The sequence below is a fragment of the Sinohyriopsis cumingii genome, chromosome 15 (genome assembly GCF_028554795.1).
Source record: "Sinohyriopsis cumingii isolate HCF-2022 chromosome 15, ASM2855479v2, whole genome shotgun sequence".
NCBI classification, from domain to species: domain Eukaryota; kingdom Metazoa; phylum Mollusca; class Bivalvia; order Unionida; family Unionidae; genus Sinohyriopsis; species Sinohyriopsis cumingii.
Genome location: NC_142975.1, coordinates 118653618 through 118797796, shown reverse-complemented (window position 1 = coordinate 118797796; position 144179 = coordinate 118653618). Strand labels below are relative to the sequence as shown.

At 36.6% G+C, this 144179-nt stretch overlaps 2 protein-coding genes across 4 annotated transcripts; one reads left to right on the top strand and one right to left on the bottom strand.

Moving 5' to 3' along the window:
- Positions 1–275: 275 nt before the first annotated feature.
- Positions 276–52888, bottom strand: LOC149782578 (beta-catenin-like protein 1). The gene is made up of 16 exons (XM_089934039.1): positions 52835–52888; positions 49103–49249; positions 43213–43319; positions 39633–39772; positions 36347–36444; positions 33398–33491; positions 26629–26720; positions 25664–25736; positions 24799–24857; positions 22795–22943; positions 18615–18793; positions 15073–15170; positions 10837–10917; positions 9257–9394; positions 7761–7833; positions 276–4983 (listed from the first exon to the last, which is right to left on the bottom strand). The coding sequence occupies exons 1-16, from the start codon at positions 52880–52882 to the stop codon at positions 4895–4897; spliced, it is 1665 nt and encodes a 554-aa protein (XP_089790165.1). The 5' UTR covers positions 52883–52888; the 3' UTR covers positions 276–4894.
- A 24711-nt stretch (positions 52889–77599) lies between these two features.
- Positions 77600–143561, top strand: LOC149782577 (uncharacterized). Of its 3 annotated transcripts, none has more exons than XM_089934036.1 (21): positions 77600–77751; positions 87881–90195; positions 91310–91342; positions 93358–93499; positions 95073–95164; positions 95434–95466; positions 98728–98814; positions 101798–101943; positions 104118–104286; positions 105567–105625; positions 109516–109644; positions 116364–116462; positions 120189–120257; positions 123115–123219; positions 124551–124733; positions 127749–127784; positions 132966–133001; positions 135327–135577; positions 138967–139157; positions 139835–139958; positions 140845–143561. In XM_089934036.1, exons 2-21 carry the CDS (start codon positions 87898–87900, stop codon positions 141084–141086), a joined length of 4524 nt encoding a protein of 1507 aa, XP_089790162.1. In that variant the 5' UTR covers positions 77600–77751; positions 87881–87897; the 3' UTR covers positions 141087–143561. The 3 variants fall into 3 exon arrangements, with proteins under 3 accessions (XP_089790162.1, XP_089790161.1, XP_089790163.1); XM_089934035.1 differs by having other exon boundaries at positions 120162–120257; XM_089934037.1 differs by lacking the exon at positions 95434–95466 and having other exon boundaries at positions 120162–120257.
- The last annotated feature ends 618 nt before the right edge of the window (positions 143562–144179 follow it).

The window sequence follows — 144179 nt, the reverse complement described above, 5'->3', positions numbered from 1 at the left end:
CATTTGTACGAACTTGAAACACTTCATGCAAGAATTTTTTCTATGAAATTTCGTCAAATTTTGGCGCGTTTTTTTTATAGATTAGGTCATTTAAATGTTTTCTGTTGTAGTAGTTGATGGAGGCTTAGCATTAAAGTTTTGCTCACCAAGTTTGGCTGAAACTTCAAGAAGTTGAAAACAGCAAATTGTTGACTGATGTAAAAAAAAAACGTGCCATAACATAAGCTCACTTGCCCATATGAACAGGTGTGTTAAAACTGATTCCAAACATAACATATTTGTCATAATTTATTTGCCAACAATCACAGGAAAAGGAAACAAAAACATCAGAATGGTCATGATAGTTGATGTACATAATCTTAATTTTTTTTATAACTACAAGTGATATGATGACGCTTGTTATACAACAGAAATATTTAACTGCTCTTTTGATCTACAATTCTTGCACACATTTACTCCTAATTTAGTCCTAATAGTTTGAAAATAGTGGAGATCGGGTTATTGAGTTTGTCCCACTTCTACAAATCACAAAACCTCCTTTCCTTGATTTATCCCCAAAATATATTCATTAAAGGTACATGTACATGTAATTCATGCTTATACCAGTCCATACAAATTTAAGGAATGTGAACTCCTCCCATTTGTAACACAATAAAAGTCTTGAAAAGGAAATTTCTTGAAACCTGACACGGTTGGATCTAAATATGAAAGAGGATTGGATACTGAAAGTATGGTTACTAAAGGGCTTAATTAAGAAAAGGCTGGTTTACAGAGTATAATGGGTTAGAGGAGGGTGCATTAAAGGTAGGACAATTTATAATAGAAGTGTTGGATTACAAAAACTGCAGTGAAAGAAATAAGAAACAGATTAGGTGGACAGCATTTAAACTAATAACTGAATACAGAGAAGAGTCTACAGTAGTCCCCCTCTTGAACGGCCCCCCTGACCAGCGGCCACCCGCTCCTTACGGCCAGAATCCGTTGGCACCGATGAGTTTGTGTTCAAAAGTACCCCTCGCGAAAGGCCACCCGGCTAACGCGACCAGCGGCCAGCATATTAGTGCAAAATCATAAAATTTACCCCTCACAAGCGGCCGCATTTTATTTGAATATGTATCCAGAACCAGTATTGTATTCATAACGTGTGTTAAGTAATCCGATTTCTGTTTCCCGATGTCAGGTTCTCGTTACTGAAAGAAGTGTTGAGTAAAGTTAATTTACCACTAAGGTTAATATTATATCATGTACGCCTCACGAGAAACCAAATTTATTCCATAAAAACCGAGAAAGACTCAAATTTTAATCCATACAAAAGGGTACGTACATGTAATCCAATTAGCCTTACTGCTGTGTTATCATAAGATGTCCGGTTTAGTCACTCTGATAATTGTTAAGAATACAATTATCGAACAGCAGTAACAGCTGAGAAGTGGCAGTATCGATGTACAATACCCAAGTCAGCAGGAAAATGGTTTAATAGCCTTTATGGCTTCCCTTAGTAAGATGTTGAGCTTGTTCACTTGGTAATCAGTGGCTATTACTACTGACAATAATTGTCAAACTTACGAATCCTAGCGGCTGCGAGGTCAAATCTGCGTGATGTTAATGGTACATATCGAAGCCGTTTTGGCTTCTCTCACCTAGTTTCAAGAAATGTATAAAAAAAGTAGGGTACCAGACTGCGACTAACGAATCACGTGACAAGATCACTTCCTTTAAAAACACACGGCAATTTGTTTAGATGCATACAAAAATTGTTTTATCAGTATTGTAGTTGGCAACATAACTTACTGCAAAAAGATCAACATGTCATCGAGGAAAATAAAAATTCTCACTTTAGAAGAGAACGTGAAAGTAATTCAACTCACGGGGCGTGGGGGGTGTGTCGTCGAGGATCCTTGCAGAAAACGAACGTCGGGAAGACTCAGATAAACAATATCGTGAAAGATAATGAAACAATTCAGCAGAAGTGGAAAGGTGAAATCGATGGAGAAAGGAAGATTGTTTAAGCCAGGAGACGTTTGTATCCTGATTTGAAAGACAAGAAAAAGCAAAAATTTTGTCAGTTGAACTGGGATATGACGACTTTACCGCAAGTAACGGATGGTTGCACAGATTTCAAGTGCGACACAATATCAAGTGTTCTGTCATTAGCGGCGAATCAGCTAATGTTAATAATGAAGTTGTCGAAGATTGGAACAAAAGATTAAACGATATATGCAGAGGATATGACAGCAAGGATATTTTTAATGTGATGAGACTGGTTTGTTTTTTAGACTGTTACCAACAAAGTGACGTGATGTGAACTGTATCATAATTATAAAGACAGTTTTAAAACTGTATCAATGGTTATTCATAGCATTCTTTTGCAAATGATGACAAAGTTTGTTTTACATTTATTTCACATCATGCATGCGATTTTTTAATTAAAATATTAAATATTTAAAATTAAATGTACTTGTGACTTTTTACATATGTATTTACTATTCGCATTTGTCATCCCCCTCTAGAAAGGCCACCCGCATTATAAGGCCACTTCCCTGCTGCATTAGGGGTGGCCTTATAAGAGGGGGACTACTGTAGTTTAAAATTCCTCATGATCCACGAGAAACACCCATTTCCATTCAACACCTGTAAGATTGCATTTTGTGAAGAATCCAAGTATGGCTGTCTTTCAAGCTCAGCTACATGAAATGTCAAGAAAATTAAATAGTATTAATTGAGCTCTTCAACAGAATATGTTCATTAAGATGCACAAATGTAATCATCAAATTTAAAAAAGTTAATTTAAAAGACAGGAGGAAAAAACATCACAATATACCATAAAACTATTTATCTTTCTTAGAATAAAAAAAAACTCATTAAACACAATTTAAAGAGAACAATATTTTCATCCCATTATGTATGTCAGATCAAAAAAGGGATAAAGAAATGAAATTTACAATTCAATCTGAGGGAAACCAGAGACAACAGGAAGTGGTGTATTAAAAAACAATCCCAATGGATACAAAATGAACAAGTGGAAACAAGATACAAAAGGAATAGAATGAACAAATTCTATTGTTGCAGTGAATACTGCCTCTTTACATTAAATATATTTTCTGATATGCAAAATTATTTCAATACATGAAAAATAGGCAGAGCATAGAAAATAACAATTAAGATATGTAAAATGATAAAAATAAACCTGATGTAATCTTGGCAAACTTGCATGATTAGTCAAGACAATGAGAGTTCACTTCAGTTTTAATTTAGTTTGGTATTTAATTTGAATTATGACATGATTTCGGTTACATCTCTTTTAACTGAGAGCAGAATAAAGTATTCAACTGGAAGCTTGATGTACATTCCATCAGGGAAAAACAGGAGTACTGATTGGTCAATTTTTCCAAATGATACTGGAGGTAAAATCATAATACATGTACCAGTGACAACTATTTCTCCTCATTGCATGTTAAGTCCTGCAAACCCTAACAAAACCTAAGCAATGCAGTTAGTATTTTCCAACTAAGTATATAAAGTACATTGTTGAGGAGTGTGATACGAAACTGACTGGGTGAAAGCAAACCTGATCAACGAAGTTTATTAAGTACACTTTTCAGACCATAACCTGTACAGTTTCAGAAACTAATTCCAAACCCGATGGAGATAAATGGCTTCTTGCTAGATCTCTCAACCCAATGTAATCTTTGGGGATTTTTTAAAAACATTTATGGGGCAATGGCAATCATCTCTTCTGCCATGAGATACACTCAAATCAACACATAATGTCCAAAATCAAAACTGCTGCCTTCTCCAATTTCCCTGCCCCATCCTCCACTGAATCTGAATATTCCATTTTATACTTCTGTGCAAACTGTTTAAAATTTCTTAAAGCCCTGTTCTTTTTGCTTTCAACATATTTTTATTTGTTGGACACTCTTTTTAAAAAATGTGATGTCTACATGATCATGTATGTGATGATTATGATACCTAAATGACAGTGCATGTGATGATTATGATACCTAAATGACAGTGCATGTGATGATTACGATACCTAACTGACAGTGCATGTGATGATTATGATACCTAATTGACAGTGCATGTGATGATTATGATACCTAAATGACAGTGCATGTGATGATTATGATACCTAAATGACAGTGCATGTGATGATTATGATACCTAAATGACAGTACATGTGATGCTTATGATCAGTGTGTGATAATGCCTGTGTTATGAAAACAATATGATAGTGTATGTGGTGGTTATGATGAAGACTATATCATAGTGCATGTGATGACCCTTACTGTATATCGACACTTTTAGAACATGGATATAATTCCAAGCTGTCCAAACAATATAAACATGTTCCATCTTGTCACTATAGTAAAGAAAGCCTACTTAACTGTCTTCAGAACTTATTCCTTATTGTAAAACAGTTTAAACAGGTAAATGATGGCTGCCCACAATTCTCACATATCTTAACATTTTCAAAATATCTGTAAGATTCTGTGTGCTGTATTATTCTTTAAAATGAAGTCTTTTAAATTTTGCACAAAGTCAAAGTAGCTTTTTCAGCTTATCTAGACCTCTTTGTTGGTGTCAGAACTTGTAAAAAATCACAATTAACTATTTATGTATTTCTGCATGTCAGAACTTGTCCTCAGGTCAATGATGTTACCTTTTTTAGTCCATGTTTTTTTAATTTATTTCAAATCTTCCCGACGTTTGAAGCTTCACCTAGAATAACCAGGTCTTATCCAAATTTTTTCCACTTCAAATCTTCCTGACCTTTGTTTTTCATCTAGAACAACCTGGTCTTATTCAAGATTTTTTGATTTAAAATCTTCCAGACCTTTGTAGTTTCATCTAGAATAACAAGGTCCTATCCACAGATCAATATTAACTCTCATCAAAACTTGTCCACTAGCTGAAGAATTCGGTTTTGCTCAGCTTCTCTGGCCTCCTTGTCCTTTGCATCACCAATATTCCCAGCATATTCTGCAAAACAAAAGGCACTATACTGTATGTAAAATATCAAACAAGGTATGATGGTATATGGATTAAATCCAACTGCAAATTGCATAGACCCAGATCTACAATCATATCTTCTTACAGAAGGTTGGGGTCAGTACAATTTAATCAGTATAACAAACAACAAAGATCTTGATCTGCTGGTACATTATGCAAGGGCAGATTAGGGTCCATGCTGTTTGTGCTTTGACATGACTTATACCTAAGTATAAACTGTACAAGAGTCCCCTGAAGGGACTAATGCTCTGCTGGGTGAAAGATTTTTTGAGGAATTTAAGGAAAGACCATTTCTTCTTTTCAACTGTAGAGTGGAGTGCTGAAACCACCTCTCACATTCTTTAGAGATAATAAGATTTTCATATTAGCTTCTGTGGTATGTATATGTATGGATGCAGGACAAAGTAGACATCATTAGAAGCCATTTGGTGAAAAGCCCATCAAAATGATCATTTATTAAAGGAGAGTAGTGACAAGATTTCAAAGACATCAGATCAGCACTGTTTTCAATTAAGACCAACTGGATATTATAAGAAGTCTTCTCGTGAAAATCCCACATCATTATGTTTTTCTGTTCAAGTAAGTTTTTAACAACGGCTGCTATGGTGGTGATATTAGATGTCAGATCAACACCATTTTTGTTTAGGACCAGGTTAACATCTTAAGAAGTCTTAGTAAAACCTCATATTTATATGCCCATCAATACACAGAAATAGCAATAAAAAAGATTTTCAAGATGGCTATTGTGGTGGCCATAGTGGACTCCTGGACTCGGATCACAATTATTAGTTCTGATTAAGTACCCATGAATGTAATCTCAGTTTACTTTTAAAGCAGCTTTTCTTCTCTCTTTTTCATGACAATACAAGAGTTAAGCATTCTTGGTGTTGTTTTACAGGTAATTCTTAATTCTTTAGAATTTGAGTATTATGGTGTGATTGTCTGTATTTTGGCGACAGCGCACAGTGAATAACGAGGCAATGATGATCGGGTAATGAAATATGTGACCCAATGTATGGTACTTTGTTTATAGTCCAGCTTCTCAAAAAAGTGACAGATAACCTATAACAAGAACATCACCAAAAGTTCATATTTGAAGGTACATTAGAATAAGATATTTATTATCAATTGGATGCAGTGGAAAGTTCAAATGTAGGAAATATAGAGTAAATTAATTGTGATCTGAACAGTACCATATTCTTTTAGGACTATCTAGATAACAAAACAAGTTTTTCTGTGAAAACATGTTGATATGATCATCCATTTACGAGGTTTGGTTTTCTGGGTTTAATGTCATTTTTCAGGACTTGATAGGCTAAACATGGTGGACAACATATTACATGGAAGAAGAACCATGAAAATCCTGTGAAGAACCACCGACCTATGGAAAGTTTTCTTAAATAACCATACTGACTGAACCAGAGACTCAAATCAGCATGGACTGAGGTGAGAAGGCTGTGATCAATAAAGGTAAGCCCTTAGATCACTCTGCCACCCAGGGCTCCTCACTCAAAGTAGTAGTGGTAAGATTTCAAGATGGCTGCTACAGTGGCCATATTGGATCTTAAGCAGTACCATTTTCATTTAGAAAGAATTAGACCATGGGATATTTAAAGTTTCAAGGCAATCCACCAAGTGTAGCAATAACAAACTTGTGCTAAGTGATGGACAATGGACATTATACCATCCAAAAGCTCTTCTGGTCTATGACCAGTATAGCTAAATAACTATGTTCTAAATGGTGGGATCTTTTTGTTAAACTGGATGCATCTAAATGTGGAAGGTACAGTGTCTCAAAATTGCTTGAGTTTCAGACTCATAAACCAAGAGTGACAGGTGCAATGCCAACTCCAGCCAGATCAGGTCAGATGTACCAGTGTGTCCCTGGGAAAAAAGGCACTTAGCTTCCATTTCCTTGACACAATATAAGGTGTTAGAAGTACATTTAAGACAACTAAATCAAAGAAACAAACAAAATCTGGAAATAATAGAATAGACCAATAAGACACGTATCATCATTAAAGTTATCAGCGCAACAGAGCTGCATACATGTATGTATGCGAATTTAAGTGTTTACACTGAAACCCATGGAAATACAACAATTCATAAACTGTGTTTCGTTTTAATGTGTGTGTGTGTGTGTGTGTGTTTTGTGTGTGCTATTTGGATTTTTAACATAACTTTAACAATTTTAAAGTCATATTTATATGATGTCTGCAGTGTGGCAGTTAATATATAGTGATGTCTATCACTGAGGCATCATTCTGCAGACGTGGAATCATGTCCCACCCAGTCACATTATCCTGACACCAGGCCGAACAATCCTAACACTAACCTGTTAATGCTGAGTGCCAAGCGAGGCAGCTGCTAGTACCATTTTTTAAAAGTCTTTGGTATGTCTTAGCTGGGGATCAAACCTGCAACCTTCTGCATCCAAAGTGGATGTCTAACCACTTAAGCCAACGAAGAAGTCATCTGGTTTGAACGGCAGATATATTTATAATTATATTTACATAGGCAACACAGGAGTTCACTGCATATCAGAGTTGAAGCATTATATCAAATCTGAAATTGAATGAAGCCACTACTAGTAATATACCACAGGGCTTCCTTAATTCAACATATGGTAATATATCATGCAGTAGCCCACAGGGCTTCCTAAATTTATCATATGGCAGAATCTTGTTTCTGAACTGACTTATTTGTCTCTTAGCATTTCAAGATAGCAGGATATGGATAATACTGACCTCGCATGATGCTTCTGATGGACTTCACGGAGCCTCCTCTCATGTTTAGAATCTGCATTACACGCTGCTTTATCTGCAATTATACCAGTAAAGCTAACGTAGGTGGAACATAATATCAAAGCATTTTCTGTACCTATAATATTAAAACAATCATCCATAAGGATTTTGTCCAGATAAAAGTAAAACTTAAATTTCTGTTTGTTTCAAGAGAGAAATGCAAGAAAAATAATCCATCATATGTTGTGGCATGTTATGTGGAAATCCTACTCTTGAGATCAGAATTTGTGATCAGGCACTTCTACAAGTCCTATTTCTGTCAACAAATTCTGACCCTAAAGTGGGCTTCCCTATAATATGTGATGTAATCGATCAAGTAACTAGTGAATAAACCACAAAAAACATGTTCACTCTAGGAAAGTCTCACATTCATTACATCCTTTTTCAGGGTTTAATTCTATGACTTTTCCAACACTTTTCCATGACCATTTTCCCTATTTCAAGAGTAACTACTATGTAAATTTATGTTCTCTAATACTAACCTAACATAAATGAACACAAAGACATATTTTACAGCTGGCTTTTTGCATACTTCATTCTATGAGATAGGCCATTCTCTTTTAAGTGCCATGAGGACAATGATTTTGAATGGCTGTAACATCCCTGGATGTAGTCTGACTAATAAGCTTTAGGATAATTAATCTAACAAATCCAATGTAAAAGTTAGATAGGTTGATAAAACTTTTGCATCAGCAAATGAAAATGTGACCAGATAATGCAAAATAACCAAATTTTCCATGACTTTTCCAAAACCCTGAAAGACTTATGATTTTTTAAAAAACTAGTCAAGGCCCTAGAAATGCTTTTCTGTAATTTACGAACTTTTCCAGGATTTCCATGACTGCAGGAATCCTATCTATGGATATTTATGGCAAGTTCTATCACGGAAATACTCATGTAAAAGACCGTTTCATGTTTATCACAAAATCAACACAGAAAAGGTTATATAACAAAATGGCAACTAGAGTAAACTGCCTTGTTCAGGACACACCATGGTGGCCAAATGACCCGGTCCAATCTACTCATCTGGTCATACAATCCAGACAATGACCCACCACAGATCTTCAGAAAGAAAAGAGCTTCAGGCACTGAGAGCTTGATCTAAATACATGTGGTTTAAGGTAAAGCCTGAGAGTTTAATCCAATCAGCATTAGTTAAAGGTAAGTCCTGACAGTTTAATCCAGTCAGCATTAGTTAAAGGTAAGTCCTGACAGTTTAATCCAATCAGCATTAGTTAAAGGTAAGTCCTGACAGTTTAATCCAATCAGCATTAGTTAAAGGTAAGTCCTGAGAGTTTGATCCAATCAGCATACAGTTAAAGGTGAGTCCTTAGAGTTTGATCCAATCAGCATACAAGTAAAGGTGAGAAATAATAAAATTGATGAGAATAATATGAATAATAACAATGATAATAATAATAATGATAATATAGACTCACAGAGCTTGGTCCTGTGGCACAAATCTCCAGCATGACGTAATCCAGTAACTGAAGTGTGAAAAGCCCTGCATCCAGACGCTGGATATAAAACTCATCTTCCGTGTCTTCGTCCAAATCCTCTCCACGCTGCTTCAATCTCTGCATTAGTCAAACAAGATTTTAAGTTCTTTCCCGTATCTCTTGCCAATATACTGGAGTTACATCTTAATGAATGCCTTTCATTGAATGTACAAACAAATGAAGAGTAAAACTAAGAACACACTGCTGGCATCAAATACACCTATAACAAAAGAAATTTGTACCGAAAAAAAAGAAGAAAAAAACCTCCAACTATAATTGTAGTCTAGTCTGTGTCAAACTGTAATTCAGGGGAACAGTTAGAAGAAGTCATTTTGAACATGTGATCTTCACATACTGGTAAAAATCTATTGCTTAATGCAATAGGGGACCTGCTTAGGTTTAAGTTTGCCTTCATCGACAGGTTATTGTTATATATAGATGTTTCCTCCACCAGGTTTAAATATATTTGAGACATATACATTTACCTCCTCTGAAATTCCAAGTGTGTGTGTGTGATTTAGATTTTTAATGCAGCTATAACAATTTTTCAGTCATACAAATATGATGTCTGCAGTGTGACAGTTTATAGTCATGTCTAGCACTGCGGAATCATGCTGCAAACATGAAGCATGATGTCCCACCCAATCACATTATCCTGACACCAGGCTGACCAGTCCTAACACTAACCTCTTAATGCTAAGTGCCACGTGAGGCAGCTGCTAGTACCATTTTTATAAGTCTTTGGTATGACTCAGCACGGGTTCGAACCCACAACATTCCACTAACCACTTATGCCATCGGAGTGTTCTCTGATATTCTAAAACAAGAATTATATGGTTGATAAAATTTTACAGGCACTACTCATGTCTACAAACTTATACTTACTTACCAAAGTTTCCAAAAATACACATTCCATATAGAATGCATTGTCACATGACAGGAGACATACAAATGAGCTATACATAATTTTGTTATTATAATTTCATATCAGACTACAAGCAACTTGGATCTAGGCCCATAAATGAACAATATTCCAGCAGATTTAAGATTGTTTCTGTGCACTTGAAATATGCTGCAGAACTCCATAGGTTGGCAACAATTTATATATACAAATATGCACCAATAACTGCTTATTGGTCATCTCAGTGGACTACTATTCATGCTTTTGCATGCCCCAAGTCAATCAGTGCTTATTGGTCATCCCAGTGGACTGCTAACAAAGCATTCAGCCTCATGTGAACCAAAGCATAATTGTACATGTATATATTGCTGATGTCCCTGGAAACATATATTTGCACACACACACATACACACACACACACACACACACACACACAAACTGATATATAATTTTACCAATTTTTTGTACCAATTCAGAATTTCTGGGAATATTTTCAATATACATGTAAAATCAACAATAGAGTTGAAATCTGTATCCAAATTTCTGCAAGTAAATCTTGAATTCAAAAGCTGCTACACTATAAAGTAGATTTGTCTTTTTGGAGATGTAATGTACTTACATTTTTTGCTCTCTCTATTTGTTCATCAACACTTCTTACTTTGTCCAGGTATTTGAAATGTAACTCCAACAATCTCTCCACCTGTTTATAAACAAAATCACAGGTTGCAATTGCATATACACACTATTCCTACAGTTATTAGTAATACCTCACACAAGCTGGAACTACATAAACACAAAGTTCATACAGTTACACCTTACACAGGTTGCAACTGCAAATACACACTATTCATACAGTTATTAGTAATACCTTACACAGGCTGCAATTGCATATACACACTGTTCATGCAGTTATTAGTAATACCTTACACAGGCTGCAACTGCATGTACACACCATTCATACAGTTATTAGTAATACCTTACACTGGTTGGAACTGCATAAACACAAAGTTCATACAGTTATACCTTACACAGGGTGCAATCACATATATACACTATTCATACAGTTATTAGTAATACCTTACACAGGCTACAATTGCATATACACACTATTCATACAGCTATTAATAATACCTTACACAGGCTGCAACTGCATATACACAATATTCATACGGCGAAAAGTAATATTTTATACAAACATTAAATACAATATTCTTATACTGGGATGATCTTGGCACATAATACAGATTTTTGTTAGTATTAATTTTTATAAGTCTTTGGTATGACTCGGCGGGGATAGAACCCACGGCTTTCTGCATCAGAGGCAGATGCTCTAACCACTAGACCACCAGAGTGGTAACACTAGATGTAAATTCCCCATCACAGTGACCTTAAAATAAAGCTTTAATGGATTGACAAGCGTATTACTCAATGCAAATGCCATGCCACAGTGACCTTAAATACAAACTTTCACTCCATATATGGACAAATTGTTAAGGGTAATGCTACATGTAAATTCTCCATCACAAGGACCAAAATACAAAGTTTAAGTGGTAAATATGTCTAGACACAAGGACCATAATAATAATACTAATAATAATAATGAGGACTTTGTATAGCACCTAATCTTTAGAAGATTTGCTTATGAACAGTGAGTCTGGTCGAAAGCCAAAGCCTCTCAGCTTTACAGCGGTCTCTTTTAGCAGTGCGAAGCTGGTCCCTAACACTGCTATACCATGGAGAACACCTCTGAATTGATACTCTGCACTTGGTAGCTGGGGCAGATTTGTTGAGTAATGAACGCAGGCAGTTATCGAGTTGTTCTGTTGTAGGAGGTAAGCAAGTTGTTAGGTTTGTGTGGATGTCATGCATTAGTTTGGTTCTATTTATCATACTGTGGTTTCTCTTAGTAGCAGATAAAGGTGGACGGTTAGGGACTGATACGGCAAGATAGCATATAATGCAGAGGTGATCTGATGCAAGGTCATGGGATACCATGGAGGACCGTAGAAGTTATCATCAGGTCTATGAAGAATTCAGTCTAAAATGTGACCATGTTTATGGGTGGGTTGGTTAACTGACTGTTTGAGGTTGAAAACATTAATGGAATCTATGAGTTTTTATGTGTTTGGGTTTCCGGGACAGTCAAAGTGAAAGTTGAAATCTCCAAGAATAATCAGGTGGCCACCTGTCAAATTTCTATACTCCAGGAGATTCAGAAACCGCTCCAAAAAGAGAGATTCAGCCAGCTTGTTTTTTCTACTAGGAGGAGGGCGGTATAGGCAGAAAAAATGGACTGACCATTGCTCCAGTGTGAGTGTGGTTTGGACTAGTTCAAACAATGTGTGGTCGAAATTGAATGTTGTGGTGTGGTTATGGCATTTGATGATGGAGTTCTCTGTGATGACAGCAATTCCACCTCCACGAGAGTTACGGGGGAACGACTTGATGGAGTAACCAGTGGGTGTAAGATCCACACACTTGGGCTCATCGCCTGATGTTTTTAGCCATGTTTCTGTTAGGAAAAAGACGTCAATATTCTGGTCACTGATAAAATTAACTATTTCTGTGTGCTTTTCCAGTGGTCCTACTGACTGGGCATTGAATAATGCAATACGCAGAGGCATCTCTTGGATAGTTGACACAAAGGTTGACGAATTAATTGGGATTTGAATTAAGTTATCTAAATTAACGGTGAAATTTTTTTTAAATTGTTGAGCTGAAATAAGGGAGATAACTGGAAATCTTCTTCCTGTTCTACGCCAGCCAGCTTTGAAACATCGTTTCTTTTTTCGCTTCTGTTTACATTTAGGTAATGAAGAATGTAGTCCCAGTTCGTTTAGTCTAGAGCACAATGTAGTGTGGAGAGCCAAGGAGTGATCATTTAAAGCAATTAATGAGGGTCCATCATAGCATAAATGGGTTGACTGGTGAGTATCCCGTGATCGCAGTTTGTTCAAAAACAGTGGAGCAAGACAGCTGAGAAAAAGTCTAATTGTTCTCATTTCCAAAACAAGGAGATGAAGAAACACATACGAATTTAACAGCCAATACACAATGAACACAATAATATAGATGAAGACAGGCAACAAGCACAAATATCATGAAAACGGCACTAAAAAACGGAACAGCTGTTTCAAGCCAGTTAAGCGAGAGTGGCCATCTTGTTTTCCATGACAATAACTCAAAGTCTGTGTGATATATGTCAAGACACAAGGGACATAATACAAAGTTTAAGTGGTATATATTTAAGAAAAGACCAATAAAACTAATACATGTAAATTCCCCAACACAATGACCACAACTCAAGTTTATGTGGTATATAAGTCTGGACACAAGGACCATAATCCAAAGTTTAAGTGGCTGTATGGAGAAAATGATAAGAGTAAGACTACATACAAATTTCCCATCACAATGAGTATAACTCAAAGTTTAAATGAATGTATGGACAGATTAACAACAGTAACACTACATGTAAATACCACACCACAGTTACTGTACCACAAAGTTTAACTCGATGTAGAGACATTCTGAAAAGTGTAACACTACATGTAAATACCCACATTATGACATGTAAGTAAATGCCCATATGACATTCAGGGTAGTGCATAAAAACAAATTTCAGAGATGATGCAAAGATAGATTTAAATCATATACAGCCATAATTCAGAAATCCTGTATGTCTACAGACCTGCCAACCCGAGCAAGACTGTCTCAGAAAGGCAGTCAATTTTGCCCCGAAAGTTTGACCAGTTTCAGTAATGTCTAACAAAATATAATGTACTGCTATTGTAAAGCTGAAAAACATGTAATCAAACATGTAATTCTCACAATGACATCATTCTTAGAAATTTATTTTGATTGCACATGACAAAAGCAATCTACCACAACAAGACATACCCAACTTGATACCTGGTAATTTGTGCCCTGTCCTGATTTTATTCTTAAGAATCTGAATTTTCTTTGTTTATACTTCTGTAAGGTGGCGCTCTACAGTTTTGTATTTTGCACAGAATTTGAAATTTAAAGAAAAAGAATTTCCCTTGGTTTTCTCACTGGTTATATTGGTTATTTTAAAAAAGACCTTGTATATCTTCGGTATTGTTCAAAGGACCTTTAATTCCCTTTATTTTTGTGTATGATTGATGGGTGTAACATAGGTTATAGAGTATACAGCTTAGCCTTCAGCTGTGCACCTTTCAAATATTCTGCTTGGTCACATTCACTTCCTGAACTTCAGAGGTAAATTGTAAAATAAAGAACAGATAACTTTTTTTTACCTTTTATGTACGTAGTAATTCATCCATTGCACTTTCAGAAGCTGGTATTGTCTGGTTGGGTAAAATTCATTTTCCCTATTTTAATAGGTGCTGAAGATAGTGTACTTTAGACTAATTCAGGCTGATTTGTTTTGCATAAGGGAGCAGTCATTTTAGTTAGCAGTGTGAGAAGATCATGTACAATTTCTTTAAGTACAATATCCAAAGAAATGTCAGCCACATTACATCAAAGTAGCATATGGGTATGCCAACATTCTCTCCACTGTGCATGTTTCAAATGCAAACAACTTCACCTTACATACATCACCCTCTCAAAAGTGCATAATAACTGGTAAGCATCCCCTAAAGACTACTGACACTTTTTAAGAGGCTTATTTTACCTTTTGTCTTCGATATATACTGCTTGTTGAACATTATTTTAAAAAAATTTACTGCAACAATCTTATTTCCATAGTTTCTGCTTTTATTCTGTAAGTCTGTACTTTTAAGGTGAAAAAAATCATATGGGTTGGCAGGTCTGCCTCTATTGTGTAGGCAACAAAATGAGAGAGAGAGAGAGAGAGAGAAAGAAATTCTACCTTTTCATGATCATTCTCTGTAAATTTGTTTAGAAGCCTTTGTCTCTGTGTACCCTGACAATTCCTCAAAAGTGATGCAATTATGGACACTATGTGCTCTGTAAAAAACACCAAAGCACAAAGTAAACCAAAACATTCTAAATTTGTGGCCCCAGCCTATATATAGTGAGTTGGCGGGTACCTACCTTTTAGTTACCTTTTTCAGCATTATTCATTATAAACATGTTAAATATACCATTAAAAATAAGAAAAAAAAAAAAATATATATATATATATATATATATATATATATATATATATATATATATATATAGAGTAATCCACATGTCCATCTGTCAGTCATTAGTGTGTGTGATTTGGATTATTAATGCAGCTTTGACAATTTTTCAGTCATATCACTACGATGTCTGCTGCCTAGCACTGTGGCATCATGTCACAGACATGTAGCATGATGTCCCACCCAGTCACATTATCCTGATACCAGGCTGACCAGTCCTAACACTAACCTCTTAATGCTGAGCGCCATGCAAGGCAGCTGTCAGTACCATTTTTGTAAGTCTTTGGTATGAATCGGCCAGGGATGGAACTCACAACCTCCCGTATCCGAGGTGGACGCTCTAACCACTAGGCCACCAGAGCAGTCTCAGTCATTAGTAAAAGTCCAGCAGATTTTGATGAATTATTATTAAACAACTTGGTAATTATTATGGTCATCACCTGAAGATGTACATACTGACAAATCAGTTTGCTTTGATATCCTGTACCTTCAGGAATGATTCTGGTAAAAAATTCAGTCCATAATTTCTGTTCATGGCTCCAATATTTTTTTAGTTTCAAATACCACAACTGAAAGTGAGTAAAGCTTGCCTGCTTGTATTTCTCCCTCATTCCATTCATATCCATAATAAATTATACCAGACCGGGATCAGAATTTTTACCATTTTAACCTTGCCAGAAGTCATCTTGATCATAATAAACCATGGCAAAGTATTTGTAGTTGTTGTTGTTCTAGGGTTTAATGCCATTTTTCAGCACAATATAGACTATACATGGCAGCCAGTATAACTGGTGGAGGAAGAACCCTGGAAAACCCAAGGAAGAACCACCGACCCACGATTAGCTACTGGCAATCTTTCCCACGTAGCCACGCTAGTCGAGCCTTGGACACCCAAACCCACGCAGACAGAGGTGAGATGGCAGTGATCCGTAACAGTGAGCGCTTTAGACCACTCAGCCACTCTGGGCCCCCGCAAAGTATTTGTATTACTCAAAATATGTACATTACTGAAAAGACAGCTACTTCATTTTGGTAGCAACAGGTATATGTTCACTCCTTAACAGATCACATTTTTTAAAACAGTTGCTTGGATAGTGATATTATATATTGGTATATATACCAAGGGTCTCAAACTCAAACCACCTGAGGGCATTGTCGATGGCCCAAGAGCCACACCACCTTTGTTATCTCTCATGACACCTTGTGACACCAATCATTTTGCAGGTCACATTATATGGCTTAGCGGGCATCATGCGTCTTGCGGGCTGTGTTTGAGACCCTTGGTATATACTGATAAACACATCATGTCCTCTGAATTGCTTAAATTGAACACAGTGCACAATATTTGTATGTCAAGGTAAATGAATACCTTGAGTCACATCATCTAATGTCTCGGGCTAAATGACTTTTTTGATGACTCTGCTTCTAATGAACTGAACCAATTTATGATATTTTTTATTGATAAGAAAATACAGTTAGATGCTCTAACCATTTAGGCCTCCAGAGCGGTCTTTGTACCATATGAGAGCACTTTTATTCCAGTAACTCCTGTACTAGTAAACAATTATTACACAATTATTGTGGGAGAAAAATGAAATGTCCCAGTTATTGCCGATCTGGACCCACTTCAGGATCTTTATTTTAAGCAAATTCCATAGATAATCACTATGATTATTAGTCAGACAGCTAGCAATTTTTCAATTGGTAATAAGTTTGCTTCTGACAGTACTGTGGCAGACATCAATGTTGAACCACTTATTGAAAAGAACATATAATGATATCATGGACCCGAAGTCCATAATTACATGCATCAGTGTGAATGACTTGGCTGGGGTTCAAACCCGTGACCTCCTGCATCCAAGGCAGACGCTCTAAGCACAAGGCTACTGGAGCAGTCTCAGTTAAAACAGAGCTTGAGGTACCCAAGGTATGACTTTGATTTATGTCATATTTTATTTGTTACTGGCATTATCTTGAGTGGAAGAAAATTAATTAATCTATCAGTAGATGCAAGGAAATTTCTCACCCATTCACAGTTGAACATACTGGCAACTTGAAAGCTTGTGTGTGATTTCCTAACCACTCAACAGCACACGTGGGATATTAGAAATCATCATGAAATCTGTAGTTAATTAAAGACTGGATACTTCTATATAAATTCAATTATATTGTACAGTTTATACATGTAGCTGATAACAAACAATGAGGTAAAATCAACCAAATGACTATTCACTATTTTGCAATTTAAAAGGTATTATTTTTGTTTTCTTGAAGTCAGATGTATTTATGCTAGAAGGAACACATGAAAAAAATATAGTGCTCTCTGTCTGAAGATGTACATATTCAACATTTTTTGTCCTCCCATGCCTTCTGTATGATAGAATTTAGGGGCGTTTACTGGACTGCTGTGAAATTTATCATATGTTATGGTCATCATCAAATGTATGTTGACAACTCTATACTATTTTGAAAAGAGCTTTACAATTTTTGTTGACTATAGACTCTATTCACCCTTTCCCCTGTCCTGGGGGCAAAAATGAAACACAATAAACATTTGAATTTGAGCTTAACATTCCCATTTAGTCAAATATTCAGGTCACTACAGATTTAATGGTATTGTGAGGAATTATTTCACTTCATGTTTAATGGTATGGCAATGAAATATTCACGTCACTACATATTTAATCACATCAGTGATGAAATATTTGTGTCACTTGAGGTTTAATGGAATGGGTGGAACTATTCAATTCTTTGCCAAACCATTAAGTTTTGTTTTGCCAATGAAAGTAAGGGGGTTGTGATCACTAAACACAATAATCAAAGAAGCTGAACTAATGTAATCTTCAAAATGTTTTGTAATGCCAATATCAAAGCCAAACATTCCTTCTCGATTGTTGAATAATTTCTCAGGTGCTTATATATTTTCTTAGAAAAATATCACACTGGATGATCAACACATGCTTAATGGTATTATGAGGAAATATTCCGGTCACTGCATGTTTAATAGTAAGATGAGGAAATATATGTCACTACGTGCTTGATGGAAATGTGAGGAAATATTCATGTCACTAAATATTTAATTGGTATGGTGAGGAACCTCACTAACATTGTTTTCTTATTCTGGCTAGCTTTTACCAAATCATTTACCAGCATAATCTGTGTGTACATTAATTCACAGGCCATTCCCTTGGAAAAAGAAAGGCTCAAATTTGGAGAGAATCATCTCAAAAAGAAATATATATAAAAATGGATCTGTAGAACTTACCCTCTAGCTCTTGTGGAGTAGGACCAGCTGAAGATTTCTTTGGAGTTTTCATGAAGAGTGGGAAAACAGATCTTAATCCCAGGATATCGATAAATTTTTGACAGTTGTCGGATCCTTCCGCACCTGTCATTGCATGATTTAGCACTTTGATTGCACTGTTCCGTGACAACTTCTTTTCTCTGGAATTTATTTAAAATATAATAGGACTAGAAATACTGTACCTGAACATTCTCTATACCACATATTTTTATGTTGCAGTGATGGAGAACCCCCCTCCCACTTATTATGGCAGCCAAGGACAAGTTCAAACTTTGGCTGCACACATAAAATATTACATCACCTGACTTGAGTTTTATAAAGATCATGGCCCAAAAAAATCTGAATCTATGTTTTTATATTTCACTAAAATCTTGATAACAGGCATGTCACCCATTTTATTATTTTTCTAGCCCTGTTTTGGTGAATATTTTGTTGTTTGGTGTAACATAAAAGACTACATGTAGAGGTTAAGAACTATCTATATCAAACTGTATGCACAATCTATTCTTAATAACTTTTATAACTTAAATACAGAAATGAGCATTCTTACCACGTCATTTAATTCATAAATCTAAATATGACATGGTCACAAAGGGACCTCAACAATGAAAAATATTAATCTGCCAAAGACCCTTGAAGGGATGTGTCCTCTACTGGCCATTCCAGAAATCAAAGTTCAGTCTCTTTCTTCTATTAACTGTAGAGTCTTCTTGAGACTACCTAATATTTTTGTGAATTCCAAAATACCAGATTTGGTAATAAAAAATATGTTGAGTAATGTTGTTGTTGTAAGGTTGAACACCATTTTATCAGCACAAGATAGGCTACACATGGTGGCCAGTATAATGGTGGAGGAAGAACCCGGGCAAACCCCGGAAAGAACCACCGACCCACAAGAAGCTACTGGCAAGTTTTCTCATGTACCAACACTGGCAAAGCCTGAGACTCAAACCCACGCAGACAGGTGAGATTGCATTGATTCATAATGGTGAGCACTTTAGACCACTTGGCCACTAGGGGCCCCCCTTATGTTGAGTTAACATGTTCATAAAATACATGTAAGTACAGAGTAACATTCTCTTTATTGGCCTTTGAACATGATACCATGGATACAAAATCAAAAACATAACCACATGCTAAGTCTGGTTAAATCTATAAGCATTGCTCAAAGAATTATTTTGCCAGACAGAAGTCCAAGGGCATGTGGCATGAAAAACATCACTTGCTCAGACTAAAAATCTACCTACCTGACAGGACTATATTGCTGTGTTTTTTGTGACAAATGCTGAAACTGCCATAGTTTAAACAAAAAAATTCAAAAACAAATTCTTTCAATTCACTACTTTTCTGTGTTTATTTGCCTTTCATAACAGTGTACTCACCCCACTCAAAATTATCTGTGACATAGTTTCATAACAAGCTCACACTATATTGAGGTTTCAAAATTACAGAAAACACCCATTTGGTATAGCAATGGAAGTTGTGACTACCAATTACAGGAACTAAATGGATGTACAACTGAATTATCTAAGTTCCATTAGGGTGAAAAACATTGTATTGGATGCTTTGTATCATTCCAGACATTCTTGAGATATATTCACAAGAAAGATATTATTATAAAAAATCCATTCATAAATGTTTGAGTTGTCACATTCACATGCCAGTAAGGCTATACAACCCAAGTGTATGTACCAGTCTCTATCTTCATAAACTCACTGAATTAAGAAAATCCAAACAATGATGCCTGATGCAATCCCAAGTCAATCCCTTTACAGATGTGCAGGCATGTCAGTAGTTAGATCAGAACTAATTAAATACTGTGAGCAGTGTTTTCAGTGAAAATGCCATCATCATGCAAGAGCAGTGATAGTGATTTATTTCCATATGATACAATGGTAGAGCTGAGCATGATCTTCATTCCAATCCAGCTGCATACTACTATGATATTAAACTGAGAACTCCATATATAAGATTTTCAAGATGGCTATCAAGGCAGCCATTTTAGTGGTCATATAACTGTAAAACAGGAACAACTACATACTGCAAGGATGAAGTGGTTTTAAAATAAAAAGGTTGGCATGGTCATCTATTCTGGTGAATTATCTAAGATTTGTCAAATTTTGGGTGGTCATATCAGCAGAGCGTAAATCATGAACCAACTACATATAGTAAGAAGTATTGGGGTGAAAACCCCATGTCATTAATTTAATCCCTTTAAGAGACGTTGTGACACAAGAGTGTCAGGATGGCCACCAGGACATAATGCTTTTAGTTTGATCAGCACCATTTCTATTAAAGAACCCACTTGATGACATAACATGTCATCATAACAAAAATATGACTATATAACTATCAGTTCAGAAGAAGTACCTATAATAAGATTTTCAACATGGCTGCCATGGCAACCATATTTGAATTCCAATCAGCACCATTTCAAATAGAACCAACAACATATTACAAGAAGTCCATGAGTGTAAAGCCCATATTGCTTCAACCATTCATTCTGAAAAATAAGCCATCAGCAATAGCAATAACAAGATTTTAAAGATGGCCACCATGGCAGTCATATTGGATGTCAGATTGGTATTATATAAACTTACAACAAGTTTTTTAACAAGTGTTAATACCAGAATAGTAGTTAAAAGACGATTTTCAAAAAAGCCATCTTGGTGGCCATATTGGATGTCTGAGGAGGTGTCTAACAGCCTAGTCAAACATGACATAATGAAAAGACTTTAAGCACAAAAACCCATGGTAATATGACCATCTGAATACCCACAGTAGAAATGGTCATAAATCTTTCTGATTTGCTTATTCTACATTCACTATCACTGGTGACATAATCTCTACATTCTCTATCTTTGACTGATGACTCAGTTAATGTTAGCAACTTTAACTCTTCTTGCCCAATATCATGCAGTGATTTTTTGTTAAAAGCTTTACCAAGTGTACATCATCCCTCCAACAGCCTTTAAGATATAAAATATCTACATGTAAACATGAACTTGAAGAAAGGACTCTAAAATGTTAAATGCAACACATCTTCTAATGAAAATATAAAAGTGTCATTCATTGATCTTAAACAGTTCAAAGGTTATAGAACTTGTAACTGAAAGGTCAAATGCTGGCCAGTGACCTTGATCAAAACACGGTACCCCAAATGTGGTACACAACAAATATAACAAATGTCATCACATAATTTCAAATGTTATAGAATGAAAAGAAAATTTTATGGAACACTTAAAATTCTTGCCTGTGACCTTGACCTTGAAGACAGGACCATCAATGTGATATGCAACACACCAGCTAATGATAATAAGGATACAAAGTTTCGTCTCATAACATCAAATCACTCTAAGTTAAAGGAAAGGAAAGAGTCATGGATAATATTCAACCTTGTTGTTGTTGTTGTTGGGCTTAATGCCATTTTTCAGCACACGATAGGCTATGTATGGCGGCCAGCATTAATGGTGGAGGAAGAACCCAGGAAAACTCCAGGAAGAACCACCGACCAACGAGAAGCTACTGGCAAGCTTTCTCACATACCCACACTGGTCAAATCCGAGACTCGAACCCATGTAGACAGAGGTGAGATGGCAGTGATCCGTAACGGAGAGCGCTTTAGACCACTCGGCCACTCGAGGCCCCTATTCAACCTTGACTGTGACCTTGATAATATAATCACCAATATGGTACACATGACATTTTCCAATGAAATGCCAAAAATGACACTTTTTAATGATATTGCATAAGTATACAAAATTTCATCACTAAAACTGAAAGGGCTCTAAACATAGCAGAAAACAGTTATCAAGATAAATAATACTGCTCTGTAACTCTGATCTTAGGACCCTCAATGTGTTGAAAAGGAGACCTTCTAATGATGATATATATGTTTGATCCCTTAATCAGCAAATAGCTCTAAAGTTAAAGATCAAAATGGAAAGTGTCCAGCCCATACCCTTCTGGTGACTAGTCTAGCAAGAAAACCACTGAGCCAGTGTGGGTCAAACTCCACACCAGTATCCTTTCATCCAGACCACACATTTCAAGTCACCTGTCAGGCAAGAAACCACTTGGCAACTATGGCTCAATCTTGACACCATGTCCTACTTATCAAGCTAAATATTAAACATTGTACCTAAGCATCAGGTTCATGAGCTGCAGACCCTCCCCTTTAAGGAACTTGGATCTGTTTTCAGGGGCCATCAGACAGGAACAAAGGCAATTGAATAAGTTCTCCATCATCTCGATCTCTTCTTTGTTGGAAGGATCATGACGTTTGTAAGCCTAAAGTATACAAGTTATGAATAAAAATCATACTTATACTTTAATCTAATTATTTTAACTCCATATTAATAAGCAAACTATAAGATATCAACAGGTGGAAAAATAAGTACTGCTCAGTTATTATTCTGAAAACTTAAAACATGACTTGTTTTTAAATCAGCTGAGAATTTCCATACATGCCAACCCCCACGAGAGGTATAAGCGTAATTACTGCTATAAGTGGTAAAAAGTGTAATTTGGGCATAAAAAGTGTAATCAATATTATTACATGCCAGAATTACAGCATGTGTGAGAAAGATACATCTATTTTTGGTACTAACCAGGTTCTGCAGCTGGTCGAAATTCTTGTCACAAAGGCAGAATCTGTATAGATTAGAACCGGAATACCAACAAAACTATAACTAGTCTTTATGTGTAACTTTTACTGAATATTCATCAACTGGGAGTATGATCATGTGCTCTGTGTGTGTGTGTGTGTGTGTGTGTGTGTGTGTGTGTGATTAGGAATTTTAGCATAGCTTTAACAATTTTTCAGTCATATTGTTACGATGTCTGCAGTGTGGCAGTTTATAGTGATGTCTAGCACTAGGGCATCATGCCTCAGACATGTAGCATGATGTCCCATCCAGTCACATTATCCTGTCACATAATGCTGTATTACATTACTCTCATACTCTTCTAAAGTTTGTAAGTTTGTTGATTTGTCCTTTTTTTTATCTGACATGTTTTGAAGTTTGAAAAGGTCCATCTGCTCTAACATTTTCTTTCATATAATATCCACAACTTGCATCATGTGGCACCATTTTCTTTAAAGTATAAATTGGTCTGCTAACTAACTAGGTTGGCAATATAATGAATCTGTGAGATGGAGCTCAAATTTGACAAAATCAGTCTGTTTTCTTCAAAATGGGTCAAACAAGTTGCTATAAACAGCAAATAAGGAAAGTAGTCTTACACTATCCTTACACTGTAGTCATCTTTTTAAAATATTCTCAAAATTATATGAGTGGAACTTGAGAGATAATAATAATAATTAGAAAACAAATTTTTATTTATTTATTTATTTTTTTGTACCAACAAAAGCGTCAAGGTTGGCATGTATGAAATTCCAGTGTTAAATACTTACAATCAAGAGGGATTTGAAAAACACAATATCAGCTAATACCATTTCTAATACAATATTTGACATAATAGCCACTCTGTACACTAATGACTTGCATAAATTTCATGTGTTGTAAGCTCATCATAATAAATGCAGACCAATGATATCATAAACCACATCCCTATCCTATGTATTTTCACAGGAGGAGAACTAACTATGTTGGGAGCTCTCCACCTAAGTGGTGCTCAGTCTCTCCTAATATGGTTTCACCAAATAAGACCTATTTAAGAAGCATTTTCAAGACTGATATTCATTAAGTGAAATAGTAATCAAGGTGTACTATATATACTCGACTGCAAACAACAATGACCCTAAATTCTTGGTTCATTATGTGACAGGAGATCTCAGTCTGTGCAGGCTGGAGCTGGACTTGACTTATAAGTGAGTATTATGGTAAGGTTCAAGACGGTGGATTTTAGCAGCTGCTTCGATCCAAAGATGTATGCTGATGAAGAAACATCCATAAAGCATAGGAAATATTTTGAGAATTTTAAGTAAAAACATAGGCATACATTTAGAAACACATTTTGATAATGCATTAAATATGGAAGATACTTTATGATGAAAACTCCACTAAACTTCTTTATACTTCAGTCATCAAAATTTAAAACTAACTGTAATTTCTAAGCACAAGAACTTCATGACTATACACTTTCACAATTCAAAAAGGTTTCTAAATAAATCTGAACTTACAGCTAACTGCTGCAGTAAAATATCGATCCCATCTAGTTCACCAAGATAGTGCCTGTTTTCTGAAGAAAAAAAAGAGGTATAAGTGTTCCAGTACAGGGGAATGTGACATTATGTTCTGTCAGATCACACAGCAAGTGTTATTTTGATAACTGTTTCCTGAATTTGTTTTAAATAAATCATTTTAAAGCAAGTGTCTTAAAAATTTAAAAATACAGGGTAACACAATGATGCTAGAATAGATGTCCGATGCTAGTGAAATTTTTTTTAAAAAACACGATGCAGTGTCCTTGTATCTAGTCAATTAGACTCAAATATTTGTTCTAATATAATGTCAGAATTATGCATATTTTAAGATTAAGATCATATCCGCTCTGAGAAGTCAAACATGCCAAGATCTTGGTATAAACTTCTTAAAGGCAGAGCCTCCCATTAGATCTAAAGTTGGAGGGTGAGTTGCCAAAGTGTACAGGGGATTTGGGGACCTCCCCAACGAGAATATAGTTGGGGTTTTTTTTAAGTAGCCAGGGGTAAAGCAAAAGTAACCAGGTAAATCATCTGGCCCACCCCACCACCACCCCCGATAAGGAAAGCCCTGTTAATGGCCACGAAACAGTGTTGGGTTCCAATTAAGCAATGACATATACTGCATATTGTGGTCCCCATCAATACATAAAAGCCACGTACAGCAAGTTCCTTATTTTTGTATTCAATGACCATGGGGGAAGCTTTAGGCTTCTATATTCATCAAAGTTTTTTTAAAAAGATAAAAAGCCAGAAAGTTGGACAGACATGCAAATAAACAAACATCACAGCTAAATAACAATAACATTAGTAAAAGCAAAGAAAATACAATAAATTGACTTACCATCACTATTCTGTAATAAAATTGCTAATATTTCACTAGCATAGAGTTTATTTGCATCAAAAGGTAACTTGGCCTGAAAACAAAAGAAACAATAATAAATATAAATAAACTGATGCTGCTTTTTTGTGCTGTTTAATGTGCTACACAGCAAAGGATTCATTTGTAGAAAGTATGGAACAGTGCATTTTGAAAAAAAATAGTTTCCTTATGGCTCTGATCTTATGGCAACAATGAAAAATGTTCACAGAAGATAATCAGGTAAGTGATGATTTATAGTGCACTTTCCCTGATCTGGGAATTATATTCAAATTTCAACAATGAATACATTAAAAAGCCAAGGATATTGAAAATAATAGTAATCTTTATTTTTATCTAGTTGTTTTTGTTATATATGTTGGCCCAGTGCCTACTTTCTAGCTGTAACTGCTACTATTCTGTTGTTATAATAGATTAAGAGAAAGCTGCCACCTGAACCCAACTTCATTATGTATTCATGATCCAATGCCTTTGCTAACATGAAACTGCATACCTGATATCTGTGTTGAGAGGTTTACATTAAAAGCAAGACTTCTTATAGTGAAAACACATCTTTTGATGTCACATAATATAAAGTGAATGGTCACCCAGGAAGTACAGGTTACAACAAAATGGGAATGATGGACTGAGAGAGATGTGGATTGACAGAATATTGGATATACAGATCAACATTACCAACTACAATAGTTCTGCAACAGTGGCCAATATAATAAATGCTTGCATTCCCTGTAACTGACATTGCCATTTACCTTTATCCAGTGCCATTATAATAAATGCTTGCATTCCCTGTAACTGACATTGCCATTTACCTTTATCCAGTGCCAATATAATAAATGCTTGCATTCCCTGTTACTGACATTGCCATTTACCTTTATCCAATGCCAATATAATAAATGCTTGCATTCCCTGTAACTGACATTGCCGTTTACCTTTATCCTTTTAAGTAACCACTGCAGCAGACCTTGTTGAGCTGCCTCTGTGCACATTTCAGGTCGAAATTCGGTCATGTTCTCTATAACAGCTGTAAAAGAAAAAACTTGAACTATTACTTATGTTGCACAGGGTTGATCAACATTGTTTTTTTTTTTTCAACTACTCATCCAGGACAAGTTATGTCAGAAAATTCATTTGTCCCTCCCTGTTTCACTTGTCAAAAATGTCAATTTCTTGCCTGGATTCAATGAGATATACACATTTCATTCAATAGAAAAAATTAAAGAAATAATGTATAACATATTTATTTCTTCCCCGATTGCATAACAATAGTATAGCTTTCTTTGCTACCTCTGAATCTGGCCTTCCCATAAAAGAAAAAAAAACTTACCTTCTATTTACAAAGGGTAGGTCTTACATTTTAACTAATCTTTCTACCCACTAGATGGCTTCTGTTACACCTTGTCAATATGAGTTGGGTTTTTTTTTAATATTTTGAGTGACACCTAAAAGTATGCTCACACAGCAGGGAAGGGTGGGAGGGATTATTTGTAATGTGATCAGGTATGTATTATAGACAAAACATAATTTACTAAAAGACAAGCATTCTCTGGCAAATACATTACCTGATCACATTACATCAGAAGCATAGGAAACAGGAGGAAATGCTGAACATCCTAACTTTACCTGTGTCACCCAGAAGAAGCAAGATTCTCTGCTAATGGATTAAACTGTCCTAATGTTAGTTTAGCACAGCAGCAGACCTTTATTGTACACATACTAGCTGTAAAGCAGTTCTCCTATCCTTGATGGTTACGAGTCAGCTAAAATGTTGAGCTGCCTGAATATTTATCTGGTATTGGGTACACCAATGAAGGTAATCCAATACCAGAACACAATGTCCAGTGATTTCAACCCTCCCTGTCTGAGGAGGTACATGAGCAATACTGAATTGTTTAACAGTATCAGGACCATGTGTCTGTGCAAGTATTTACGCAATTGTTGAATGTATTGAGAATGGCTTTCATTTCCAGGAGGCTGAATGGAAGAGCCATCTCTGATACATCCACTTGCCACTGACTGGCAAGTGTGCTCACCAACCCAACAGACTGGCACCTGTACCAATCATTATTTCTGGCTGAGGGTTTTAGAGGAACACTCCTGGTGTGAACCACAACCTGTGTTGCCAATGAAGGAGGTCATTATTTATGTGGATCAAGATCAAAATGTCTCATTCGGCCCCACATGTTTTTGTTGTTTTCACCTGAAATGTGCGTAGGAAAGACATTTGGGGGGCTATTTCTGAATACATTGTAATACATCGGCTTTCAACAGATTTTCCATGAGACTAATGCTTAGTTGTATTAGAAACATCATTTTCCATTGGTTATTTTGCCTACGCATGAGCAGAAGGGTAAAAGTTGGAGTTCTTTTTTTTTTTTTTTTTTGTTGCTTAATGGACCCATCATTTTTGTATGGAGACCACAATTTATTCCAAATGCCCACCTTATCCTCGATTTTGCAAAGAATCACCTGTCTGTGTGCAGTTAAGGCTGGTCTGCCTTAGATCTGAGGCCAAAAGCTCTAAAATCCGGACACAAAATCACATTCCGACCTAAAGCGAATTTTAGGTGAAAACAATACGGGTCCAAAAAATGAGGTTTTTCCCTCTGTATTTTGTAGTGCAACTAGAACTTCCAGATTATTTGGTATCATTTTAGAGCTCTATCTGTCTGCTTTTTTTTAATACCACCCACGTTGGTATATCTTAAATGACCTTGATGCTGCAGAGCTAGGAAATAGGGTACAGCTTCATCACGCCTACAGACGGGATCGGGGCCGAATCGGATATTCTGATCTAGATGGCTCATGTAAAGGTGGACAATGGGTAGCAAATCTGCCACCATATTAAACAGACACCGGAATTGAAGAAATTCCCTACGCAACAAAAAAGTTTTGTTGGGAATCCTATCCATATATTGAATAATGATACTGATGTGTTTGGGTAAAGCTGTACAAGACTGAGGTGGGTGAAAAACTCCATAACTGAGACTGATAAAATGTTGAGAAGGAATAATGTCCTACTTCTCAATGTTTATTATCCACCCTAGACTGCAAATGAGGGCAAGAAGGTTGTCCATATCTTGGACCAAATATGAATGTTTTTGATGGATGTTGTCCAGGTACACTGTCAACACAATGGAAGATGTCATCCTAAACCATGAGATCAAACAGTCTAATGTTCTTGTGAAGGCCAAAAGATTTATGTTGAAACCAAAAAAATGAACACAAAATTTATATACTTTGCCCCAATAGGCAAAACAAAGATATCTGCATGATAAATGAGTTTCTGAGACCATATGATACAACATGGATCACCCAATTGTTTTGTAGAAAGAGGATGAACCAAGCCTGATAAAAAGGAAGAAGCCTGGCACCCAAAGGTTGGTCCCCAACTGGCAGGGAAAACTTTAAGTCACTGATGGAAGGCAGGTGGCTTTAAGAACAGGAAATGTCGTTTTCTCTCTCCCCTACCTGCATAATGGCAAAAAGTAGGTATGTCTGACCATCTATAATTAGCCTGGCAAGGATATTCTGTCATCTTTGGGAATTACCCTATTGTAACCCTGCTGACAAATGTCCCTTCTCTGTGCCACCTGTTTTCTGACCTCCTTCAACCCCCAAACAAAAGGGGAGAGGCAAACAGGAGGGTGTGCATGGCTGCAGCATGGTGAGAGTTTAGAGGGGAAACGTACAAGAGCGCATATCATCCAAGCCCTCACCAGCTAAGAAGTGACACTGAAGACCTGCCGATACACCCTGTAACAAAGTGGGACAGTCATGTCAAAAACTGAAGAAAAAAATCTATGTCAACATAAAGTCCATGTCAACTTCATGAATTTCTTAAGAACATTTATCAGACTGTGACTTACAGCATTGAAATGAGAAGCTAGCTAGCAAATGACTCACAAGAATAAGACTTCTGCATTACCAATGTTATAAATGTTCTCCAAGAAATGCCCCATTATTTCTGCAGCTTATGATGACTGAGGCAATGTTCTAAATGATGAACTATCATTGTTATCATCTACATCCAACGCTGAGTATGGGGTATTGTATTTGCACACATCATGGGCAGAGATAGGTACAACCCTTGACCATCAAGCCCTTTGGGGTGGGGTGGGGTGGGGTGGGGTGGTGGTGATATTTAACACTGGACTGTCATGCCTCATGGTCAGAGCTAAAAGTTTATCCCCAAAGAGCAAATGGTACAGATCAGACATTTTTTCATGAATGTCTTCTACTACTCTGAATCTAAATTTTTTTGCACCATGTTGTCATTTTCTTAATTAAAAGAGAATAAAGAAACCAGCGCATATATAGTTATAATGGTTGACACCAAATAGATAGGAGGAGGAGTTAACCAGTAAAAGTTGCTTCCTTTTATCTAAATAATATATAGGTAGAATTTTTTTCTCCATATTTCCAGGACAGCTGGGTTCGGAGGTTAAAAAGAAAGTTGTCATGGAACTGTATAAATCATTTTATTTATCAAATACATGTACTCTGGTTACATTTATTGTGTACAATGATACCCGAGGGTGATTTATGTATATTGTACAAAGATTTTGAAATAGTTCCAGCACACAGATGATGTATTGCAGTATTGTCTATGTATAAATACCTCACCGTAAGACAAAATCTTTACATTACAGAACGCCTTGTCAGTGAGCGGTCTACTTTAAGGACTTCCACATCTTCAGCAGTAGAAGTAGGTGAGTTATTAATTTCTTGTGTAGAAGTTATAACTAATGTACTACCACATTTTATTTTTGTATATATATTTTCTATGTAGCTTCGGCTTATGTAGTATCATGCAGATATTTTTTATTCTTGTTTGTGACTTAGCAAGAGATTTATATTAGCAATATATAAAGCTGCATTTTTAAAAAACGTTTAGTACTATAGGATTCTTAATGGGCACAGTTAGGTTCACCTCTGAACATGTGTATTGTTTTGTAATTATTGTGCCGATAATGTAATCTGTGTAGCTTACATATATAACGTCATTACGTTTTATCGTATATGCCCATGTCATGCATAATACAAGATGTATTTTCAGCTGACCAGAGTGATCAGAGTGGTCGGACTGACCAGAGTGATCAAAGTTATCAGAATGGTCGGAGCTGTCATGGTACAAGCTGTAGAGCTAACCACAGGAATTGACCGTAGCAGCTGTGAAGCAGAACCATAGCAGCCATTGAGTAAAGTGTTACTGGTTGAGTAGCAGGTGACTGGGCATTGCTGACAGAGATTGGTGGGCATGGATTGCTTGATCGACCAACATGAAATACCAACTGCTTGACTGACCAGTATAACTGGTAGCCAAGTGTGCTGGTGTTGGAGTGTGTAACTCCATCTTCAGCCGTGGGATAATCTTTGGGGTTTGTAATACACAGTGTGTTTTGGGGACTGTAAAGATATTTTGTACATCTGTCCCTTTGTTTTCATCATTTTCACTATTTGATTGCATACAGTTTTACTATAATCATTGTGAACCATTCACCCTTGTGCTTGTACTGTGTAAAGTTGTTTATTTGCATTTTTATTATTTAGTTCATGCGGATTATGTTAACTGATCCAATATTTGGATATTATTTGCGTGTATTAATCATAATTCTTTTCTCATTCATCATTAAACATTGTATTTGTATTACCATCAAAAGTGTTCTGTTGTAAATCCGAAATCCCACCTGGTTATCTTGTTACAAAAGTTATCCTAACATATGTTATCAAGTAATATATCTGCCTGAGAAATAGCTACCTCACACTCAGTGGCAGCCTTACATCTTATCTCTCCGCTTTCTCAATCACATGCATTTCCTTTTCCAAATCTTCCTTATTACCTTCTTTGTGATAAAGCACACTCAATTAATTCATCTGATAAACATCACTTTATTGGCAGCTACTTCGTAAGCAATTATAACATACATTTTGTCCTGTTTAATATTCAGCATAGTTGTTTGCTTAAAACACAATATCACACATGCTTTCTGTATATTTCATTTAAAAATTAGGGAACCAATACTGTCATTGAATCAGTTTATAAGAAAACTGACGATAATGTCAGTAAACTGCCTTTCATTATTTTAATTACACTGGACTCCCTTGATTAAATAAAATGGTGAGCAGTTTGTGATGATCTGGATTGAGCAAACACAACACAACAAAGCTATTTAAAAGACTGCTAATTAATCATATGGCTTTGCTTTGTTTGATGTATTTTGATTGGCAGATAATTTGGTTGCATAGTCCAATATGTAGCTGTGTGGCAACAGAACATGCACACATGCGACAGTTATTAACAACTACTGATAAGTGTGATACAGGATGCAAATGAATGCATTGAGAAAAGTATCAATCAAGCATTCAGTATGCCCAGATAAAGGTAGGTTGTTGTTGTTGTTGTAGGGTTTAACGCCATTTTTCAGCATAAGATAGGCTATACATGGCGGCCAGTATAACTGGTGGAGGAAGAACCCTTGATAACCCCGGGAAAAACCACCGACCCACGAGAAGCTACTGGCAAGCTTTCTCACATACCAACGATAGCTAAGCATGAGACTCGAACATACGCAGACAGCAGTGAGATGGCAGTGATCCAAAATTGGGACCCCGATAAAGATAGGTAAAGTAATTAATGCATGGAAATAAGCACTTGCCCAATGTTTTAAAATAGAAAAAAGCACTTACACTGAACGAGCAACTTGGAAAATTCTACTTGTCCAACCCTGTTGCTATGGTTACATAGTACATACTCAAAAGGTCCAACATGCAACAGTTTGCTTAGAAGGATCTTGTACAAATGAAATTATGTTGCACAACAAAGTTATAAGAATAACAATTCATGGCCATGAAATCTGTGAACCACTGGTAAGGTAGGAAGCAAAAACTAATGAAAGTTAAAAGGACATGCAATGAGGGGCAATAACTTCGGTAAATGTCAAGGTCACATCAATAGAAAGCTGTATACCACATCTGACTGAAATCCATGAAGCCTTAGTCAAGTTATGCTGCAGCGACCAAAGGATGGTCAATCAGGGGGTATAACTTGTGTAAGACATGTTGTGGACCATTGGAACTTTAATTCATTTAAGGTCACATCTAATAAAGATGTATGCCAAATTCGGGGAAAAAATCCAACAAACCTATGTAAAATTATTATGTAGAAACCAAAGACAAGAGGTCATGCCATCAGGGGAAATAACTCCTGTATAAGACATTATGGAAAGCTTGATGGACATTCATTCAAAGTCTCCTCAACATCAAGCCACATAACAATTTGTGCTGAAATCCAATTATCCTTGACAATGTTATGATGTTAAAATCAAAATCAGGTGGTTGGACAAATCAAGGTATAACTACTATTAATGCTGCCATGAAACATAAATGCATTCTCAACATGGTCTTTGTCAACATCTCTTGAATAGACAAGTTTTAATGTGGATTCTCTTATGCCACAAAAACCCCACATATTTATGTTACCATATCTAGGACGGTTCCAGGTATATAGCAAAACTAACCCAAACACCAAATTTAACCAAGTGTGATGGATAGACAGTGAGAAGAAAAAAAAAGAGAGATAAACAAGAGTAACACTATCCACATTCATGGGAACAGCTTACAAGGGTCAAGGTTGGCTAAATATCATTCATCTGACTGAAACAAACAAGTAATCATACTAAAATAAGTAGAATTCCTCACATAACGTATTATGGATCCCATCTGACTCTTCCTTCACTCCATCATCCAACCTGTCCATATTCTGTACCAACAGTGCCACCACTTGGCCCTCCAACTGAAATGTACACAAGGATCTTTTCAAAATAATAGGAAATAATAATCTTGTTTCATGAGGGCTAATCCAAAGAAAAGGAAGCAATTTCATTTGGATTTTCCCCTGATTCCAACCTATGCTGGAGTTCATTTTCCCCTGATTCCAACCCTATGCTGGAGTTCATTTTCCCCTGATTCCAACCCTATGCTGGAGTTCATTTTCCCCTGATTCCAAACCTGTGCTGGAGCTCATTTTTCCCCGATTCCAACCCTATGCTGGAGTTCATTTTCCCCTGATTCCAACCCTATGCTGGAGTTCATTTTCCTCTGATTCCAACCCTATGCTGGAGTTCATTTTCCTTTGATCTCAATCCTATACAGGAAAGACAAGAACTTCCCTTGATGTCAGTCCTACAAAAAGTACATTGTGCATAAGTACATCAACCTACAGATATTATTCTGACTTGCTTTCCAACTTTGCTATGTCATTTTAAATGGAATAACCCTCAATTAAATATATTTTCTATATATATATAAAAAACAGATCTTAAAATGACATACCATACAATAAAAAAATCTACAACAAAGAAGTAACATAAAATTGCGTGTTTTTAAACTTAAATTTCATGTTATCAAACGACTATTATATTATTCAGGATTAGAAAGTTATATCATATTTTAACATGACATTCAAGACCTCAAGTTAACTAAACCATAGCAAAAGCATAATGTCTAACGTATACAAATATTTTAAAGTTATTTCACTACATAATTTTGGGGAATCCAAAGTGACTCACAATCCATAGGTCACAAGTTCAGCACCCACACAGACCAGTATGGCTTGGCCACACTGATGTGTCTGCGAGAAGGGCACTTAGTTCTCATTGCCTCAGCATGATACAGCCAAACAGAGATAAAATTTACATCAAAATTAAACCAAGCAGGAACAACACATTCTTCTGCAGTTGTATTATACACTTTATATTTGATTAAGTAAAAATAATAATAAATGTTTCACTAAGTGAAAACATTTGCTGGAGAACTAGGCTAACATTCTGAATCTGTCAACTTAAACCATTCTCTCATACTCCAGCAAATGTCAACACACTGCAAACCATGTTTGATCCCTATATTAAAGAGCTGTAAAAACACTTTCTTACTTTCATACAAACTATAAAATCCTACACCCATTCATTCACAAGCCTGAAATTGTTGTTGTAGGGTTTAATGCCATTTTTCTGCACAAGATAGGCTATACATGCCAGCCAGTATAAATGGTGGAGAAAGAACCTGGGAAAACCCCAGAAAGAACCACCAACCCATGAGAAGCTACTGGCAAGCTTTCTCACATAACCACATTATCCAAATCCGAGACTCGAACAGATGCAGACAGAGGTGAGATGGCAGTGATCCGTAATGGTGAGCGCTTTAGACAACTTGGCCATTTGCGGTCCCCCCAATGAAATTGTAACATTGCAAATACACCCATACATCTGGTCATCTATTGAGGCACTCACCAGTTATGTACTTTTGAGAGAGTGACATATGTAAGGTGAAGTTGTTCGCATTTAAAACATGCAATGTCCACAATGGAGAGAATATTGGCATACCTCTATGCTATATTAATGTAATGTGGATGATATTTCTTTGGATATTGTACTTTTGGAAATTGTACATGATTTAAGCACACTGTTAACTAAAATGACTGATCCCTTGTGCTAAAATATTAGCCTGAATTAGCCTAACGTACACTATCCATAGAAGCTATTCAAATAGGGAAAATGAATTTTGCCAGACTAGACAATACCAGCTTCTGAAAGTGCAATGAATGAATTACCAAATATATAAAATGTAAACAAAAGTTATTGGCTCTTTTTTATACAATTTACCTCGGAAGTTCAGGAAGTGAAAATGACCAAGTAGAGCTAGCACTTTTTTGAAAGGTGCACATCAGGCGTAAGGCCAAGCTGTATACTCTATAATCCATATTAGACCCATCAAAATAAAGGGAATTAAAGGTTCTATGAATTATACCCAAGATATACAAGGTCTTTTTTTAAATAGCCAGTATAACCAATATGGAAAGCTGGGGAAATTCTTTTTCTTTAAAATTCTAACCCTATGCAAAATACTAAACTGTAGAGCGCCACCTATGCAGAGAGAAAAGGATCAAATCCTAATGCCCCTTCAAACATTAATAAAAGTAAATAAAATGACATCTATGGTGGCACTCTACAGTTTTGTAATTTGCATAGGGTTAGAATTTAGACTCTGTATATCTTAGGTGTTGTTAAAAGAACTTTTAATTCCCTTTATTTTGATATATGATTGATTGGTGTAATTTAGGTTCTAGAGTATACAGCTAGGGCTCACTAAAGATGTGCTCGTATAAAAAAAACTGAGCTAGCATGATCATTTTCACTTCCTGGATTTCAGAGGTAAATTGTAGAAAAAAGAGCCAATAACTTTTTTCACTTTTCAAATATTTTGTAATTGGTTCACTGCACTCTCAGTAGCTGCTATTATCTACTTCAGCAAAATTCGTTTTCACTATTTTAATAACTGCTAAAGTTAGTGTACTTTTGATTAATTCTGGTTAATTTGTCAAGCACAGGGGAGCATCCATTTTGTTGTACCGTGTGCTTAGATCATGTACAATTTCCACAAGTACAGTATCCAAAGAAATGTCAGCCACATTACATAAAAGTAGCATAGAGGTATGCCAACATTATCTCTACTGTGCATGTTACAAATGCAAACAACTTCACCTTACCTATGTCACTCTCTCAAAAGTACAAAATAACTGGTGAGCAGACAGAAAAGAATCAAATGCTAATGTCCCATCAAACATTAATAAAGGTAAATAAAATGACAAACCAGGGCATCTGTAAGTGCGGTAGCTCCCTCCTCACTCTCTGTAAGTGTGTCCACATCTGTCAGCTCCTGTATTAGGTCCACAACTGCTATAGATATATGTTATCAAGGTCAAGGCCAACTAATGGTCAAATTGTTGACACGTATGACAAAGAAGCAAAACAATCACATACATCTTATAAAGGAACCTATTTATTATAGGGTCTTAAGTTCACAAGTCATGATCATTGTGACCTGTTGGTCAACCAGCTGCAGAGTCATCCATGCCCATCTAGTGCTTACATGGGGAACTGTTGAACATGGGGGGGGTGCTTACATGGGGTACTGTTGAACATGAGGTCGGGTGTGCTCACAACTGGGACTTCTGATCTCGAAATCAAAAGGTGCCTTTCTTACCAAACAATGGAAATCAACCACAGTGACAAAAATTGGTGACAACACATGGTCAAGAACTTATAATTTCATGCAGACCTCAAATTCAAGAGACTTTATCCTTGTCCAAAGTGTAAATCAGCCAAAGTTTGGTCCAGGTCTGTGATGAAGAGCAAATATTACTATGTAGAAATCACTGACCTTCTTTCCATCAAGGTGACCATGACTGTTATACAACTGACCACAAATCAATGGTTATCTCCCTTACCCCAAATGCAAAGCCATGAGCAAAGTTTAGACCAAGTAGGTGAAGCAGAACTAATCTTGTGTGGAAATAAAATTAGTAACAGATAGATCAATGGATAGAGTGTGTGTGTGTGTGTGTGTGTGTGTGTCTGTTTATGGTTTAATCACATATCAACTATCATTTATGTTAAGTTTCATAAATCATTCTAGTCCATCCTTATTAGATTGCCAGAAAGGGACTGAAACTGTTCTCTGTTTGCCAATCAGATTACAGGGGCTATCTCCAAAAAGTTTACAGCATCTGCCCTGCATTAAACAATCCAAAGGGAGCTCATTCAACCAAAATAATTAGACCAATTGGGTACATAAGCAAGTGAATTAACTTTCTATTGACTCCAATGTTGGCTGTAGAAAAAGAATCATCTTGAGAGAGCTAAGCTAATTATAGTTTGCTAAAAACAAACACTAGAAGGATGCCTGAATAAGGCCAACTCAGCAATGTCCTCTTAAAGAGGTGAATGCATCTGGACAAGGCAAGAAATAATTCTACCTTCGGGACAATCCTCCTTAGGCTTACTTGTGTGGATGTTTGGGGAATTAGCAGCTAATAGAAATCAGACTAAATCATTCTACACATCGGTGTTGGCCCAGACAAATCTCATAAGGCAAAGCAGCTTTGTAAATGCTGTATAAGGGATGTGTGTGAACTTTAAACAGATAGTTAGAATGGTAAAATGGTGTTCATCAGAGACTATTTTCTTACCACACTGACATGTTACTGTGGTTATATGATGCCAATTAGAAGTTAATCTAAATATGTAAATAAAAAGAATTGCAAAATCAACTTAATATAAACCCTTCAAAATATATGTAAACATCTCGTAGTACAAAAGATAAATGCAAAATGTAAAATTTCTATAAAAGGCATATACAACGAAAGATAAAGGGAACAATATGGAATTCTACAATCACGTGTTCAAATTTCTGTTATACAAACTACATTTCCTACAAATATCCAAAATTAATATATTCTACCACATTAATAACAAGGATAACAAAAAAAACAGACTTCAAGGTCTCATTTACTTAGCAATAATTCATATCAGAAAAGATTTTTTTATATCTTTGTACACTTTTACTAGCATCAAAATTTTGAGCAATCTGAAAAAGTTTTGAATTTGTTTGACTTTGATTAGTGTTTCTCCTAACTGTTACAGTGAGGATGATTGATGATAAAAAATTTCTAGTTTTTAAAGAGTTCAGTTCACTAGAGTACTCTGGAACTTCTGTTATAAAAGAAAATAATGACTCTTGCTTCATCTTTTTTTAACTTATTCTTCATTTAACAAACAATGTGTGTCTAAATACTACCCTGTTAGAAGCTTCTGATTGTCATTATATTACAAGTTACATGGGTCATGTAGGCATTCAACACCAACTATTTTAGTAATGAATGTCAGTTTCGAGAATTTGATTCTACATATCTTTGTGTGGCAAGTATTCACTTCATTTGGATTCATAAAAGTTTATATTCCTCTGGAAGGTCATTATTTAGATGCCCCAAGAGGTGTACAAGGCAAACTCGATGTTAAAGTACATGGACAATTTTGGATGAAATGAACCTAAAGGTGTGATCAAGAACAATCTGGCTTAAATGTCGCACCCTGTGATGTCACAATGAAAGCTACACATACTGATAAACAAATTCATACTATCCTCTAATGTGACGATTCCGCTCTAAGCGCTTTTATTTTGACCCAAGTTTAGAATATGGCCACCACTGTAAAAGTCCACAGCAATAGATAATTTTTGTCTGGAAGTTTCTTGGTGATAGTTAAGGTGCAGAGCATTCAATACTCAGGATTGAATTGACTTTGGTTAAAGAAAATTAGTATTAAATTTTAAAAGAACAATTTATATTTAATTTAAAATGAGTAAATGTGCATATATGACCCATGTGACTTATATAGGGGCCATGTCCCTACTGAAAGATTTTGATTGCCTCTAATAGGGATATGACCCCAATGGAAGCTTCTGATTGTCTCTAAAAGGGGCCATGACACTACTTGAAGCTTTTGGTTTCCCCTAATGGGGGCTATGACCTCATTGGAAGCTTCTGATTGCCCCTAAAAGCTGCCATGACACTACTGGAAGCTTTTAGTTTCCCCTAACGGGGGATATGACCTCATTGGAAGCTTCTAATTGTCCCTAAAAGGGGCCATGACACTACTGGAAGCTTTTAGTTTCCCCTAATAGTGACTATGACCCGATTGGAAGCTTCTGATTGTCTCTAAAAGGGGCCATGACACTACTGGAAGCTTTTGGTTTACTCTAATGGGGGCTATGACCCCAATGGAAGCTTCTGATTGTCCCTAAAACGGGCCATGACACTACTGGAAGCTTTTAGTTTCCCCTAATAGGGACTATGACCCCACTGGAAGCTTCTGATTGTTTCTAAAAAGTGACCATGACACTACTGGAAGCTTTTGGTTCTACCTAACAGGGGTTATGTATGTCCCCATTGGAAGAATTTTATTGCCCCTCACGAGAGTCATGACACGAATGGAAACTTTTGACTGTCACTAATATAGACCATATCCCTGTTGGAAGCTTTTGATTGCCCCTAATAGGGGCCATGTATCTTTTCTAGATGCTGCTGCAAAAAGGTTATCTGTATTCTCATGTATAAGAAGTTGCAGCAGGGACTGGATGGTATTCAGCTCCACAAGGATGTGGTACAGTTCTGGCACAGTGGCAATGACATGCATCTCTTGAACAACATCGTTCAACTCCAACTCGGATTCCATGAACCTGAAATATTACCAAATTTTGGAAATTTGTTATTTATTCATTGAAACTTTACCTTCTTCATATGGATTATTCCAGAATGAAATAAAATGAGTCAAGGGACACTTATTCAAAGACTCCATCAACCATAATTTTAACTGGCTTGGGAAAATGAAACAATGCTTCGAACAGGCTGAATTGCTCCAATGTCCATGATTTTTATTGCTAATTAAATAAAAGGCCTCCACCACTTCTCAATACCTTTGATTTTGTAACACCCACAGCCAGTATTGACATGCTTAGATGCACAAATGTTTGTCAGCCTGGACATTGATATGGTGTATAATTAAGTACCAAAGGACAGACACAGACTATGGATGGACTTTGAGATGGTGTATATTTAAGTACCCAGGGATAGACACGGACTATGGATGGACTTTTAGATGGTGTATACTTATGTACCCAGGGATAGACACTGACTATGGATGGACTTTGAGATGGTACATGCTTAAATACCCAGGGATAGACACTGACTATGGATGGACTTTCAGATAGTGTATACTTATGTACCCAGGGATAGACACTGAGTATGGATGGACATTTAGATAATGTATACTTAAGTACCCAGGGATAGACACTGACTATGGATGGACTTTTAGATGGTGTATACTTATGTACCCAGGGATAGACACTGACTATGGATGGACTTTTAGATGGTGTATACTTAGGTACCCAGGGATAGACACTGACTATGGATGGACTTTTAGATGGTGTATACTTAGGTACCCAGGGAGAGACAAATATGCATTCATAATGCATCATAATATTTAATATTACACTTAATTTCAGCAATGTTATACATGAGCACACATATACTTTCAACTTTGACTATGGATGGACTTTTCGATGGTGTATACTTAGGTACCCAGGGATAGACACTGACTATGGATGGACTTTTAGATGGTGTATACTTAGGTACCCAGGGATAGACAAATATGCATTCATAATGCATCATAATATTTAATATTACACTTAATTTCAGCAATGTTATACATGAGCACACATATACTTTCAACTTTGACTATGGATGGACTTTTAGATGGTGTATACTTAGGTACCCAGGGATAGACACTGACTATGGATGGACTTTTAGATGGTGTATACTTAGGTACCCAGGGATAGACAAATATGCATTCATAATGCATCATAATATTTAATATTACACTTAATTTCAGCAATGTTATACATGAGCACACATATACTTTCAACTTTGACTATGGATGGACTTTTAGATGGTGTATACTTAGGTACCCAGGGATAGACACTGACTATGGATGGACTTTTAGATGGTGTATACTTAGGTACCCAGGGATAGACACTGACTATGGATGGACTTTTAGATGGTGTATACTTAGGTACCCAGGGAGAGACAAATATGCATTCATAATGCATCATAATATTTAATATTACACTTAATTTCAGCAATGTTATACATGAGCACACATATACTTTCAACTTTGACTATGGATGGACTTTTAGATGGTGTATACTTAGGTACCCAGGGATAGACACTGACTATGGATGGACTTTTAGATGGTGTATACTTAGGTACCCAGGGATAGACACTGACTATGGATGGACTTTTAGATGGTGTATACTTAGGTACCCAGGGAGAGACAAATATGCATTCATAATGCATCATAATATTTAATATTACACTTAATTTCAGCAATGTTATACATGAGCACACATATACTTTCAACTTTGACTATGGATGGACTTTTAGATGGTGTATACTTAGGTACCCAGGGATAGACACTGACTATGGATGGACTTTTAGATGGTGTATACTTAGGTACCCAGGGATAGACAAATATGCATTCATAATGCATCATAATATTTAATATTACACTTAATTTCAGCAATGTTATACATGAGCACACATATACTTTCAACTTTGACTATGGATGGACTTTTAGATGGTGTATACTTAGGTACCCAGGGATAGACACTGACTATGGATGGACTTTGAGACGGTGTACACTTAGGTACCCAGGGATAGACACTGACTATGGATGGACTTTGAGATGGTGTATACTTAGGTACCCAGGGATAGACACTGACTATGGATGGAAAACTCTAACTCCTTATGCATGAGACAACAACGATTAAACTGTGTATGTGCTTTTCACAAGCCTTAATAAAAATCACACAACAATCTCATTTTTGGCAGGATAATATATTAGGTGGAATCTGTGATAAAGGTTTTGCCTCCCCTTCCATCCACATACTCAGCCACAGAAATTGTGCACTGTGCCATTGTATAAAATATTGCATACAGCATCTCTTATGATCAAGCTTTACTTGCCATGACTTGATTAAATTTGTATGTAAGAGGTCAACTGGGGTAAATGTTGAGAAGCAATTTTGACAACTGCATGCTGAAATATGGGAACACTTTCTGTGTGTTGTGTACAAAGTTATTTCCATCATGAAAAGAGCACCTTTCAGTCTGTGGCCATCACAATAAAAACAATGTTGTTACATCTAATTTACCTTTCAGTCTGTGGCCATCGCAATAAAAAACCATGTTGTCACCTTTTGTTTATGCACAAATCCCTGTTTGTTTTCATGTCCCTACCTATTTAAATAACAATTTTTTAATGTAATATAAAATGAACAGAATTTGGTCATTTCATTCACTGATTTACAATTTCTAACCTGATTGTGACCAGGGTGGCCCTAATACTGTCATTGTCTGTGCATTTTGTGCTTAATGGAGCCATATTGTGTACACTGTGGGTGAGTATTTTCCTCAAACAACATACTGATATAGTTCATCCTCTTCGGTAACTGCTGTATATTTTCTTAAATTATCATAAGGAAGAGAGTTATATCCCTTTGTACACGTGCATAGAAATTACACCAGTTGTTAAATCCACATGAAAGGCAAATTTGAAGTTGTCATTCTTTTCCTTTGCTTGATTTGACATTGTAAATAACAGAAGCAGACAACATAGTATTTACCTTCTATGTAAATACATATGTAATTGTGCATCCAACCCTTTGCTGAAAATGGACTTATCCAGGAAATGGAAATGACAGCAAGCAGGGTCATCTTTTACACTGAGAACTTCTGTCTGGTACAAAACACGCAGAAGATAACAGCGTTAGGGCCCCCTGGTTATAATCAGATTTGAAATTATAAATCAATGAATGAACTAAGTTCTGTGCATTTCTTATCTCATTTACGCTTTTCATTTCTTTAAATCAGTAATGGGATAACAAAGAGGGATATATATATTCAGACAATAGTTCACCTGTCAGTTCGTGCCCATCACAATAAAAACCATGTTGTCACATCTTGTTCACCTTTCCGTATGTGGCCATCACAAAAATATAATCATTAATGTCTCCAAATAAAGTTAGCCCTTTAATTTTTTTTAAAAAATACAGAAACTTACTTTTCTGGCAAATCTGGGTGCTTGACTCTCATCTCCTGGTTTTTGTACACTCGCTTCTCAAACTGAAGCAACATCTTCTTCAGACTGCTCTCATCCAGTGCCTCAACCTGACCATAATAACAAATGGCAAAGTGTAAACTATAAATGGCTACAATGTTGAAGAGTTTCATAAATGGCTACACTGTTGAAGAGTTTCAAAGTGTAAAACATAAATAGCTACACTATAATCAGTTTAAAAGTGTAACACATAAATGGCTACACTGTTGATGAGTTTCAAAGTATGAGGTATAAATGGCAACATTGTTGATGAGTTTAAAAGTATCAGGCATAAATTGCAACATTGTTGATGAGTTTAAAAGTATCAGGCATAAATCATTACACTGTGGACGAGTTTAAATGACAAATATGGTAGATCTAAAAAAGGATGAAGTCTTCCCATGCCTACAGTTGTGAATATCACCATCTCAGTGTGAAAATTTCAGCACTATTGGGGAAAATATACATCTCAGTGACATCATAGAGACTGTAGATGCCCCACACATCTTGACCCAGATAAATCCTGTCCACATCCTGACCCAGGTAAATCCTGCCCACATCCTGACCCAGGTAAATCCTGCCAACATCCTGACCCAGGTAAATCCTGCCAACATCCTGATGAGTAAATCCTGCCCACATCCAGAGCCAGGTAAAACCTGTCCACATCCCAAGCCAGGTAAATCCTGCCACATCCCGAGCCTGGTAAATCCTGTCCACATCCTGACCCAGGTAAAACCTCCCAACATCCTGACCCAGTTAAATCCTACTTTATTCACTGCAATACAAGGCACTAATAGAGAGCAGCCTGTATACTGGAAACAATGATGTCCTCAGCATCAGTATAGAGTATATCTGAATTTATACATTTGTCGGATATAAATAGAAACAGTATACAAGCAATGGTTAGTCTAAAACAATAATGGAATTATGGCTTAGTGTTGATTGGCAAATTCTACAGGAGCTGTAATCATGATCCACTATTGATTGCCAAATCGTAAAAGAGCTATACTGATGGCCTAGTGTTGATTGCCAAATTGTAAAAGAGCTAGACTGATGGCCTAGTGTTGATTGCCAAATTTTAAATAAGCTTTAACCATGGCCTAGCCTTGATTGCAAAATTCTAAATGAGCTGTAATCATCACCTCCTGTTGACTGCCAAATTTTACATGAGCTGTAATTATAGCCCAGGGGTCAAGCAAGACTTGAATTTTAGGGAGAAGTGACTTCTCTTTTTTGACAGAACATGGAGAAGTGACAGCTCAAAAGGGGTGAGTGGAAGTAATGCAAGAAATGCAATATCATAAAACCTGTCTTGAAAGACCACTGCTACGAGACTGAATGTTTTGAGAGACCAAAATCTCCAAGCACAAATTTATTGATTATATAGTGTTATGACCTGTTATGAGTGACCACCTGTCCTGAGAGATCATTATTTTTTTTTGCAGAAGGAATGATCTTTCAAGACAGGTTCTACTGTGTATGTGCATGTATGTAAAGATATATATATATATATATATATATATATATATATATATATATATATATATATATATATATGTAAACACATTGTTGTATGCATGTGTGTGTGCGTGTGTTCTCTTATTTGAATTATAACATTGGATTTAAGCAACACTTTATTCTCAAGTAGAATCTGAGTTGTATATATATATGATAAACACATATGGTATGTGTATAAAAATTATCATATACATATGTAGTACATTTTGGCCAGATGACTTTAAAAGAAAATAATAGAAGCTATACTTAATAATGAATTTTAACTGAGTAACTAGATTACATTATAGTAATTGCAAGTTAGTAAAAATGCTTAATCAACTACCCTTAATCAAGAAATTCTTTTCCTTTCTAAAAGTTCACTATAATGGCTCTTGAAAGATTTCTAAACTTGTCAGAAACAACCCTTGTGCCATGTAAATGAGAAACAATCCTTGTGCCATGCAAATAAGAAACAACCCTCGTGCCATGTAAATGAGAAACAACCCTTGTGCCATGTAAATGAAAAACGATCCTTGTGCCATGTAAATGAAAAACAACCCTTGTGCCATGTAAATGAGAAACAACCCTTGTGCCATGTAAATGAGAAACAACCCTTGTGCCATGTAAATGAGAAACAACCCTTGTGCCATGTAAATGAAAAACAACCCTTGTGCCATGTAAATGAGAAACAACCCTTGTGCCATGTAAATGAGAAACAACATCTTCTGATTATACTGTTCATCCTACTTTCTTTTTTGACAATAAAACCACCATAACTATTTGTATACAACACACTGAAATGCATAAAATTACAGAATTTGGCTCCTTTAATGTTGGTATATGAACTAAACCCTTCTATCTAACTGAATAAATACAGACAACATGCGAGTATATCTACTTTTAGAAAGGAAGCTTTTTGTAATGTAACCCACTAATTTATAGCTTCATTTTAATAATCCATGGATAGGATTGCAATGTTATGGTTTTATTATTTGTCTACTTATAGTAACGTTAGGCATCGGTTAAATTGTATTTGTTTCACTGCTTTTTTGTATTTCCACAAATATGAGTCAAATCAGAAAACAACTTTGACCTTACAACACTTCTCATGAATTCCAAAACATAGCATTGTCCCATACGTTTCTGACTTATATCATTGCATTTAAAGCTAAATCTTCAGTAACATAACATCTAGACTTTGCTTTTTATAGCTTATGAAACAGACAATCTAATTAAGTCGCACTTTACTGACATGTGATGCCTGCCATTATTTCCTCATTACAATTTACAGTTCACTTATAGTTTCAAACTGATTGTATGAAGAAATAACGTACACACTGCAGTTAAAATATCCAGTTCACCAATTCTATTCTCAAAACAAATTGCAATCTGTATACTATTGCTGAAGTTCTGAAACACAAGTTTGTTATGTTTTTATCATCAAACTTAAAGGATAACGTGACAACTTACTCAAGAAAGGGTTAATTCTCAAAACAAATTGCAATCTGTATACTATTGCTGAAGTTCTGAAACACAAGTTTGTATGTTTTTATCATCAAACTTAAAGGATAACGTGACAACTTACTCAAGAAAGGGTTAATAGTCAATGAGCTATCAAAACAAATACCTGTCAATGTGCAAGACCTTGTTTATTGGCACAACTGCTATTAACACTAGCTATGTTGATGGCTTGATGCTTACATTTCACCTTAAGCAACAACACAACACTGGAACTAGTATGGCTATGGCGAGGGAGCATCTAAAAAATGACTGTCACTCAATGCAACAATTTCACTTCACCTGGTAGCATGACCACTGATGGCCTAATGTTGACTGCCAAATCTAACACAAGATGTAGCCATGACCTTGTACTGACTGCAAAATTTAACTGATCTGAGATAATATGTATATTGTGCTATTGTTATAACAAAACTGTAATGCAACTTCGTGCCTTGATAACATAGATAATGACATGATGCTGTTGAATACATAACTCTCCCTAATTGAAAAACTTACTACATGGAAAAATGGACTACTGTAACCTGCTACACCTGCACACCCACCCACCCACACTTATTTAAGTAGATGACCATGCTCATTTACAGAACAGCAGACTGGGTCAAGCAAGGTTATCTGCTTTACTCATGGAGGTTAATGAGTACTGATCATATTGGGACTCAGATTCTGGATCATCCATTCATTATTATTACTATTATTTCTATTATTATTAATTTTACTATTATTATTATTATTATTTCAATTATTAGTAGTAGTAGTATTATAGTATGCTGAATCAACCACAATACCACACTGAATCTTTAAAACGTCTCAAAGGGGCAGTAAGTCAGAAGTTATTAATATCATATTAATTTAAGCTCTAATTATTCAAACAATTATGATTCTAAAACCAATAAATATTAACTATCTATGCAATCTTGAAATGGCTGATAAGAATTATAAAAGAGTACATGTACTTACAACATGTGAATTAATATGTAAGTATTAATAATCGTAAAGAACCCACCCAACCTATTAAGGTAAAGTCAAAATCCTTTTTCAAATATGTGGGCATTGGTCCCTGTTCATTAACATGCATTAATATCTTTACTATTAACTTTGATATTTAAATAAATTAAAACATTATGAAAACATTGACCTGTTGACCTCAGTGTTCCAGCTAAAAGTAAATATACGGGCCCATTTCTGAGCACCCCTCCACCTTCTTGAACTGCAAAATTAGCGACTTTATAAATAGTCATTTTTAACATGAACCATTAGTTTTAATGGTTGTTTTAATTGTTTTTCCAACTTGAACCACTTTTTTAATTGAGTGCTAACCACATTCTACTCAGATTAAAGAGTGTCACTCCAAGCAGTCAGGCTGTATATTCTTGTCTGTGCTTAAAGATAAAAGAGTGAGATTAAAGAGTGTCACTCCAAGCAATCAGGCTGTATATTCTTGTCTGTGCTTAAAGATCAAAGAGTATCACTACAAGCAGTCAGGCTGTATATCCTTGTCTGAGCTTAAAGATCAAAGAGTATTACTACAAGTAGTCAGGCTGTATATTCTTGTCTGTGCTTAAAGATCAAAGAGTGTCACTCCAAGCAGTCAGGCTGTATATCCTTGTCTGAGCTTAAAGATCAAAGAGTGTTACTGCAAGCAATCAGGCTACATGTCTTTGAGCTAAACTTGAATATCAAAAAGTGTTACTACAAGTAGTCAGGCTGTATATTCTTGTCTGATCTTAAAGGGTGTGACTACAAGCAGTCAGGCTACATGTCTTTAAGCTAAACTTGAAGATCAAAGAGTGTCACTCCAAGCAGTCAGGCTATATGTCTTTGAGCTAAACTTGAATAGTGTCACTCCAAGCAGTCAGGCTGTATATTCTTGTCTGTTCTTAAAGATCAAAGAGTGACACTCCAAGCAGTCAGGCTGTATATCCTTCTCTAAGCTTAAATATCAAAAAGCATTACTGCAAGCAGTCAGGCTACATGTCTTTGATCTAAACGTAAAGATCAAAAAGTGTTACTACAAGCAGTCAGGCTGTATATTCTTGTCTGAGCTAAAAGAGTGTGTCGCTCTGAGCAGTCAGGCTGTATATTCTTGTCTGAGCTTAAAGATCAAAGAGTGTTACTACAAGCAGTCAGGCTGTATATTCTTGTCTGAGCTTAAAGATCAAAAGTGTTACTACAAGCAGTCAGGCTGTATATTCTTGTCTGAGCTTAACGATCAAACAGTGTTACTACAAGCAGTCAGGCTGTATATTCTTGTCTGAGCTTAAAGATCAAAGAGTGTCACTCCAAGCAGTCAGACTGTATATTCTTGTCTGAGCTTAAAGATCAAAAAGTGTTACTACAAGCAGTCAGGCTGTATATTCTTGTCTGAACTTAAAGAGCAGCATCATTTTGACATAGACTGAGTCCATTACATAACAGATAAAATGTAAGTTGTCAACTTGCTCTACTTTCTTTTGATTTTTTTTATGTTAAAGATAGATGTCTGTACATTGTTAACTTTGATTCATTTTAATTTCCTTATTAATTCTGTCTGATTGCAATCTGTGAAGAAATATAAAGGCAAATATTTCATTGTGGTATTATAAATATCATGATGACACCATGACTCTCAAAATAAACTCCTTATCACAAAAAGTGACCCTGCCATTGTAACCCCACCCTCTTACCAAAAGAAATTTCTGATTAAACATGTCACGCAAATGTGTAAATGAAAGGGAAGCATTTGATTATATCTGCAGTTATTATCTAAAAACATAATATAAATTCATACAAAAGTTCAAATCTGTAAGTCTGTATATCTAAGTCATTATTACGAAGGGCAATTAATTTGTATCAGAACCTCTGGCTCTTCCTCAAGCATCTGCATCACTTTCTCCCTCTGCTCCTCACTGATGCCAGAGACCACTTCTGCCTCCCGCTTCCTCTTCTCAGGTACCTCATCCTCCTCTTCTGATCTTTGTCTTTTGATCAAAGCATTCTTCTTGGTCTAAAATCAGAAATTAGACAGAGTTAGCCTTGTTCAGCTTACCCTTACAGCCCCTTATTCTATCCTGTTTACTTGTTTGCAGACAAAAAAACTATACATGTACTAAGTCTTAGAGTCTGCTACCATATTTATTAGCTTATGTAAAATTCAACTATATAACTACGTCAGTCTGTTACCCTATCTATTTACTAGCTTATGAACAGATAAATTATACAAAGTCTTACAGTCTGCTACTCTATTTACTCGCTTACAGACAAACTATACAAAGTCTTACAGTCTGCTACTCAACTCTATTTACTCACTTAAGGACAAATAAACTATATAAAGTCTTACAGTCTGCTACTCTATTTACTCACTTATGGACAAATAAACTATATAAAGTCTTATAGTCTGCTACCCTATCTATTTACTCGCTTATGGACAAAAAACCAAAACAAAGTCTTACAGTCTGCTACCTTATTTACTCACTTATGGACAAATAAACTATACTAAGTCTTACAGTCTGCTACCCTGTCAATTTACTCGCTTATGGACAAATAAACTATACAAAGTCCTACAGTCTGCTACCCTATCTATTTACTTGCTTTTGTACAAATAACTATACTAAGTCTTACAGTCTGCTACCCTATCTATTTACTAGCTTTTGTGCACATAAGCTATACAATAATAATAATAATAATAATAATGAGGACTTTGTATAGCACCTAATCTTTAGAAGCTCTAAGCGCTTTACAACATTAGACAACACCTATAAGATAAAAAACATAAAATAATATTATTACAATAACAAACACCATGAAATTAGAAAAAAACATTAAAAAATAAAAAACATGCTGAGAATATTTCAGGTAGGAAACATTATTAGGTCTTTAAGTTTGTTCTTGCAGTCAAAATAAGTGAGTTTTGAGAGCCCTCTTGAATGTGATCACTGTGTCTTTGTGTCTAAGTTCAGTGGGCAATTCATTCCACGTTGCTGGGCCTTGGTATGCAAAAGAATGCTGTCCATATGACAACCATGTCTTATAGTCTGCCATTCATACTAAGAGTCAGTACAATAATTTTTAGCTACTTCCACACAGCATCACAAATGATATCTGCATCTGCATCCCAGGTTAGCATCATTAAATATAGCTAAAAGTAACAATCTTGTTTCATACACTTAAGTATTTGAAAACCATTTAAATCAACATAGAATGTAAAGCATCTCATTAAATACATGCTAAAACATGGTGGTCTGTTTACATAAAAAAAAAATTATGCCTTGATGACCTGTGGAAAAGTCAATTTGTTTCTTAAGAAGTGATCAGCTTTCCTATTCAACTATATTCAGTCATAAGATAGTTGCCTCCCTTTTATTTCTTTGTCGTATCAAAAATGGACTCTTCCAGAACTTAAGATGGATGGTGGAGTATATGTACAAAGGCCAGTCTTTGTAAGTATCGAATGAACAGCATGGTGCTCTATGTCAATATAAATTCTGTTTAAATTATTCATGAATGTAATGAGTTCTGTTATTTTAGCAACATTTCAAAAGACCAGCATGAAAATTCAATCAGAAACAAATGTGGATATCGTTTGTGATGCTTAGACCTACAGTGTGAGACATATCACATGTTGATGTTTTGGTGCAATGTCTTACTGCCCAAATAACAGCCTCATGTAGTGTGTTCCAACATTGACTGACATCGGAATGAGCATCCAAATTGTCAAGATTATCTCACACCCTTGGCAGCATATACTGAAGCTTTTCCACAAATTAAAGTCATGCTGATTTAGGTGGACTTACTCTGGTGTCTTTTCTTGAATAAATTCAAATTCTCACACAAGTAAATGGACTTGTTTTTAAATTACAATGACCTACATTTCAGTTGGTTGGAATGCCGAAATTAATTACAAGGATGATAAATATATTGAATGAAATGAAGCTATCTAAATACTTTCTTCAATATTAGAATACTTTTATTCATTACGTTAAAGTAACTTTCTTCAATCTAATCCAATTTTGCATTCCCAGCTTCCATCGCATTCCAACCAGCTTAATGGACCCTGAAAATGCATCCATTTGCTACTGTCAGATTTTGATTCCATCAGGATAAAGGCAGCAAAGTAATTCTAAGCAATTAGATTTAAGTTTGTGGAATAATGATGATATGGGGTGCCAAGTGTATGACTTATTCCAGAAATTATTACCTCTCATTCACATGTCAGAAACTTGAGAACATGCTACACATGGCAATTATTTATACAGTATGATGTCCATGTTAAGAAACACCCAAATCCACACTAAATCCACCAAAATTGACAAGATGACATGAAAGTTCTTCTCTTGTTTGGCATTATTAAAATATCATGATCTTCAGTAATATCGTCTCTACGTAAGGTGTCTGCGATATTAGCACATTTCAAGTTCAACTTAGTGATCATGCATGAGTAAAATGTTGAAAGTATATGTGCTCATGTACAACATTGCTGAAATTAAGTGTAATATTAAATGTTACGATGCATTATGAATGCATATTTGTGTTGTTTACCAAGTTCACTTACTTCAGTGAATTGCACGACATAGTGAAATAAGATTTTGAATGAGAATCGTAACAGACATGCGCAATATATTGTACATCCATAGGATGCTAGGTCTTGCTGTTTTGAATAAGTTCTATATCATCCATATAAGGTCTACATTTGTGAATTAGGAATTTGGTATAGAAAGAATATCGATTTCCTCTTTTAAAATACATATTCATGTTCAATTAGACATCAATGTTTTCATAAGTCTGCCAATTTAAATGAAACAGGTAATTGTTAAAGTAATGCATGCAAATTATAAAGTAACAAGTTATAAAAGAACTATTTAAGAGAAGAAAGAAAAAAAAAATATATATATATATATATATATATATATATATATATATATATATATATATATATATATATATTTAATGAATAAATGTACAAATATGTTACCACATTGATTTCTACAATTTGTCATTGGTAATATTTTTAGTCCTTTTGATGCTGATTGTTTCTGCTGGTCTGGCTTTTTTCCAACATTTTCGGAGGATTCTGAACACTTAAAATTGATGTTACTATCATTGATAAATCTGGATTGTGTTGCTGGCATAACGCCACCATAAATCTGTGTTGATGTCTACGCCATACTAGTTGTGGGATGGCTTTAATGGTTTTTTATCAGTAAACTGTTGGAATTGATCCTCATCACGTAACAATTATTTTGGCTGAATAGAAATTTAGTAAAACCTGTGGCTGATTTGTATACAATTTAACAGTGAAATGAAGAGACAACAATAAGAGAGTACATTCTAAGAAAAGTTGGAAAAGATCAAGCACCAAGTTAGAAATAGATCTGCTATCTACAGAGGTCTCGCTAGGATTTTAAAACTAGGAGTCCATGACTCCCATTTTTTTTTAAAATAAGAGTCCCACCAGCAAAGTTATCCAAAGGGTCTTAACCAGCAGTCTTGACTCAAAGTCTAATATTTTTTATGACCATCGAGCTTGAGCACGGTACTTGTGCATTTTCATTTCTGAAAAGACAGTTTGCAGACACTATAACATCGACAATACCTGCGATTTATCATTAGCTGCGAGCAACAGAAGTTCTTCGACGTCCATGTTGTGTGACGGTGTCAGAGAAAGCTTTTTGTCATTGAAATTAGTTCTGCTTTTAAAGAACGTTCGGAAGAAGTTTGTTGTTATTGTTGTTATCATTTCGGGAATTAATAGCAGAAAATAAGATAAAACATTGCACTACGTTGTCTAACATGTAATAATCTTATAAGAATGTCAACATACTGCGTATCATTAGTGATGATGATGATGATGATGATGATGATGATGATTTATTATTATTGTTATTGTTATTATCATTATTATTATTATTATTATTATTATTATTATAACTACTACTACTACTACTACTGCTATTATTATTATTATTATTATTATTATTTCAACATTAGTATATTATAGGAAATAAAATTTCTAAAGCAAAAGAAACAAATATCAAATTATTATTTATAAGGCACTGGTGTCGTCACGCTTAATTTGGTTTTCGTTATCTAGTGGTTGACCGCCCTCGATATTATTGCCCGGTTCGAGTAAATATAAATATAAGTGGTGAAACTTATAGGTGGAATAGATAGAGATCTGAGCAGATATATAGAACAAGCCAACACGAGCACCCGTACATGTAAACAAACAATTTAATCAATTACATAAAACAACTGTGAGAATTCATTGCATCAGGAATATACTCTGTTTTTAGATATAAAATTTTCACCGAAGTACAGTAAAGAAAAAAAGAAAAAAAGAATATATATATATATATATATATATATATATATATATATATATATATATATATATATATATATATATATATATATATATATATTAGCCGATCTGTGTACTGATAGATTTAGTTCATCATAGGATCGAGTGAACAGTAATAATAATAATAATGAGGACTTTTTATAGCGCCTAATCTTTAGAAGCTCTAAGCGCTTTACAACATTAGACAACACCTATAAGATAAAAACATATAATGATATGATTACAAAAACAAACACCATGAAATTAGAAAACATAAAAAAAAAACATGCTGAGAATATTTAAGGTAGGAAACATTATTATGTCATTAAGTTTGTTCTTGCAGTCGAATTAAGTGAGTTTTTGAGAGCACTCTTGAATAGGATCACTGTGTCTTTGTGTCTGAGTTCAGTGGGCAACTCATTCCACGTTGCTGGGCACTGGTATGCAAAAGAACGCTGTCCATATGACTCTGTTTTTATAGTGGGAATAATGAGTAGACGATTGTCAGAAGAGGAGCGTAAGTGTCTTGCTGGTGTGTACACATGGGTGAGGTCGGATATGTATGTTAGACTACAGTCCGACAGTGAAACGTAACACAGAGAACAAATTTCGTGTTTGATTCTGGATCGAATGGATGGCCAGTGTATGGTACAGAGCAGCGGGGAGGTGTGCTCTGATCGTGGTACTCTAAGTATGATCCGAGCAGCTGTGTTTTGAACTTTTTGAAGTTTCTGGGGCAGATACTGAGATGAACCAGACAGAATTTAGTTACAATAGTCCAGTCTTGAAAGTACTAATGAACACACAAGTATTTTAGTGGCATCAACTGAAAGATATTTGCGAATTGAGCTGATGCGTCTCAGCTCAAGATATGCAGCCTTGCATATGTTCATGACATGTTGGTGCAATGTGAGATTACTGTCCAGAGTAACACCTAGATTTCGTATTGATTGTGTAAATTTAATGTTGGTGTTGCTATATTTATTGTTTGAGGTAAAGAATGTGAATGAGAAAGTCTTTGTGTTGTGATCAGAATGGCCTCAGTTTTATCACCATTCATCTGCAGCTTGTTACATGTCATCCATGATTTCACATCAGAAATGCACCTCTCTACACCTTGGATGGTAGCATCAACTTCAGTTGGATGGCTAGATTTGTATATTTGGGTGTCATCAGCATACAGCTGGTGAGACACTGGATGATGATCTATGACACTTGAGAGCGACTGAGAGTATATAATGAAGAGAACGGGTCCAAGAACAGACCCTTGTGGAACACCACAACATAGATCAACTGGGCTGAAGTGTATTCCATTTGCAGATACAATTTGTGTCTTGTTGACCAAGTAGGATCTGAACCACAGTAAGGCTGTATCATGAATGCCAAATACATGCTGGAGACGGTGAAGTAATATATCATGGTCTATTGTGTCAAATGTTGCAGACAAATCAAGGAGGGTGAGGACTGTGATCTTTCCGCTATCCAACGTAGAGACAATGTCATTAACTACTTTTAGAAGAGTAGTTGCAGTACTGTGGCAAGGGCAATATGAATATTGTACATTGCTAAAAAGACTGTTTGAATTCAGATGAGATACAAGCTGGGATAGAACAACCTTTTCTAAGATTTTTTATATGAATGGGAGATTAGAAACTGGGCGGTAGTTCTTTAAATCGTTATTGTCTAGTGTTGCTTTCTTCAGCAGAGGCTTTACACTGGCAGTTTTGAAAAATGATGGGAATTTCCCGAATGAGAGAGAGGTATTAATAACATCAGTTAGTGAAGGTAATACTGGATCTAAGCACTCAAGAGTAGTTAAGTGGGATACTATAGGGACAATGGGACTTAGCATTAAAAAGACCCCTGGGACACTTTAGGGACAATGGAAATTTAACATGGAGAAAAATCGTGGGTCACTTTAGGGACAATGGGAATTTAACATAGAGTTTGGGTCTGTCTAGGGACAAGGGAAATTAACATGGGAATAGAGTTTGGGTTTGTCTAGGGACAAGGGGAATTGAATATGGGATTTTTTTTTTTTTAAACGTTTTTTTTAAATTTAAATTTAAATTTAAATTTAGAAAAGGGGTAAGCAATGGAAAGGCTATCTCTTTTCGAGAAATATGGCTGGCCCTGAAAAGGGCCTTTGGGTTTATGTTAATATTAATATTAACATAGATGGCATCTGTCACATCTTCTTCTTCTTCTTCTTCTTAAACTCCTTCTAACTACCGGTCCATACACAAGTACCCTCTTGAGACATCCTTGTCTTTCTATGTAAACTCTCCTCATCCATTGACTAGTATCTGTCCTATCAACAACAGTCCACTTGGACCTGACATACATGAGCATGTCCGTCCTAAACATCATGGAAGACACAAGGGTGGATGACTCAACTGTGGTCCACATCTTGAAGCGACGAGAATAGGTGAATCAATGCACTGAACTGTGCTTATTTATAGGTACAGGAAGGATTGAAACGGATTGAATTCATTCACCAATCCGAACACGCGTTACAAAATTCAGTCAGCTCGCATCCAATCCGAAGAGAGCAGTCTGTGACGTCACGTGGTCTATATAGATTCGCTAGCGCTTGTGTGCAGTCAATCTATGCGACAGTGTTTCAACATGACGGAAACTCAGAAAACGATCCATTGGGGTGCACCAGCAGGGGAGACTGCCCAAGGGAACCCGGACTTACTTTCAGAAGAGGTACACTGGGATTTTGTGGATTTTCTTACCTCGCAAGAATTTGTTCCAGAACCTTCGTTACCTTCTTCATTACCGCAAGTGGAGAATTTTAGACAGAGACAGAAAGAAGAATTGGAGAAATTTATGCAACGACAAAAGGAAGCGGAACAAGCTTTTCTCCTACAGCAACAGCAACAGCAACAAGAAGAGGTAAGAAAAAAACAACAGCAACAACAGCAAGAAGAAGTAGCAGCAAAGAAACAAGAGGGTGAAAATCAAACGGCTACGGTACTGTTGGACATTTTAGCGGAGTTAAGAAGTCTGAAACAAATGTATCAGACTTCTTTATCACGACCGAAGAGAATACGACCTTCCCGAGCTAAACACGCCAACCCTGTGACTAAGCCTGTCGTACCACCCTTAGTGATTTCAACCCAATCATCAGAAGTAGGCCTTGGCCGTGGCAAAGGCTTAAGGCAGTTAAAGTTGATTGGTTAAACTCACTCCTACACCAAAATAAAAAGGCCCTTTTCAGGGCCACCCACATTTCTCGAAAAGAAATACAATTTCAATTTGCCAATAACTCAAAAATAAACCCCACCCATTTTACCCTTATAGTACGTGTCTGTGTATGAGTGCGTGAGTGTAGCTTCTTATTTTAAAATCAAAACTCAAAGACACTTACCTTATATCATTCATGTATTCTTTTATCCATTTTTTTACAATCCAATTCACAATTCACCACAGAACACTTTAATTAAAAGTTCATTGACTTCTTCTTTCTCCTTGTTTAGTCTCTCTGTTTTTTGAATTTCTTCACCGTTTTTACCTCATTTTCTTCCCTTCTTCTTTTCTTCTCCTGTTTCTTTGCTTCTTTTAAATAGAATTGTCTTCTTTCTTCCTCTTCTTCCTCTGAAGAATCCCTCTCTTCTTCCGAAGAATCCCTCTCTTCTTTTGAAGAATCCTTCTTTTCTTCTGACTCCTCTTGTTTCTTTTTGGGGCAATCTGGAGACCAATGTCCTTTTTCTTTACAATAATAACAGGTATCTTGACTTTTGTCTCTTTTAGTCCCTGTTTTTGTTCTTTTTTGACGGTCTGGACACTCTGAAGACCAATGCCCTTTCTTCTGACAGATATAGCAAGTATCTTGACTTTTATCTCGAAAGGAAGGAGAGTAGTCCGTCGGCTGGTCTGAAGAGAATTTTCTAATGACCCCTCGCAAAGCTCTGACGAAACGTTCCATCTGGGTAGTCTCTTCCATCGTTGTGCTCAGCTTGAGAGTGAAATGAATAGTGAAAGGACAAGACACACACCCTTTTTATATACGCTGGTTTGCCAAGACTATAAATTAGTCTGTGGTGTTTAAACTTGAGTCATTTGACGTTTTGCACTCAAGATGAAACGATCCCATTCATTCGAGAAGAAAGAAGAAGAAGAAAGAGGCAGAAACGTGATCTATCGCCTCGTACCAGGGCTGAAATCTTGGCACAAATTCATGCCAGTGATTTTGAAGAGGACATGAGTGAACCAGAATCCGAACCCTCTAAACCAAGTTCACCACCCTTAGTCAACCCTGAAAAGTACTATTCCATTCGAGAGACGGAAAAGCGCTCCTCTAGAAAATTTAGAACCACGGCTTACACCTACACGGTGAAGTTTAAAGATTTCAAGGCTGACGTACCCTTGGAGAAAGCAGAAGGGTTTATCACCGAGATGTGGGATTCTTTGCTCACCTCACTCAAGCGACAATGTCAACCCAAAGAAGACGATCGCTTGACACTATCCATAGATCACGACGGTTTGAAATCCCCTGTTTGGATCGAGTTTAGCAGACCTGCAGAACTAACCCCTTCCAAAGTCATGGACAAGATTCAACACGTACAACAATCTAATGACCAGTTTGACATCACCGATGGTAAAGCCACACTGAAAATGGCTCACGTCTCTCTTCCTCAAGGGACAGGACGCAAAAAGATGTTATTGGTGGACGACCTTCGCAACATTAAGCGTAGTCTTGTCCGAATTAACAACCCTCAAGACCAGATGTGCTTAGCCCGTGCCATCGTGGTGGGACGAACCTATGCCAACAAGAACGACACGGTAGAATGGAAAAGAACCTGGGAGAACATTCGAAAATCGAACCGAACCAAACAACGAAACGAAGCAGAACTCCTGTTGCAACAAGCTGGCCTGTCCAAAGACACACCCTGTGGCATTCCTGAGATGCAAAAATTGCAAGATGCCCTAGCTCCACGCTACACCTTGAAAGTGCACCCTCAAGAAATGCGCGGGTCTCTGTTGTTTCGAGGCCAAGACTTTAAGGACGGAAAATACATTCATGTCTATCATCACGATGACCATTTCGATACCATTACCAGTATCACTGGATTCCTGGGATACGGCTATTATTGTGAGAAATGTGATTATGGTTATAACAATCGAGAGCAACACAAGCATTGTGGATTGAAATGCCCAGGATGTTTGGCCTCTCCACCCTGTCTGAGCGAAGAACCAGTGCCTTGTTCAACTTGTCTGCGTACGTTTGTCAGCCCTGCCTGTTACCAGCAACATCTGAAGACGCAAGGTTCACAGCAGAAATGTGCTTGTCAACTCTTGAGATTGTGCCCTACCTGTGGACAAGGCATACTTACCAATAATGCCAAGGCACACGTATGTCGAGGAAAGAAAAAATGTCACATTTGTCACCACATCGTGGACTTGGAACACGAATGCTACGTGCAAAAATACCAACCCCCACCAGAGAAAGAGGACGGTCACAAGAAGAAAGGCAATTTCATCTTTTTCGATTTCGAATGCATGCAAGAGACTGGCATTCACATCCCTAATTTCTGCGTGGCTCATCGAGCGTGCGAGAAGTGCATTCAAGAACCTATCTTCAGTCATTGCCCTCACTGCAGCAAGATTCCTGGAGGACGTGAAAAAATCTTTCGGGGACCAAACACGTTAGCCGATTTTGCCCAATGGGTCTTAGACCCCATCGACAAGACGTGGAGCCAAGAGGACATCGAACGTTACGGAGATTGTCATCGTCATGCCACGGTGATGGCTCACAATTTCTCCGGATACGATGGACAGTTTCTTTTGAGGTACTATACGGAACATGGCACCGAACGTCCTAAAGTGATTTTGAACGGAGCCAAAATCATTTTCATGCAAGTGGGACAAGTACAGTTTAAAGATTCGATGAGTTACTTGGCCATACCTTTGAGCCGAATGCCTAAAACGTTTGGAATGACAGAAATGGCTAAAGGGTACTTTCCACACTTTTTCAATACGGAAGCCAATCAACATGCTGTTCTACCCCATTTGCCTGAGGCTCACTATTACGACCCCGACAACATGCGTACCGAACAACGAGAAGCTTTCTACGCTTGGTACCAGGCTCACGCCTCGGACCCTTTCGACTTTCAGGAAGAAATGTTAAAGTATTGTCGTTCCGACGTGGACATTTTACGGCGTTGCTGTGGAAAATTTCGAGAACTGTTCATGGAACACGGAGGGGTCGATCCTTTGAAAGAAGCTTGCACCATTGCCAAAGCGTGTTCCTTAGTGTACCGCCAACGATTCATGCCTGAAAACACCGTGGCTGTCATCAGTCCTCAAACGACCAACTATGTCAAACGTCAATACTCGGTCAAAGCCCTACGTTGGTTACATTACTTGTGCGACAAGGAAGACAAATGCATTCAGCATGCCCGCAAGGGAGGAGGCGAAAAGACCATCGGAACGTATTCGGTAGATGGCTGGGACTTAGAAAACCCCAAGATCGTGTACGAGTTTAACGGTTGCTTATTTCACGGATGTCCCGTCTGTTACCCTGACCGTGGCACTAAAAATCAGTTTTTGCAACGAACCATGGAAGACTTGTACCAGGACACTTGTCAGCGACGCCTAAAGTTAGAACAGCAAGGATACCAAGTGGTGGAAATGTGGGAACACGAGTACGATCACCGTTTGAAAACCGATCCCGAGTTTAAACGCCTCGTGGAAAGTTACCAGTTCAAGGACCCGCTGAACCCGAGGGATAGTTTGTACGGAGGAAGGACCAATGCCACCTGTTTGCTGTACCAAGCCGACGAAGAGAAAGGAGAAGAAATCAAATACTTGGACGTGTGTTCGCTGTATCCCTACGTGTGCAAATATTGTCGCTTTCCTGTAGGGCACCCGCAATTGTTCACGGAACACATCGACCTGAAAAACATTCGACAATACGAAGGCTTGATCAAGTGTAAAGTTTTGCCTCCCACGAACCTATACCATCCCGTCTTACCTCACCATTGTCAAGGCAAACTGATGTTTCCCTTGTGCCGTACTTGTGCCGAAACGTGCAACCAGGACCAACCTTGCCATCACAGCCAGGAAGAACGTGCCTTGACGGGAACCTGGGTCAGCGTGGAATTGTTCAAAGCTCTGGACATGGGATACCAACTGTTAGAAGTGTACGAAATTTGCCACTTTCCCAAGACACAACAGTACCACATGGGTGACCCTACTCAGAAAGGCATTTTCGCTGACTACGTGGATGCCTTTTTGAAACTGAAACAAGAAGCCAGCGGCTATCCTTCCTGGTGTCACACTCCCGAAGACCAAATACAATTCAAAGAGAAATACTACGCACAAGAAGGCATCTCCTTAGACCACATCGAAAAAAACGAAGGTAGGCGATCGTTTCCCAAAGTGATGTTAAATTGCTTGTGGGGTAAAATGGCACAACGACCGTGTTTACCCAAGACGGAATATTTGACAGAACCTTCCCGCTACTTCCAGATGATTCACGACAAAACCAAATACATGAAACACGTGGACGTCGTTCGAGAGGATTTGATCTTGGTCAATTACGAAGAAGATCTGGACTTTGTACAAGACGACCCTTTTGGAAACGTCATCATTGCGGCTTACGTGACAGCTCATGCTCGCTTAAAATTGTACGAAGCTTTAGAACTGTTAGAAGAACGCGTCCTGTACTTTGACACGGACAGTTGCATTTACATCCATCACCCGATTCAACAGCACCCTGACATCGAAGGAGACCGTTTAGGAGCCTGGACAGACGAGCATCCCGACGACAAGATTCTAAGTTTCGTCAGTGGTGGTCCCAAAAATTACGGCTACGAATACCGTGACAAACAAGGAGAAGTGCACACGACGTGCAAAGTGAAAGGACTGACTCTGAATCATCGTACCAGTCGAGTGGTCAACTTTGGGGTATTGAAAGAAGCCTTGCAATCGGGAGAGGATGGAAACTTTAAAGTGACCACCTATCAACCGAACAAGATTGTACGTTTACCCACTCTCCACATCGTCAGTCGACCCTTGGAAAAAGTCTATCAAATTGTATACCAGAAGCGAGTGCGACTTCCCAATCACTTCACCTTACCGTACGGTCACGTTGGTATTGGTCTGTATATGAAAAGGAACCCTAGGCAAGATCGATAGTTCATTGTTCATTGAAGTAACTTACCATGTCGTTGACGAAGAAGAAACCAGATTGGTTAGGAGTCAAATGTTGGACATCACCGAGACCAGGGTTTTGAGGCTTGGACACAAGAGGTGGCCCAGTATGCACGAGAGTTATTCAAGGAAAAAAGTTACTTTTCAACCTGTGTTAGTGACGGTGCCAGAAGAACCCGTCACCCAGGACAGGACTGTCGTGGACAGGCCTGAAAGACCCTTTCGGGAGGACACTTGTGTGACCTTACCCCTACTATAGAACTGGTTAGAACTTTACCCAAAACATGTTGTACAGACACTTGTGTTTATTCCACGTTCATGGTTATCATGTGCCTTTTATTCTTGTACTTAAGCCTTTGGCTTTTATGCATTTTTGTCTTTCGTATTCATGTTTGAGACATTCAATAAACGTGTTCTGAAAAAGTATATAAACTCTTGTCTTGTTTGTTTTTCGTGTCACAAGTGACATTTCTCACACCATGGCTACCTCTGCTGTCTCTGCTCCCTCTTCCTCTACTGTCAAAGTCATCGACGAACACTTAGATCGTGCCAGTTGGGAGGCTTTGTATCTTCGCCATCCCTTTAACATGCTCATTGCTGGACCTAGCTGTTCAGGCAAAACCGAATTCGTCAAACGTTTGATCGAACATAAACATCATTTGATCGATCGACCCCCTCAACGAATCGTGTGGTGTTACAAAGAGTGGCAATCGGCGTACAGCCTCTTGCGAGAAAGTCAAGGCGATTCCATCGTGTTTGTGGAAGGCATTCCCAAAGAAGACGATGGCATCGTCTCTGACTCCCGTCTAACCCATTTGGTCATTTTCGACGACATGTTAGGAGAAGACGAAGAAGAAATTAAACTGTGGTTCACTCGCAAAGGGCATCACCGTAATGCCAGTGTCGTTTACATCACCCAAAATTTGTTTCAACAAAGTAAAGCCCATCGCACCATCAGTCTCAATGCGCATTACGTGGTCTTGTTTAAAAGCCCTCGAGATAAATCGCAAGTGCAAGTCTTAGCCAAACAGTTAGGAACGCCTTGGCTGGCTCAGGCGTACGACGATGCCACTCAAACGCCACACGCCTATTTACTCGTCGATTTGAAACCTACGACTTCCGAGGATTTGCGATTTCGTACCCACTTGTTTTACCACTGGTGCCAAGACGGAGGGCCTGTCCTGTACACGTCTCCGTCCTCGACTTCATTTCACTCCCCATAAAAAAATCTATAAAAACCTCAGACCCTTTTTCGTCTGTCTCACTCTCAGTGCGAACATGACGTCCCTTCAGTCGCATCTTCCCGTCAAATTGATTCGTGCCTTGTATGGCATCAGTCGAGAAAAAGATCCACAAACTCGAGCTCGTGTCTTAGAAGCTAGTCTCAAAGAAGTCTTACGATGGTTCACGGTGACGGCACGTCAATTACTCCAAGGAATCATTCAGATTCCTCATCAAACCAAACGCTTTTTCGATCGAAACAAAGTCGCTTTGGTCCAACTGGCCGATCCCCGCATCGACACTCAAACCAAAAAACAAATCATTTTGAAACCTGGAGGGAGCGGTACTCTAGGAGGGGTCATCATTCGCTCACTCTTAAGATGGGATCCTAATGCCCCCAAAGTTATCCCCAAGACAAAAGTCCAACGAAGCCCCAAGAAGAAAAAGACCAGGTCCCCAAGGAGAACTTCTCCAGTGGCAGGACCCTCCTCTGACCAGACACCACCACCACCCCTAAAAAAGAAAAGAAGCCCCCAGAAAAAGAAAAGTCCACAGAAAACTAGTCGCAAGAGAGGCACTTCGGCCAGGACGCAACCTTACACTCGCAAACCACGACCTGCCACGGTGGTGACTGCGTCTCCGGCAGCTTCACGTTTGTCCACTTCTCCGTTAATGACACCCAGAACTGAAGAGTACTTGGAGACGTTGATCACACCAAAAACTTCTCCGTTGATGACCCCCAAAAGAACTTCCCCAGTGGCAGGACCTTCCAATTTAGTGGCAGTGGCTGCTGCTCACAAAGTACCTTCTCCCAAAATCAAAGTTCAAGAAAGATCGGGTATGTTACAAAGTTTACTGGATTTGTCCAAGCAAGAACTGGCTCGATTTAGTCCGTTACGTACCCCTGCACGACGTGTCATGCCTGTCCTCAAACTGATACGACGTAAAGACAATCAGTGGCGACGCGTTCCAGCATAAAAAAGGCCTGTGACCAAGTCGGGTATCAGTGTTTTTTTGGTGCTCCTGAAGACTCAAAGATGTCACCCTCCAGAAAACCCCAAGGAAAGAAAAGGAAAGGACTGCCACCACGTTTAGCCAAACATGGGGACATGTTATCTGTCCTGTCCAAAGCTTCTCCACCTCTACGAAAAAACTCATTCAAACAGCCTCCAAAGAGGTCATCGATACCGTGTGCGAATGTTGTTTGAACGTTTTGAAAGGCACGATCCCTTTGTCCAAACACCAGAAACAATGCTTAGGCAAACATCGTCACGTTCTTCGCCAAATGGTTCAAAAGAAAATTCCCATTCGTCAAAAAAGAAGATGTTAGTGCAACGTGGAGGTATTTTACCTCTCTTGTTAGGCCCCATACTGAAAGGAGTCTTGGGAACCATGTTGGGAGGACTGGTGGGAGCAAGATAAAAAGGCCTCGGAAGTTCCAAGATCTCAGAATCGACCCCTGACAACCCCATGGAAGGACGAAAACTAGCTTTAGTGCCTTACAAACGATGGATGGAATACCATCGGTGGCAAGAACAACACACCCCGCATTTACCTCTCAATCCCCATTTGAGCGAGATGTCCCAGTTACAACACGAATTGCAGTCCTTAATGGATCGCCAAGATTTGTCCGAAACAGAAAAATCGCAAAAGTACGGTCAACTCTTGCAACGACTGCAACTCTTTCACCAGAAAGCTTTAGACGAAACAGCTCTACCCACTCTGAAAGATTTTAAGACCTTGATGAAAAGTCCAGCACCATCACCAGTACCAGTACCAGTACCAGTGACCAAGACAGAAAAAGGAAAAGAAGAAGAAGAAGAAGGGTTTCAAACTCCACCAGAAAAAGTACGCAAGTTAACAACACCACCTACCTCCAGAATTGGATGGATTAAAAAGATGATGGCCACCCCTTCTTCATCACAAGAGAAAAAGAAAGTGAAGACAGAAGTGAAGACAGAAGTGAAACAAGAACCGATATCCCCCGCTCAGACATCCTCCTCTTCAACACCTATTGCCGGTCGCACACGCAAAGCATTGCAATCCAAGAAAATACCCCAAGAGAAAAAGAGTAGCATCCTCCAAGAGTGGGTGCCTTATTAACACACCAACCAACACAAAAAAAATGGAAAAAGTCTTAGCCAGCATTTACTACGATCCCTCCCATCCTGCAGGTTACGCAGGAGTTCAAAAATTGCATCGTGCTGCCAAAACGCGACTGAAAAGTCTCCGTTTACCTCAAGTGCAACGATGGTTACAAGAACAAGCTACCTACACTTTACACAAACCCATTCGACGCAAGTTTGCCAGAAGTCGCACCCGAGTGGAAGGCATCGATCATCAATGGCAAGCCGATTTAGCCGATGTCTCTCATTTGGTCAGCTACAATCGTGGCTACAAATATTTGTTTTGTGTCATCGACGTCTTTTCCAAATTTGCCTGGGTCGCAAGCTTGACTTCCAAATCGAGCAGCGAGTTAGTGCGAGCCCTGCAACGGGTGTTGAAACAAAGCGGTCGTCGCCCTCTTCGATGGCAAACGGACAAAGGCACCGAATTTCTGAACCAAGCTTTCCAAAAAGAATTAAAGAAACGTGACATTCATTTTTTTACCACCGAGAATCCCGAAACCAAAGCCAGCATCGTGGAACGTTTTCAACGCACTTTGAAAGAACGCATGTGGAAATATTTTACGCATCACCACACTCTGAAGTACATCGACATCTTACCGCACCTGGTGCAAGCGTACAACCAATCTTACCATCGAAGCATCGGATGTGCCCCGCAAGACGTGACTCCCGACAACGAAGTGTTGGTGTTTGAGCGCCTGTTTGGTACGTCCCCGACGAGGGCTGTCACCGAGAAAAGTGGAATGTTGGCCGTAGGAGATTGGGTGCGCATTGGCAAAACCAAACGCACTTTCGACAAAGGTTACTTACCTAACTGGACGACCGAATTGTTTCGCGTCACTGGACGAGTGCATGGCCGTCATCCTACCGTCTATAAATTGGAAGACATGAACGGAGAAGTGCTCAAAGGAACGTTTTATTTGCCCGAGTTACAACGTGTCACCAAAAAAGAAGACGACGTGTACGACATCGAAAGCATTCTCGAACGCAGAACCCGTAAAGTGGGCAAACGACGTGTCAAAGAAGTCAAAGTACGTTGGAAAGGATATCCCCCCAGTTTCGATTCTTGGATCGACGCTTCGCAAGTCATCGACTATAAAAAGAAGTGACCATCATGCCCTTTCACACAGCAGACGCAGCTACGTCGACCACTCCACCTTCACCTAGTTCATCTGTGCAAGATTTACAAAAACAACCCTTGTGGGTGTGGTGTGGAGAACGTGTGCCTAAAACGCAAATCGTCTTTTTCTGCCAAATCTTCGTGGTGTATTGTGTCATCGGGGCAGCCATCGCCAATTTGAGTTTGCAACAAGGAGACAAACAATTGTGGACCATTTTATTGAGCAGTTGCATCGGTTACCTGCTTCCTAATCCCTCCCTGAAATTCACCTCGAACGGGAACCCCGGGAACCTTGTGTCCAGTGCCAGTGCCAGTCACCACTTCAATCACAACCAGAACCCCATTTTAGAAGGAGACACGCCTCTGACGTCCACTAACCCCTCGGACAGCCACAGAACTCTGGAATTATGAGTCACCAAAACCAATTTTACTTAACCTTACCCAGTGACAGTTCCATGGAGGTGTTTCCCAAGAACACGTTGTGCTGTTACACGGCCAAATTACCTCAAGCCATCCCCTTAGATCACGAAGCCCATTGGGAAGTGGCTTTAGTAGAAATGATTCACCCGACCCAAGTCCTCAATGTCCTTCCCAATCAAAATTTTTTTGATGTGGAAGTTCATGACGAACAATTGCAACAGTGGATGGATAGCAATGTCAAATATGACAAGAAAACCCGTACACAAAAGTACACCACCTATCACTTGTTCATTTCCCCAGGCTATTATTTTAGTGGTCAAGATTTGGTCAGCACCATAGCCTCCAGGTTTAATGCCGTGTTTCTGAAAGCTTTGGAGCATGTTAACAAAAGTGTCACCATGGAGTACCACAAACAGCTCGTCGCTTCTTGATGAAATTTGAACGGAGTAAAATCCTGTCCATTTTATTTTGTCCTGAATTGTATGACATGTTGGGCGGAGACATGAACCTGAGAATGAGCATGATGAAGAAAAGCGAATTACCCATCGTTTACGACAACGAGTCTTTTAGCAAGTTATTTCGTGCCCCGGTAGAACTGAACCAAGGACTGAATTTGATGTTTGTGTACTCCGATGTGGTGGAGTATAACGTGGTGGGACACACCTCCGTACCGTTACTGCGTGTCATTCCTTTCAAAGTGGATTCTGCCACGAACACTGACGAGGAAGGTGGAAACACTTACCACGTCCACCGCGAATTTGTACATCCTCACTATTTGCCTGTCAGTAAGTCGTATTTGGACACGGTCAACATTACTATAAAAGGAGATTTGGGACAAAATATTCCATTCACCAAAGGAAAAGTCACGGTGAAACTCCATTTTCGAAAACGGTTTTCTCACGATTCGTAAGTCATGTATCCAGTGTACCGAGGGGTTGCTCGACAGCGAGGACACGGTTTAGGAGATATGTTAAAATCGGCCTTTCGTTCGGTGGCCCCGGTGTTGAAACCGATGGTGACACGCGGATTGCACGCCTTGAAAGATACGGCACTGACGCAAGGCAAAGAATTTCTCCAAAATGTCATCATCGACAAACAAAACCCTAAAGAAACCTTCATGAGGGCAGGCAAAAATGTCTTGCTGCAAACGGGCAAAGACATTTTAGGCCAACGAGAAACACCTATAAATGCCCTGCACGCTACCGAGTCAGGCATTCAGCAAGGACAAGGCAGAAAGAGACGACGAAGAAAACACCCTTTCACCAGACTTCAAGCGAGAAAGGCCAAGAAAAGAAGAACCGTTCGAGACTTAGACGTTTTCGATTATTGAGAAAAGAGACCAAAAAAAAATGATGCACCGAGAATCTTGCGCTTGTTCCAAGACGGAACTGGATCTGTTTGCCATGCCCCCCACGATGATGACGATGCAAGAATCCCAGTGGGTGGAATTTCACCCCGTCTCCTCACTGACCGATTCCGCTCCCATCGAGTTTGAAATCAAATGACAGCCCGAAGATTACATCGATCTGAATAGCAGTTACTTGTACGTGAAAGTCAAAATTCTAGATAAGACTGGAGGTGCTATAGACGATGAAGCAGTAGCTCCCATCAACAATTTCATGCATTCCTTGTTCAGTGGAGTGGACTTGTACTTGAATAACAAACTGGTCAGTAGCAGCATGGATACTTACCCTTATCGTGCCTACCTGGAAAATCTCTTGACGTACGGAATAGATGCCAAGAACACTCATCTCAATGCCTGTGTGGTATGGGAAGCTGACGAACCTACCAAGTTTGAAATATTGGAAACTGATGAAAAGAAAGACAACAATGATGGATTTGTAGAACGAAGAAAGAGAATCACGGGAGCCGACACAAGTTTAGAACTGATGGATCGTTTGCATTTGGACATGTGGTTGCAAGAAAAGTATTTGCTGAACGGGGTGGATGTCCGTCTGAGACTGAATCGTAGCAGTGCCGCTTTCCATTTGATGGCTGATAGTGACGGTTACAAAACCAAAATCCTAGAAGCCAGACTCTACGTACGCCGTGTGGAAGTGTTACCTAAAGTGGGAAACGACATCAGTCAGACGTTGAGCAGAACGACCGCCAAGTATCCCATACGACGCGTGGAAGTGAAAACCTTCACCATTCCCAAGGGACAGCGATCCATGATCGAAGATCATCTGTTCCAAGGACAGTTACCCAAACGTTTGATCGTTGGTATCGTCGAGAATACAGCCTTCAACGGAGCTGCCGAAAAAAATCCTTTCTACTTTCAACACTTTGGCGTGTCCAAAATCGAAGTCAGTCGCGATGGCAAGACCTTGTGTACCCGACCTTTCGAACCTGACTTTACCAAGAAGAATTACTTGAGATCGTACTTGTCCCTGTATGAAGCCACCGGACAGTTAGGAACCAATACCAGTCACGGTATTACGTACGAGGATTATGCAGGAGGCTACGCTTTGTGGGCTTTCGATTTCACTCCGGACCAAGGCAGCGACGAGGGACATTTCCACCCTATAAAATCCGGCCAGATTCGTGTGGAAATTCAGTTTAAAGACCGAGACCCTGATGAAACGGTGAACGTCATCCTGTATGCAGAATTCGATAATACCATAGAAATCAACAGTTTGAGAGAAGTCATCCTAGATTACTAGAAACCATGGAAGACTGTTATCCCTCTTTACCTAGTGGAGAAACTTTTAGTGTTGCATTGTTGTTAAAAAATGTTAGAGTTGTTGTTGTTTAGTGTTAAGTGATTTTTGAATAAAAAATGTTGTGTTTTGAAAAAATTGTTTGATGCTATATTGTTGGATTATTGTTAAAAATGTTAGAGTTGTTGTTTAGTGTTAAGTGATTTTTGAATAAAAAATGTTGTGCTTTGAAAAAAATGCCTTTGTCTTTTGTTTAGCTATAAGAATGTTGGATTGATGCTCTTTCATTTCTTACTATCCCTCTCATGACACTCACTAAACGTTGCGACTCAAAAACCGTGTGGGGATGTTTTCCTTCACGTCCGCGCTTTAACTTTAAGAACCGGGTTGTTTCCAGTCTAACCATCCATTGTCGACTCATCCTCCTAAGAAGATGTGCTCCAAACTAGCTAAACTCAACGAAGCCTACGTGAATTTGCATAGGGTCAGACACAGTCTGATACCGAAGCCAGAAGAAATAGAGAATGTGAGAATGTTAAAAATCACTGAAGACCTGATAGAAGAGCTCTTCAGAGAAGAAATGAACAGGGAGAAAGAAGAATGGACAGAGAAGTACAGACTTCAGAGACAGCAGCAACAGCAGCAACAACAGCAGCAGCAGCAGCAACCTGAACCTGACAGAGGCTTTGTCGATTGCCGTATCGACACCAAAGAGTTCTTCTTTTCTTTCCGAAGAAGCAGACCTATCGCCAGAAAGTCTATCCTCAGAGGACATCGCATTCTTAGAAACTAAAAAAAGAATGCCATAGCAAACAAAAAAAAACAGCCCTTTTCAGGGCTACCCCAATACTCTAGAAAAGAAATAACGATCGATTTGCCAATGTGTGTAGGTAGAGTAGTGTGAAAATAAACACTAACTCTTTTTTAAAAAATGTGAGGGTATGTGTTTGTGTGTTAGTAAGTGCTTAAGTAAGTTGGTATGAATAGTAGATTAAAATCATGTTTTTTTGGTGTTTGAGGTGTATATTTGGAGTTAGATTGGATTGCTTTGCGTATGTGGATAGTCTATTGAAGTGATTTATAAAAAAATTTAAAATAGTGATGGGTAGCATAAAAAAGTGAGTGAGTGTTTCTTTTAGGTCCGCGCGTTGTTGTTTTTAGTCATGATGTAGGTAACATCAATTTTATGCTTTTTTTAGGGGGATGTTTTCCTTCACGTCCGCGCTTTCACTATAAATTGAAACTCGCTGGGCAGTCTAGCTACCCTTGTTGATTGATCAACACCAAAAATGAATACGAGACTGTCTAAACTGTTGGAACTTCATGTGCATCTGGAATATGCCAGGCGCCTGTTGAATGAACTGGCCGCGGAAGCCATTGTGGAGGAGGGAAGGATAAGAGAGGAGGAGGAAAGAAGAAAAAAAGAAGAGGAGGAGAGAAGATATAAAGAAGAAGAAGAGGAAAGAAGATACAAAGAGGAGGAGAGAAGAAACAAAGAAGAGGAGGAGGAGAAGGAAAAGAAGAGAAGAAGAATAAATTTCAGAATCCCAGAGAGCGAAAATTGGGATTCTGAAGCGACATATCCTGCCTCTGCTCTCTCGCTCCAAAAGGTAAAAAGTAACTGGGGGATAAGATGTGTATGCGGCGCCAGGCCTGGAAGGTGCCACCATTAACCAGGTGTCCATGAAGTTCGAAAAAAACAGCCCTTTTCAGGGCTACCCAATACTCTAGAAAAGAAATAACCATCAATTTGCCAATGTGTAGGTAGAGTAGTGTGAATATAAACACTAACTCTTTTTTAAGATAGTGTGAGGGTATGTGTTTGTGTGTTTGTGTTTGTGTGTTTGTGTTTGTACCCGCTCACGTACGATTGTGTCGATAGTTGATTATGGATTTGTTTATCGTTTCTTAGCGTATGTGTTTGTGTGTTTGTGTTTGTGTGTTTGTGTTTGTACCCGCTCACGTAAGATTGTGTGGATAGTAGATTATGGATTTGTTTATCGTTTCTTAGCGTATGTGTTTGTGTGTTTGTGTTTGTGTGTTTGTGTTTGTACCCGCTCACGTAAGATTGTGTGGATAGTAGATTATGGATTTGTTTATTGTTTCTTAGCGTATGTGTTTGTGTATTTGTGTTTGTGTGTTTGTGTTTGTACCCGCTCACGTACAATTGTGTGGATAGTAGATTATGGATTTGTTTATTGTTTCTTACCGTATGTGTTTGTGTGTTTGTGTTTGTACCCGCTCACGTACGATTGTGTGGATAGTAGATTATGGATTTGTTTATTGTTTCTTAGCGTATGTGTTTGTGTGCTTGTGTTTGTGTGTTTGTGTTTGTACCCGCTCACGTACGATTGTGTGGATAGTAGATTATGGATTTGTTTATTGTTTCTTAGCGTATGTGTTTGTGTATTTGTGTTTGTGTGTTTGTGTTTGTGTGTTTGTGTTTGTACCCGCTCACGTACGATTGTGTGGATAGTAGATTATGGATTTGTTTATTGTTTCTTAGCGTATGTGTTTGTGTATTTGTGTTTGTGTGTTTGTGTTTGTGTGTTTGTGTTTGTACCCGCTCATTGAGTCATCCACCCTTGTGTCTTCCATGATGTTTAGGACGGACATGCTCATGTATGTCAGGTCCAAGTGGACTGTTGTTGATAGGACAGATACTAGTCAATGGATGAGGAGAGTTTACATAGAAAGACAAGGATGTCTCAAGAGGGTACTTGTGTATGGACCGGTAGTTAGAAGGAGTTTAAGAAGAAGAAGAAGAAGAAGAAGATGTGACAGATGCCATCTATGTTAATATTAATATTAACATAAACCCAAAGGCCCTTTTCAGGGCCAGCCATATTTCTCGAAAAGAGATAGCCTTTCCATTGCTTACCCCTTTTCTAAATTTAAATTTAAATTTAAATTTAAAAAAACGTTTAAAAAAAAAAAATCCCATATTCAATTCCCCTTGTCCCTAGACAAACCCAAACTCTATTCCCATGTTAATTTCCCTTGTCCCTAGACAGACCCAAACTCTATGTTAAATTCCCATTGTCCCTAAAGTGACCCACGATTTTTCTCCATGTTAAATTTCCATTGTCCCTAAAGTGTCCCAGGGGTCTTTTTAATGCTAAGTCCCATTGTCCCTATAGTATCCCACTTAACTACTCTCAAGCAGCAGTGATGTTGGAAATGGATCAAGTTCACATGACTTTGGTGCACTCTTCATCAGGATTGTACATACGAAATCCATAGAGACAGGTTCAAATGCTGCTAATTCCTTGTACGATTGCATAACCTGTTTCTTCGTTCACTCCACTTCCACTGTAGCTGTTCTTTCGATTATGTCGGTCTTGCCCCTCTCGGTCCTCACTCTGTGCGTAGCACGTAGATTCACAAATACGTCATAGGATACGTCTCAGAGTTGACACGTCGTACCATACGTCGCAGAATTAATCCGTCGCACCATACATCGCAGGATCAATCCGTCGCACCATACGTCGCAGAATTAATCCGTCGCACCATACGTCGCAGAATTAATCCGAATTTATTCAACCTCTCCACACTTTTAAGAGGCACTCAACTCTGGCAATCTGATTATTTCCTCCGAATTTATTCATCCTCCTGGAGAGAAGCAATTTCCATTTCATATGATAAAGTGAGTCCCAAAGATTTTTTTTTAAAATCCATGACAGTCTCAAAGCACTAAAAAAAGTACGAATATAGGTATATTTAGGCTATCACAGTCGAATAGTCAAATGTGTTAATTAAAATGTCTCTTAATTTTATCGTCATTTTCCACTCCGTACAAATTCAAAGAAATTATTATTATTATTATTATTATTATTATTAGGGGGAGCTAGTAAAACAGCTGCAATGAAGGCTACATATACTCTTTCCTGTTAATGCTAAATATCCTAAAGACCAATTGCCAATTAGATTTTATTCGGATATAATACAAATACTAAATACAAACTCCGAGTTCAGGAGATTATCTTTGGGGGGGGGGGGGCGGGGGATACGTAGCTAGAACGTTCCCCGCCCATATAAGCACTATACAACCGGAGGCCTCGTCCCCTTTGGCTCGCATTAACGGTTCCATGCCATAGTCACCTTGCCTACTTGTGTAGAGCCGTCGTCCACCATACTCCTGGATTCGCATCAAGAGATAAGTTCCAGGAGTATTACATGTACAAGAACAACGTGAATCTGCTTAACGAGTTAAAACTGATGATGGACTTTGGGGTCGGGGACGTGGTGAGGGGGCGTCAAAAAGGAAGAAACAACTGAAACAGTTCTTAAAACGGAGAAAAACAACGCTAAATTCTTTAAGATAGCACCATATAATTTATTTTATATTATTCAATATAACATTAATTCATGTTGTATCTTTTAATACAACATTAGCTAGTTCACACTAAGTTCGGCTAATTAATTGAAAGCTCTTGATATGTCTAAAACTGACTTGACAATTCCCTCATTTGATTAATCACGTCTAAACAGTTTCTTTATTGCGTTCACATAAAAACAGGGAAATGTGCATAGGCGACTGCACACAGGGGCAAGGGGAAGGAGTGGCACTTCTAAACCCCTACACATATGTTGGCCAATATCCAACAAAAAAAAAATAATTCTGCGCGTGCCACTAATCGTACGATTCATGTTTAAAGCAAACACCTCAATTATCTATATTTACTGAAGCTGTGGTGACAAATACGCGAAAGCAGAGTTCACTTCTTCCTCACAGTTAAATGAGAACATAAACGCTGAATTGGAAAAGAAATATGAAGATTCCACGAGTCAAAGAGAGAATGTTGTAGATGTATAAGAATTTGCTCAGTATACACACCGAATGTCAAATATTGTTAAGAAAATAACGTCGTGGAGAAAAAAGAAATTGTACATTTATGCATTATAATTATTTAGTCCATATAGCGATCTTTGTTTGGCAACGAATGCAAATAAAAGTAATGGTTCGAAGTTTGCATACTGTGCAAATACTGGCAGATCTTTAGGTGCATAATTCAAACGGTTTAACAACGATATGAAATAAAGGTACGAGCCAAAGAGCCTTCTCGTGCAAATAGTGACAAAAATGCAGTAATAATAATAATAATAATAAATACCAATGTCGTGCAACGACAGAAACTAAGAGTAACGCTTGGAAGCTTGTGTCTTTGCAAAATATAGTTAAGGAACATCATCATCATCATCATTTAGGATGACACAAACACAGAGTGTGGTCTAAAAATGTTTTATTGCTTGATATTGTTAAAATTAAGGTTTCCGTAATTAGTAGGCAAATTATATATTTTAACTTGAAATGATAGAAGAAATAAACAAACAATTTTTGTAGAGTCAAATAAATGATTGCACCTTATAAGGAGAAACATATGAATGCGCTTCGTAAACAACGTAGTAGAAACAACGCTACTAGAAATAGTATTGTTTGGTATTCACAAATTATCTTTTGATATTCAAAACAATAACAACGAGGCATTGTGAAAAGTGGTACGCCGATAAGACTGATGTCCCAAAAGGGGTACGTGAATATCGTACGTTTGGAAAACACCGATCTACCAGTACTGATCTGTAATTCAGCAGTGAATAATAAGAACAATTTCAGGATCGAAATTTCATGCAAAATAACGTTTTGGTTTGGGATCTTCAATAAATAAACTAGGACAACACCCACAGTGTCATTTTTACCAAATACTGTGTGTGTGTGTGTGTGTGTGTGTGTGTGTGCTTGGAGCACAAAACACGTGATTGCATTGCTATTGGGGCCCTAAAAATAATGAAGTAGTATTAAAACACAACAATTATCACAAAACAGTACAATTATCAATAATTAATTGTTCTTAGACAAAAGGGATATAGACAGCCGAGAATTTAACCATATTATAGACTTTTAGAACCATTGTAAGTTTTCGTTGCACACTTGCATAGACTTTTTGGACCATTTTCAAGTTGACAGTACACCCTATTATAGACTAGTGTAGACTTTCTGGACTATCTGAAAGTTTGCAGTACGCCAATTATACATTTATTTTCTGGACTATTTGTAAGTATTCAGTACATCCTATTATAGTCTTGCTGGACCATTTGTAAGAATTCAGAACATCCCATTATATAATGTTTTTGAGCTAGAATAAGAAAGGAGATAAAATATAGTCATGATGTAGAGGTGACCATAGCAAGATTAACATTTAGTTTCCTGTTTTCTACTGACTTAGGAGAAATAATTACAGGTCTCATCAGAGAACATTGTTATGGATATCAAATCGATAATCCTAGTCAGACACAACATGTGAAATGTATGATGATGGGTAAAGATGAAAAGTTGGAGGAGTATCTGGAAGAGGCATCTCATTTTTGCTTAACATCCTACCACTTTTAAAGCATAGTAAGTTTGCGTGTATATATGTGTAATTTGTGTAAAGCACTCATACAATTTTCGTTTGTTAGTTAGTGAGGGGGTCCTGATCACTCCCACAGCGTGACGGAGATCAATAAAACGTGGGTGTTGGATAGTAAATAAAACGTGGGTGTTTGATAGTACTCAAAATGTGGGTTTTGGATAGTAATACAAAATTGGGTACTGGATAGTATGTTAAAAGTAGGTGTTGGATAGTATCCTTGTGAGATTTAATCTCCTTTAAACAATTTCCTTTCTTTTGATAATAGACACTAAAAATAATACTTGCTAATAAATCCTACTGACGTGATTGAACGAATTACTGGTCTCATTAGAAAACATTGATATAGATGTCAAATTGATCATCCTAGTCAGACATAACGCGAGAAATATATGATGATGAGCGTAGAAGTAAAGTTGGAAGAGAATCTGGAAGAGGCATGGACTCTCATCTCTGAAAAGAAAAGTTAGAGAAAGTGGAATAAACGCTCATTCTTTACCTCCACTGTCTTCTCTGGAGACCAAAGCATCGAAGCTCTCTTGCCACATATTATAGAACCAGTCGTGGTTTTTACTATACACCAAACATGACGTTCTGGATAGTGTGTATGGGGTTTTGGACAGTATTGTTGGTGTTTATATAAATTCGTCCCTTCTATTACATCCTACCCCTTCCGTTTAATAGTAGGTGTAGATTTTTAATATCTACAAAGGTCGTTTTGGATAGTGAATATAGGGTATTGGATAGTAGAGGTGATGTGCTGCATAGCATGTGTGATTTCATCCCTTCTTTTATATCATACCCCTTTCATCTGATGGTAGTTGTAGCTTTTTAGACACTACACAAGTAGTTAATTATGGATAGTGTGTGTTTGGTGTTTGATATTAGATAACTAAGCACCTCTACTATCCAATACCTATTTGATAGAGAATTGTTCCAGTGTTAAATCATCTTATACCTCCACAACCTTTAAACTCGTTGAAGCCATAAATTTTCTACTCTTTTTCCATATTAAATTGCCATAGACCCCTATAGCTTTGCACAGAAATAAAAAAGCGCGTGCTGGGCATTACTAAAAGAGCTCTTTTTTACTTCTTCTCCGGACGATGTTTGCGATACATTTCCCGTAAAATCCCCATATATTTTGTTAAGATGGACATAGCCAATAACAATCACAAAGTTAACATTACGTTTTCCCATGACCTATAAACACTTTTCTCCCCATGACACGTTTGTGTCTATAAATACTTCTGTCTCCATAATAACCATGCCCGTGTTAAAGCTATGGACAATTTTAACATAGGATTTCCCATATAGTATCATATAGTAGGGCATATTGAGGTCAGCTCTGATAATGTTACTATGTAACCTCAATTACGATCATAAAATTGTGACAAGGTTACAGTTTGTCCCTGTACCACAATTGTTTCTAGAACTTTTGTCACCCTCCGTACCAAGAGCCCCATACATTGTAACTTATGGGCTAATGTTAATTCCCGCTTGTCTCCCAATACAATTATTATTGTATGATGATTTCTATTTTTAGAAAATATATTTGTCTGGTAGAATAAGTATGTATTATTAGGAAGTAATTTTGTGATGTCTGCAAATATCTTTGTTGTATTGGAATTATTTTCTGATCTTGAAAAGCAATTGTCGAATATTGGTAACTCGATTTATACTAACAGAAAACCGTTTTATTTTCTCTTCTTTGAAAGTCTGTAGTTTCTTATAATATATACTAAACATCTATTATGCATTTCTTTCAATGTTTCCATCATTATTTCTTACTTTTAATGATGAATTAATCGTTAATCCCAAAATTACGCACTAGATATAATATAGCACATACAGAATATCGGCTCACACCGCTGTCGATGCTCTGTCACGTGAACCAATCAGAGGCCAGCAATGGCGACTTCTAGTCCTTAAGAGGATAAACAGGCGATTGTTCATGAGGATCCAATCATTAGATTTGTTTTCCACGGTCAATAGTTGCTATCTGATAAAGCCATATTGTGCTACAGAAACAGGTTTATATTATAAAACATAGGTAAGGCATACGGTAGATATTTATCCAATATTTTTGAATGCTTAATGACCTCGTTTGCTATTGAAAATTTGTATTCATATGGTGCTTGCTGGCAGAAGATCTAACAAAAAATTTCTTGTAATCATCGTAGCCAGCTATCTGATACATATTTGCTGAAAGATTAACGAAATGTCGTTTATATTTAATTTATTGATTGTATATATCGTGAACCATTTGTCTTAGGTGGGTACATGTTGAATGGGACCTATTCCAACTGTGTACTACGTCCGCTCTGATAATATTGTATGAGTGGGATGTCATCGAACTCAGATGGTGGTATGTAGACTTTTCAACGGTCAACTGACTGTTTTTTTCGAGGACAAGTGTGCAAGAATTTCACAAACTTGGCATTTGATATTGACATACTAATATTAGTACCCTTACTCCTACCTCGTGGACAGGATACTAACATGAGCATATACATGTCAATGGAGCAAGCGGGGTGTGATTCACACCCGGCGCTCTTTTAGTCCAATAATAACAATTTGAACATATTCATTGTATATAATCCAATAAATTGAATAGTCCTCTTATTTAATGCCAGAAATATCGAAAATCATTGTAGAAATAGTTGTAAAATCTTGTTTACCTTTTTTATCCAATATTTTTGTTTAGATCATCTGGCATATTAGTTCAAATAATGATTACTTCCGTTCTCAGCCTCATTTGCTTGTGTGCCATATAAGAACATTGAAGCCTTATTTGGAAATATAAACAAATCATAGGAAAAATTTGGCATGGTTGAGTCAGAAATTCTGCGCATTAAAAGTAAATATGGTTTGTCGGCAACTTTGAAATTCCACCAAGAAGCGATTAATCACCACTTGATTTATAATAACATAGTGTAGAATATCCAAATATGGTGTGGCGAACCTTACATAGAAAAGGTGTCACGGAGAGAGTCTCGCGTTATCTGTCATGGCGCACACGGTGAGGTTAGTGGAACCATGCCAATTTATTTTATCATGTAAGGGCTTAATAAATTCAAAATAAGCCAAACTTCTTTCACAACATGATTATACTTATGTAGTAGATTTCTACAGTTTATTTTTCTGACATTAGTGATGGTTTTTGTTGCTCCTTTACATGATATGGGATCAGTTTGTAGCCTCAACCACAACAAATCAAAATGAGGCTATGACATCGTAGCTAATATTGACACTGTTGCACATATTTTGATATTTAAGTCTGATTGCATTAGAGGATGGAACTTAACTCTTTTTCCAGATGGAATACATTTTTGACACAAGTAAATGGATGCATTTTCAAGTTCCATTGACATACACTTTAGTTGGTTAGAAAATGATGGTAGCCAAGGAATGCGAAAGTCGTTTGAAATTGGAGTATGTTTAAGATTATCTTTCCAATCTGAATATTTTTTTCATCACAAGATAAATTTATTTCAGGTAAAACAGTTGTTGGAAATAAGGTATTATTTATACTACAAATTGTAAGACAACAGTTATTAGTTGATTAATTTAGTTAATTAAGTAGTTTTTCCCTCACTCAAATATTTCTGCAGAAATCAATGCAGTTACCATTGTCAACACTTATTAAATATTTATACGGGTTAGAATACAAAGATGATGCCATTTTCGATTTGTGAAATGTGTATTTTTATGATAGGAAGCCCTCAGACTTAGGTGTTCTATTATAATCCTCAGATATGGTCACACAGTTTTAAAAAAAAGCTTAGAAACAGTCTGTAATTGATCTGAATACAACTTGTTGCTGAAATGAATAATAATGTAGAAAACTCAAATCAAAGATCAGATAATTTAATATCAAACACATTTGCATGTGTCTTATTATTTGCTCATTTCTTAAAGGGGAAGTACAAAAAACAACATTTTTTTAACCATCATAGAAATAATTGTTTATGATATGGTAATGATAGATCAATTACCTGTTTACAATATAGATCTATTTATTTTATTTTTATGTGGATATTAGAGTATGTAGTCTGTGTTTATTGGAATGTTTGGTTATTGAGGCAAATCATTTGTATACCTCTATCTTGAACAGCATCTGGCATGTTTCTAAAGCTGTACCAATTAATCGGCCATACTCATAATCAGGCCAATTATTGGAACAATTGGTAAAATAGGTATCGGCAGAAATAATTAGTGATGATGTAGACAAATTTCCAAAATATAAATTTAATCATAACATTCATCTTGATATGGCTTGAATTTTAAATCAGAGTTGAATAGTGGAAATTAAGGAATAAATATTTTATTTGGGGGTTAATTGAAAGACAGTATATTCTAAAAAGTAAATACTTTTTAACATGCTTGCTGTAAACTACTGCTGATTGTCTGCTCACAATAAATTATCAATACCAGGCATGCACTCATCCCAATCACAGCAGCCAACCAGCCAATTAAGCATCATTTGGCTGTTGAACTTCGAGCATACACATTACAGGGATGGTCCTGGCTTTTAAAATCTCAATTATTTTGTTGCCATTTAAAAAAAAAATATCAACAGAATAAATAGTGTATATTTTTCCAAGACTATTAATGTAATAGGCGAAGAAAACTAAAAAAGATGGGATAGTTATTACTTTACAACAAGCAATACAGCCATATTACAAAATTAATCATTAAATGACTGTTTTGCACTGCTTCCATGGTCTTTGCACTGCGCATCACTGTTAGTGCATAGGTCTAACTGTTGTTACCTGAAATAAATGCATTATCAAATGTAAAATATCTACTTTCCTACAGTCTCTCTTTTTTTAATAGAAACATCAGATATTAAGCAAATCTGTATTATGCATATTTTTTTCCAAATAATAGTTTTGTAAGAAACTTTATTTAGATAATGACATTTTAATACTAAAACCCTATGATCGTAATTTGCAATTAAGATAAGTGTCGTATAATGCGACCGTCAATTTCATGCATTCAGGAATTAAATCCCTCCCCCCTTATGGTTGGCTTTACAAAGTGCATCTCCATCAACCAGGAGTTCAGAAATTTATTTTTGCCATGCTTTTCATGCTTTGCTTGTTTGTGAGTGAATTGCTTGCTAAGTCCCAGGAATGATCACTGAATGCTGTAGATTTTTTCTTGGCAAGCAAATTATGATATCCATTCCCACCATTGAAACTTATGAGTCAACTTGAATTGGCATTACTGTACCATATATGGGCGGCATAAATATACCAGAAAGAAATATGATTACCATAATTAAATTAAAAGATGGAATGAAGAAACATGTCACAGAGCATATGTGCCCCCCAAAAATTAATTTGGAATAACTATGTTATTTAGTAAAGAGTTTTATTTGCATATATCAGTTAACAATAAGAAATAAGGTGGGATATAAAATGTGGGAAATATTTATTACATGTATGGTAGCTTGAGACCACATTTGAATCCGCACCCATTTTAGGCAGTGTTAGTTATAATAAAAATAGGGCATGGTTTACTTGTCATTCAAATGCTAGTGCTTTCGCTGACTGTAGAACAGGCGGTTTCTTGAAATTTTGTATCAGCAATTTTGATAATCGGCTATACACGGTATTGGCATAATCAGCAGAAAGTGACATCTGTACAGTTTACATGTTTCAATATGTTGCTTGTGTTTTGAAAGTTAAGAAATAGTATGTAGATAGCAATTTGTATTTTAAGAATAGAAAATCAGTGACCTGTATATTTTAACTGCGTGTACATTATTTTCTTCATAAAATCAGTTTGAAATGTAAGTGAACCTGTACTGGGAAATAATTGTGTGAAGTACCACTTTATTAGATTGTCTGTTCTTGTAAACCATATTCAGGAAAATAGAAAGTAAGGTTGGGATACTATGTTATTGAAAATTTAGTTTTTAACTTGCAATTATGTAGGTCATAAATTATTGGACAAGGCTCTGTTGTGGTATTAGTGAGAAGTGCTCTAAGGTCAGAGTTGCTTTCTGACTTCAATCATTTTTTGTGTGAAAATATGGGGGAAAAAGCAGAAGATCAAATACTATTTAACCAGTGCCAAACGTTACAAGTACGGGGCTCGAATTTAATACAAATTTCTTTGTAGCCAGAAGGACTACTATACTGAGAAATTTACTAGTCCTGCCAAATCTTTACTAGTCCTGTTCACAAAATAATGTCACACAGCTTTCATGTATGTTTACCGATTCAATTTTGAAGTTTGAACAACCCGCAACAAAATTGGATGTTTTCTGTGTCTTTGTTTTTGCGAATTGCGTACACCAGTTACACCACATAAAGTTCCTTTCCTCATCATAATTCAGCCATTCTGTCTTTTGTCCATTTCTTCTGAAACTTTCCATTACACTTATTCCTCATCATTCTCATTCAACTTTTGCTTTTTTCCGGTGGCTGAACACCTTCTATCAAATGCCACATTTTGCCTGTCTTATAATGAGGGAATTGTGCCTTGTTTTGAAATACGAGATGTTATAGTATAGCTGACTGAATTATTTAAAGCAAGAAAAGGAATGGCAGTGTCCTTTATATAAGAAAGTCAGAGCAAGAAACACATGTCTTTGCCCCCTCCCACAATTAAATGGCCTCTCCCTAACAAAGACTTCAGCAGATGTTCTGCATGATGAAAGCAGTGGCTTTTGTAAACACTGTTATAAAATATTAGCATCAGAAGATAGTGTTAGTTTCAGCTTGGAAAAGGTGTGTTCCCATCAAACTAAGCCATCTGACACTCAGTGCGTTGTATTTAACAACTCCAATTATGGTATCATAAGTTGTAAACTTGTAATTGTTCCTAATCAATATAACCTCAATGTATTGTTGAAATTAATAATAAGGCGGAAAATTTTCAAATCTTAGATGCCCATGCTCAGAGATTTTAATTCCCAACAAATGTACATCATTCTGCTTGGATATCTCTATGTGTATTCTATTATTTGTTCATTCTTGTAAGGGAAAAATATAAAAACTATTCTTATCATCATAGAAAAAGTAGTTGTATGGAAAGGATGTGTCAATAAGGTAATCATAATAAATTGATCTAATTCTTATAATTATTTCGATGGAAATGTAAAATATGTGGTTTCCTGTTTGTGACTGTTGGAGCATTTGGGTAGTGAGCAACAAGAAAAAAAGAACCTTAAACAAAAAAAACATGCAAACTAATTTCTTTGAATAGTTTTTGCCATGTTCTTTCGTGTGGTATACTGCTTTGTGGTTTGTTACTGTCGTCGAATGAATAAAGTGTGATACCACGCCATTTTTTTCCCAGTTATTTTGGTGTAACTGGTGTATGCAGTTCGCAAACACAAACACACAGAAAACATCCAGTTTTGTTGCTGGTTGTTTGAACTTTAAAATTGAATCGGTAAATGTACATGAAAGCTGTGTGACATTGTTTTGTGAACAGAACTAGTATAGATTTGGCAAGACTAGTAAATTTCTCAATATACTAGTCCTTCTGGCTACAATGAAATTTGTGTTGAATTCGAGTCCTGCAGGGTCTATGTTGTTTCTTTGTACTGATTACTCGTAACAAATTACACAAACCAAGATCTGACAGTACATTATGTGACACCAAATCTGTTACTGTGCACTTTGCAATTTGACTCCGCTTTGGCCAGAAATTTTGCATATGGTCTCGTTTTGGAGGATACATTTTCCTCCTATACAAAGTAAATTGGTGCAAGAAATGCATTTTCGATCAGGGATTAAATTGGTCTTTATTCCAGTGCAGACCCTGAAAAGGATTGGCTTTGTATAATGCACAGAAGCACAAGCTGGTTATTTTGTGTTAAGGCAGTTGGAGTAATGTGCCTTGCCCAAGAACTTGTCAGGGTTGCAGACCCTAACTGATCCATTGGTAGGATTTGAATTTATACCTATTCAGGCATAAATCTAGCAAGCTAACTACTTATCCCCTGTGACTACCTCCCTTTTTAGCATCTTATAACATACAGGGGTTAAAGGGTTAGTTGTATCTGCAAAATGAAAATGGAATGCAGAATAAAGGCAAAAGATGTCCAAATTGAAACCAATTTAACACAGGATGAATAGAGAAAAAACAAAAAATATAATCCCAAATGAACTCAAATCAAATGCAGGATCATCACAGATGAAATGATAGATACAATTTGAAGGAAATGGAGAACACAAATTCAGAATGCAGACTGACATCTTAATGCATTCAGTTAATGGATTTTAAAATCTATACCTTTTGTTTCAGGCTGCTGCTAAATTTCTGCGATCAAAAGCCCTTTTGAATACTATTCTGGGAAAAGATTCCTAACGAGGACAATTTTTCATTACATACAAACTGTACAATTGTTAACAGTTGTTATTGATGTTATATCACTAGTATCTGTCCAATTTTATTTTAAAGAAAATGAGATAATTCAAATTTATCTACAAGTATCTTAACATTTATTGCAATTGTGGTTATGTTTCTTATCATAAATTCAGTTGTATATTTTTGGATGGTTTGCATTTTTTTTTATGAAGCACACTTTTAATAAGACATAGTGTACAAGTTATAGAGCAGGCCATTTAATACAATCAGAAATGTAAATACTGGCCTTAATACAATCAGAAATGTAAATACTGGCCTTGGTACATGCATTTGAAATGAAAAGAAACAAATGGTAGCCATAAATACAATTATAGTCCGAATGCAAAAGCAATACAAACATAATGCAAATGAAGTGACAGAACACAGATGAAATGCAAATTAAAGGAGACTAGAAATAAAACTTTTCCTTTTACATATGTAATTCTCTACAAATTTTAATTCAACTGCAATGTTTATAAATTAAATATCGTAAGCAGGTAGTGATTGTATTGCGTGGAAGATACCATGATTCCGTAAATTGCCGAGTTTTTCCGAGTTTTGATGAGACGACGGATCATGTGGTACCGTGACACAATACTAGCCAGTCCTTGAATACAAACATAAACATTGGCGAGCGAGGCAGACAGGAGGAGACCACATTTTCGTTGCACATTCAAAAGTTGAATTTGCAGTCTGATATAATAGTTTATGTACTGTACTGGTCAGTGCTAAAAGAAAATTTTTAGGCACAGGCCCCGGGCTGGTGACTTGAATAAACTCAAGCCCCAACTGAAATTCCACAAGCCCGGACAGTTCATACCTGTCAACTCTCAAGCCGGAAGAAAAACCTCCCGATTTTGGGTATTTCCTCATCTATCTCCTGATCTTGTAATATCTCTAAATTTTTCGCAGCAAAGTCCCGATTATTACTTTATGTCTGTCAATTTTCATTTGTCAGAAAAAACCCCAACCCCAAACCATTTATGAATAGATATAACATATGCAATCCACAGCATAAACTGCCACACTGCAGACATCGTAGCGATATGACTGAAAAATTGTTAACATAGGTTAAAAATTCAAATCACACACACACACACGTCTAATACCAGCAATGGACGAAATAATTAATATCACACAATAGTTTTTTTCTTTTTTGTCTTCTTTAGTAAATAGTACGTGAAGATTAAACATTATGCAAGTAAATTTCAGATGTTTTTTTTAACAACTACAACAGTGCTATAGTAATAAAAAAATTACAAGAATAAAATTATCACCAGTTAGCTTAAATGAATGATCACTGTGAAATTTTCTCTGCAAACAAACTCGCATCTCCATTTCTGCCAAAGAAACTCGGCCAGTTAACACCTGACATTCCTCTACCGTATATGTAAAGTTTAATTACCTTGATTAAATTACAAGGAATAAAACAAAATATACCATGCAGTATATGTGGCCCTAAAGAACTAATTCTGAATAAATATTTTATTCAGCAAACAGCGTTACATGCATTAAGACTTAAACCTGAAGTCCATGGCATTGTAAGTAACAACAAAATAGGCATCGTTTATTTGGCAATCAATTGCTGGTGCTTACACATACACACACTGTCGAACATGTTTTTTTTTGAAGTATGTCCGAAGGGCAGTCCTTTTCACAAGATCAATGCAAGGATAAGGATTCTGTTCATTAGTCACACTGGCTTTATTGTTTGCGCACTTAAATCAAAACTTTAGCTTTTTTGCAATTTAGCCAGAGCTGACCAGAATATGCAAAAGGGGCTTGTCCTGAGGGAATAATAAGGCGTATCACAGGGAGAAAAGGCATGTCCCATGGGCGCTCGCACATTGGGTCAAGAGATGGGGGGGGTCAATAGTCCCCCCCCCCCCGTTTCTATTGTCGGCTAGTTAGTGTGAAACTTTGACCTCTTTTCTTTTAATCGCTGCTATTTAAACTGCCCAAGCAATAGTTTTATATCAGTTCCTATCATTACAGATTACCGTTTATCCATATTACATGTATACATTGAATTTTTTTTTAATTTGTAATTTTTAAAAGATTACTAAAAACTGTTTTCTCGAAACGCGACAGGTTTAGAATCTTGTTTTTAGCAAAGCCTCCATTTGATTAGAATCAAATCTAAATTTCACTTAGGTCAGTAGTAATTTGATTTAGATTATGTCATGTTAAGGCATGTATGTCAACATCTTGAAAATATATTTACTCATTTCACCAGTGCGATTAAAGTTTCCTCAGGCAAGCAATTTTTGTTTTGACAAGCCTGACGGGCACCTCACTTTGAATACAGGATGGGTCGGAACTAAAACCAGAGGGGCCCAGGGTGTTGGGCTATCAGATTTGTTTTTAGCACTGCTGATGTAGATAAAAGATCTGTGAATTGATTGTTGCATTTTGATGTCACTTACTCGGCCTTCTGCCTATTTTCGTAACTCACACGTTTAACACTTTTCCCAGGATTTAAAATGTTCAAAGGTATATCTGGAACAGTGCCAACGTTTAGTCTAGGCTTAGCATTTGCGTATCCTTGAGCTGCCATTTTTTCATGATCCCTCTCGTAACATTCCTTTGAGAAATGTAACGAGCACAGAGTGCTGTATGGTGTTGCTTTGAAATCGACTCATTTGTAATAATGTATCCACTCTTTCATTATGCCTTTATCTTTCGGAAAAGAAAAAAATGTTGTCCACAGGCTTTTCTTAATGTCCTATTACACCCGTAAGCAACGCAATATGGTATTGTCTTTACTCTGGCAACTCCCACTTGGGCTGCTGGAGTCGCTACTATGACGTCAAATCCCGAAAGTAACCGAATAGGCGCGGAAATTTTGCATATGAGGTCACGGAAATTCAGCTCCTAGAAGATAGGCCAATATTTTAATATTGACATTACGGTCGCAGATGATACTTCAGAATAAGGTTTTCTGATATGGTATCACGGTACCAATTGTTTTTCCATAGACCTTAATGCTAATGTTTGGGGAAATAAATATATTTTCTATCCTACTTTAGCATGCATGTCACACACTTTTCTAGAGAGCAGTGTTAGATTGTCAATTTGACAATGACAGAACCAGGTACTCCATTGCATTTAAGAGAGATAACTCCACTGGAACTAGACAGGGGTGAGAGTTATCTAGTCACAACAGGCACATTTTCAGCCATGTGTACCATATTTTAAAAAAATCATAAAAAATACAAAATATAATCTAAATAGAAATTAACATACACTCACATGTTGCCAAGAGGCTACACTTTTTTTTAAGCCTAACAGAAAGTATAACTCTTACGTAATGCACCAATCACAGTTAGTGTTGTTCTTTATTTCTGAATGCAATCTTCCCTACACCTTAGGCTCCGCCCACCTGGTCTTGCGCAATTGGTACCGTTATACCATATAGTACTTTTATTATTATTCTATATTTCCATTGGTTTCTGGTCTCCTTTAAGTGCAGATTTGGTAAAATCAGTTTCAGGGACTGGAGCAGTGGAGTTTTATCTATATTAACTCTATATACATGGATGAGAGAAAAGCCTTTGATATAAACTAAATGGCTTTCTCACATGCGCAGACTCACTCTGTTACATAGTCAAACTCCGAATTGGGAAGCCGTATCAAATTTGGGATGTTTTCATTGTGGATGTTAAATTTACCATTGTTCATAGTAAATGGCATGAAAGCAAATGCAGTTGCTGCTAGCGAGTGGTCTTTATTCAGAGGTTTAAGTAGTAATATCTGCATTTATAGGAACGATAGAACAATCATTGATTTTATTGTTCACAATTTATTTTCAGTTTGAGGAGTTACTTTGATGGAGGCAGGTGAGGTGGAAGTGGGAGAAGATGTGGGACTTGGAGAAAGAGGTGGCCCCAACAGCCCAATGATTTTATCACCTGACCAGTCACATGCAGCTGAGAATATGTCAGAGGATGAGGAGCCCAGCCAGTCAAATAGAAGCTTCAGGGAGGAAGGGATTGGATTAATAGAAAATGAAGATTACAGTGATGGAGAAGTCAAAGGGCACATTGATAGGGATGAACTTCATAGCAGTGGTGAAGTTTCTCATGCATCAGAAGATGAAAGTGTTGATAGGGGTGATGATGGAAGACATGATAAAAGTGATGATGAAGATGATAGAGTATCTACAGAGAGTAGAAATGAAGGAGAGAGTATAAATGAAACTTTCGATAGTGATGTAAATGACAATGTAGATGATGGAATGCATGATTATCCTGATAATGTGGATGATACTATAGATGATATAAATATTGAAGGACATGATGCAGATGATAATTCAGATTTTGAAGGTCATTATGCTGATGATGAAGTCATTCAAACTAGTTGTGGTGAAGGAGTTAGTTCAACCTCTGGAGTACCAGTTGGGGAAGGTAACTCAAATTTCTCCACTGATTCTGAGGCAGACAGAGTTGATTACCCTGGAGAGGAGGACAGTTGCAATGTCAGCTCAGGGAATGGTAGAAGCACTAGGAGGTCTGAAGTCCAATGTGAAGAAGAGATGCTTCCTGCAAATTTCCCAGAACATGAGACCTATGGCTATGAAAGAGGACATGTAGAAAGTACTACAGATCTAGAATCAGGTGACAAAGATGGTGATTATTCGGTAGATGACAATAGTGTACCAGAGGGTGATGAAAACGAGGCAAGTGAAGGTGAAAGGGAGGCAACTAGAGGTGATGAGGATCTGAGTCATGATGTGAGTAGTGGTGATACAAATCTGAGGAAAGAAGGAAGGAAAAGAGATAAAAATGCCCCTGACATATCAGAGGAAAGTTCTGATGCTCGAGAATCTGATGACAATGAAGAAATTGTTTCTCAGAGCGAGAATGTCACAAAAGTGAGTGAAAATTCATTGCATTCTCCGTCTTCAACAAGTAGAGGAAGTAAAGCACATTCTCATGGAAGGCATGCAGATTCTCATCGAGAAAAATATTTGGATGCAATTGACAAAGAAGTTAAGGAAGAAATTGACAAATTAGCTGAAGATAGCTTCATTTCAGACAATGAGGTGATGCATCAAGATGATAAAAAGCATACTGGCAAAGAGGGTGTGGGATTGAGTCCTGTACACAGACATGGGCGGCATAAATATACCAGAAAGAAATACGATTCTGAGAGTGAGGGAGAAGTTTTGGAATCAGATGAAAGAGAGTCTGTTGAGGAAGCAAAAGACTTGGATACTGAAGATGGAGAAACAGAGGCAAAGAGAAGCAAGAGAAAGGGCAGGTTGGAGAGGAGACTGGATGAAAGGGAAGATGTAGATGAAGGTTCATCACAGGAAGAAGGAGATGATGTGGAAAATTGGAAAGGCCACAAGGCTGGCACTGATGATGGAGAGGATATATCTGATGCTAAAGATGGAGATGATGATCTGGAAGCTGTTTCAGAGGAGGAAGAAGATGAAGGAGAGGGAGTAGATGATGAGGAAGATGATAGAGAGATAGATGAGAATGAAGAAAAGAAAGGGTTACAGGTTGCATACATGGGTGAAAATGAGTCTGAAGAAGGTGAGATGAGGAATGAGGATGAGAAAAATATTGGAGGGAATCAATCTAGTGAAGAGGAATCGGGAAAAGAGACTGAAGAAAAAGGTATGGATGAAGAGGAAAAGGAACTTGAAAAAGGTCATGACAGACACAAAAGTGGTGGACATGCCAGTTCAAAACTCAAAGCTAGAAGTAGGAGAAAAAAAGACAAAGTGAGGAAAAGGGATGCTGATGAATTGGCACAAGATACAAGGATGAGGAGAAGGAAGAAAGTTGGAGATAAAGATTGGCAGGTAACAGATAGATCTGATAATACACACAAAGGCACATTCACAGAAAGACATGAGAAAGCCGATGACCAACGTGCTAAATCCCACCATAGTAAACATAAAATAGCCTGGGACAGAAGTCCTCATGATGGTAGGGCAGGAGATAAAGATCAGGAGCTTGGCCGGGAAAAGAGAGTCCCAGCAGAGAAGCTAGTAACGCAGACAAGTCTTTCAGAAGAACATATAGAACTGGATTACGAAGAGGAAATGGAGGGACACGAGGGCACCAAAGACAAACTGGATGATAGCAGAGAAGATGAAGAAGGGGCAATAAAGGCAAGTGATTATTTAGCCATTTATCTTCATATTCATACAGGGAGATATTGTGATCTATCTATCCAACTGTACATCCCTTCATCTGTATGCAACTCTATCTCCTAAACCACTGATTGGGAATCCTACAACTTTGTTTTAGGTATTTTGCACATGTGTGAAAAGGCTATGATTTATATAGCAACACCAGTATCTTTCTGGAAGGGTGCCATCAGTCATAAATGAGAAAATTGCAATCAGTATTAGCTTTGGTGTGGTTGAGCTTACTGTTAGTAGAAGAGGAAGGGGACCATATATAGTAAAAAATGTGGGGATCTACCATCCCAATCCATGGTAGTATTGTAGCTCAAGTAATAGAATTCACCATTCTTGGCATAGATAACAGTGGTTTAGCTACTATTGACCAATGATAGCATTATTTCTGCCATACCTCCAGAGCTCTCTATCTACTGAAAGCCTTTTTCCAGGACCTCCATTTTCTGGTCCTAGATACAGTTTTCAGGCCTTGAATTTGACATAAATTTCCTTGCAGCCAGATGTATTAATAGATAAAGAAATTTACTATTCTTACTAAATCATCACTTGTCCTTCACACAAAGCATAAGAAATTTACGTCTTACTAAATCTTCACTTGTCCTTCACACAAAACATTATCAGACACCTATCTAGATCACAGCACTTTTATTTCTTAAATATCACTGTCATTGATGATACATAAGTACAAAACATGCTTTAAAAAACCACCAGGGCTGCTTGAAAATATTAACTACATTTTTGAAGGAGAAAAAGCTGATTGAGTAGAAAAAAACTGCAAAAAGATGAGTCTGTAAACATCATCATCTGGTAAAAAAATATATCAAATTGTCATTAGGCATCATAATTCAACAGACAAATAATTTCAGACTACAGTAAAAGCAGGGTGATATGATCTCATATAACGGCAGTAACAGTATTCTTCATAGCAGACATACAAACAGTGCATGAATGGAATATGCCTTAATGATTGCTAATACATTTATTTTAAAGATGAAATGCTTAATGTTAGATTTTGATAATGATGTTATAATGGTCCTTCCATGATCACACTTTACCAGATTGTGTTTTTATTTTGTTTTAGGATGGGCTGTCCTCAGACGGAGAGCTTGAAGATGTAAGTTTATTTGAAAACTGTTGCAGCTCATCTATATCTTCGCTCTGCTTGCATTAATAATCATTAATACAAATAATGCTTTAACTGTTAAAAATCAGAGATAATCTTCAGTAAGGGTAAGTATAACCAGATGAAATCATGTTACAATATAAATGGTTGGATTGCAGTTTTATGAATATGTATCGATTTCCAAGCTGGCCATTCTGGAAACCCACGCAACACTGGCTTTACACATGATTTGCTTTGATTGTAAGTTGTTATTATAAGACATGTTCTTTCATAAGGGTTTCTGCTAGTTCTGGAATCCTGGACAAATTGTGGAATTTAAAAAGTAAATTTCAGGGGGTTGAAAAGTCATGGAATTTATCAAAACCTTGCAAAGTTTTGGAAATGTAATGGAATTTTCGAAGTAGATTTTTAAAATTGATGCCTGGTAATTTCTTGGAGTACAGAGTGCCAATTAAAAAATCTAGTTTCAAACATGACAGTTAATTTACTTGACAATGCAAGATATTGTGGTCCTTGAGTTTTGTGAAATGGCCCTGGAAATAATCGTGGAATTTGTTTTTGTTAAGTCTGCAGGAAACCACTCTTGTGCATTTGTCCCTATTTGTTGTGGTTGGAGAATGAGAGGGATTTAGTGTATGACCAGGAAAGAAGTTAGAGTTTAAAGAGAAATAATGGTTGTCTTTCACAGATGAATAATGTTGATGCATGTATGCAGCAATATCACTTGTAGACCTTCCAGAATAGCTGATGTTATTAATGCATGTAGCATACTGTTGATGATTTATTCATTTCACCATCTTTTGTGTAAAGGCAAGGATTCCAAACAGCCTCCTTTGCCTGCTTATTCAATATAAGACCGGGTGTACACTTATTTAACAATTACCTACTTGCATCCATTACTAAAGCATGCAGACAACTGGTTTCAGTTTTCTTTCAGAATGCTAAGTAATATTTTCAATTAAGAAACAAAAGTTCTGCATTGGGGACCCGAGTGGCCAAGTGGTCTAATGCGCTCACTGTTCCGGATCACTGCTGTCTCATCTCTGTCTGCGTGGGTTTGAATCTCAGGCTTGGCTAACATGGGTATGTGAGAAAGCCTGGCAGTAGCTTCTCTTGGGTCGGTGGTTCTTCCTGGGGTTTTCCAGGGTTCTTCCTCTACCAGTTATACTGGCCACCATGTATAGCCTATCTTGTGCTGAAAATGGCATTGAACCATACTACAACAACAACAACAAAAGTTCTGCAATCATTAAAACTTAATAGACAGTATGGGTTAGTATATACTGTTAATTGAATTAAGTTATCATATAACACTGAATTAACTCGATCAGGTATGGTATTTGCTCATCTTCATTTCCAAGCACTTAGTACAATCCAAATTTCTTGGTGGGATCCTTTAAATGTCTTATTATTTTTTATATAATAATTTTGAATTTCTGCCTGTAGGCAGTTGAACCATTGGGTTCATTAAGCTTCCTATTAGTCTTTGAAATCCAGCAAAATGAGATAGTACAATTAAAAAATTGAATTTTTTTAAATTCAGATTGCTTTGGCAGAATGCAACTTAGCAATTGCTTTGCATCTTAGTTCATGTCTGTACATCCAATAATAATTAGATGTTGCGAAAAGATTTAAGAATTTTCTTCATCAGTTTCAGCTGTACACTCCTTACTAATTATCATTATGGTTTAGAAAAATTTTCTTTAGGCAAAAGAATATGCATGTTTCGGGTTAGCCTACTTTCCCAGTTTCTCATTACTGATCCTTGCACTTTTTCTGATGTTAAAACAATCCCACTCTTCGCATTAAATATATATATATAATGTTTTAAAAAAATACCCACCTGCCTACCTTAATTTTGAAACAAATGCAGTTGGAAGCACATATTTTTTGTCTAATATTGAATATTACTGAACTAGAAAATAGTTAATCAAAAAGTTGATACATGTATCTTTCTTCCTATTATTTGCTTAAAGAATGACCACTGGGCTGCTGTTATTTTCTAGGATGAAGACTGTGAGGAGGGTGAGATACGAGAGCCAGGGACCAGGAAGCCATCTGTCAAACCCATCTGTCGCTTCTATCTCCGCGGTCATTGTACCTGGGGGGTCAATTGTCGCTTCATCCATCCAGGAGTAAATGATAAAGGTTAGTGACAATTCTGTTAATTCTAATCTTAGATGAGAAATTCCATCATTTAATCAGATAAAAACATGGGTTAGATTTTCTCTGTTTTTATGCCTGCACTGCTTTTAGCAGTCATCTTGATTGGTCCCATCCATCAGTACATCCATCCTGAGAAACCTATTAACTTAATTGCATGAATAACCCTCAATGTAGACATAAGAAATTTGGCAGTTATTTTATGTGCATATGCAGATGACCTTATTACATTTTCAGTTCTTTTATATAAATATTTTATTATTGCCTTCCAGATGTCAGAGTATATTATATTATGATGTTGTCCATCTGTTACCAATTTTGTTTTCACACAATAATTTAGGTTCTCCACTATCAGATGGTTAAAGATCAGGGTCACTATATATATAACGAAAGAAATTTTGTATTTTGCATAATAATTTATGTTTTAGACCAAGTACCTTGACTGGAGTTTGTCTATAACTTATACAGTAGGTATCGATGAGGCCTGTTGATTTTGTGGTGAAATGTCAAAGCACTTTGGGCTACAAGAAAGATGACTTTTTCAGAATGACTTTTATTCTAGAGTAAGTTTCTTGACCAAACTTTGGGGGTGGTTTGCACTTTAGAGGAAAAAAGAATCCTACAGCTTTGAGGGTCAGAAAGTCAGCAGTTTCTCATCACAGGTAAAAGTAGGTTACATTGACCTACTTTTTATATTGCAGTGGTCATGTTAAGTTTTAGTATGTACATTAGCTTACTGTCCCATATACATAGATGTACAATCATGAAACTTGTAATCCTTTAATTTTGTAGCACTATTTAGACAAGCAAAAGACAAAATACTTAAATGACTTATTAGAGACACCTGGACAGTTAAAAGTAAAAGACATTACATTACCATTATTTAAGAACATTTTCTTAAATCCCAATGCAAGATGTGGTATTTAGTCAGTTGCAGTATCCAGTCATATGACACCAAGATAGTATGCTTTGATGATTCATGGCAAATTTAATTATCATATTCACACATTCAGATTCGAGTTTTTCGGATTTCACAAACTGTTTCATTGTAACCATCCTTTAAGAGCCCTGTCTAATTTGGTTAATTAGACTGGTTGTGAAGCATTTTTCTCTGCCAGTAATGCCACACTATTTCTGTGAACTGAGGATGTCTTTGAAACAGGATTAATCACATCAATTTACAGTGAATGAATGCAGAATTTTCTTGCTTAAAAGAGTAGAAAAGAATGTGACTATGTTCACCCCAAGGCAATAAAACAGGGTAAAGTCTGGTGGTTCAGAGCTCCTGGACTTACCCCCTTTATGTGAGCCATGTTATGTATATTAACCCCCTTTATGTGAGCCATGTTATGTATATTACCCCCCTTTATGTGAGCCATGTTATGTATATTACCCCCTTTATGTGAGCCATGTTATGTATATTACCCCCCTTTATGTGAGCCATGTTATGTATATTACCCCCCTTTATGTGAGCCCTGTTATGTGTATTAGGTGGTTAGTCTTTGTCTTTTGCATTGGGTTCAATATTAACTTACTTCCCAATGTTCTTTTAAACCAGGAAATTATCAGCTGATAGAGCGGCCTGGATTCAACAACATCCATGGAATAGGACCAAGGGGACCATACGGGCCGGATGGCATTTGGCCTGATGTAAGTGATTTTAATTGTCAGATGTTTAGTCCATTTTTAATATTGTTTTTGTTATCAGTAATGCATGCAGTTTATCGTCATCATCATCATCGTTTCTTCAGTTTCATTACTACAACTGCTACTGCTACTACAATTACTATCACAGTTTCTACTACTTGGTATAAGAATGTCAGCTTCAGTTGTACTTTGAAGAAAGAACTACTTTTATATATGTTTCAGTTGTCCTTTTGTATTTTATTTACTCAATGTGTCATAAATTTTATTTACAGTTTGACCCAGATAAAACAGATAAAAAGCTCAAGGTGAATATAAAATACAACATGAATAGAGTACATGCTGTGACATTTTAAACATTTGAAGTCATTCTGTGTTTTTTTTCAATTCTGTTAGAATCAAATCTGTTGTTGATTTATAATATATAATAAACAGTATTTGTGAAGTAGACCTACCACATCATTTACCAACACACCACAATTCATGCACTTAAGTTGATTATTTCATTGTTGATTTCAGTTTGTGTATTATTACAAACCTCAGCTTTTTATTATTCTTTCACCTGGCAACTTGTTTTTTCAATGTGCTACTTTTTAAACACTTTTTATATATTGTTTTTCATCTGTGCAGTAATTAAGAGCTATTTGTTTCATTCAAAGAGTTAGGAAGATATTGCAATGGTTCAGTAACAGTGGCAGTTAGCCTGATAATTTTTCATGATCATTTTATACTGATTACAGTAATACCTCGAACATTCGTGAGGTTAGGTTCCAGAACCAGTCACGGATCAGGAGGAATCGTGAATGTTTGGTATGAGTCACTAAAAATGCTAATAAATGCTTATTTCTAGGGTTTAAACCCTAAATATGACCCAAATCATGCTCCCAAAGCACTTTAATTTCATTTAAAAGTTAGCTTAATACATTACCCTTAAAAAGAGAAATAAATGGTTGACGTAAAAATAGAGTACAGTATCGCCTAATGGGTATTTGCCAAACTAGCGCATTTACAGTATGGTACATGTATACTAATATTACCCCTATACTAATTCATTGGCTGCCATTTTCTTTTGCACTCACAGTAAGCTAAAACCAAGTAACGAATGGGACAGTAAACTTAATGACTGACATTTTCTTTGTCATTGTCAGGAAGGTAAACTAGGTAAACTTCATATGTCACAGAAGTCATATAATGAAGGTACAGTTCAATATAATAAAGAAAACATGTACGTAGAGGGTACCAATGAAAATTTCACAAATCCAGAAACGCGAATGCACGAGGTATTACTGTAATTGGATCATCTTGAGATATTAATTATCAGTATGAAATTTATTCAGAATTCTGTACTACAGAAACATGTTTCAAAGTTTCCATCTAACTAGCTGATACATTTAACACCAACACCATTTCATCTTATGGGGGGGAAAAAAAACCTTCTTACCCCTTGCCATTTACATTGCCCCTCAGGACCAGGAGATGTTTTACACCTACCCTATCGCCCCACTACTTTCTCAACTTTCTTACTACATTACTACTTTGTTCTTACTGAAACCTCCTTTTAACTGCACATACTGTAGTAACATTACCACTACTGTTATAATACTAAGTCAACTACTGATACTCCCGTAGTAACACTGCTCCTACTATTAATTCTACTGACCGCTCTAGTGGTTAGAGCATCTGCCTTGGATGTGGGAGGTCACAGGTTCGAACCCCTGCCTAGTCATATTCAAGACTTAAGAAAATTGTACAAACAGCTGCCTTGCTTGACACTCAGCATTAAGAGGTTAGGGTTACTACTGTTCAGCCTGGTGTCAGAATAATGTGACTGGGTGGGACATCATGCTACATATCTATGTCATGATGCCCCAGTGCTAGACATCACTTTAAACTGCCACACTGCACACATAGTAGTGAAATGACTGAAAAATTCTTAAAGCTACATTAAAAATCCACATCACACGTACACTAATACTACTGCTGTAGTAATACTGCTATTACAACTACTGCTGATACTACTGTAGTAATACTGCTATTACAACTACTGCTGATACTACTGTAGTAACACTGCTATTACAACTACTGCTAATACTACTGTAGTAAAACTGCCATTACAACTACTGTTGATACTACTGTAGTAACACTGCTATTACAACTACTGCTGATACTACTGTAGTAACTGCTATTACAACTACTGCAAATACTACTGTAGTAACACTGCTATTACAACTACTGCTGATACTGCTGTAGTAATACTGCTATTACAACTACTGCTAATACTACTGTAGTAATACTGCTATTACAACTACTGCTGATATTACTGTAGTAACACTGCTATTACAACTACTGCTGATACTACTGTAGTAACACTGCTCTTACAACTACTGTTGATACTACTGTAGTAACACTGCTATTACAACTACTGCTGATACTACTGTAGTAACACTGCTATTACAACTACTGCTAATACTACTGTAGTAACACTGCTATTACAACTACTGCTGATACTACTGTAGTAACACTGCTATTACAACTAGTGCTAATACTACTGTAGTAACACTGCTATTACAACTACTGCTGATACTACTGTAGTAACACTGCTATTACAACTACTGCTAATACTACTGTAGTAACACTGATATTACAACTACTGCTGATACTGCTGTAGCAATACTGCTATTACAACTACTGCTGATACTACTGTAGTAACACTGCTATTACAACTACTGCTGATACTGCTGTAGTAACACTGCTATTACAACTACTGCTGATACTACTGTAGTAACACTGCTCATACTACAAATACTGCTGCTGTTGTAATACTGCTATTACTAATACTATTACTACTACTGGGGGCCCTGAGTGGCCGAGTGGTCTAAGGCGCCCACCGTTATTGATCACTGCCATCTCACCTCTGTCTGCGTGGGTTCTAGTCTTGGATTCAGCCAAAGGTTGCCAGTAGCTTCTCGTGGGTCAGTGGTTCTTTCTGGGTTTTTCCCAGGTTCTTCCTTCACCATTTATACTGGCTGCCATGTATAGCCTATCATGTGCTGAAAAATGGCATTAAACCCAACAACAACAATAACTACTACTACTTTAGCAACACTGCTTCTGCTATTACTGCTGCTTTAGTAATACTGCTGCTGCTACTGTTACTGTTTCTATTGTAATAACACTGCTGCTGCTGCTACTACTACTACAGTTGTAACATTGCTGCTACTATTATTATAGTAACTACTACTGCTACTATGATAAACACTTCAGCTAGTGCTGTTATGTCCAACATATTATATGGACATTGAATAACACAAGCTGAACTAAAAGCATGTTGATTTACATGGTGACTGATTTTTAAACTTTACAGGCAGTAGACTGAATCAAACTGTTAACATGTAAAAATAATGCAGCTTAGTTCTGTTTGAATGCAGTGAAGGTATCAGTTTGAAATTGTCATATTTTGATGTTTCACCTTGGGAATTCTGTTTTGCAAATGTTAATCAATGTTTTGTGGCTGACAGGTTCCTATGTTTTGCATTAGACAAGGTTCCATTTGTTTGTTAATTTTTTAGAGCCCAGAAGAACTAGAGCCACCCCCACCTGTACCACAGCCAAAAGCAGAAACTGCATGGGAGCGAGGTCTTCGACAAGCTAAAGAGGTAAAACTATTTTGACTATATCACTTATATAATTCCTTACTCATTTGTTTTTATTTATTATCAGAGTTAAGTTGTAGTGTGTGAATGTGGGGGTGAATATATGTTGAAAATTGGGCATTTCACCCAAGAACAAATGTTTGCTCATCAGAATGTTTTTATTAGATATTTTGGAGGCACAGAATGACAAGCTTTCTGTGGACAATAAATGAATGTATTTTTCTGGCATAAAACTTAAGGCATTTGATATAGATTTGATGCAAGGTACATAAAAGTCCATTCATTTTTGCAAGCATGCAGTTTATGCAACAATGATTTATCTCATTTCTCTATCTGTACTTGTCTCACAACATATCGATTTGAGGCAGTGAGTGAAAATTATGGCTATCAGACACTGTAATGATACATGTGTATTGAAACAATATAAAATGCTTTATAATTCTGGAGATTTTTTTTAGTGGTCAAAAGAAGCTAATATTTTTAACCAGACTTAAGAAATATCATTGATTTATCAAATGGTTTTGTTGATCTCTAGGAACAAAACAGTTTATATAAATGGATCGGGGGGGGGGGGGCATTTTTTTAATCAGATTTGACAAGTTATTTGTTACAGCTTTAAATTTGTGGTTTAGGGCAACAATAAAATCCATGAAAATTAGTGATCCTACAGTATTTGGATTCAAACAGAATATTGCAGAGAAATCCTAGAAATTATGCTTGTTTTTGCAAACTTTGTATGGAATTATTATGAATACCATGAGATCTAAAGGTGTGTACTCATATTTAACTATCTAGACTTAATATTTTTTTTTTACATGTATATGTGTGTACCAATGAATGGTTTTCTGCCAAAGCATGAAACATTACACATGCAGTAAATGTTTTAAGTATTTCTAATTTAATATGCATCAAGTTGGTGACTGTGCCACTGAAGTACAGTGTGACACTGCTATAGCACGGTAGTTGGGAGCCACAAAACTCTACCGCGTTATATACCGAACCGTGTTATATGCAACCAAGTCAGTTAACTGAAGAAAATATACTCCCCCAAAAATTGTTTTTTTTTTAAAAAATAATAAATGCAGGCGGTAAAATACATGCTTCATCGGCACTGTTGCCATCTTAAATTGATGCATATTAAATGAGAAATACACCTGTAGTGAAAACAGAGAAGACATAATAGTTTACTTTATTTAGAGAACCATGAATTGGTACATATACATGAATCCTGTTTATATAGAAATGTCTAATGTATCGCATGAATAGAGTGTCAACACTGTGTACTCGCCTGCGAACCTCATCATATACATTGAATCCACAATACAAGGGATTCCATCGAAAATATGCTCACACACAGCTTTAAAGTATTCAGTAATTTTGTAACAGGTTATATTGGTCTGAATTCAGTGGAGAAACATTGCACAATCAAGTAACGAATAACGAAACACATTTAAAAATACGTTCCAAGTCGGTAAAAGTTAGTTTGCGTTTTAAGCTGCCGTTGGTAGCGTTCGTAAGCATAAACTTTTTCCCTACAAAAAGGAAATTTTCACAGCACAGTTAACGTGTTCCAGTCACGTTGGAAAATGCAAAAATCCATCAGATTCCATCACTTTTATTTAAGTTTGGTAATGACTTCCTTTGAAGAAAAGTTCTTTGAAGTTATTGAAAGATTGTATTCTTTGATGAAGGGTGCATGCGCTATTAAAGTCACTGCTAAAAAACTGCTTTGGAGAACCAAACAAATGCCCATTTCTTATTGTGGTGGCAACATCAAATATTTGTATTGCATGATTGAGACTGGTATTTTTTCCATTTGCTGAGTACGTTTTCATAACAGCCAGTGCTTCAGAGGTAATCTGTTTCCTTTGAAATTTCAGCAAACTATTTTATCTGGGTACATTTTTATGCTGCCTTCCACGCATGCGTCTGAAAATTAACAAAGGGTCAACGGATGATAGAGACACAGGTGTTCTGATGACAGGAATTATAACAGAAAACGTGTGTGTTCTGACGGATTTAATTCTGAGTGAAAAGAAGAGGAATTTTACTTACCATCCACATACAAATGTCAGTCTTTGTAAATATATTAATTACTAGCGAGCGGCCGAAAATCCGATAAAAGATAAATTACAAGACAGTGCCTCGTCCGGTTGATATCTGTTACTAGAAATGTCAACAACAAAAAAGCGGATATTTCACAGCATACAGAACTCATGCTAGATGTCAAGATAAGCGGATTATGATATAACAATGCACTGTTTAGATGGTTTGTCAGTATGGACAAAGAATTTGTTTATGTTACAATAGATAAATTTCAGTGCATTTTATATCTAGTTTGCGGCTTCCTTTCATGGGGCCCCTGAATTTCTGCACTCCAAACCAATGGTCGTATATAAAAGTTTCAACAGCCAACAATGTCACCAATAAATAAAAAGCCACATGGTATGTTTTGCAGCCAATAAGGAAAAACATTCCAAGTTTGCGACATTGGCGATGACCTACATGATCCCAGAATAAACTTTTTATGCGTTTTTTTCTTCTTCTTACTTTTAAGAAGAAAATACTTTTTCGTATACGAGAAAAATGCATATAAAATTTCAGGAGCCAAGCCACGATCATCTTGTATTATTCATACGTGATCTCTTCCCCAAAATGATAAGCAACTTTTTATGTTTTTTTGTACTTTTTAAGATTTTCCTTTTGTGCACAAGAAAAATACATATATATGGAATTTCGAGAGCAATGCCACGACCGCATTATATCAGAATTCGTTTTATAACGGAGCGCGCTATAGCGGGGTCACATTGTATATAGTTTAGTTGCCCATCTTTTTTAGCCATGCGTACTATTTTCACAGTTGCCTGATTTAGTTGGGTTGGATAGTGCATGGTATAGTACATTCCAGTGGATCCTGACCATTGTAGTGTAATTGATTATATTTATAGTCAGAAGTTTAATTGCTGAAATTATTTCTTATGTCCAGGTAATGAAAAAGGCCACCCAGAGGAAAGAACACGAGCCCAATTTTGAGGAGAAGAAGTTCAACCTCAGCCTTGAGGAGGACCGAGAACAGAACAAGGAGAATAAGAAGGAACCGGTCCGCAGCAAGGAGTATAACTATGAAAGAGAGTAAGTAATAGGCTGCATAGAACTGACTAAAAATGGTCAGATCAGAACCCAGGGTATTACAGATTTTCTTAAAATCTAACTGCAGTGCACACATCATTCATAAAAACTATGTGGTACAAAAGACAGTACACACAAAGTGGATTGATAGGGGTCTACCAAGCCGGTTAGTAGATTTGCTTGTGTATTTGGCAACCTATTCAAAGACCTTACGACAGGTGATAATTCAGCCTGCGATAAATCTATCACAGGTGAATATCCACTTCACAGTGGAACAAAGGTCTGATTGCACCTGTGACACCTGGATGTTACACTGAAATTTGGTGTAATGAGCTGACATCTACACCAGCACAAGTGAAAGAATGTCATTACTCTCTGTATGTACTGTGCACCATGATATGGGCTGGGGGAAAATATCAGGTCCATGTGAGCTTGAACCTGTGACTGCCAGATTCAGTCTTGAATGCCTTAGACAAACAGAGTTACTAGCACATACTCCGATACTGCTTATGTCTGTAGATGTTACACAGTGTCATTTATAAAAGTACTCTAACTTTGCAAACATGCTCCGAAATTGAGTACTGGCTTCTTCCAGTTTGTTGATGATTATAATACATTAGAAATGCAGTTTTTATGTTTTGTTATTATTAATACATATAAAGAATTTTTTAAATATAGGGATGATGAAATATGAAAATTATTTTGCCAATAAGGTCTATGGTCTCACACTTAAATATATATCACATTTTAAATTCAAAACTTGTTTCTTAATATTTAATTTTTTTTTATGTATAATAGAATAAACCATATTAAAATTGGGTGGATCAAGTATGGGTTGTTCCAATGAACATGGAAAGGCAATTTTAATGTGGTGAAGTCACCCATATATTCAGTTCAGAATTTTTCATTGATTTCATTTAAACTTTTTGAGCCAGAGTACCCTTGAGTCTAGTTTTCAGAAAGTGCCTCCCTTGAGTACCATGTATGTTTAAATGCAACTGTCTTAACACACCTGTGGTTGCTAGGTGCAGTAGTGTCATGTTATTAAAGTGGTACTATTCACGTTTGCTAATGTGGGACTAATTTAGTAATTAATACACGCCTAGAAATGAACTGTGTTTACAATTCAGAATGGGAATATGGCCCAATTTCCATGAGAAAATATACTCTTAGAAAACTTTTTTAAGTCCCTGAATTCCCCAGAACAACTACAGAAAAATTCTACATGGCTGTATGAATCATGTTCGGTCATTTAACTAAATTGTTACCATTAGACTTAAAAGGTACTGCACCAAAGTACATGTATATAAAATATTTTTGTCTTTGCTTCATGAGATCTTTAAAGAATTAAGTTAAAGGGGTGACATTAGTTTATGCCTTCAACACAAGTGCAGTGGAAGCATCATGATTTTTCTTCTATCTCTTCTGTTGATTGGTTCTGAAAATAGTAAATTCTGTATTTTTGTTAATTCCAGTTAGTATAATATGCCACAGCCATTTTATCATTTACAATAGTTTCACATCTTTTTTGACAACTGTAGTTGTCTAGTGGTTAGAGCATCCGCCTTGGATACGGTCGGTCACAGGTTCAAACTCCAGCCAAGTCATATCAAAGACTTAATAAAAAAATAGTACTGGCAGCTGCCTTGGTTGGCGCTCAGCAAAATCGCACACACACACACACACGAGAAAATGATTTGTACAGGATTTATAAATAAGATCATTCAGAGTCATTGGAGCATTTGCTTAGTCATTTATAATGGAGACAGGAGTATTAATACCACTTAAATAATATGTTCTACCTTGCCATCAGTATTCCCAGTACTATTGTATGATAGTTTATTTTTACTGCTGTCAGTATGAGATAATAGTTATTGATTATGTTTGTTTGTAGTCTTATTTCTGAAAGATTTAGTAGTGATTGATGATGATGCTTGTAAATGATTACATGCATATTTTGTATGGAAAGATTAGAGGGCAAAATGATAGTAAAACATTGGCTTTGCATAAAAATTACTTGTTATGAGGTGTGATTTTTTTTTGCATTGGGAGCTTACTAAAGTACAAAAATAGTTGTCATGCAGGCAATATTTTGTACCTTTTTATTATAGTTTTGCATGCTAATAATAAAGTGTGAAATGTCACAATAAATTTGTATTATTATTTTCACAATATAGGTCAGATGATGAGTATTATGACAAGACTCCTATTCGTCAGATGCAGAAGAGGCAACAGCAGGTAGAGCCAGTCTGGTACCCTCCTGATGGTCAATATGAAAACTTTGAGGTACGAGCAGCAGTCCATGAGTACATACCGCCACCTCATCTACCACCATCACCATTTAGGGTAGGTAGCAAGCCTTGTTTGGGTTTGTTTTTTCTTCTTCGGCCAATTCAAATTAATAGACTATAAGTGTATGTTCATAATGACATTAGAAATGAGGTTTTTCTCTATGTCTTTATCCCATTTAAAGTCGTCAGGTTGGAAATTTCCAGTCCAAACGAGTTCATTATAAAGGATTTCATTTCACATTCCTGAGTGAAAAATAGCCTCCTGGTCTCTGAACACAATATTTGTTGGACTCTTTCACAATTCCAAGTAAGTTCCAATCATTCATCTTTCATATATGATGTAGACAAAGGGAATTAACACTTACTACTAGACTAGGTGATGTCAGAGGCAAGTGGAGAAGGCTCTTTACTTCAGTGTCCTGGAAATGAAGACTAATCTCAAAGCCTCCTACAGTTTGATGTAATGTAACCAAAGGAAGATGGTTTGTCATTAATGAACTACCTCTTCAAACAAAGGGGGACAAAGTTACTAGATTTTTATATTGTGTTATAGGAGTACCTTTGTTGATATCCCCAATATCAAATCTGACACATCCCATGTAGGCTCAGACACCGCTTCGGTGTCCTAGTGGTTAGAGCATCCACCTATGATGGGGGAGGTTGTGGGTACAAACCTTGGCTGAGTCATACCAAAGACTTTATAAATATGGTACTAACTGCTGCCTCACTAGGCACTGCATTAAGAGATTAGTGTTAGGACTGGTCAAGATAATTTAGGTCAAGATAATGTGACTAGGTGGGACATCATGCTACATGTCTGTGGCATGATGCCCCAGTGCTTGACATCACGATTATTTTCTCTGAAAATGCTTACTTGATCACATTACTATCAACCTCTCCCACCCATCTCTGAAAATTTGAGGACCCTGTTTTAGATTTTTGCATAGACTTAAACTAGGATATGGGTGGCCAGCTGGGATGGAGTTATCTGTAAGAGTCACTTCCTTTCATCTATATCGGCGGTATCCAGCATGTGGCCTGCCAAGCCGTATCCTGTGGCCCTGAAGATGATTGACGTCACAAGGTGTCGTGAGAGTTAACAAAGGTGGTGCCGCCCATGGGTCATTGAAAATGCCCTCATGCGGCCCTCATGGTGGTTTGAGTTTGAGACCCCTTATGTGTATGATGAAAAGACGTTTCATCTATAAGATGTAAAGATTTTTTTCGTCTTTAAGAGAAGGCTGGATTTAGCAAAGAGTAGTATCATGATGTTAATGTGATTGGGTCAGTATTTTCAGAGCAACATTATATTTATTAAAATTTATTCTCTTTCAGGAGAGAGAAAGATACACCCCAAGGCCCAGACACTACAGTCCCCCACCTCCATATGAAGGGTAAGCTATTCAAAACAATTAATGTTATAACAACCTTTGTATAATGAGGAAATGACAGCAACAAGTTTGGAACCAGGAAAATGTGAGCAAAATAGACATAAATGTATTGTTGAATGATGCACCATCAAATCAGTGTTCTCTTTGATTGCAATCTGATGCAAAATAACATCATAGATGATGCTGTCTCTGTTACATAATGGGTCTTTGTCATTGTACATTAGTGGCCATGAATTATGGTATAAAGATGTGCTTGATGTGACAGCAAGTGAAGTAGACTTGATTTGACTGTGAACTAGGTTTAGGTACACTTTATTCCATTTACCAAGTTATGAGTGTGTCCAGAAGTTATTGATGTGTGTAGTGAGGCATTTTGGTGAACATATGAAACTTTAAAAATCTGTATTTTGGTTAGTCAGTCCTTATAAAATTTAGTTTTGTTTTGGAAGGGTATATTTTATGCTTCAATTCGTTTTGACATGCTGAGGCATAACATGGTATTTACACCTCTCCCTCAATAACTCATGCACAATGGGGTCCAAAAACATAGACCGGATTATAAGCGATGTGTGAGTTACAGAGAGACCTAAAAAAATTGCTTTGACATCAAGAAAACCGTGTGGAGGGGGGAAGTGGCATTAGGGAACTGTGCTGTTTATTGACTGAATCCTCTTTTTACAGTCATGTCGATAATAATTTTTAATAACACGCTTTTTCTAATGAAGTTGTTTTTTATTCTGTTTAAATAATGTTTATTTTCAAAATGTCCTACATATGAAAGATCATTCCAACTGGTTTCAACAACCATCACATGTATGCAAAAAAATCTGTGTATTACTTAACTGCTTTTTGTTTTCTTGATGAGTCTGGTTCCTGTAGTGGTGTTGAATATCCTGCCTAATTGGGAGTACGCAGAGCAGGGAACTAGACTCACTGTTGATACACCACCAAACAAGATTCCTTTTTTTCAAAAACATGCAACATTTTGTGAGACAATCATCTATGTCGAAACTCAATTTTTGTACTTTTCAATTAGTACAATATTGATATCATGATTTCATTGGAAGTAATAATGAAACTTCTTATCATCCTTGAGGATATATCTAAGTGTCAGTTCAAGAATTCTCTGAATTTTGCTTGCCCACAATGATCCATATTTGTGAAATCAAGCTCTTTCATAGCTGCCAACCCTCACGAATTTGGTGTGAATTTCACGACTTTTTCAGCGATTCACGGATTCACGCCGTAAGACAAAAATTCACAAATTTTCCGATCCTCAATTATTTTAAATCTTTAATAAAATAACCGATTTCCCATTAAGCGCTAGTCGTGATATTTGCAGTTGCCGAAACGGTCCGGTACCGCTGGTCACGATATTAGTAGATCTACAGCTGATTAGTACAGTTGGCCCGGGCGCAAGCATTTTAGCCTATTTTAATCTATATATATAAGAGCAGTTTTACAAGTGCTTTTGAGAGAAACTGGGGCCTAACCGGAAATTTGATCCGCGCATGCGTCAAAACACTGATTCGAGTTACCGTTCAGCATCGCATGTAAGATTTTGAAAACGTCTTCACCACCAAGGAAAAAGAAATGTATTACTCAAAAAGTGAAGTTTAATTTGGAATATATCAAAAATTGGCCGTGCATTCTGCCATTAAACATTGATATTCATTCATGCTTTTTGCACTCAGTGTGCCATCGCAGAGACGATGTAAGGAAGAATGTCGGTTGCAAAAAACACGTAGAAGTTGGGAAAATTAAGAATTCGCAGATTTCAGCTCTGGAATATTTTAAACCATTGGCGGAAGACCCGCAGGCTACCAACGCTTAAGCATTATTTGTGAGTTTTCTTGTGTCGAACACAATCTACCTTTATCAGCTGGAGACCATGCTAAACATTTGTTCTGACATGTTCCCGGACTCGAAAATCGCTTCCAAATTTTCATGTGGAAGAACCAAAAATGCTGCAGCTCCTGTGCATTCCTCACAGCAACAGTGACAGCGAAAGAGTATTTTCTTTAGTGAGGAAAAATAAGACAGACTTTAGGGTCTCCTTAGCTGCAGAAAATTTGCCAGCAATTTTAGTCCCCAAAATCAACCAGCAGGCAAGAAGTCGGAACTGTTTTTAGTGTTTAGAAAACAAATTTACGATCAAGCAGTTGAGGAAGTTCAAGTCTGCCATAGTATCTTGTCTTGATAAATAAATATTTCTGCATATATGTAGTGTTTTATTTTTATTTTGCGAACTTGATATAGGGTAGTAATGACGGTCGGAGTAGTCAGAGTGGATGGAGTTATTGTCATGGTATTTTTCACAAATTCATGTCCAAATTCACGACTTTTTATCCCTATTTTCACTAATTTTGAGCCTGGAAGGTTGGCAGCTATGCTCTTTATTTTACGAAGTTTTCATTTCGCTTGGTTGCCTTGTTGTCTTTGATCACAGTTATGAAAGAGTCAGTTAATTTAAGGTAGTTTATGTTACATACACAATAACATTTATAAGTGTTCGATTGATCAAATGAAGTGAGTACATACAACTCAGGTCTCTAGATTTAAGTTTGTAGGATTTTCATGCTATTTCTTTTGTTCCACCTCCTTTATTTGATTCAAAAGACATAATTAACGTGGTAATACAAAGGAGACCAGCTTTTAATTCAGTGCAACAATACAACAAATACTTCCGGAAGTCAGTTATCAAAACTTGGTCAGCACTTAATTAGGTTCGCAGAGAAATGCTCACGGACATAGCTATTACGGTCAGTTGACTCATTTTACGTTTAATTACAAGAGGACACATTGCATTTATGATGATTACACTTAAAAGGAACTAAAATATAGAACCAGAACACAAATTTCAGTTGATAAAAGAATTATTTAATTTGTAATTATTTATTAAAGTACTGCCTCCACTCGACGTAAGTGACATTTTCATTGATGAGATTTCCTTAAATATTGTTAATTGTGGTGTACTAGGAATGTTGTTTGGAAAGAAAATGTAAAAAAAATTATGACCTATTTTAAAATTTGATATATTAAAGTTTATTATAATTTCCAGGTTCTATCTACCGTTTTCGACGATAAAACGAGCGATACATCAAAGTTTCCTTTACCAATTTTGATCACAATTTTCTTAAAGTTCAACAGACATGAATCATTTTTTAGGGTATTTTCTGGTATAAAGAATGGGAGCCACATCTGACCTCGCATTATAAGCAAGGGAGTGGTGTATTGCTATAAATAAGTTTTCCTGGCTTCATTTTAGTCTTATATATTTATTACTGCAAAAAGATTTATATTATATATCTTATTTGTAATATTTCCTCAAGTTGACCACATGGGCGTATATCTGGAACAGTATCACTGATACTTGGTTATTTAAAAAATAAATTTGTAAACAGATAAAATAATCCCTGAAAGAAATAGTTACTCATTAATTAACCCATGTTTACAAACATAAAAAAAAAATTTTTTTTATATGCACGACTCAGTGGCTCTGCAGTTCACATAAAGGCTAAAAAAAAGTTTCAGTTAAAGTTGGTAACTTGGTAGGAAGTTAGAAAGAAGTAAATTGGTAATGTATATACAGTAATCAACTTTTTTACATTTAAATTGATCAAAATCTCTTCAGGAAAAAGTAAGACAGTGGGGTCAGTCAAGTTTTAGCATTTATTCCAGTTCTTTAACAGACTACAGATGCCAGTGCTTGTGATGAATTGCTAATAAAAATCTCTGAGTATTAATATTTTGCATAACTAAAGATGAGATTTTTGAAGTCCTGGTCATTATTCATTTTGGATTGTCGGAAAAAATTGTTCTCCAAAAAATTGGATATTGTTTGCTACTTGACACTTTATTCTCAGCCATACAAAGTTTCACTTGTCTTGCAGTTATACTCGTTTCAAGGAGAATAGAAGAGAAAAATGGCGAGATGATAGACTACCTGTCCAACCTCAGACCAACTCTCCACAACGCATCCGAGCAGATGAGTGGAATGACCCTTGGAGTCGACAAAAATTGTAAGTGATTATCTGGTTTTGGCATGTTAGTATCTGTTTGATAGCTATAATCCAGGGATAAAATATTTCTCAAATAAATATGTACCTCATTTGGGATGTTACAATGCCTAGTAAACCGTGTATGCCAGGGGTCTGAAACACATGATCCGCATGCGGCCCATGGAGTTATTTCCTGTGGCTTGCAATGATACCAGAAATTTGTAAAATAATACTGCAGATATTTTCCTCACAGCCAGCTGGTTTTTATAAACATTTGATTGTTACATCATTTACTTCTTGCTGCCAACACATCAACAGGCTACCTTTTATATGAGCCACTTTCACTGTATGAAAAGGTTTCATTGATTCACATACATGCGAACCATTATGTTTTTGGCATAATCATTACACTTTCATAGCTGCCAACCCTCATGAATTTGGTGTGAATTTCACAACTTTTTCAGTGATTCTCGGATTCACGTCGCAAGCCAAAAATTCACAAATTCTCCAATTCTCAATTATTTTAAATCTTTAATAAAATAACCAATTTCCCGTTAAGCGCTATTCGTACTGCTGGTCATGATATTAGTAGAACTACAGCTGATTAGTACAGTTGGCCTGGTAGCAAGCATTTTATCCTGTTTTAATCTATAAGAGTAGTTTTACAAATGCTTTTGAGAGAAACTGGGGCCTAACCGGAATTTTGCTCCGCGCATGTGTCACCAACACTGATTGCATGTAAGATCTTGAAAATGTCTTCACCACCAAGGAAAAAGAAATGTATTGATCAAAAAGTGAAGTTTAATTTGGAATATATCAAAAATTGGCCGTGCATTCTGCCATTAAACATTGATATACATCATGCTTTTTGCACACAGTGTGCCACAAATTTTAGTGTTGGGAATAGTGGCAGAGACGATGTGAGGAAGCACATCGGTTGCAAAAAAACACGTAGAAGTTGGGAAAATTAAGAATTCGCAGATTTCAGCTCTGGGATATCTTAAGCCATTGGCAGAAGACCTGCAAGCTACCAATGCTGAAGCATTATTTGTGAGTTTTCTTGTTGAACACAATCTACCTTTTAAAGTTGGAGACCACACTAAATATTTGTTCCGACAAATGTTCCCGGACTCGAAAATTGCTTCCAAATTTTCCTGTCGAAGAACCAAAAGTGCTGCAGCTCCTGTGCATTCTTCACAGCAACAGTGACAGCGAAAGAGTATTTTCTCTAGTGAGGAAAAATAAGACAGACTTTAGGGCATCCTTAGCTGCAGAAAATTTGTCAGCACGTTTAATCGCCAAGATCAACCAGCAGGCAAGAAGTCTGAACTGTTTAGAAAACAAATTTATGATCAAGCAGTTGAGGAAGTTCAAGTCTGCCACAGTATCATGTCTTGATAAATAACCACAAGAACAAATGAAGTGTATGAATACCATAATAAATAGAAATGCAGATATATTTCTCCATATTTGTAGTGTTTTAGTTTTATATTGCGATCTTGATATAGTGTAGTATTAACGGTCAGAGTGGATGGAGTTATTGTCATAGTATTTTTCTCCAATTCATGTCCAAATTCATTACTTTTTATCCCTCTTTTCACTAATTGCCTGGAAGGTTGGCAGCTATGCGCTTTTTTCACCACATTACGCATTACGTGTAAGTATTCAGATTACGCGTTTTCAGTGTATCCTGCTCCAAAAAAATTAATAATTTGTTTTCTCATTTTTTTTATTAACATTCCATTAATCACACAGACTGTATTTTAGAATGGATGGCTTCTATGTAACTATGACATAAGAGTACGCTTGTCCAAAGACTTGCATGCACTTTCCTAACGGTATTATGTTCTATTTATAGCAGTTGCCCTACTTCAAGAAACATGCTGGTTTCTACTTTAATCTTTTGACCTTGGTTTCTATTTATAGCAGCTGTATGGCTTGGTTATGAGAGAATGGACTGGTTTTCTAACTTTTAATCTTTGCTCGCAGATTCTTTGTTCTAATTCAGAACAGAACCAGCCTGTAGGTATTTGGCACTAAAAGTCAAGTCAGATTTATTTTAGTTGATGTGTGCTAGAGCAAAAATATTTTTAAAATAATTTCACAGATGGATTAGGAAAAGCTGAAAAACTGATTCAGAGATGAATACATGAATTACACAATACAGCGTTCCATTCTAGGGCAGCTTCAGGCCGTTGCAGGCAGCGTGGAAGGGATTTTAATATTGGTCATGGTGGTAAAACAAGAAACCTTGAAATAGCTTGTTTACTAACTCCAGTACTGAGGTAACTTCTTTTTATACAGCAAAACTAAATTGTGGACACAAATTTTATAAATGTAGATGTGTTATTTGCCGAGTTCTTAATAAAACACGGACAACCACTCGCAGTAGAAGACTACATTGGTCCTTTGTTCAGACGGATGTTTCCTAATTCCAGAATTGCAGAAAATATGCATGTGCAAGAACTAAATCATCTAATATTGTTAGGTGTTTAGCAGAAGATACTTCACTTAAAATTGCAGAATCCATGAAAATTGGGCCATTTAGTATTGCAGCAGACAGGAGTAGTGATTGTGATAAAATGTTGTACCTAGTCTGTGAAAGAGACTGACAATGAAGAGGACAAAGTCAGAGTGCTCTTCTTTCATTACCAGATTTAACAGTAGATTCCACTGGAGAAAACATTTTATTTTCTTGATAATGCTTTTAATAAATTTAAGTTTGCATAATTGTATAGGGTTTTAAGCTGATACTGCATCAGTGATGACTGGAATTCATAAAAGAGTTGCATTCTGTATTTTGAAAAATGTCTCCATCATTGTAAATATCAGGTTGTTTCTGTCATACAATGCACCATGTTGCAGGAAAAGCTGCTGATAAATTAGAAGAACTCCTGAAGTATCATGTTGGTACTCCACTCTTACCTGACAATGTACTGTATACAGATAGATTTGATTTTTTCATCTTATTTCCCTGCTAAAAGACCCAATAACTGGAAAATATATATTTCCCCTTTTTTGTCAGGTTATGAAAAGAATATTGGTTCTTTACCATTCTAATGCTGACTGTGAGATTGTTCAGCACTGTTAACAAAAATAAAACTGAATTCAGATTCATGCTCTGTAACCCAGCACTTGGTTCTTGGTTCTCTACTGGTGTGCAAAACATTCATAATCTCAGCTGGTACAAATTGTTTTGAAATACAACATGAGAGACTGTTGCTTTTTAAAGCTCAGAGTGCTATATATGAACATTTTAAGCAGCAATTGATGTTAAAAGACCAGAAAGGGTAAATAAATCATTTTGTACATATGTTCATTGAATTTTATTATGAAGAAACCAACACTAGACCATAACGATTTAAAGAACTACTGCTCAGTTTCTAATCTCCCATTCATATAAAAAATCTTAGAAAAGGTTATATCCCAGCTTGTATCGCATCTAAATTCAAACAGTATTTTTAGCAATGTACAATCTGCATATCGCCCTACTCTTCTAAAAGTAATTAATGACATTCTCTCTGCTTTGGATAGCGGAAAAATTACAGTCCTCACCCTCCTTGATTTGTCTGCAGCATTTGACACAATAGACCATGATATATTACTTCACCGTCTCCAGCATGTATTTGGCATTCATGATACAGCCTTACTGTGGTTCAAGTCCTACTTGGTAAACAGGACACAGATTGTATCTGCAAATGGAATACACTCCAGCCCAGTTGATCTATGTTGTGGTGTTCCACAAGGGTCTGTTCTTGGACCTGTTCTCTTCATTCTGTACACTCAGTCGCTCTCAAGTGTCATAGATCATCATCCAGTGTCTCACCAATTGTACGCTGATGACACCCAAATATACAAATCTAGCCACCCAGCTGAAGTTGATGCTACCATCCAAGGTGTAGAGAGGTTCATTTCTGATGTGAAATCATGGATGACATGTAACAAGCTGCAGATGAATGATGATAAAACTGAGGCCATTTTAATCACAACACAAAGACTTTCTCATTGACATCCTTTACCTCAAACAATAAATATCAGCAACACCAACATTAAATTCACACAATCAGTATGAAAACTAGGTGTTACTCTGGACAGTACTCTCACATTGCACCAACATGTCATGAACTTATGCAAGGCTGCATATCTTGAGCTGAGACGCATCAGCTCAATTTACAAATATCTTTCAGTTGATGCCACTAAAACTCTTGTGTTTCATTAGTACTTTCAATTCTGTCTGGTTCATCTCAATATCTGCTCCAGAAACTTCAAAAAGTTAAAAACACAGCTGCTCGGATCATACTTAGAGTACCACGATCAGAGCACACCTCCCTGTTGCTCTGTACCCTACACTGGCTATCCATCCGATCCAGAATCAAACACAATTTTTTTTCTCTGTGCCACGTTTTACTGTTGGACTCTAGTCCAACATACTTATCCGACCTCACCCATGTGTAGACACCAGCAACATACTTACGCTCCTCTTCTGACAATCATATACTCATTATTCCAAGTATGAAAACAAAGTCATATGGACAGCGTTCATGTGCATACTAGTGCCTAGTAACGTGGTACGAATTGCCTAATGAACTTAGACACATAGACAGTGATCACATTCAAGAGGTCTCTCAAAACTCAATTATTTCGACTGCAAGAACAAACTTAATGACTTAATAATGTTTCCTACCTTAAATATTCTCAGCATGTTTTTTTTAATGTCTTCTAATTTCATGGTGTTTGTTTTTGTAGTCATGTCATTATGTTTTTTATCTTACAGGTGTTGTCTAATGTTGTAAAGCGCTTAGAGCTTCTAAAGATTAGGCGCTATACAAAGTCCTCATTATGATTATTATTATATGTGGATTACTCTTTTTCTGGTCGAATTACTCTTTTTGACTACTTGGATTACACTCTTTGGCATGTATGGATTCAGCCCTCGGGTCATTGTATTAGTCTTTGTGTGGCCCATGTGGTGATATGAGTTTAAGACCCCTGGTGTATGCCATCCAGTACAAATCCCTTATTGGTATTATAATTATGTTTATTTTAATTTTTGGTTTAACTTCTTGAGAAGTGAGAAGACATTTTTGCATAGTCAGCAGAAGTTCATGTAACATATGTTTGAGACAATAGAAAGGCTCAGTAAAAATGTCTGTCTGTGTGAAAAAGAGCGTCATGAGATATGTGCATTTAGACCATGTACAACCAAACAACGAACTTGGTATACACATACTGCATCATGAGATATGTGCATTTATACCATGTGCAACCTAACTATGAACTTGGTACAGACATGCTGCATCATGAGATACGTGCATTTAGACCATGTACAACCTAACTATGAACTTGGTACACAAATAACTGCATCATGAGATATGTGCATTTAGACCATGTACAACCTAACTATTAACTTGGTACACACATAACTGCATCATGAGATATGTGCATTTAGACCATGTACAACCTAACTATGAACTTGGTACACACATAACTGTATCATGAAGTTCTGAGTCTTCATTGTTTGAGGTTACTTTGTATACTCATTTATACGGTGTGTTCAACCTAAAGCAACATAAATCCTGATCTGCCATTATATAATGCACTAGCAGATTAGGGTCTATATTGTTTGGTCTTTAAGATTACTCCTAAATTCTGTATAGACCCAGATCAATTGCTGCATTATATGAAAACATATCTAGGTCTGTGCAGTTAGCATTTGGACTCGATTTATAAGCAATTACATATGGTACATTAGAAAATTTGAAAACTTTGAAAATAACTTCATAGTGGTTCATCATTTATAGTTTAATGCCCAGTTTGATTCTATCTCTTGAATTCAAAGCATGCCACCTCATTTAAAGTTCTGAACTTATAATTACAGCTCCCAAAAGATTCCTAAACTTGTATTTCAAAATGTTATGGAGAAAAGGTGGGAATAATAGAAACTATTGAGATCCCTACTCAATGCCCATGTATACACTTACAGGGCATGAAAGGTGGATTCAGATATGCAGCTGAAATTTACTTTAGGGACAGGCATGTTGGACTTGGGTGGGGCAAAGAGAGTTCGGCAGTATAAAACACAGGAGCACAGACAGATTTTCTGCAAACACTAGTTCAGAATGATGTGAGGTATGTTCAGCATTGATTTGTTGCGTACTGTATGCTCGTAGCAAATCAGTTTCTCATGTTTTGCAATGAAAATATCTCTGATGGTGATTTTTGAAAAAATTGAAGTCATGGTCCTGAACCATTTGAGATTATTTTATGAAACTTGATATGGATTTGTGTCATGACAGTTTCTGTTTTTAGAACTCTACTATTAATTGGCATCATGTAGTCATTATTATGCTGACATGCTAGCACATGTGCCGTGACCAGAGTTTATGTCCTGTAAGAAGTGGCTGTCAGATTACATTTTGGGTGGGAGTATTCCATAAGCACTCACTTCATGTCAGATTTAATTACATTTAGCTGAGTTTTTCAAGTTTTTCTTAACAGGAATACAGTTTCTTAATGATTTGGTTCCCTTTTTTAAAAAATCAGCATTTTCCACTCACTGTTTATATACAAGGTTATGCACATATTTTCTTATAAATCCACTTAATTATACAAGGTTTGTAGTTTTTCAAACCATCAGCCTGACTTCTACAAGTATGTGTTACTGCTTCTGGAAAGATAAAGACAAGTTATAAGAAAAGAAATTGCTTATGAAAGCAGTATTATTTTCTTCAAATTTGCAGGCCAAAGTCCCCCAGAGAGAAAAGAAGTCGTTCTACTGGTCGAAGAAGGTCGAGAAGGTCACAGCGTTCTAAAAGTTACTCTTCATCACATTCTTCCAGGTAATGTTTAGGAAGTTACTTAACTAGGATGGCAGGTTAATTATTCACTGAGAGCTTAATATTGTGATTCAATTAAATTCAAGTACTGCCCTTGTTATACACTATACTGATGGCTGATTTGATTGAAACAAAGACTCGCTGTGCAGCTCAAAATGATGTGGTCTTTATATTATGAAATCATTGATATGACATCACTTTCTTTGCTATGTGTATCATAGCACTGTGAATCGTGGGAGAGATGATTGGGCCTAGGGTGGCTGAGTGGTCCAAGATGCTTGCTTCTAAGAACACTGACATTTCACTTCTTTCCATGTGGGTTTGAGTTTAATGCTTGGCAAACATGGGTATGTGAGAAAACTTGTCAGTAGCTTCCCCTGGGTTGATGGTTCTTCCTGGGGCTCTTCAGGTGTTACCTCCATCAAATAATACTGGTCACCATGACTAGCTTTTGTTGTTGTTGTTCTAGGGTTTAACGCCATTTTTTCAGCACAAGATAGGCTATACATGGCGGCCAGTATAACTGGTAGAGGAAGAACCCTGGAAAACCCAGGGAAGAACCACCGACCCACAAGAAGCTACTGGCAGGCTTTCCCACGTACCCATGCTAGCCGAGCCTTGGACTCGAACCCATGCAGACAAAGGTGAGATGGCAGTGATCCGGAACGGTGAGCGCTTTAGACCACTTGGCCACTCAGGGCCCCACTATGACTAGCATATCATGTACTGCAAAATGACATTAAACTTATAGCAACAACAATAATAATGTGGATGTTATTTCCATCTTATTAAATTACGAAAAAAACATGCTGATGATGCTAATTATCACAAAATCAGTCCTGTCGGAAAAAAGGAGATGGTCCATGAAAAATATACAAGTTCTTATGAAATCTGTAGAAATTTATGACACACAATACAGTGTCATAGCATTCTTTCTGTTAAAGAAAATGATATGATCTTAGTAATTGTATCATAAAGAAAAGTTCTCTAACCAACATAGGCTTTTGTTTGCATGTTCATATGAGCAGTCATTGATCATAATGTGATGATCATCACCTTGTCCAAATGTGATTATCTTCAACCAGTGCAAATTAGATGAATTTTTAAATACTCATAATTTATTAGTTTATAGGCAGTTAGTGACATGGTAATTGGTTTTACATATAATGATCCTTATTAGGTGATACATACTCATTTCATAGTAGTACAGGAAAATACAGATCAAGCTGTAAGTTTTGTAGCAATTTTGAATTGTTTAGACCTTCACCATTATAACAACTGACATTTTTGGGAAAATTCACTCCTTCAACATTTTACCAACAATGGTCCTTAAGTATGGTCACAGTGTCACAGATTACAGTGAAATGCTGATTATCATTGCCTATTGAGAAAAAAAATGATTTCATCAGGAAAATCAGTGAAGCTGACAATGAGTTTTTGTTGCATCCACATTGTCAGAAACTTGACAAATCTCACACATCAAAGAGGCTCAGCATGCATGTCATGGCATCTTTAATGTTTCATTTGCATTGTTTTCTGTTACGTTTTATTTGACCCACTTCATATTTTGGATTGGGTTGGGTGGGTATGCTCAACATGCATGCCATGGTCAGCTTCTTATCTGTTCAGGATTTTAATTTTGGGGGAGATGGTTTTAGTTATACAGGCAGAAACTGCAGATAATTGGAATCTGGATTATCAGAACTCTACTGTATCAAAGTGATTAGCAACTTGCATGGCTTATGCATGTTTTTGTTTTTTTATTAATTACTAGAAAATTGAACTTGACTGTAGCTTTTGTTCATCCAGTTTTCTTTTGATTCACATCACTCTGAGCTTTACCACATTTACACATTTGTTGTTAAAAGCACAACTCGATATGTATCAGATGCTTTTGGTGTCATTGTGTATGTCTTCAGTTTTTATGACCTTGCTTTTATCCTATACTGTCATGTCAAATGCGTTTGCAATTTGTTGTTGTTGTGGGGTTTAACGCCATTTTTCAGCACAAGATAGGATACGCATGGCGGCCAGTATTAATGGTGGAGGAAGAACCCAGGAAAACCCTGGGAAGAACCACCGACCCATGAGAAGCTACTGGCAAGCTTTCTCACATACATTGGCCGAATCCTAGACTCGAACCCATGCAGACAGAGGTGAGATGGCAGTGATCCGATACGTAGAGCGCTTTAGACCACTCGGCCACTCGGGGTCCCTTGCAGTTTGTGTATCTCCTCATTAGCTTTTGAAGAGTGTAATGGATTGAAGTCAGATTTGGTATGACACTTTATATTAATAAGAGATAAATTCATTGTTTAGCATTTTCACTCATATCTATCCAGATTTGACGGAGTTGCAGTTTTTGTATAACTTGGAGGTTTTCATCATGAGTTAAGTAACTTCTTGATGATTTTTTTTTGTGTTGAAAAAAAATAAGGTATGATGATTGTATTTAGATCTTTTTTTTGTGTTTGTGTAAAATCATAAATATTCATGGATCATTCAATTTCGTTAATTTCACAATATTTAATTCCCTAATGAAAGATGGTGTTGTTGAATAACAGTGTTGTAAACAGTTTATCTCACCAAAATTGTATGTTTATACCCAAGCCCAAAAATGTTATTCCCATTAATATTTATGACTCTGTACTTTCTCTTTCATTTTGAGTTTTGTTTCCACTCAATAACCTTTTGAAAGACATTTACATCATTGAATTTAAATTTGATCTGGGTCTTGGTTAGAGCTGATTTTCATTTATTGGCTTAACATTACAGCGGTACAGTTCCTATTTGACATAGAAGTTTATTCTTGTACCATGTACACATTTCCATTTAATATCTTTTGATGGACTACACATTATGAAAGCAAATTGTGTATGGACATCTGTGTTATGAAGACCGAGACCAACTTATTCACATTATTTACTAAATGCTTAACAGATATATTGCTCTAAGTTAAGAGATATTTATCTTTACACCTTCAACCAAGATGTCAGCTAATATACCACAGTAGCAGGGAACATATGGGCGGGTATCAGGATGAGGCAGCAACTTTCATACCCAAATCTTTCAATATTGCATTAAGTGGAGACACAAATTTTAAGAATTTCTTAAGAGTGCCTCTCAATACAAAAGAGTTTTTTGAAAGCCCTTTTCAGCATTGAATTGACTTTATGTAAGGATATATTTAACTCTCTACTACTCTCTGTTTTGAAATGTCTTTGGTATTGTTTTTGTATAACATAATATAACCTTTAGAGTATAGGAAATAGAAATTCATGCATGTGAATTTGATATATTTTGTTTTGCTGTGCTTACAACTGAGTTTCAATATAGACTTTTATGGTTATTTTATAATTACTGATCCTGTTGTTATAACAGTGGAATTTGTTAATATGGCTTCTGTAGCTTTCTTGATCTTGGCTCATTTTTGTTAAATTAATTAGTCAATAAGTCCTACTAAATATTTACTGTAATTATTATTATTATTACTATTATTATTATTATTATTATTATTATTATAGTTTCAAGTCTTTTCTCTGCAAGGTTTTTGAGTAGATATATTTTGTTTTTACTTTTATTAAACATGATGTCTTCAAATAGTTAATATATAGGTTGATCGCAGCAAGGAATTACTTGTCATTTTGGTTATTATATCTACATGTTTTAATTATTCTTTACCCTTCACACTGATTATTTCAGTTCATACTCGGGTTCTTCTCGTTCAAGATCTCGCTCCTCATCTTACTCTTCATACTCTAGTCGAAGTCAGTCCAAGTCATCATCCTACAGCTCTAGGTAAGTGCAGCAGTCACTGTGAAGCTGAAATTGATTATTAGAACACAAAACACCTTGAATAATTTATATATTTTTTCGTTGTCCGAATAATTTATTCTTTTATAGCTCTTCGCTTTTGTCGTGTCATTTTAATGACTGATCTCATTCTATAGATGAGCTAAAAACCTAGAGATATAATTTTCTTGTTTGCACCAGTTAGTAATATTGAATCATTAGACTTTTCGACACTTCACTATTAATGGAGAATTTTCTGCGATTTGTCCAGTTATCATAATTTAAAAAGCTATAGACATAATGTACAATCTTTTCAATATTTTCTTGGTTTATGATTTTTCCTTACTAATTACATTTATCCGTAACTTTGTTGATGATTTTGTTGATGTGTAAAACCTGTCTTCAGTGATCCCCCTCCACCAATATTAAGTGATCTCTCAGTACAGGTACTCTCACATAAGAGGCGTGTCATGTATAGGTTGGACAGTATTCAAGACTGAAATTCATCTGGTCTTAGGATGGAGATGATCATAATTACTGTACATATATTTTATTCATTAGTCATGATCACTATATATATATATATATATATATATATATATATATATATATATATATATATATATATATATATATATATATATATAGTAATAAGTTTGGAGTATACACATTTTGTTATAGTGCTGTGTTTTAAGGAATTCTTAGATTTGAGTGATTATTGTAATTTGGCGCAATGGAAATATCCTTAGTCCGAAATAATTAGCTAGTTACTAGGAGCAAACATCAGTGAAGTGTTAGTGAGTTTCCATGATGCCATGATTCACTAGTAGTGAATTCAGGCCAAAACCGAATGACTGTCCCTGGAGTAAGATAGTCCATATTAAAATCTAGTGGTATACATTGGTGGTGTGACTGCAGTGGCAGTATTTATGGTAGGAAGCCGGTAAATTACAAAAAGGAATAAATAAGAAAGGACTCGGCAGGCACCGTTTATGTCACCATGGTGGCAAATGTGGTGCAGTTATATTGGCAAAATGTGCCCGGAAAGCATACATTGACTGGCCTAAGGTGGCAGAGTTAAAGTAGTTCCCAGTGTTACAGTGCAGTCCAACATATCTATCTGACCTCACCCATGTGTATACACCAGCAAGACACTTATGCTCCTCTTCTGACAATCGTATACTCATTATTCCCACTATGAAAACAAAGTCATATGGACAGCGTTCTTTTGCATACCAGGGCCCAGCAACATGGAATGAATTGCCCATTGAACTTAGACACAAAGACACAGTGATCACATTCAACAGGGCTCTCAAAACTCACTTATTTTGACTGCAAGAACAAACTTAAAGACCTAATAATGTTTCCTACCTTAAATATTCTCAGCATGTTTTTTTTTAAATGTTTTCTCATTTCATGGTGTTTGTTTTTGTAATCATATTATATTTTTTTTATCTTATAGGTGTTGTCTAATGTTGTAAAGCACTTAGCGCTTCTGAAGATTAGGCTCTATACAAAGTCCTCATTATTATTATTCTCTCTCTCTCTCTCTCTCTCTCTCTCTCTATATATATATATATATATATATATATATATATATATATATATATATATATATATATTACTTGTATTCTTCAACATTTACATTGTAGTCAAAGTTCACTGCAGAGTTTACAGAGGCAACTTAAAATTAATTGTATCAATAGTGCCTCAGTAAATTCGCCTAGAAACAGAAGACAAAACCTAAGACCAGCATGACATTAAGAACAAATACATAAACTTGATGAGCCAGGAGATGTAACAGGCATGCAAAGCTGAACAGATGGCACTTTCAACATTGTGTGCAGGTTTTATTAAAAGTAACATTGATATAGCAGTCAAGAATATGGATCTTTAGAATGACTTTAGATTGGTTTATCTTCTCAAAAAACAGAATGGTGAATAATATTTGGGATTTGGATCACTGGCCTTACAATGGTGGTTTGTGACATGTAGAAGTCTGATTAATGTTCTGTAGCATTCAACTCTACCTTGCACTTTAAAGAAATTTGTAACAACTCTACTTTTTCCATCATTTTTGTGCATATTGGTTTGGAATTGTGTTAACTTTGTCAGTAGACTCTTTTCAGCAGTCAAAGATGTGACTGCTCTGGTGACCTAGTGGTAAGAATGTCTGCCCTGGATGCAGGAGGTCATGGGTTTGAACCCCTGCCGAGTCATACCAAAGACTTATAAAAATGGTACTAACAGCTGCTTCGCTAGGTGCTAAGCATTAAGAGGTTAGTGTTAGGACTGGTCAGCCTGGTGTCAGGATAATGTGACTGAATGGGACATCTGCTGCATGTCTTTAAACTGCCACACTGCAGACTTCGTAGCAATATGACTGGCAAATGGTTAATGCTACTTAAAAATCCAAATCACACACATCACACAGTCTTAGTTTTAAAAGTGTTAGCAAATATATGTAGTGTTTATATCTGGTGTTCTGATAGTTTCATCATAATAGTGTTGAAAAACGTAGTTTGTTTAAAATCTATTGATGCTGGTCTTGTTTAGGAGTCGGTCACTTACGCCAGCACATTTATGTAATAAAATTGATCTGTACACCGTGATTTTGGTCATAAGGGATGAGTGGTTACTCACAAGGTTCACTCAGATCAAGTTCGTTTTACCATAACACTTTTTAAGAAATTTAAAGTTACATTGCTTCAAATGAAAGCAAGCCTTAGAAGGTCGAACACATTGATATACAAGCTCATGATCTGAAAGTCTACATTGGAAGTTTGTTTTTAATTTTAATTTTTATTTTTGATGTTTAAAGAAGATTTGATTGATTCATATCTAATTCCTCTATACTTTGCAGGTCATCAGTGTCTCCTTCCCCAACCCCTTCTCCCAGCAAACGGAGAAGACCCCCACCCCCAGGTCATCCCATTGAACGTCGACTTTATCCAAATGTCAGGCAGCCGTGAGTAAAATCACATGTGTATAAGACTTACAGTAAGAAATAGCATCATGCAGAATAATCGGCATGTGAAAGGTTTTTTGTTTATTACAAAATACATCAAAAGAGTTGTAGTGTGAAGATTTCCAGAATACATCTGAGGGGCTTGTAATGTAAAGATTTCCAAAATACAGCTAAGGGACTTGTAGTGCAATGATTTCCAAAATACAGCTAAGGGACTTGTAGTGCAATGATTTCCAAAATACATCTAAGGGGCTTTTAGTGCTGTGATTTCCAAAATACATCTAAGGGGCTTTTAGTGCAGTGATTTCCAAAATACATCTAAGGGGCTTTTAGTGCAGTGATTTCCAAAATACATCTTAGGGCCTTTTTGTGTAAAGGTTTTGAAACAGATGCTGGAAGCAGACACTTTAGAAATACAGTACAGCAGCTATTGTTCAAATGTATGATCAAGTACTAGAATATACAGTTGTCCCTTGTTATACATTATTTCATCTTAATGTGATTCTGGATATAATGTGATGCTCTGCGGAACCCTTTACAGAAATCAGATGCATGTATAGCAGTATGGCTGGAAAGAAAAAGTGAAACTTATTGTTTTGTATTTATTTCCTCTTGAAAACACCCTAAGTTTACAAATTTTGATCATTCCTGCTATATCAAAGCTCAGTATATGATGCTGTTCTCCATATACTGCATTTTGTGCATAAAAGTGGTTCTCACTTTAACATGGTTCGGTACATAGCAGTCAGTGGTTTTAGATCCAGATGTCATATTACAAGGGAGAGTTATATATATGTGTGTCTGTGTATGTGTGTACACATCTACCCTAGTGTAAAGCACATTGCTTGGAATTGTATTGAAAAATAAGCAATCTATGACTGTGTTTACAATGCAGATTATTACATGATGGTTAATGGTCACATCAGTTAAGTTAATTATCTTTGAAGTATGAAAGTCTTCACATAAAACAAGAAGTATGTTCCTTCTTATTCATGTTGAAGGTCTCTTTAATGTGAAAGACTTGATCTTTCTATGTCTGTCATTCTGTCTCTCTGATTTTCTGTACTTTAATTTTTTTCCTTTGAATACATTCGCTGATCACATTAACATTTAAGATATAAGCCTGCTACCTTCCCAAAAAGATGAAAAGTTGTCTTTTTTATTTCACTGAGATAAAGGGCAATAACTTTTGCCCATTACCTCTTTTTGACACCACCAGTCTCTGTATGTCTTTCTGATTTTCTTTCCGTCTTTTTTCTCTTTGCAATGATCAAATCAGTTTCATCAGTTAGGACAGGATTTCTTCAGCAGTAGTGTTATTATTCCCACAGTGAACCGACTAGAAGTGCTGTTGGTTATCGAGGCCACCCGCCACCAAGAAGCCCAGAGATGAGAAGACCAGAGCCACCTCCTCGCATGCCTCAGGGGGCAAAAGCACCACCTCGCCCTCTTCCTCCTCACCAACCAGATATGCCAGGCAGGGATAGGAGGATGGAGAGAGGTCCTCCTCCGAGGTAAATTGGTTGTAATGTACACTGATTCTTGGCAGTGAAATTTGTTGCTTGCCAGAATAGTCTGTTTGTTTTTATTTTCAGTTCCAGATGCAATCATGAGTTATGTCATGTGCAAGAAATAGTGTAACTTTTGTTCATGTCTATTTTGTTCACCTCAGAAAAACATCTGACACAGATATTTGAGCCATCATTACTTGAAATCATTGAGTTTTTAAATGAGTACCTCCTGAATTTCATTTTAAAGTTGCAAGAAAAGTGGGTTTGAGGAAGATGTGTAAACATGCAGGAATTATAATTCTTTTTACATTAGTTGTGTGCTTTTTATGTTGTTTTTTTTTATTTATTTTTGTCTCACATTGTCTTAAGGCCAAGTAAGCTTTAGGTGTTATCTGCCATTCATTAATAATTGTTTGTTTTCAACTTTTAAAAAGCTAGAGAACCAATTTCAACCGAACATCCTCAGGGGTCACACTGTAACTTTAAACCATTAGTTTGGAATTGTATTTTGGTAAAATTAAAAGTCCCACCCACAAAAGTTGCAGTCATGTCCCAGAAAATGAGGAACTTTCCAGATTCAAAGTGGTTGCCATTGAGTTTAATTTGCCACACCACTGACTTATAGCTCTTCAGTTAGCAGTGTAATCCCAAAATCCAAATTTGCAAACGGCATTTCATCTAAGTCTCTATATATCTTGATTTTGAGGACACATGCACCACTTATTCAGCTCCACTCAGAAGTGAACACAATAATGAAAGCTAAAGTTGTTCAATTGATATACTCTTAAAATGACCACATGTACACCTTGGGGTCCTTCTGCCTGTGAATTTAGTCATGGTAAATATGAGTACATTTTCCCAATCAGCAGCTCTTTGAACCTGATGCCCATGTTCTTTCTTGATGTATTCTTACACTGACAACATGCACATCTGGGTGTCTTTCAGCCTCTGAATTCTGTCATTGTAAATATCAGTACAGCTAAAATGATCAGTTGATCGACTCATTTTCCCACTCAGCAGGTGGCTCAAGCAGAACTGGCAAGTCTTGGAATTTGCTGCCAATCTATTGCTTATGTATGAAGGGCTCGTGCAAGTGATTTCCTTCATTCCAGATTTTAAAAAATTGCATCCAAAGATGCATGATTAAGCATTGTCAAGACCTCAGATCCTGGCTTTTAGGTGTTTTATTTGTTACAGATGATGCCAGTCTGCTGGCAATATGGATGCTGTTAAACAGATTTGTCACAACACTGTTGAGGAGCATTAGACTAAATTTGAGGCATCCTGGCACAAAGACCTTTCAGATTTACAAAAATTACGCTAACTAGTAATTAAAAATGGTTACTGTTAACTTAAAATAGAAAACAAATTATGTGACATCGTCCCTAAATTTGCTGAGCTGAATTGACCAAATTTGGTATGAAGTATCTTTGCATGAAGGCTTTTCAAGTTTATGTACAAATCTGACCAACATTTTCAAAAATAGAAAATCACTTAAATGACTTCAGAAAAAAACCCATAAACTGCAGAACAGTATGCACCAAATTTCTTTGAGGAGATCTTGACATGATGGCCTTTCTGATTTGTACATTAGATGCCAGTGCACCATCAACAACTAGAAATTCTAAAACCTTAAAATGACCTCTTAAAAACTGCTGAACAGAATTTACAGAATTGAAATTAATGCATCCTGGCATAAAGGACTTATATTTCTACAGTTGATGCTAATATGCTGTCAGATATGGCCACTGTTACTGAAAAAAATAAAACCTCTGAACTGCAACATAATAAAATATGAAAGAAGGCATCTTGACATAAAGACCTGAGTTTATGTAAATGTTCATGTGCCATCAGGCATGGCTTTTACTAAAAATAGTAAGATATTAAAATTACTACCTTAACAAAAGCAATCTTATAAGAGAATTTAACAAAACTTGACACAAATCTTCTTGGTCTGAAATCCTTTCAAGTTTGATTTAAAAAAATGCCAACCTGTCCTTGAGTATAGCTGCTGTTATTTTAAAGACAAACCTTTAAATGTGAGCAAGGATCTTACTAATTCCAATTTTTTTTTGACTTTCCTTGCATTGTTAATACTGATGTAGGCCCAATAAACCTTGCATTTGGTGTTTATATAGATGTCGGCCAAGGAAACGTTGCATTTGGTGTTTAGGTAGATGTCGCCCAAGGAAAGTTTGCATTGGGTGTTTAGGTAAATGTTAGCCAAGGAAACCTTGCATTAGGCATTTACATAGATGTCGGCCCAGTAAACCTTGCATTGGGTATTTAGTTAGAGGTTGGCCAGGGAAACCTTGCATTGGGTGTTTAGGTAGATGTCAGAAGCTTTGCATTGGGTATTTAGGTAGATGTCAGCCAAAGAAACCTTGCATTTGGTGTTTAGGTAGATGTCAGCCAAGGAAACCATTCATTGGGTGTTTAGGTCAATGTTAGCCAAGGAAACCTTGCATTTGGAGTTTAGGTAGATGTCAGCCAAGGAAAGCATGCATTGGGTGTTTTGTTAAATGTCAACTAAGGAAACCTGAAACCATTCATTAGGTGTTTAGGTCGATGTTAGCCAAGGAAACCTTGTGTTTGGTGTTTAGGTAGTTATCAGCCAAAGAAACCTTGCATTGGGTGTTTAGTTAAATGTCAGCCAAGGAAACCTTTCATTAGTTGTTTAGGTCAATGTTAGCCAAGGAAACTTTGCATTTTAAGTTTAGGTAGATGACAGCCAAGGAAACCTTGCATTGGGTGTTTAGGTAGATGTCAGCCAATGAAACCTTTCACCTGGTGTTTAGGTGGATGTCAGCCAGATAAACCTCACATTGGGTATTTAGGTAGATGACAGCCAAGGAAACCTTTCATTAGGTGTTTAGGTCATTGTTAGCCCAGAAAAGCTTGCATTGGGTGTTTAGGTAGATGTCAACCCAGTAAATCTTTCATTTGGAGTTTAGGTAGATGTCTGCAAGGTAAATGATTACATGGGTATCATGTTTTATTTTTATTTTCTTATTCCAGAAAACCTGTGCCTCCAGAAATGAAAAGAATCGAAATGTAAGTCACATTTTTAAGTCTTTCATGTCCCCAAAAATATACGTTTTCCATGATTCTTTGCAGGGATAAATTTTACTCTGACTAATGCTTTGATAACTTTATACTTTGTTTTTTCTCTCTGTGTTTCTTCCCCTGCAGCATTTGGGATTTATTATGGACTCATTGCTCCCACCTTTATGTTGTATAAGGCTAATACTGGAGTCAGTCTTTTTGTCCAAGAATGTTCCAGCTGGAAAGGTCCTGGACTTTTTAAAGAATGCAGTTTATATTGAAAATTGCACTTTGTATTTTGAATATTTTATAATTTTGTGCCTTTATCTTTGTTTACTGTATCATTTTGGCTAGTGTTGTTCCGATTATCGATTATAATCGATCATCAGTTGGTTGAGTGAACCAATAAGATAATTGATTGTGAAACTCCATAATCGATTATGTGTAAAGGGAGACTACTTTTTAGTTGTATGCAAAGCACAAAGGTTAGTAAAACTCCAGCCACTAAAGTTGACCTGAAATTTATTAATTCCCTTCACAACTACAAATATAAAACCAAATGATACTTCATAGGTGCAAAATTTCATAATTAGGAGCATATAGCCATTATTACATGATCAAGTTGTTAAATAGTTGAGTTAATAAATTTAAACACATTTTGATGATTTGTTTCAGTTTTAAATGCAACATTATTTGCAGTATTTGTAAACATTGACAAACAGGAAAACCATGTCCTTCTTAACTTAAAATTATAGACACATCACATATGAATGAAAGGATTTTGGGGCATTCTAGCAGTATTTCAGATGCATATGACTTATCAGCCATACAAAGTTGCATTCATTTAACAAAGATGTAGAACAAAAATAACACAAAACACAATAGACAAAAATGTAATATTATTATCAGGTTAAAGTATACATGTCATTAAAAGAGATTACTCCTGTACATTTACTAACATCTTGAACTATGATCAAAGATGTAACTGAATAACAAACAAAAATTAAAATTTGCTCTTAGTAACCGATTGTAATTGATTATCAGTTGGTTAAGTGGAACCAATTATCAATTATGAATTTCTGACTGATTCCCATCACTAATTTTGGTGATACCTAACCACCTTGGCACTGCTTATCCAGTATTGTGCTCATGTGTCTTTAAATCCTATACATGCATGCAGTGATACACTCTCTATTTCTTGTTGTGGTTGATGTTGATAAAAGTAATTTGCCAAAAAATTCATGTAAATTGTTATAACATAGAAACAGAGAACTTGTCAATAAAAAAATTGTCTTTTCTTTATCCTTTAGATCAAAGTCTAGATATGACACCTTGATTAAAATTCGAAAATTTGTCCAAAAATCGTTTCTATATTTTTACATTTTCATCTGTATATGGTTACTTTTTAGGTGGAAACCTTTTGGAATAACATGTCCTACCTGACCCCTGCCAATCTACCAATTATATATAATGTGCTACTTCATATTATTTTAACCTGTATTTGATGTAGTATACTGCACTGACAGATCAGGTACTACTGTGTTGTTATGAAATCGTTAATGTGAATAGCATTCAGATATTGCATGATATGATGACATGTTTGGGTCGACGTGTTTGCTGTTGGGTGTGCATCATGCTCAAGCAGATGTCACAAAATTGAGCACAAAAAGTTAACTGTTTTTAGATTCAATTCATTTAATCAAAATTTAGCATATTATGGATACAGACAGATCTGTCTTCTTTTTTTTCTCCATTTGTGCTCAAGTTAAATTTTTGTGCTTATCATTACTTTGGTGATCCTGTTTTACACAGGCCTGTGAAATTGATCAAGCCTTTCTAATTGGTCACATTACAGCATTTCACCACATCCACCTTGAAGGAAAACATGTAGTGCTTATGTTGTGTACTTTGCTTTCAGAAAAAGTATATGCATTGTAGATCCAGATCTACAGCAGCAATGTGCAATGACAGGTCATGGTAAATGTTTGCTTGCAGTCACAAGTAGGTCACATGTAAATCATGTGATCTACCACTGCATTGTATGACAGCAGACCAGGAGATATCATGTATTTTTGGCAATCTTGGTAGATCAAGGACTGAGATCCTGATCTGCCATGGCAGTTTGTTATGAGTAATTTGAGTATATCTTTTTGTCAGTCACAAGTAGACTGAACAGTATAAATTATGTTCTGCCATAGCAGTATGGATCAGGATCAATATTGTTTCCTGGCAGTCACATGCAGATCAAGTCATAGATTGAGACCTAACTGGACAGTGTGGTACAATTGATCAAAATACATGCTTTGTACTTTTGACCTCAGTTTCCATTTATAGCAGCTATATGGCTTAGTTAAAAGAGAACAGACTGGTTTTCTAATTTTTAATCTTTGCTTGCAGATTCTTTGTTTAATTCGTACAGAACCAGTCTGTATGTATTTAGCGCTAAAAGTCAAGAAAGATTTATTCTAGTCGATGTTTGTTAAAGCAAGAATATTTTAAAAATAATGTCACAGATGGATTAGGAAAAGATGAAAAACTGATTCAGAGATGAATACATGAATTACACAATACAGCATTCCATTCTAGGGCAGCTTCATGCCCCTTGCAGGCTGCGTGGAAAGGATTTTAATATTGGTCATGGTGGTACAACATAGAAACCTTGAGTTAGCTCATTTTACTAACTCCAGTGCTAAGGTAATTTTCTATTTACAGCAGAACTAAATTGTGGACATGAATTTTATAAATGCAGAGGCGTTATCTACCAAGTTCTTAATAGAACACAGATTACCCCTAGCGGTAGAATGCATCGGTCCTTTGTTCAAACAGATGTTTCCTGATTCCAAAATTGCAGAACATATGCATGTGCAAGAACAAAATCATCTAATATTGTTAGGTGTTTAGCAGAAGATACTTCTCTTAAAATTGCAGAAGTCATGAAAATTGGGCTGTTTATTATTGCAACAGACAGGAGTAGTGATTATGACAAAAAGTTGTACCCAGTCTGTGTAAGAGACTTTGACAACGAAAAGGGCGAAGTCAGAGTGCTTTTCTTTCATTGCCAGAAAACACCTTTTTTATTTGCTTGATAAAGGGGTTGCATTCTATATTTTGAAAAATGTCACCATCATTGTACATATCAGGTTGTCTCTTGTCATATGATGCACCATGCTGCAGGAAAGGCAGCTGATAAATTAGAAGGAGAATTCCTGAAGTATCAAATTGGTATTGACAATGTACTCCCGGCGGACAGAGTAGTTTTTTCAATCTTATTTCCCAGCTAAAAAACCCAACAACTCTATGATATAAATTTCCTCTTTGTCAGGTTATGAAAGGAATATTATTTACCATTTTAATGCTGACTGTGAGAGATTGTTCACAAAACATTCGTTGTCTCATTTGGTACAAAGTGTTTTTAATCCAATATGAGAGTCTGATCCTTTTTAAACCTCAAAGTTTTATATATAAAAACTTGAAGCAGTAATTGATGTTAAAAGTCCAGAGGGATAAATGAATCATTTTGTACATATGCTCTTGGAATTTTTATCATGTTATATGTGGATTACTCTTTTTTTGCTTGGATTACTCTCTTTTTTGTCCACTTGGATTACACTTTTTCCTCACCAGAGGTTGGCATGTATGGATCAGGGTACATGCTGTTTGCTGGCATTCACAAAATACATCAAGCAGTGTGGATCTTAATCTGTTATGGTAGTGTGTGATGACAGATAAATATGATGCACTGTATGTTGGCTATCACAGGTAGATTGAACAGAAAAGATCCAGATCTGTCAGAATTGGGTATATCCTGCATGTAGGCAGTCACAAGTAGATCAAACAGTGTAGGGCCCAATTTGTTAAGGCAGTGTGTGACAACAGGTGTATACTGCTTTCTTATAATCACTGGTAGATCAAGCTGTCTAGATTTTGATCTGTTAGAGTGATGTATGATGACAGAACTTTTAAGTTTATACAGCTCAGTAGTACGCAACCACCCTATGCCAATGCCACACGGTTTCAGCAAATACCATGTTTTCAATAGGCAGTGCGCTCTGACCATACTCCAACACCATTGACATAATATCTAAAATGGGATAGGAAAAGTTGGAGAAGTAAGACTATTTGTCAGTCAGCTTGTTTTTTTACATGGCATGCTGATTGTAGTTCAATAAAAATTCAGTATATTATGATGCAGTTTGATTTGAACATTGTTAATAGAAATGAGTTGTATGTTTTTAATGGATTTTGTCTTATTTTTTCTGTTATGGTCCTTGTCAGTTAACTCAATATCTTTATGAGATGTTGCTTTATTGATCAGACCTTTGAAGAAGTTGGCTTTCAAGTAATCCACCATGAATTTTGAAGGAGTTATGGCCCCTGAATAGTCATCTTCTCCTGCATTCAGTTTCCCAACAATTTCCTTTAAGAATGTATGGAACAAATTGTAGTTAGCAGGGCCCTTTGTTATGCATCTTTTGCTACTAGCTTTAGTTACAATGGTTGATCCAGGGGCCCCGAGTGGCCAAGTGGTCTAAAGCGCTCACCGTTCCGGATCACTGCCATCTCACCTCTGTCTGCGTGGGTTCGTGGGAGGCTCGGCTAGCATGGGTACGTGGGAAAGCCTGCCAGTAGCTTCTCGTGGGTCAGTCGCTCTTCCCTGGGTTTTCCAGGGTTCTTCCTCCACCAGTTATACTGGCCGCCATGTATAGCCTATCGTGTGCTGAAAAATGGCGTTAAACCCTAGAACAACAACAACAATGGTTGATCCCCATGTTGTTTGACTGTAACAGATAATGCACTCTACAAATCAAAGTTTGTTTTGATGTTGATGCATCACATTATTGTTGTTGTTACTATTATTATAATTATATTTTTATTTATCAACTTATTTTCAAATGACTTTATTTATGTGTAGATTTCCAAAGACTTTTGTACTCATCTTCTCAGAGTATTGTAATTTTTACTAAGTAATGTCAAAGGTCTTTATTGGTCAAAGGATCATAAGTCAAAGGTGGAAGGTCATCGAAGTGAATTTGTCAGTAGTTGTCAGTGCACAAATATAAATACTTTTTTTTCAATGTCACTGTACTATAGATTTATTGATAGATTTAATAATTAAAAGTTACATAATTACTCTTAAATGGTATTCATTTTGTGTGCATTTTAAATTGGAGTGTAACCTTTTCCTTGTAGAATGCCAGAGAAGGATGGGAAAATGATTGAAGACAGGTTAGTATTCTTAGGCAGACAAAATAATTAGAAAGATGGATCCTAGATGAACTTCGTTTCCTATGTTGCGGAAAGACCAAGCTTAAAAATACAAACGAATGTATCTTTTAAATAATTTTGTTAGGACTATCACCAAGACCTCGAAAATTAAGCAAGTAATGTTGATTTGCATTCAGATAAAGCCACCCTCACAAAGATAAGATAACCTTGATGCAAACTTTCCTTTTAAAAAATACCCCACTGATAAAATTAAATAGAAAGCATTCTTCAAACCCAGATTAGATAGCCATTTGTTCCTTGATATGTTGTCTTTATTGATGTCAGCCAGGTGATAACCCCACTTGGACCTCTTGCATTGTAGTTTTTTTATATATCCTCTGACTGGTCACACTTTTATGACTCTTCAACCACAGTATAATGATGTTCACTATATGTCTCTCTTGTCATTAATAGTTTCTACATAGTTAAAACTTTGGCATCCATGTTTCTGTCTGTATATCAGTCTGTGCTGTAGATTTCTGTCTGTGTCCTAGGTCAGTCTGTGCCCAAGATGAACCTCAGTGCTTCATTTGGTGTTACATGCAAGAAATAGGGCCATTATCTTAGCTACATTTGGCTACAGCATCATGTTACTTGGTATATGATGTATCTTGGTGTGTACAGCAGCTGTTTTGCAAAAGCTGAGCTGCAAGCTCAAAATGCAGGCCTTTTATGATCCCCTTTCCGCACTGAAGGTCTTATCATTTGCTGGTCTTTTTGATTCCCTTTCCACTCTGAAGGCCTTGTCTTTTTCAGGTCTCTTTTGATCTCCTTTCAATACTGAAGGCCTTATAAAACTTAAAATTTGACAACCCTTAATATCTCATGTTACAGAAACATTATTTGCTCATACAGTGTGGAAAAGTATTCAATACTGCTGGCTGACTAACCACGTTGGTATAAGGCCCCCCTCTTCCCAAATGTGTGTGTTTCCTATTGCACTGGTTGTAATATTAAGATAGGGTAGTGCTTTTTATTTATCGTTTTTACCGGGGGGGTGTACAAAGGTTGGCAGCGAAAAATGGTCAGTCAGCCGATGGAGAACATGTCTTTTTATTTTGGCCTAAAGGGTAAGGAAAGGACATACACCAGTCAAAACTGTCTTGCAGTCACCTGTTTCTGAATAGAAGATTCCATATACTGACTTTTAATATTATATAAATTCATACTTGGCAAAATATGTGGAATGAAAAACTTCAAAACATAAACCCACTATGGTAGAGGCACATCCCTCATAAGGAACAAATCACACAGATGAGGTGATCTTGTAACCATCGTGTATTGGACACTCATACATGACTTGTGCATACTTACTGAAGGGGAACTCTGACCAGAGTGCATACCCTGCCAGCATCTACTGAAGGGGAACTCTGACCAGAGTGCATACACTGCCAGCTTTCACTTGCAGTGCAACACATTCTTGTTGAGTGTGTTGACTACCCCCATGAGACACAGAATATTGATGTGAAATAAGTATAAAAAAATGCTTTTAATGACATAAATGATAAAATCCTATGTGTTTTGAGAAACTACGATTTGACCAATTTTTTTTAACAGATTTACATGTTTTACCTTTATCTTTCATTTTTTAGATTGTTGTATATCATTTTTAAGAGTTTGTATCTGTGCAATTATTTTTTCATAATACCGCTTTAGTACTTAGTTTTAGTTGGTACCATATTACTGCATGGGGAATGTAGCCAGCTGGGCATAGGTATAGAGCAGAACAGTAACATTCATTTATGAGTGGCATGCAAGGAAAATGACATGCAGATTAAATGTATATAAAGACACATCTGACTTACAAATTGTTTGAGTAGGACACTTTTAAAAAGTTGAAGTTCGGGGTAAGAACATTATCAGACTCAACAGCTTCCATTGTCAGATTTAAGGTTCTTTAGTGTAGAAAGGAGATTCAAATTAGCATTTTGACGTACCCTGGGGTTGGCATAATTTGAACATGGATAAAATAATTATTAGGGCTTTCCTTGTCAGGTTGGAGACTGGTGATTTGCCTGGTTATTTTCATTTTACACCTGGCTACTTTACAAATATTTTTTTTATACCCGTTGGGGTAATCACCCCCCAAACCCACACCTACTTTGATGACTTACCCTGGAAGACCCTGTTTTACTAATTTAGTATTTTAAGGATGAAAATTGACCTGTATGGACTTTTTACTTAATATCAAACTTTTTTCTACATATGTATTAGGAATCATATAAAATCCTTCTTTAGATGTTATAATTCCCTCAGTGACCTTCAGTCTGTTCCATCCAATTGCAGACCTATTCGTCCTAACCGCAGCAAGAGTCATAGCTCAAGTGGGAGCAGCAGATCCAGGTCAAGGTCACGAAGTCACTCATCCTCCTCCTCTTTCTCCCGCTCATCCAGCGGTAGCAGTGCATCATCACAGAGTCGAAGTTCCTCCTCCAGTTCTAGTGGCAGTGCAGACTCCGAACATTTATATCGTAACATCGGTGGTGGCAGTCCTAAAGCACGATCTGCATCGCCTTCCCCTTCAAGACGTTCCAAAGGTAGTTAACTCAAATCTGTCTGCTCTGCATTTTTTATATATTTTCTATAGTGGAATGGAACATTAGGTATCAAGATGGTTATTTTCCTGTGTCACCATCCAGAATTTGTAACCTTATTAACAACACACATGATTTTTCTCCATTTTAAACCAGAATTCTGCTTTTCTCCTGGCTTGAATCAGATTTTTCTTGATCTAGTCCGTTTTCTTTATATCATCTTCAATCCGGTTTTTAAAAAACAGTCTGTCTGGTCCCATTCTGCAACGACCCTTGTAAATTATTCGTTCCATATATTAGTACATGACTCTCGTAAAGAGTATTCTGATAGGTCAAAGGTTTGAATTCATCCAATGAATCTTCGTGTAATGGAAACTGATTGCAATGGAAAGAAGAAGCATGCTTGCAAAATATGGCGTCCCAAGTTGTTGAGAGAGACCATGATACGAACAGTTTAGATAAAGGTTTGAAAAACATATGGAAATGGGAATGACTGGAGAAAAAAGTTGATGAAAATTTAGTTGGTCGGTTTATAAGAAAACTGAATGCAAGAGGACTGTCATTTTGTGACCTCTGCAATAAAGATCTGAATTACGGTAGTCACAGTTGGAAGAGTTTGGAACAGCACCTACAAAAGAAGCTGCATACAGAAAAATTGAAGCTCAGGAGGCATCTGGAAAAAGTGCAGTTAATTACTATAAGAATAAAGATTTCTTGCATGAGAGAACAGATGTAGCCCTCTGTCAGAATATGTGCACTGCATGTTGCCAATACAAGCATCAACTTGAAAGGAAAAAAGGCTTTCATTGAGAAGGAAAAGAAATGATTGCACATTGAGCCAGAAAAGTCGGTGGTGACAAAAAGGAAGGCTAAAGAAATCTTTGCCAAAGCCGCAAAAAGAGCTCAACTGGCACATCAACAGGTTGTGTTCACTGGAGAAAAAGACATGTGAATGTATGGGATTATTTGTATATAGTTGATGTACTTAGGCAATTATTTTACAGATTTGTTATGAAAAGAGAGAAGTATAATATATTTGCTGCAAAAATTGACAAATTATTGTGACTTAATTACACTGTGAACACTGACATGAACATGAAATAACTTCAGCAAAAATAGTATTGGAGTAGAAATTCATGTGACAGTAAATATTGTAAAATTATTGAAGTAAAGTTGAACATTTATGGTAAGTTTTTTTTATTAGTTTTTCAAATGTCTATTTTGGTTTATTTTATGATCATAAGTTGCACCAGGAGCCATTTTTTATGAGTGTAAAATGCATTTCTGGATCCCCTCGAGACCCTGTTGGGGGGGACTAAACCCCCCCTTAAAAATGTTCAGCTTTTTTTTTAATGGAAGACCAAAATCATATATGTAACCAGACCATGTCATTGGAAACTTTGTAAGCTCTATTAACCAGACCATGTCATAATGCTGACATTGTAAACAGTAGTATCCAGACCATGTCATCATCCAGACTTTAAGAATTATTGCCCAGACCATGTCATAATGCTGACATTGTAGCCATTATTACCCAGACCATATCATCATGCAGACATTGTAACCATTATTACCCAGACCATGTCATCATCCAGACAATATAACCATTATTACCCAGACCATATAATCATTATTACCCAGACCATGTCATCATGCAGACTTTGTAACCATTATCACCTAGACCATGTCATCTTGCAGACTTTGTAACCATTATTACCCAGACCATGTCATCATGCAGACTTTGTAACCATTATCACCTAGACCATGTCATCTTGCAGACTTTGTAACCATTATTACCCAGACCATGTCATCATGCAGACTTTGTAAGCATTATTACCTAGACCATGTCATCATGCAGACTTTATAACAATTATTACCCAGACCATGTCATCATGCAGACTTTGTAACCATTGTTACCCAGTCCATGTCATCATCCAGACATTATAACCATTATTACCCAGACGATGTCATCATCCAGACTTTGTAAGCATTATTACCCAGACCATGTCATCATCCAGACATAACCATTATTACCCAGACTATGTCATCATGCAGACTTTATAACCGTTATTACCCAGACCATGTCATCACGCAGACTTTGTAACCATTATTACCCAGACCATGTCATCATGCAGACTTTGTAACCATTATTACCCAGACCATGTCATCATCCAGACATTATAACCATTATTACCCAGACCATGTCATCATGCAGAGTTTATAACCATTATTACCCAGACCATGTCATCATCCAGACTTTGTAACCAGTTTAACCCAGACCATGTCATCTTGCAGACTTTGTAACCATTATTACCCAGACCATGTCATCACGCAGACTTTGTAACCATTATTACCCAGACCATGTCATCATGCAGACTTTGTAACCATTATTACCCAAACCATGTCATCATCCAGACATTATAACCATTATTACCCAGACCATGTCATCTTGCAGACTTTGTAACCATTATTGCCCAGACCATGTCATCATGCAGACTTTGTAAGCATTATTACCCAGACCGTGTCATCATGCAGACTTTGTAAGCATTATTACCCAGACCATGTCATCTTGCAGACTTTGTAACCATTATTGCCCAGACCATGTCATCATGCAGACTTTTTAAGCATTATTACCCAGACCGTGTCATCATGCAGACTTTATAACCATTATTACACAGACCATGTCATCATGCAGACTTTGAAGTGCTACCTTCACCTATTGTGCATTAAGAGTTCTTATTTAAATTTAAACTTGATGTACAATAGTCTTTTGCACGACAAGTTTATGTAGCTCATATTTAGGATGCTTGAGGGCTCAAATTCTTGGTTTGGTTAGGCTTTTGACATGAAACACTTTGAATGGGTCATCAGTTTTCTTTTAGTGTCAAAACCATGCATTAAACCCTTGTCCACATTGGTGCAAAGCAATTGTTTTACCAAGGCACATTGAAAATTACATTGAATATAATTAGCTCAGTTATCAGTACAATGAATTGTCCACATTAGACATGTGATTCCATATTATTGTAATTGTTCTGGTTAGATGAAGTGTTAATCAGATTATCTAAATGGACCAATGGATTCTCAGAAAGTAGACTGTCTTCTGCAGTGAAATATATGATAGAATATTGAAGTAGTTCAGTGAAAGTTTTTTTGTATGTGATGTATGGAAAATATTCTTTTCATGGCTCATTTGCACAGCTATCATATCCATCAACAGAAAAACTTGAACCAAGTGTAATGAGATCAGTTAAATTTGATGGTTACTGAAGAATTTTCAAAACTTAAAATGTAATATCTTTAACTTAGCAACTTTACGTATAATAAAAAATCCAATAAAACACAAACAGCACTGCAGAATTTATTCATGTAAATATGTGTGTGTGTTTAAGGTAAACCTCGGCCCAGAGGATCATTGGTAAAAGCAGTGCCTCCTGGTGCTGTTCCTAGGGGAGACTCAAGGGGAGGCAAGCCTGCAGGCAGACAGGAACCACCCAATCCACCAGTTATTCAGGCCAAACCAAAGGATCCATTGAAAGCGGTTGGCCAAAAGTCGAACATTAAGCTGACATTGATTAGCAAGGTAATTTACTTGTTAGAGTAGAAAACAACCCTATGTAATGATCTACAAAGTAATTATATAAAGGACAAATATAAATCATTCAAAGTTGACACTAACAGACATGTCACCCATATTCCAACTTGTTTACTTGTTTTTTTCTTTTTTCTTTATTGAATGGATCTTTTGTTTTTTAAAATAAATTGTCGTGATACAATATTGGTTGGAGCAGGATGCAGATGTCAGACCTATAGGGAGACTATAGTTCTTTCTTTGTCAGTAAATTCAAGAAAACCTACTCCATGAAAGGAATATATTAAAATTGGAGCATATTGTTTTTTGTACTCCTTGTTATTGAAGAAAATCATGCAAAGTATGAATTGCATTAACAGTGCTTTCTTAAATTTTCAGATGACTTTCCTTGATCTTTGTCCCATTGTTGTAGCTGAGCTTTTAATTTTTACTTTTAAGTGCACTGGTAATTGTATGTGTTTTTCAGAATCCTGCTTTGAATTTATAAGTATTTGTTGGTTTCAAAGAAATATTATAACAGCAAATCAGTTTGTAGTGCATTTATGAGGTGAAATTTTCAGTTTTTGAAAAAGTACTCATACCCACCAGTTTGACATATACATATATGATTTGTTGGTTTTTAAAATCTCTTGTGAAACTGTTGATTTGCATGAGTAATTGTATTTCAGCCAGCTGATAAGTCTGCTCCAGGTGCTGCATCACAGTTGCCAAGCAGAAAGCGTCCTGCAGAACCAAGCCCAGTGGGCCCACCAGCAAAAAGACCTCCCACTGCAGTACAGCTACCCAAACCAGGTAATTACTTTGTTACCAGTATCATCAAATACCTTACAGTGGTTTGTATGGCAGTTTATTATTTTTAAACTCAAAGTGATCAATTAGTTTTCTATATAAACAAATTCTCATTGACATTTTTATTAATTGATGATAATAAAAATAATAATAATAATGATAGTGATGATAATAGTAAATGTCTTATGGAAAGTAGTTTAAAATTAAAACCCTGTGAACATGTTATAGGATCGAATGCTTGAAATTACAGCACTGTGAAATATCTTTTTGTACCAGGTAAACTGTTGCAAGATTAATAAATGGCAGACCCATGTATCACTAGTGTTTCAGTTTTCATCATAAATATTTGAACTTAAGTAGATGTGTTAATTTGTTGTATGTTGTGGTTTCTGATGGTACACCTACACTCTTTAACAATTTTCTGGATCATTGTCACAATGAATGGCATTCTCTGCATATTTTTGCTTGTAGTTTTCACTGAACAAAAGTAATCTTTTGACACTTCAAAAGTAAATGATTTTTGTTATATTAATAAAATATTCTTTGCCAAAATAAATGACATTTTCGTAGCCTTTAGTTTAAGAGCAATGAACTTGATGCAGTTTTGAAATTATAGAATTATGCCTGAATCTGGTATGAAATTTTTCTATGCATGTCATCCTGTCGCTTACCTTTGCTTGTAATAGATAGGATTTGTTTATTATTTTTTTGTCTTTCTCAATCTACATTTCTCTTTCTCTCTATGTATGTATGTATGTTTGTATGTATGTATGTGTGTGTGTGTATATATATATATATATATATATATGTCACTTTGAAGCAAAACAGTACAACTTAAGCTTCTTTTCTTGTATATGTGATTTTTAAGTCTTGTATCTTGTACTATCAGACAAAGTGGTGAAAAAACCAGAACGAGAGGAAGCCCCAGCATCACCAACAAAGGTCATCCAGCGCCCTCCACCAGCTCTAGTTAAAGCCCCAGCCAAGCCATCAGCTGCGCCGTCTGCTGGAACAACACTAGCACAGGCACAGAAAGCTAAGAAGAGCACATCCTCACGTCGAGAAGAGCTTCTTAAACAACTTAGAGCAGTTGAAGATGCCATTGCTAGAAAACGATCGAAAATGAGCTAGGACTTTAACACATTCATCAGTGGTATTTGTTAAAAATCTAGATCTGTTATAATGATAATACTGGAGCTTTGATGTCTCTAAAGAAGGGCATATGTGCAGGTTACACAGAAGTTGTGTTTGCAACAGTGTTTTGTGGCCATTGGAAGACGGGCTTGGTAACAAAGGTATATTTAAGCCCATGAAACATGAGAGTTGTGATTCCCATGTTCTATGACAGACCAGCTTGACAAATTTTATTTAAATGAGGTGGGATAAACAGAAATATACAAGAAGTGCATTTAAATTACATTTAAAATTGCTGGTACTAGACAGTCGCAGAACTTGTATATATACTCTCCAGCAAATGATTCTTTTTTCAGTGTCCCTTATAAATCCTGTTGAAAGTTAACATACAGTTTTAAAAAAAAAAATGTTTGGGCCATTTAATGCTATTCAGCAGCTTAAAAGGCATGCATGGCACTCGAGGGGATGGAATCTGTCTTCAGGTGTATTAACTCATTGTTTAAGAACATTCAGTAATGTTAAGTATGACAGTTAAAGATACTGAGTACCTTAAGATATCTTAGGTGCATCAAGCCAAGCAGTCCAGATATTGACTTGGCCGATGATGCTTCAGGTATGCTGACTTGGCGGAGGTCTGGGTGCTATAGTTTCAGTTCAGGAAATTTGGGTTAGGCACAGGATAGGTCTATTTGTTCACTAAAGAAATCTGATATGCATGCTAGTTTAAGGTATAAAGGACATAGAAGTCCTGGACAGAGTAATTGGACATGTTAGGATTTTGAACTTGCTCATGGGACAAGTGAAACTATAAAAATGGAATGGCTTCTCATACTAGATGGTCACCCATGATATTTCTAAATGGGAAGATGGTTAGACACAAGGTTTCTAGTTGGTGATTAGACACAAGGTTTCTAGTTGGTGATTAGACACAAGGTTTCTAGTTGGGAACATGATTAGACATGAGGTTTCTAGTTGGGGAAATCAGACTTGAAGAAAAGTAGATGATCAAGTGAATGGAAGAATAATAACTGGATAAATTAATGCTATCACAGTGGGCATACTTGGTGAGATGAAGTATAATGCTTAAATAAACCTGTTTCAATGAATTTTGTGGAGTTAAATTTTAATGAACTTAAAGTGTCCAGGCTGATGGCAAGATCTTGATGTTAATGGGATGCGGTAGGTGTTTGGAAAGCATGCTAGTCAAGACATTGGCAGAATTGATAAACAATATATTTTTAATTATGGATACATCAGCAAGACAAGTCAGGCTAATTTAAAAGTGCAGTGTATGGCGTTTTGAATGGATGATTTCAGTGGTGGTGTTTGTTTTAGAAAGTTTCAGCCGTCTTGAGATACAAATCTTGCTTTGGCATTAGTGACATCAAAAATGGACATCCATTTTATGATGAGGTCAGACAGGGTATTCCTCTTGTCTGATTTATATCCTTTATGTTTTAACTTCATATTCTGTTGTTATTCAGTTTTGGTTTTGAATTGTTGTTTAATACCAGTTTCAGAAACTGATAGTGGAAATGAGTTTTCATAAAAAGAAAAATGTTATTAAAACACCCAATTGCATCAGCAAACCTTATATCCAGATGTGTATATGGTTTTTTATGCAGCAGTTGAAAGTTTGTGAGGTTATTAACTCAGGAGCCAAGTTGGTCCATACCTCTTTTTCTAACAATAGGTGTGCCAAAGTAATGTAGAGGACCTGGGTTGGAATCTTGATGGTGGCTGTACTTTTATATTTTCTAATTAGAGGTTGAGGTTTTATGGATAGAAAAAATGAGGTTGTTTTGTATTGTTGACACATAATGGAGTGATCATGAATTAAATGAATGAATGGAAGAAACAAATGGATGGTACCAGCCAAGTACATTTATGGCTTTAAGCTAAATCTTGACTATTTAAACGCAGTCAGAATCTGCGTGATGCTATGCAAAGTATCTGTAGGATTGTAATGACATGATTTGTAAAGTTGTGCCCCTTGTTAGAAAGAAACTTGCAGTCATGATTTTCCAGTATAACAATAACATCCCCTTGTGGACCCCAAACATTGTAGGCATTAAAACTAGACATGCCAACAATACAAATAAACTGGTTAAAATTAACATTTATAATGGATTCATTATTTCTCTGGGATATACAGTCTTAGATTTTATTGTATTATTTCAGGTTTATACCCAGCAATCAGTGTTCTTAATTACCATTCATTCTTTATTTTGATACTGCTTAATTTAGACATAAAATAAATGAATACACTATGTTAGAGTGTTCACTTTTAGAATAATATTTCTGTATTATAGCTGAAATTCAATCATTCCTTTTAGAGCATGTTGGATATTATGTACTGTCTGATTGCATTGTAGAAATGTGAAAAGAATTAAATGGAAGAAAACAGTATTGTAATATATTGTACGATATGTACAGTGGAAATATTATTGCTATTAAAAATGAAAAAGATTATTTTTTACTTCTTTGTTTATTTTTTGATTTATTGCCAACATGCTTTAGGCCTTTGATATTCCTTTTCTTATTTCTCCTTCAGATATGTTCCCCAATCATATTACATCAGGAATATTAGCCTGCTACCTCACAAATCCAGCCCTACTAACAGATGAAAATCTTCCTGTCTATCACATATAGACAAAGGGCAATAACTCTTGCCTATTACTTCCCCTTGCCACCGATAGGTGTTGCAAAACTTTTTTTTTTATAGCTTCACTGCTGTACTGATAACATCATACATTTTGCCTTCAACAGTCCAACCTTTTTTAATGTTCAGATTAGACCATCTAACTTTCATGTCAGATTTGACAATCATTCTCCTGCAGATTTTATACATTATCTTTTAGTTTTTGCCAAAATTTGTATATTTAAGACCATGTTACGCCATGCTATCTTAAACTTCATGTTTTCATTTACAAGTTAGTATGACACTATTATCACTTGCTCCGTTAGTAAAGGAGTTGGTTTTAGCGAGTTATTAACATGCTGCATTGCTAAATTTTACTCAGTTTTCCCTTCTTGTGTCATTTCATTAGAAATGTCAACTAAATGCATGAATGCATAGGTTCAGAGCAT

What these genes read in the sequence shown, in the direction of transcription:
- LOC149782578 (XM_089934039.1), bottom strand. Translation starts at nt 52,882, where the DNA reads ATGGACGTCGAAGAACTTCTGTTGCTCGCAGCTAATGATAAATCGCAG. An exon ending in CCGCACTTACAGATGCCCTG is followed by an intron (nt 33,492 to 36,346) that starts GTTTGTCATTTT and finishes TGTACATTTCAG; the next exon opens with TTGGAGGGCCAAGTGGTGGC. An exon ending in CATCAGAAGCATCATGCGAG is followed by an intron (nt 4,984 to 7,760) that starts GTCAGTATTATC and finishes TTTGTTTTGCAG; the next exon opens with AATATGCTGGGAATATTGGT.
- LOC149782577 (XM_089934035.1), top strand. Translation starts at nt 87,898, where the DNA reads ATGGAGGCAGGTGAGGTGGAAGTGGGAGAAGATGTGGGACTTGGAGAA. An exon ending in GTCTTCGACAAGCTAAAGAG is followed by an intron (nt 98,815 to 101,797) that starts GTAAAACTATTT and finishes TCTTATGTCCAG; the next exon opens with GTAATGAAAAAGGCCACCCA. An exon ending in TATCCAAATGTCAGGCAGCC is followed by an intron (nt 123,220 to 124,550) that starts GTGAGTAAAATC and finishes TTATTCCCACAG; the next exon opens with TGAACCGACTAGAAGTGCTG.